Source organism: Notolepis coatsorum (assembly GCF_963971535.1).
Source record: "Notolepis coatsorum genome assembly, chromosome: 12".
NCBI classification, from domain to species: domain Eukaryota; kingdom Metazoa; phylum Chordata; class Actinopteri; order Aulopiformes; family Paralepididae; genus Notolepis; species Notolepis coatsorum.
Window position 1 is genome coordinate 126,764,148 of NC_140176.1, and position 121,896 is coordinate 126,886,043.

Below are 121,896 nucleotides of genomic sequence, written 5' to 3' on the forward strand. Positions count from 1 at the left end.
CTATACTACTACCTACTATGTACTATGCTACTATACCTATACTACTACCTACTATGTACTATTTATATACCACTACCTACTATTTATATACTACTACCTACTATGTACTATGCTACTATCTCTATACTACTACCTACTATGTACTATGCTACTATACCTATACTACTACCTACTATGTACTATGCTACTATTTATATACCACTACCTACTATGTACTATGCTACTATTTATATACCACTACCTACTATGTACTATGCTACTATTTATATACCACTATCTACTATGTACTATCTATACCACTACCTACTATGTGCTATGCTACTATCCCTATACCACTATCTACTATGTACTATGCTACTATACTTATACTATCTACTATGTACTATGCTACTATACCTATACTACTACCTACTATGTACTATACTAATATGTCTATACTACTATCTACTATGTTACTATGCCTATATTACTACCTACTATGTATTATGCTACTATACCTATATTACTACCTATTATATACTGTGATAATATGTATATACTATCTGCTATGTACTATGCTACTATGCCTATACTACTTATACTAATAATTCATTCACTAATAAAAAATCGCGATTTACCCGGTGGCTACAACAACACGCATGTAGTCACTGTGTGTTGTTGTAGTCACCGGGTAAATCGCAATTTTTTATTAGTTTGTCATGACAAACCAATTACATAATCCAACATATGTGTAAAGGCACAACATATTCCAGTTAACGGTATATTTTTTTAATGATTCGTTACGGCGCAATCAATACTTTCATGCGTTAGGGACCTCCATGTTTTGGGGGTATTCATCAGACAAATCGGATCCGGGATTCGGCTCCCATCAGTCAGGCAAGAACTGCAGGTTTTCAGCCTCTCTCCTCTCTCCTGGAGCTTAAGGGGGAGCTTAGTATTCCTGCCTCTGAGGAGCGTGTCGCGGCTCATGCGCGCGCTCGGCCAATCAGAGCAATTCGGAGCAACGCGGAAGCGCAAGTTGGTTGCCTAAAGTGTTCACGCGTTCAGGACCAGCCAAAACCAGACGTGGTCACTTGACCGAAACCGACACTCGTTGGTTGTTCGGCCTTGTAACCCGAGATTGGAAGCACGTAATAGGTTGAGTAGGGTGTCAATCGAACTGTGGCCATTTAAGCTTTCCAACGATGTGTAGGTCGATTGGCAAAAATACAGAGCTAGCAAAGTGCTGTGACGGTCGAGCGTGACGCCCATATACGGGCTGCCGAACGTTAACTTAAATAATAATGGAATTCTCAAACGCACGTACGAAAAAGTTAGAAAGAAATGTCTTCTTACCGTAACTCCACTTACAAAGCGGCAATTCTGGCATTCCTGAATGGGTTCTTATCTGAGATTCATTCTTAGCTAAGAACAGGATTTAAGAACGCAGGAAAGAAGTTGTAGATAGGCCAGAGTGCTGTGCACCCGTGTTCTTAATGTAAGAAATCATTGGTGATTGCATTCACATTGATTCTACAGACATTCTCGGATTTAAATAATAATAATGATAATAAATAAGATCATATTTGTATCATTAAGCATTTCGTTTTATATATTTATATATGTATGATTGTATGATGTATGATTCAACTAGGCATCATGATGTCCTAAAATAAATGAAAAAGCACTACACAAACACTGCAAATGGCAGTAAATAAATAAATAAACACTCAACTCAATCGCACGGATATAGCCATAGTGGAATAGAATGGACACATCTACATTCTGCTCTCAGCACATCCCATTCCTTTCATGTAGGCTATATTTGCCATTTTGTATTAATAATTCATATACCGCCTTGTTCTTTATTGTTGAACTTGCACGTGGACTTGAACATCAATCATGTAAATTTAACACACACAATAACAAAATAAAACCTAGTGGGACACTTCAAGCTACCGAGACATGTCCTGATGGAGCTGTGCAACACCCTGGAGCCAGCAGCACCGAGGAGCCGGACTCATCCCTGTTCCACCACACGTCAGGTACTGTCCACCCTGGAGCCAGCAGCACCGAGGAGCCGGACTCAAACCCTGTTCCACCACACGTCAGGTACTGTCCACCCTGGAGCCAGCAGCACAGAGGAGCCGGACTCAAACCCTGTTCCACCACACGTCAGGTACTGTCCACCCTGGAGCCAGCAGCACCGAGGAGCCGGACTCAAACCCTGTTCCACCACACGTCAGGTACTGTCCACCCTGGAGCCAGCAGCACCGAGGAGCCGGACTCAAACCCTGTTCCACCACACGTCAGGTACTGTCCACCCTGGAGCCAGCAGCACCGAGGAGCTGGACTCATCCCTGTTCCACCACACGTCAGGTACTGTCCACCCTGGAGCCAGCAGCACCGAGGAGCCGGACTCAAACCCTGTTCCACCACACGTCAGGTACTGTCCACCCTGGAGCCAGCAGCACCGAGGAGCCGGACTCAAACCCTGTTCCACCACACGTCAGGTACTGTCCACCCTGGAGCCAGCAGCACCGAGGAGCCGGACTCATCCCTGTTCCACCACACGTCAGGTACTGTCCACCCTGGAGCCAGCAGCACCGAGGAGCCGGACTCAAACCCTGTTCCACCACACGTCAGGTACTGTCCACCCTGGAGCCAGCAGCACCGAGGAGCCGGACTCAAACCCTGTTCCACCACACGTCAGGTACTGTCCACCCTGGAGCCAGCAGCACCGAGGAGCCGGACTCAAACCCTGTTCCACCACACGTCAGGTACTGTCCACCCTAGAGCCAGCAGCACCGAGGAGCCGGACTCAAACCCTGTTCCACCACACGTCAGGTACTGTCCACCCTGGAGCCAGCAGCACCGAGGAGCCGGACTCATCCCTGTTCCACCACACGTCAGGTACTGTCCACCCTGGAGCCAGCAGCACCGAGGAGCCGGACTCATCCCTGTTCCACCACACGTCAGGTACTGTCCACCTTGGGCTTTTTAGCCACTGGGTCATCCCAGAGGGAGCTAGGAGACAGGGAGACAGGAGACAGGGAGACAGGAGACATATCACAGCCATCCATCAGCCTCGGCCTCCAGCGAGTCGTGGATGGAATCATATAACTGGCCACACAATACAACCAATATTATATATATACTGAAAAACAACCCAATCCCAGTCAAGAGAGGATTCCATGCCATTGCTGCTCTGCCCAACACCATCGGCTCAACTGCACGCACGTGCGCATCAAGGCACCCTCCCCAGATGTGTTTCCATATCTCAACAGAAAGCAATACCACTCCACCAACATTCAAATCATCTGCGACGCCCAGAACCACCTGCTCAACGTGGTACCATGTCTGGGGGGCGTTTCACACCGTGGTGCAGCCCTCGCTCAGTCTGACCAGAATATGATCTCCCTCAGTACCGTCAGCAGCCCTCGCTCAGTCTGACCAGAATATGATCTCCCTCAGTACCGTGGTGCAGCCCTCGCTCAGTCTGACCAGAATATGATCTCCCTCAGTACCGTCAGCAGCCCTCGCTCAGTCTGACCAGAATATGATCTCCCTCAGTACCGTGGTGCAGCCCTCGCTCAGTCTGACCAGAATATGATCTCCCTCAGTACCGTCAGCAGCCCTCGCTCAGTCTGACCAGAATGTGATCTCCTTCAGTACCGTGGTGCAGCCCTCGCTCAGTCTGACCAGAATATGATCTCCCTCAGTACCGTGGTGCAGCCCTCGCTCAGTCTGACCAGAATATGATCTCCCTCAGTACCGTCAGCAGCCCTCGCTCAGTCTGACCAGAATATGATCTCCCTCAGTACCGTGGTGCAGCCCTCGCTCAGTCTGACCAGAATATGATCTCCCTCAGTACCGTGGTGCAGCCCTCGCTCAGTCTGACCAGAATATGATCTCCCTCAGTACCGTCAGCAGCCCTCGCTCAGTCTGACCAGAATGTGATCTCCTTCAGTACCGTGGTGCAGCCCTCGCTCAGTCTGACCAGAATATGATCTCCCTCAGTACCGTGGTGCAGCCCTCGCTCAGTCTGACCAGAATATGATCTCCCTCAGTACCGTCAGCAGCCCTCGCTCAGTCTGACCAGAATATGATCTCCCTCAGTACCGTGGTGCAGCCCTCGCTCAGTCTGACCAGAATATGATCTCCCTCAGTACCGTCAGCAGCCCTCGGTCAGTCTGACCAGAATATGATCTCCCTCAGTACCGTCAGCAGTTACAGACTAAAGGCCGGTCCGGCCTGTGAGGCGGTGGTCGCCTGAGGCTGCTGATATGCTCAGCGACTGTCTGGAGCTCACTGACAGGCAGGTAGTAGTATAGACGTACTGACTGGTCTGTTTTACTGAAGCATGTGATGATTTAGATGAATTTACTGACACAATAACCTCAATGGGGGTGTAAAGGTACACGTATCCGTACCGAACAAGTTTCAGTGTGTACCGTACCGTACCGAACGGCTGTGTAGTGTACCGAACGAATACACCGGTATGTTAACCACTAACGACCGCCCACCTGTTACGATTCAAGGTAGGAGTTGAGTCCAATAGTAGAAGGTAATAAAGAGACGGAGATGTGGTTGCTCTTCTCAAACATACGTTGGGTGGTGCAGCGGACATTGCGCTCGTCACCAACGCAAGAGACACCGGTATCGAATCCGGCTGTCAGCGTTGCCTCCGGCTTGGGCCGGCCGTCATACTGACTCAATTGGCAGAGTCGGCGGGAGGGGAGTCGATGGGTGGTAATCTGGTCGTTGGAAACAGCGACTCCTACAGGTCGGTCAGGGCGCCTGCACAGCAAAGACAGGAAATGGCGGGGGCAAGGTGAGCCTCCCACACGTTACACCTCGCCAATGAGAGTCCGCGCTGGCAGGTGAAAAGAAGTGACTGGCTGCCTGCACATGTATCGGAGGGGACATGTGATGGGCTTCTATCCTCCCTATGACCGGCCAGTGGGGGGCACATGTGAGCAACGATCAAGACAGGGGAGGGAGAATTGGCACGAGAGGAAATTGGGAAGGGAGAAAAATCACAGAAAAAGGAGGACAAAAAGTGGAAAAAAAAAGAAAGGAAAGAGAAACTAAATAACAGCAAAGACAAGAGGTCCCACTTCTTGTCCGAGGCCGACTGCTCGCAGTAGTTCTGTTGAAGATCCGACAACAGACAGAGAAACAAGGGATTACTATAAAGGCAAACTCCCAGCAAACCACACGCAGTAATTAGTGACAACAACCCACAGGTGACAGTCAATCAACGCTAACTACAGAGAACAAGGTGAAGTACTCCAGAATGGCAGTAGGGTTTCCACTCCTGGGAGTGGACAGAAACCCAGAACGTTACAGTACCTCCCCCCGACGAACGGCACCTGTTCACCTAGGGGCCTCGGGATGCAGCCGACGAAAATCGTCAATAAGGCTGTGATCTAAGATATCCCTTTGAGGCACCCAGGAACGCTCTTCTACCCCGTACCCCTCCCAATCTACCAAGAACTGAAACCCCCTACCCCTCCGCCTAAAACCCAGGATCCTCCACACTGTGTAGACAGTTTGACCGTCAAGGATGCGGGGCGGAGCAACCGCGGGAAGTGGTGGGGACAAGGGCTATGAGAGGAATGGCTTCAACAGGGACACGTGAAATGTCGGATGAACCCGCATGGAAGCTGGAAGCAGCAACCTGTAAGCCACAGGGTTCACCCGACGAACCACTTTAAAGGGTCCTATGAAACGAGGAGCCAGTTTCCTGGATTCCACCCGAAGAGGGAGATCACGGGTGGAAAGCCAAACCCACTGCCCAGGACGGAAAACCGAAGCCGGACGACGCTTGCGGTTAGCCTGCCACTGAGCCTCAACAGAGGCCTTCTGTAGCGCCGTCCAAACCCAGTTCCACGTCCCGCGACAGCGAGCCACGTGGGCCTGGGCCGACGGCACCTCAGCCTCCTGCTCCTGTTCGGGGAAAAGGGGAGGTTGAAAACCATACTGACACTGAAAGGGAGACATACCTGTAGAGGAGGAGAGGAGGGTATTATGCGCATACTCTGCCCACGCCAACACAACAGATCAGAGGAATACTACTTTAACACAACACATCAGATCAGAGGAATAATACTACAACATATCAGATCAGAGGAATAATACTGAAACACAACACATCAGATCAGAGGAATAATACTACAACAGAACAGAGGAATACTACTACAACACAACATATCAGATCAGAGGAATACTACTACATTCGGCATGATGGTGTAGTGTTTAACACTGTCGCCTCACAGCAAGAAGGTCCAGGGTTCGATTCCCACTTGGGGACCAGGTTTCCATGATGCCAGGTACCCAGGTGGGGTATCTCCAGGGCCTTTCTGTGTGGAGTTTGCATGTTCTCCCCGTGCTCGCAAGGGTCCCCCCCCTCTTTACGATGCCTGAAACGGCAAATATCGAGCGCCCAGAAATAAACTCAGCAACTGGCTGGCCCTCTTTATCAACAAGCCAAACAGCTAACATGGCTAATGTAGCTAATGCTAATGCAAATAGAGTGGAAAGGGACCCAGGCTTGGAACTGCGCCCTAAGAGAGGGAACCTCGCCCTGAGAGAGGGAGGTTTGAAACCTAGCCCTGAGAGAGGGAGGTTTGGAACCTAGCCCTGAGAGAGGGAGGTTTGGAACCTAGCCCTGAGAGAGGGAGGTTTGCCCTGAGAGAGGGAGGTTTGGAACCTAGCCCTGAGAGAGGGAGGTTTGCCCTGAGAGAGGGAGGTTTGCCCTGAGAGAGGGAGGTTTGGAACCTAGCCCTGAGAGAGGGAGGTTTGCCCTGAGAGAGGGAGGTTTGCCCTGAGAGAGGGAGGTTTGGAACCTAGCCCTGAGAGAGGGAGGTTTGGAACCTAGCCCTGAGAGAGGGAGGTTTGCCCTGAGAGAGGGAGGTTCGAAGGGTCAAAGTGACCTACCACTACTGCATGAACCAGGATTATCATCGGAGGACCTGACCCCCCGGCCATCAACCCCCCCGCCTCTCGGGAAGAACGAGGCGCCGTGGAAAAGTGGACAAGCCACCACAGCTACTGGCTAATGATAAAGACATTGAAGATAAAGACACCGAAGCTAATGAACAACAAGCTTACGGTAGGAAACACCCTGGCCCTGAGGAAAAGAACAGGCCACACACTGACAAACAGGAAAACATTGTACCAACAACACTGATAATAGGTGATTCTGCTGTAGGCTATATCAGCAAAAAGAGAAATACAAAGATATACTGCTACCCTGATGGAACTGTTTGTGAAATACCAAAGATTCTATCGGAAAACACAACAGCCAGGAAATTATGACATCTGCAAATGACATCTCAAATCGACAGTCTATAAATCTGAAATGTGATTTTAATGAATTGCTGGAATTGCTGGATTTCACAAACATTGAATCTCACATCAGTGGCCCCTTGCCAACAATCTCTAAATTGACTGAACGATTCAGCAGACTTCTCCAGGTAAACAAATGGCTCTCAACTGCTTGTGTGCTACACAATGTCAATTACATCGCAAACTTCGACATGTTCTGGAGACGTGAACAGTTGTTCCAAAGGAATGGATTTTCTCTGAACAGATATGGAGGAAAGACTTTCACTTCCCACATTTTCTACTCCATCGACAACGGCCTTGCAACAAGCTCTAAGACAGACAGTACAGTAACACAACCTAACTCTGATGACATCAAGACAGACAGTACAGTAACACAACCTAACTCTGATGACATCAAGACAGACAGTACAGTAACACAACCTAACTCTGATGACATCAAGACAGACAGTACAGTAACACAACCTAACTCTGATGACATCAAGACAGACAGTACAGTAACACAACCTAACTCTGACATCAAGACAGACAGTACAGTAACACAACCTAACTCTGATGACGTCAAGACAGACAGTACAGTAACACAACCTAACTCTGATGACATCAAGACAGACAGTACAGTAACACAACCTAACTCTGATGACGTCAAGACAGACAGTACAGTAACACAACCTAACTCTGATGACGTCAAGACAGACAGTACAGTAACACAACCTAACTCTGATGACATCAAGACAGACAGTACAGTAACACAACCTAACTCTGATGACGTCAAGACAGACAGTACAGTAACACAACCTAACTCTGATGACATCAAGACAGACAGTACAGTAACACAACCTAACTCTGATGATGTCAAGACAGACAGTACAGTAACACAACCTAACTCTGATGACATCAAGACAGACAGTACAGTAACACAACCTAACTCTGATGACGTCAAGACAGACAGTACAGTAACACAACCTAACTCTGATGACGTCAAGACAGACAGTACAGTAACACAACCTAACTCTGATGACATCAAGACAGACAGTACAGTAACACAACCTAACTCTGATGACATCAAGACAGACAGTACAGTAACACAACCTAACTCTGATGACGTCAAGACAGACAGTACAGTAACACAACCTAACTCTGATGACGTCAAGACAGACAGTACAGTAACACAACCTAACTCTGATGACATCAAGACAGACAGTACAGTAACACAACCTAACTCTGATGACATCAAGACAGACAGTACAGTAACACAACCTAACTCTGATGACATCAAGACAGACAGTACAGTAACACAACCTAACTCTGATGACGTCAAGACAGACAGTACAGTAACACAACCTAACTCTGATGACGTCAAGACAGACAGTACAGTAACACAACCTAACTCTGACATCAAGACAGACAGTACAGTAACACAACCTAACTCTGATGACGTCAAGACAGACAGTACAGTAACACAACCTAACTCTGATGACATCAAGACAGACAGTACAGTAACACAACCTAACTCTGATGACATCAAGACAGACAGTACAGTAACACAACCTAACTCTGATGACGTCAAGACAGACAGTACAGTAACACAACCTAACTCTGATGACGTCAAGACAGACAGTACAGTAACACAACCTAACTCTGATGACATCAAGACAGACAGTACAGTAACACAACCTAACTCTGATGACATCAAGACAGACAGTACAGTAACACAACCTAACTCTGACATCAAGACAGACAGTACAGTAACACAACCTAACTCTGATGACATCAAGACAGACAGTACAGTAACACAACCTAACTCTGATGACATCAAGACAGACAGTACAGTAACACAACCTAACTCTGACATCAAGACAGACAGTACAGTAACACAACCTAACTCTGATGACGTCAAGACAGACAGTACAGTAACACAACCTAACTCTGATGACGTCAAGACAGACAGTACAGTAACACAACCTAACTCTGATGACGTCAAGACAGACAGTACAGTAACACAACCTAACTCTGATGACATCAAGACAGACAGTACAGTAACACAACCTAACTCTGATGACGTCAAGACAGACAGTACAGTAACACAACCTAACTCTGATGACGTCAAGACAGACAGTACAGTAACACAACCTAACTCTGATGACATCAAGACAGACAGTACAGTAACACAACCTAACTCTGATGACATCAAGACAGACAGTACAGTAACACAACCTAACTCTGATGACATCAAGACAGACAGTACAGTAACACAACCTAACTCTGACATCAAGACAGACAGTACAGTAACACAACCTAACTCTGATGACGTCAAGACAGACAGTACAGTAACACAACCTAACTCTGATGACGTCAAGACAGACAGTACAGTAACACAACCTAACTCTGATGACATCAAGACAGACAGTACAGTAACACAACCTAACTCTGATGACATCAAGACAGACAGTACAGTAACACAACCTAACTCTGATGACGTCAAGACAGACAGTACAGTAACACAACCTAACTCTGATGACATCAAGACAGACAGTACAGTAACACAACCTAACTCTGATGACGTCAAGACAGACAGTACAGTAACACAACCTAACTCTGATGACATCAAGACAGACAGTACAGTAACACAACCTAACTCTGACATCAAGACAGACAGTACAGTAACACAACCTAACTCTGATGACATCAAGACAGACAGTACAGTAACACAACCTAACTCTGACATCAAGACAGACAGTACAGTAACACAACCTAACTCTGATGACGTCAAGACAGACAGTACAGTAACACAACCTAACTCTGATGACGTCAAGACAGACAGTACAGTAACACAACCTAACTCTGATGACATCAAGACAGACAGTACAGTAACACAACCTAACTCTGATGACGTCAAGACAGACAGTACAGTAACACAACCTAACTCTGATGACATCAAGACAGACAGTACAGTAACACAACCTAACTCTGATGACATCAAGACAGACAGTACAGTAACACAACCTAACTCTGATGACGTCAAGACAGACAGTACAGTAACACAACCTAACTCTGATGACATCAAGACAGACAGTACAGTAACACAACCTAACTCTGATGACATCAAGACAGACAGTACAGTAACACAACCTAACTCTGATGACGTCAAGACAGACAGTACAGTAACACAACCTAACTCTGATGACATCAAGACCATAGAATCGCTATCGGAGGACATACAGAGCGAGCTGATTGCTGAGGGGTCGGAACGACTGGATCGGATCGCAGAGGACATCCACAGGATTACAGCAGAACTAACAGCTCCCCCTGGAGGACATCCACAGGATTACAGCAGAACTAACAGCTCCCCCTGGAGGACATCCACAGGATTACAGCAGAACTAACAGCTCCCCCTGGAGGACATCCACAGGATTACAGCAGAACTAACAGCTCCCCCTGGAGGACATCCACAGGATTACAGCAAAACTAACAGCTCCCCCTGGAGGACATCCACAGGATTACAGCAGAACTAACAGCTCCCCCTGGAGGACATCCACAGGATTACAGCAGAACTAACAGCTCCCCCTGGAGGACATCCACAGGATTACAGCAGAACTAACAGCTCCCCCTGGAGGACATCCACAGGATTACAGCAGAACTAACAGCGCTCCCCCCCAGCTCCCCCCGTATCGACGTCAAGGCAGTATATCGGCGATCACCGTCGCCCCTCCCCCCCAGCCTTTCCCCCCGTGTCACTCTCCTCCTCCCCCCTCTCTCTTGATCGGGGGATCCCCTCCCATTCAACAACCCTAAAACGCAGGGCGCCCCTCCGCCCAAGCCCCCCCCATCTTTCCTCCCTTGTCACTCTCCCTCCTCACCCCCAGCGCATGCACACAGAACAGATTATTATTATGCAGAACAAATAGTAGGAAACATGTTTGTATAGCTAGGAAATTACTAGTTTTTTTTTTTTTTTTTTACTTTGACCAGTCAGCTGGTTCTTTTTAGCGTTTATCGCTTTTTCGTCGCATTCATACTTGGTCAAGTTCGACCGACAGAAGCAGGCTGAAAGGGTTCAGATGGGGGGAAAGACACTCTGGGAAAGGCACGGCTGCCGTCCGGGATTCGAACGCGCTCAGCCCCAGATCCGTGACGAGCACGGTTGTCCACGGCGCTGAAATAGCACTCGCGGTACGCGGTGAGCTACTGGAGCTCCCCTGGAAATTACTAGTTTTAGTTTAGTTTTTGTAAATATTGCCTTGAAATAGAGAAGCTGAAAAAGGTAGCAGGATGTAGCCTTCAATATATAAAGAAATTATATTGTCAACAAACAATGTTTTAAATGTAATAGTTACAATTTCTTTAATTGAATGAACTTAAACTAGAAAAGTAAATACAAACTAAATTAACAATGTAACTTAGTTTACAGAAGGACAGTTTCCTTCTGAAGCACAACTTAATGCCTCATCCTTGATCCTTCCAGTCGGGACCATTGTCACATAGTGAGAGGTTCCACAGCTCAAGCAAACCCCCACCGATTGGTACAGGCTTGTATTTTGGTTTGGCTCTTCTCGTTCTTTGTTATGCTATCGGTATCCTATTATTATGCAAAGTCTAGGTGATAGAGATAAGTGCCGGCCGCCGGGTACTTGGCGCACGGCGCGACGAGTCCAGTGACAATTGTGAATGCATTTTTGTGTGTGCGCGATTGCGCGTACTTCTGCTCAGCGAACTACTAGGACGGCGTGGTACCCCCACCCCCCGCACCACTGCATCCCTGCTCACCCCTGTACCAAACCCCCCTTCCCCCCTCTCTCCTCATCCCTGCTCCCCCCCCCCCACCCAGTCAGACAAAATATAAAAGGGGCAGGGCTTGCCGCTATTTTATCTACATCGTTTGTATGTAATGACATTGACATGTGTGAATTTACATCATTTGAATATCTTGCTATTGAGCTCAAAGCTGAACTGTCTTTGCTCATCATCACATTGTACTGGCCACCAAAATACTCATCAATATTTCTGCAGGAATTCTCAGAGCTAATCTCAGTCGGTATCATTAGATGTGAAAGATTCATGGAGCCTGGCCCCCCCCCCTACCTGACTGATCTCCTTCTTCCCTACCGCCCCACCGGTTCCCTCCGGTCCTCCTCCACTGCCTCCCTCACTGTCCCGACATCCAAGCTTAAAAACTTTGGAGATCGGGCCTTCTCTCGTACTGCACCCCGACTCTGGAACTCCCTCCCCCAGTCCATCAGAGACTCCCCTACACTCTCCACCTTCAAAGCTCGCCTCAAAACCCACCTGTTCTCCCTTGCCTTCAACCCCCCCCCCACCCGTAACCCCCCCCCCCCCCCCCCCCCCCCCTCCAACCTGATTGATGTCTGTCTCCAGTCTTTTTTGTGCTATCATGCTGTCTTCCCTGTTCCCCCCATGGTCTCATGTTCCTTTTGTTTTGTTTCTTTGTTGTTTCTTTGCTTTTGTTTCTTTGTTTGTACTCTTGCTCCCGACTATTGTCAGCGACTTCGGGTTATTGAGAAGCGCTATATAAATTAAATTAATTATTATTATTATTATTTTATCTGAATATTCATATAAATAAGAAGAACGACCCCAAGGCTATTGAGCTTACCAACCTACTGCCTACTGGACAGCTTTGAGCTAATACAACATGTAAATGAACCTACTCACCAACATGGTAACACCCTAGACTTAGTGATGACAACAACAATTTAACTCAATGGACGCCAGACCCGAATAAAGTCGGGTTAACTCGCCGACGCTTGAGCGCCGGTTTTCATTGTTATTTTTTTTTATTCGATATTTCCATTCATTATCCACCCAGGGAACCTGGTGTTATCATAGAGAATGAGTCTGAGATCGCAAAAGTCCAATACCGCCGCCTGGTAGGATGCAGCCGGTATTGCACATCCTTTGAAACTCTGTGTCTCTGGCTGTGCGTCAATTATATTGGTCTGGGCGGACTTTTCTATGTCAGGTAAGGGGAGCGGTTGTCCCGATCGGCTTGAGGAGCGTCAAATGCTCCAGATCGATGATGTATGGCGGATTATGTTGGCGACACGATCGACATCAATACTGGGACTCGCAGCGGCTGGGTGGCGTAGCGGAGATTGCGCTCGTCACCAATGCAAGAGACTCCGGTCTCGACTCCCAGAGTCAGCATTGCCTTGGGCCAGTCGTCATACTAACACAATTGGCAGAGGTAGCGGGTGGAAAGTCGATGGGTGGGGATTGGACGTTGTGGACAGCGACTCCTACAGGTCGGTTGGGTGACTCCTGTACAGCAGAGACAGGAAGTATCGGGGGCAGCGTGAGCCTCCCACACGTTACTCCTCGCCCCTGAGAGTCCGCGCTGTCTGGTGAAAAGATGAGACAGGCTGCCTCCTCGTGTACCGGAGGGGACATGTGATGCAAGGCTTCTATCCTCACTACAGCCGACCAGTGGGAGGCATAGTCTAGCAACGTTCAAGACAGGGGAGGGGTGAATTGGAGGGGAGAATTGGCAATACGAAATTGGGATGGGAGAAAAATAGAAAAATAAGGAGAAAAAGTGGATAAAAAAAAATAATACTGGGACTCGCGATCAGATAATTGGAATATAATTTTTCGGGCAGATCCTAGTCAAGGTAAGGGCTATATGATATAAATCTTGCGTTGATCAAAGCAGGCCTTCATTGTGATCCGAGCGTATGTGTGTAACGCTAGTCCATAACGTATTCCGTTGGTGACGATCAAAGAATAAAAAAACTACCCCCCCCCCCCACCCTTTCATGCATTCATGATGGAACATAATACCCATCATATACATTTGATTTTTTTATTCTAGCGTGTGTAGGTACGGAACGCAAATGCATTTAGTATAATACACGTTGGGGGCTATTACCAGCTTCCCATGAATTACCCTAAAACCATACTTATATTCACGGTATAAAACGGGAATGTATGGATGAATTCTTTTTTTCTTTTTCACATATTAACACTTTGATTACCGGCGATGCGGTGCGCCTTACCACCGTTGAATGCCAGCACCCACTTCAATGATAGCGTTGTGAACGCATAATCTCTGTCATAAATTATGACTATGTGTCTAATCTGCCCGTCGTTTGCAGTCAACATTGTCGAGACGGATTGTTTTTTAATCAGTTCATTTCCGTTTTATAGCATTTTGAAAAGCCCTTGTTTTTCAGGAAAATATAAAGATTCCGTGATAAACGGCATTTACTGGAATATTCTGGCATACACAAAAAACGTTGTTATTTTTTGGCCTATTTATGAATCGTTTTCAAATAAACGCTAGATTATCGATAGTATATGTGTATTTATGCACGCTAGAGAAGCAATCTGAAAAATATATTCTCTCATTTCCTGATCAGCGAGCACACACACACACATGGGGCACACGTTGATATATAGGTCAAAACAGATCCGATTACCCCAAGACTGGTAAAATAAATTGCTTAAATTGCGTTGGTGGCACTCAACTGGCGGCATGAACTAACGACAAAACGCATCCCTGGTACTCAAAGTGTTAAACGATAGATACTCAATGTCAAATGGGCAATAGTATTGTATCCATAGCTATAATATATAATATAGTTATAGCCCTGCAAACACCGCCACGTATTCCTATACTTTAGAACGCTGGCATTTTAACCAACACAGTACACAGCGCCCTCTAGCGCTGATTGAGTTAAAGGTCAAACAAATCTCCCCAAGGTTAAATAATAGCAGTGTTGGTCAGACAAAGAGAATCTGTAGAGCTGCTGAACGAAAATGGAGGAAAACCAAGCTCACAGTCCACTGTGATATATATAAGGAAGCCATGACGGCCTATAACAAAGAAATACGAGTGGCAAGAAAAGACTATTCTTCTAAGATTATCACAGAGAATGTTGGAAACTCTAGAATATTATTCTCAGCCATCGACCAGCTACTCAACACTGCCCCCACCCCTCCACAGTCCTCTGCATCAAAATGTGAAGAACTAGCATTATTCTTCAATAACAAAATAACTTCAATTAGAGCCAGCATTAGTCCTGATACAAACATGGACACCATCAGCAAACCCTGCGAAAAAGTAACCATAGGAAAATGTGCTTGCATTACATCAACTGAGCTTTACAAAACTGTCATGGAATGCCATTGTATACAAAGAGACAGTTTCTAAAAAGAGAGTATTATACATTTGAGGGGGAAGAAACTGTAGGGGGTTGGGTAGGTGGGGTGGGGTGGGGGGGGAAACTGTACATTGGAGGGGGTTGGGTTTGGACATTTACAGGGGCAAGTTTCGAATTGCATTGAAGGTGGGTAGTGATTCACATTCCTTTACAGCTTTGGGTAGGGCGTTTCACATTGATGTCGCATAATTGCAAAACGTCTTTAGTCCCTTGTTTGAGCCAAATCTGGGTTTAACATGATTTGTGGAGCTCCCTCTGGTGTTGTGGTCGTGGTATTCACTGACCTTTGGGAAGTATTTTGACATGTACATGGGTACCTTAGTGGTGTAGTGTATCTTGTAGACCAGGCCCATTGCAAGTTGCTGTACTCTGTCGTCTACTCTAAGCCATCCTAGGTTGTCAAAGTGGGCAGGGGTGAGGTGGGTTCTAGGAGTAAAGTCAAGCAGTAGTCTGACCAGTTTGTTTTGAGATGTTTGTAATTTTGTTTTTAGTGCCTTTGAGGTGCTTTGGTACCATGAGGTGCAAGCATAGTCGTAGTAACCTTGAATGAGTGCTCCTGCCAGAGTCTTCAGGGTATTCTTGTTTACCAGAGAGGAGATCCGGTACAAGAATCGAGTTCGTTGGTTGACTTTTTTATTACAGATCGGGCCAAATCTCCCCTTTCCAATGGCAGAGTTCAATCTGGATTTAGTATCACCAGGCGTGAACCGTGAATGAAATCTTTCCTTTTTTATAATGTAAATTTCTTCCATTTTTCATCAGATTGCAACGCCGTTCTTTGCTAGACGTTCACAGAAAGGTAGAGCAACTAACTGCATTCTGTTTTATGGCAATAACGTTCAGGTTTGTGGGAGATAATCCCAAAAAATAAGAAAAATAAAAAAGTAAATCCAGAAGTCAGATGATTGACAGGGGCTGGCGTGAGCTGGGTAGTGTAGTTTTTCGAGATTCGAAAGCCCATCGAAAGCCCTGGGTCTCTTCCTTCAAAAGACTACACTCACTTTTGGCTGCGCCACTTCCTCCCATCAACATGCGCCGGTTTCCGACTCAATGCCCTGAGATTTCTATAATCTTATATTTCACAAATAACAGTTCAAATGATTGGTAAACTAATGTAATGCTGAAAATATACACTTTGACTGCTGATTTGACAGGGTTAGGGTCTTTACTCTTGGCTACATTTGAAAAGAAAACGCAATGCAACATTAATTCATACATTCTGTAGAGATGGATTTATGGCGTGATGTCATTTGCGGTCCAGTACCGGACCACTCAGGCTTAAGAGGTTAACCCTGTGAGGCCCAAATAAAAAAGACATTAGCAACTTCAGAGGCCAGAGGGTGGGACATATAAACACATTTACTATCCAATAGCATTGTGAAGCTGAACAACAGGACCAATTGACTATGTACATGTGCTTAACACATTTAAAATAAACACTTTTCTTTTAAAATGGCTAAAAGTGATTTTGTAATTTTGCAACAGTGGGTCTTACAGGGTACTTTTAACCCTGTGAGGCCCAAATAAAAAAGTCATTAGCAACTTCAGAGGCCAGAGGGTGGAACCTATAAACACATGAAGGGTGCCGTGACTGAAAAAAAGGTTGAGAAATGCTGGTATGGTGTGGCTCTTTGTGGTACCAGTAATTTTTGTGGCTCTTACTGCTTGGCCACCCCCGACCTAGGCCGGAATCCACAGAGGCTTTGTGCGCTTTTTCCGAAGCAAAGCCGGCGCATCTCGCTCTCAAATTAACTAAATTAGGTTGCTCATGCGTAACATAGGCTTTGCGTCCGTGCAATTGGCGTATATTTAAATGAGGTAATATGGGCAGAACATCTCCCCTTTCTATGTAAATGAGCATCTAAACAGGTGATCATGGCAGCAGTAATTGTAGCAGACCGTGAAAGAATATAGAATATCTCGAACGACAATATCAAATCAAGATATTGAGCATCGCACTTATTTAAATATCGTTATATAACGTTGTGGGCTTTGGCGTAATGCTCGTATAAACATAATCTAATTTGAGCGACAAATATAAAGCCACATGCAGAGATATATCGCTATAGTGGCTGTATACAGCGCGCACCTGCACGTATTGGGACGGAGAAGAGTTACCGTTAGTTTGCGAGCCACTCACCTGCACGTTACGTATTGGAACGGAGAGAAAGATACCGTTAGTTGGGGAAGTGAATTACCAGGTAAAAACAGTATCGTAATATCGCCAAAGCCAGGAGAAGTGGAGTGACATACTCCAACACCGAAGACCAGCGTTTTGGACTATAGGAACCTGGTCCGTACGAGATCCAGCGACTACCCGACTGGTTGCATGTAAATTTGATTAGCTCCAGGATATTAATGTGACCACAGGATATTAATGTGATTATGTTACATGTGTGTTTCTATGTTACACATTAAATGTAATAATTCAACTTGGTACCCCTGTCCCCTCCAGTTAATAAGAGTGTCCGCCATTTTGTGTACATTTAATATTGGTTAATTATCGTTTAGTATTTGCCAAGCTCATTATTTAAATGCAGTCAGGGTTGTGTAGCCCCTTAGCTACAGTCTGTTATTTCTTCCCCTATAAGCGACCTTAGGTTTTATGAAAGGCGCTATATAAAACGAAGTTATTATTATTATTATTATTATCAAATTAATAATTAATTAATAATAAGTCCTCTCCTTCACTAGAATATAATCTAATTAGGAAATCAAATATAGGCCAGGGCTTTACAACTTAAAGGGGACATGTACTATAAATGTCATTTTTCAGTCTCTAGCATTGTATTATAGTAATAGGAGTTAGTATCAATGTGTTTTAGTGTCTAAATACCATATTGGCGGATTGCTCTGATTCAGCTCAGATAATTTCCTGCTCCAGTAAATTAGTCCATCCTGATTTGAAGGCCTGAGTCATGTCATTCAGGCTCTGGGTAGAAGACAGTGATGTGATTGGCTCTGTGGTTGTAGCTAATGCCCGCCCACAATCTACCTAGACTAGACAGCGAGTGGAAAACCACTTCCTCATACTGCGAGGCAGAGTGAAACCCGACACCTCTGCATACTCTGGAGGGAGAGAGAGAGAGAGAGATAGAGAGGGAGAGAGAGAGGGAGAGACAGAGAGAGGGAGACAGAGAGAGAGAGGGAGGGAGCACTTGGGGGGGGGGGGGGGACCTGCCGCGCCACACGGGAGAGGGGAGGAAGGGAGGCCCCCCCCCCCCCACAAGCTGCCGCAAGGAGAGAAAAAAACGAAAGGAAGAGACGGCCTATCTTTTTTCTCTCTCTCTCTCTCTCTCTCTCTCGCACCCCCCCCCTCTCTCTCTCTCTCGCTCTATCTCTCTCTGTCTACCAGTCGCAGACTGTGTGGACTGACTGTCACTCAAAGTGCTTATGGGCGGAGCCAGGCCATAACAGCCTGAAATCTTGAAGCTGAAAAATTATGGTTTTGAGTACTTGATTAGAAATATAAAACAATGCATTTTTTTTTTTTAAACTTACAGATGTCTTCAATAGACTAACAGGAATTGTGTAAAGTTGCCCAAATAGTGCTAGGAATAGCAGTACATGTCCCCTTTAATAAAGAGATTGAATACAATTAAATGAGATATAAACGGAATATAGCACAATATGATTATAATGGCCTATATCTGATTTCATAATTAGATTATAGTGAAGGAGAGGAGGTCTTATTAATTAATTATTAATACAATTTTAATTTAATAATAATAATAATAACTTCAGAATAATAATAATCATGACATTGCATTACTGCTGATCAGCACCTATATCAGAAATAAATGTTTACTGTATTGATCATCAACTCAGAACCAATCATTTGAAATGTCAGTGCTTAGCCTTATTTCTAAATCACGTGTTGCGAAGGCTATTGGCACTTGGCTTTATATTTCTCGAACAAGTTAGATACTGTTCATAACTCATAAGATCTATTTTCTTTAGTATTCCGTTCATTTTGTATTGTATTTCGTTTACTTCGTAATGCAAAAGAATAGAATCTTTTGTCATTGTTGGTCCAACGAAATTGAGTTTAGAGCATCACCACATACAAACATACTGAATATAGCATGTATAAATAATAACATAAATAATATAATATCAATGTCCCAAGTGCAATAGTGCTAGTGCAAATGAATAGTATGACAGTCCAGTTGAGTTAATGGATGGAGTGATTTCTTGATTTCTAATTTATTTTCTTTTTTTGGACAGCGCGCTAAACTTGACAGCGCGCTACATTTCAACACACACATTTCTGCCAAGAGCGCTGTCAGGGGGGCAGAGTGCGGACTGCTCACGAGCTACACATATTGGGCGTGTCTGCGCTGGTATCTCATCGAGCAATGTGATTTTGTGGATAGCTCGCAGCTGCAGAGCAGGCTCCGCGAATGCAATTTGCTTGGCGCAATCCATTCTCTGTGGATTCCGCCCCTAGTGTCATATAGTCCACCCTGAGATGTATTCAACCCTAATTCCACCTAGTGTCATATAGTCCACCCTGAGATGTATTCAACCCTAATTCGACCTAGTGTCATATAGTCCACCCTGAGATGTATTCAACCCTAATTCCACCTAGTGTCATAGTCCACCCTGAGATGTATTCAACCCTAATTCCACCTAGTGTCATAGTCCACCCTGAGATGTATTCAACCCTAATTCCACCTAGTGTCATAGTCCACCCTGAGATGTATTCAACCCTAATTCCACCTAGTGTCATAGTCCACCCTGAGATGTATTCAACCCTAATTCCACCTAGTGTCACATAGACCACCCTGAGATGTATTCAACCAATTCCACCTAGTGTCCTATTGAAGGTATTGGTATTAAATTAATTAATTTAATTTACATGAATTCCTCAGTCTGGAATCGGCCTTGCCTATAGTGGCAGGCCTTATAATGATCCATTGTTTAAAAGCGCCTCTTGAGTGAATCTTACCCAGTAAAGATATAATGAAGAACACCCTTATCCATTCTGATGAGGAGTGAAGGCCTTATTGTGCAGGCCTCATAGTGCCTTAAAGCAGTTTTGGATAAGTCTCATTCATTGGAAATCTGATGAGAAACACCTAATCTGTGATTATTGTAGTTGGGAGGGCAGAACATGTGCACTCCTATCACAGATATCTAATATCCGTACGGTATAATGCTGCATTGTTCCTCAAGGCATGAGAACATTCTTAAATGTATCTTCTCCAACCAGAACAGACGATCTCAGGGATATTTTCACTGGGTAAAATGTACGTAACAGACGCATGGCACATGACGAACCAGTGGCGGCCGGCCCATAGGGGGCGCTGGGGCACCGCCCCCCCTGGTGAAGAGAGCAGGAGAAGAAGAAAATGTTTTATTTTAGACCCCTAAAAATAAACTAAACATGTTTAAAATGAATAATATTTACTCATTTTAAGTATGTTTGTGTTTCAAATGCACAATAACGTTAATATATCAAATATAAATCATTGTTTTGTGATTCACATGACGTCACTATCTCTCCTGATATAGAGTACCTCTAAAGTACCTATAGCGATGCTGTCCTTGGATGCGATGAAAGCCTTTGATAGGTTGGAATGGTCTTATTTATGGGCAGTACTAGAAAAGATGGGGTTAGGAAACGGATTCATTGATATGATAAAAGTATTATACAAAGACCCATCGGCCATGAAATTACCTCCGAAATCTTTCCTGTATCGCGCTCCTCCAGACAGGGTTGCCCTCTTAGTCCCGGACTATTCGCTTTATCATTAGAGCCTTTAGCACAATATATAAGACAATCCCAATCCATAGAACCAATCGCAATTAAGGGCACACAACATCATATTAGTTTATATGCGGACGACGTAATATTGTTCATGCAAAACCCTACCACCTCAATGCCTCATCTTCTCAAGTTGATTGATGATTTTGGCAATCTATCGGGATTTAGGATAAATTGGCCAAAGTCGGCCTTCCTACCACTTAATGCCCCTGCAAAGAATATATTCCTTCCAGAAAGAATACCAATGGTAAAACACTTCAGATGTCTAGGAGTTGAAATATTCCCTACTATATGCCAAACGGTGAAGTACAATTACACAAAATTCCAAGATAAGATCAAATACGACTTTGACAGGTGGTCCAAACTTAAAAACTCAGTACAGGCCTGAGTATCAATAGTTAAGATGGATGTTTTACCCAGAATCAACTTCATTAGCTCAATGTTACCGTTACCCCTCCTGATGGTTACTGGAAAAAATTACATTCCACTGCATATAAATTTATTTGGAATAACAAACCTCCACGAATAAAAAGATCCACAGCACAGAAACAAAGCCGACGGAGGTTTAGCATTTCCAGACTTTTACCACTATTTTAAAGCATACTCTTTAAGACCACTGACAACCTGGTTTGACTCCCAAGCATCTGTATCCTGGAGAAACTTAGAAGAAAATATAGTAGCACCACATAGACTGCAGGACATAGTATACACCATATTATCAATTAAGCAATGCGAATTGAAATTTGGCCCTCTTATTACACATGTGATTCGGATATGGCGTGAAACACAGAAAAAATATTCTAACCAACATAAATAGCCATACTCCCCTATTCAATAACAATGCACTCCTTATTGGAAAACAACCTATCAGATACCCCAAATGGGAAAAGCAGGGCATACATACATTGGGAGATGTTTTCAACAAACTGGTTTTTTGTAGCTATCAAGATATACGTAACAAATTTAACCTCACCAGTTCCACATATTATTTCTACGCAGTTATTGGAATGTTTGAAGGCTCATGGAGTCCCATTAAAGATACCAATTGAGCACCACAGATATCACAAATTCTTCTATGAAAGAGAGACATCGAGAGGCTTTGTATCTGACCTTTATCATCACTTACTAACGTCTTCGTATGGAATCCTTCCCCTAAACTCAGTCTGGAGGAGGGATATACCAGACCTGGAAATACGTTTTGATTGGCAAGAAGCCTGGGCAAACGTTCAAATTGCGTCACGCAACCCGGATCATCAACAAATTAATCTTAATTATATTCATAGGACATACCCGACTCCTATAAGATTGAACAGAATGGGACTTAGACAAGATTCTCTATGTTCCTTATGTACAAATGGTGATGAGGGTACATTTATGCACATGTATTGGGATTGCCCACCTGTTAAGATATTCTGGGAAGAAGTGACCCTGCAATTATCAGAATTTGTATTTCTGAACATACCTGTACATCCCTCTGTATTGCTGTTGAATGATGTCTCTCAGTTTGCAGCCCCTATTCAGCTAAAGAGACTAGTTTTGTCTGGTCTTACGGCTGCTAAAAAGCTGATAGCATCACGATGGATTCAACCGGATAAAATGTGCCGGAAGGTATGGGTTCTTACCTATCTCGATGTGATTTATCTAGAGATATCTACAGCAAGAATTTTAGGTGTCAGTGAAACCAGCATTGCAATCTGGTTAGAAGTGGTGGAGAGAATAAAAGCTAGCATATGAATTGTAATTCCTGGTTAGAAGCGAATGAAAATGGATGGATTATCCAAGTGGGGGTCCTGGGGGGAAGAGCGAGCAAGAGCATATGTATGTATTGGATTGCAAGTATTAGGTATATATCCCGTAAACTACATTTATATTGATTCAAATGGAATGTATAGTTCTGTGATTTACGTTGGATATTTACTGTTAATGCTCGTGTGTCTAATTTTATGTTATGTTTAAAAAAATTATAAAAAAATAAAATATAAAAAAAAGGAGTACCTCTAAAGCTGGGCGCATAGACGTAGCGTGCACACTGTGCACGTTACTGTATCGTCGCAGCCAATGTAAATAGGTCAAGAAAATACATTTCACCTATCAGTGCGTTCAAATATGATGTAATCGGGGCACGTTTTTCTAGCGCTCGAAGCAAGCTCTGCGCCACTGTACTCCCCATGTCATCAGACAGAAAAGAATGCGAGGAGACAGTCAGTCCTATTTTATTTATTCAGTTTCGATTCAGTGCGTTAGCTTAGCTAGGCTCGTGGTTCGGTAATAAGATATAAGAAGTGTATTCTCAGGAGTTGGAGAGATCAGCACGAGATACTGTACATTACTGACACTGTTGGATTTGGATTTATATGGAGTCTGGACATACACTTTATCAAGCCCGGCTGGACCACAAAAGCTTCTCGAAGGGTTAACGCGACAGCTCGAGGCTCGTTCCAAACAACAAGTGAGTCTAACAATATGTACTGTTCTGTAGTTACTGAAACTGATTGAATATGGCAAGTCAAGATTCAAGAGGTTTATTTGTCACATACATGATACACAAGTGCAGTGAGGTCTGATATATGAGTGAGTGGCGCGATATATATCTCTCTCTCTCTCTTTCTTTCCATCTCTCTCTCTCTCTCATGCTCCCTCTCTCTCTCTCTCGCGCTCTCTCCCTCTCTCTCTCCCTGTCTATCTCGCTCTCTCTCTTTCTCTCTCTCTCTCTCTCTCTCTCTCTCTCTCTCACTGCCTCTCTCCCTCTCTCTCTCTCCCTCTCACACGCAGTACGCGTTGACTGGAATAAAAAAATTAAAGCTTTACAATTTACATACTGTAGCTGTCCCTTTGTTCATTAATGTTTAACCTGAATGTAGAACAACTCGCCAAGTGACCATTGAAAAAAGCATTTGACAAAAAAATCTAGGAAGGGGGGGGTTTTGCCCCCCTCCCCCTACCCCGTGCGCCCACCCAAAAGTGGATCGGACCGGCCGCCATTGTGACGAACGGTCACCACCTTGTGGGCGTGAACCACCATTACCTCACCACTTTATTGATCAATCATGAAGCAGTATGTATGTAAAGTAAAACTACTTTATGGCAGGAGTTTACAGGTATATGACCTGCTGTTTGTCACTGCTCCTCATCCATCTGCAGACATCCTGCGTGAGACCATCTTGCAGTGGAATCCTTTACTTGTGTGACTAAACCAAGAATAAACCATCCTGTTATATTCTGAAAGCTGACTGCATCCACAAGGGGTCGGCAACCTGCGGCTCTTTAGCCAATCAGCTGCGGCTCCCTGGCCAAAAAAAATAATTATGTAAACAATTTTTTTTATTTTATTTTTTTTCTTATTTTGGAGATCGCTGTCATACTGTGACACTGAAATGAAAAAATATTTCATCAACAAAGATATTTAGTCAACAAAAATATTAACTAAAATATACAGTACGTCACACCCCGCGCCTCTCCCTGCCGTCTGCAAGTGGCTAATAATTTTTTTTTATCCACTTTTTCTCCCATTTTCTATTTTTCTCCCATCCCAATTTCGTATCATCCAATTCAACCCTCCCCTGTCTCGAACACCGTTTCATGCCTCCCACAAGCCGGCTGCAATGTGGACTAAGTCATACATAGCACGAGTCCCCTCCGGTACTCGAGGTAACAGCAGTCGCATCTTTCCACCTGCGCGGCGCGATCTTTCAGCGTCAGGGGTCTGTGCTTTGGAGGGGCGCTGCCCCCATCGCTTCCTGATTCTACTGCGCAGGCGCACCAACCGACCTGTAGGAGTCGCTGTCCACAACGCCCGATCCCCACCCATCAGTTTCCCACCCCCTAATACTGCCAATGTGTATGAGTACGGACGACCAGTTAAACTGAAAGCAATGTGGAGCGCTGGGCTCGAACAGGCGAACCCAGCGTCTCCAGTATTCGTGGTGAGCGCCTTGCCCACTGCACCACGTAACAGCCCTGCAAGTGGCTAATCTTGAGTTTCCGACCCCCCAGTAAGCTAACCATGGATAAATCCAAAAAAAAGGAAAATCTGAGGGGCGGAGCTAGGCGATCATGGAGTAGACGTGTTTCACGTGAGCCCCCTTTTTACCGTGCGGAATATACGTTTCTCCCCATTAGTCTTTATTTTATTTTTATTTGTTTTTTGTCTGCTTGTTAAGTCGTCGAGTTTTAACTACTGTCGTCGACTTTTTTCGACTTTCTGCGATGTCGGTGGTGGAAACCAGATCCATGAGCGCTCCAGCCAGCAAACTGCCGCCGGGCCTGGCTGCGCCATCGCCCGGTATCGGTGAGATAAGCGAAGCTGTGCTCTCGGTCATGACCAAGCTCCATGCAGAATCTGAGACACGCTTCGCTGAAACACAAAGAAAAGTGCTGGCGGATTTTTGTGATAACCTTCATCGAGAGATATACATTTACATTTACATTTAGTCATTTAGCTGACGCTTTTATCCAAAGCGACTTACAAGTTCTGTACGACAAGCCATCAGGAAGAGCACAACTCTATCAGCTGAGTAACAATGTTCATCAAAGTGTTGAGTGCTACAGTGTAGGTTAGTTTATTAGGACAAGTGCATGACAGTATGGTTAGTTAGGGTTAGATTTTTTTTTGTTTTTTTTTTTTTTTTTAATTCAGATAATGGTTGAAGAAGTGAGTCTTTAGTCGACGGCGAAAGATTGGACGTGTTTCGGCTGTCCTAACTGGGGTGGGTAGTTCATTCCACCATTGTGGGGCAAGGACTGAGAATAGGCGACTTCTCTTTGATGACCCTCCCGGAGCTTGGATAGGAGTAGGTCTGAGGCGGCCAGAAGATGCAGAGCGTAGGGGTCTTGAGGGTGTGTAGTTAGAGACCATTGACCGGAGGTAGGCGGGAGCAGTTCCCTTTGCCGCACGGTATGCTAGGTCAAGGGCCTTGAAGCGGATTCGTGCAGCAATGGGGAGCCAGTGCAGGTCCCTAAGAAGTGGGGTGACATGGGCCGACTTCGGTAGGTTTGAGATCAGGCGGGCCGCTGCGTTCTGAATGAGTTGAAGAGGCTTAGTGGCAGTGGCCGGGAGGCCAGCGAGCAGTGCGTTGCAGTAGTCGAGGCGGGAGATGACTGTTGATTGGACGAGGAGTTGGGTGGCTTCTTTTGTCAGGAAGGGGCGTATCCTTCTGACGTTGCTCAGGAGGAATCGGCAGGTTCTGGTTGTCGCTGCGATGTGAGCAGAGAAGTTCAACTGGTCGTCGAGGACAACACCAAGGTTCTTGGCGGTCGGGGACGCGGTCACAGCTGCATTCTCGACTGTGATGGAAAGGTCGGTCAGGGGGGAGGATTTGGCCGGCAGGTGGAGCAATTCTGTTTTGCTTAGGTTCAGTTTGAGGTGGTTGGTCGTCATCCAGGCGGAGATGTCGGACAGACAGGCCGAGATCCGCTCAGAGACGTGGATATCTGAGGGAGGGAAGGAGAGGAAGAGTTGAGTATCGTCGGCATAACAGTGGTAGGAGAAGCCATGAGACGTGATAATGTTACCCAGTGATTTAGTGTAGAGGGAGAAGAGAAGGGGTCCTAAAACCGAGCCCTGGGGGACACCCGTCCGCAGGGGGCGGGTGGCCGACAGGGTCCCTCTCCATGACACTTGGTAGGAGCGGTCATTGAGGTATGATGACAACCATGTCAGCGCAGAGCCAGCCACTCCCATTCCTGCGAGGGCCGCGAGGAGGATCTGGTGGTTGACTGTGTCGAAGGCTGCAGATAGATCTAGGAGAATCAGGACAGAGGAGAGGCCTTTCGCTTTTGCTAAGTGAAGTGCCTCTGTGACCGCAATGAGGGCTGTCTCTGTGGAGTGACCAGTCCTGAAGCCTGACTGATTAGGGTCTAGGAGGTCATTCTGTAAGAGATAAGCAGTAAGTTGGTTGGATACAGCACGTTCAAGTGTTTTAGAAAGGAAGGAGAGAAGAGAGACAGGACGGTAGTTGCCTATGACGGTAGGGTTCAGGGATGGTTTTTTTATGAGGGGCGTGACTCTGGCTTGTTTTAGGGAGGTGGGGACCACCCCCGAGTTGAGTGAGGAGTTGATGGTTGCAGTTAGGAATGGGAGGATGTCTGGTGCTATGGACTGGAGGAGTGGGGAAGGTAGCCGGTCCAGCTGGCATGTAGTCGGACGGTTCGACGTTACCAGTGTCAGGGTCTCGGCTTCTGTAATGGGAGAGAAAGATGACAGAGTGAAGGATGAGGTTCTCGATTCAGCATTTGGAATGGGTGGGGGTTGGGAGAAGGAGCTGCGGATGTTCTCCACTTTTTCCTCAAAGAAGATCGCAAAGTCTTCGGCAGAGAAAGATGAGGGAGGGGGGGGGTGGGGGGGGGAGTGAGAAGGGAGGACATGGTAGCATGCAGTTTGCGAAGATTCTTGGCAGAGGCCTCGATCCTATGGTGAAAGAAAGAAGCTTTGGCATTAGTAATGGTTTTGGAGAATGTTAACAAGAGGTTGTGATATGTGTCGATGTCAGCAGTGAGGCGTGACTTTCTATACTTCCTATCCTTCCTATCCATATCAGAGGAAATAAGGTTGGCGGTCGTCCCGTTGGAAGACAAGATGGAGTCGCTGCACGTTATCTCCTCGGCTAATGCTAACGAACTAGCCACGCTAACGACGGAGGTCTCATTACAAGGCGAGAGGCTGGCGGGTCTGGAGACCTCCCTGCTGGCTAGGCAGGCTGAAGTTGCCAAACTACAGTCGGTAATTGTGGAAATACAGTCCCGGGAGAGACGCTACAACATCAGGATTGTTGGAGTACAGGAGGACAACGGGGGAGGCCGTCTCTCTGAGACCATGCCGGAATTGCTGCAAGAAATACTGGGGAATGATGTCCTCCCCACCCCTCCCGTATGCGAGTCGGCCTACAGAGCGGGCAGGACCACTCCTGGAGTGAACAAGGAGCCGAGGCCCATTATTGTCAAGCTGAACAGGCTTCAGCAGAGGGAACTCATCATGCGGTCGGCCCGTGCCAGAAGGGGTAATCTAAGGCTTGGCGTTCACAAAGTGGCCATTTTCGAAGATTTTACGCCGGAGGTTCAAGCACAGAGAGGCGAATACAAAGTGGTCTTGTCCAGGCTATGGAAACTAGGCCTGAGGCCCACGCTATTCGCTCCCGCGAAATTATCTGTGCTGGATAAGGACGATGGTCAGCGTTCATTTTGGTCGTTGGCTAAAGCGAAGGAATATCTCGAGGGGATACCCGAGACTGTAGCTTGATATCTATGTCGGGTGAGTGACTTGGTGATGTGGGCCTGAATACATTGATAGGGCCGACTATTCACAAATGCTTGCTGTCATGCCTAGACATGCTAACTGTCCACTGCCCATCCAACTAGCGGGGCTTCCCAATGACTTCTGTTACTTGCTAATGCTGTCCTCATGGTCGTACTTGTGTATCGCCTCTTTGAAAGCTAGCGAGCTAGCTGAACAATGTACATAACAGACTCTAACGTGCTATCCGGATTCATCACTAGCTTACGCGCTAGCCTCGGGCTAGCTAGTGGGCTGCGTCTATCGTCTGCGCCGAGACATTCGAGACCCGTTAATATTTACGTATTTTGGTTGTTGTTGCTGTTTAAGTGACATCGGTTCGCACAATTCAACAGTGATCGGGTCCTTAACTAACTTCTTGTATGCTTTTATTTTTATATCCAGGCTGTTTTGAGCTTTGGGCTCCGGTAGGAGAAGATCGGTTGAATATAGATATATATACAATATATGATAACAGGTTGTGTCAGGTATTGCTTATTACCATCCCCGGGTTAATGAAGGTGTTTAATTCTATTCTTACATAGGTTATGTCATTCCAGCCGTTGTGCCTGATCAGAGGGGCTGTTACAGGTGTGCACTTTGACCATAACCCCCTTTTTTCCCTTTCTTATTATTGTCGTTGTTTAAATGACATCTGTTTGCGCAATTTACCTGTGATCCGATCCTGCCTTAGACTATCTGCTGGTATGCTTTAATATAATTTTGTTTTGAATTTTCCTTTATCCATTTGTGCTATAACATTGCGACGTTCATGCGCAGACTCGGAAGTAGATGGTTGCAGGGTTGATGTTGAGTTATTATATAATAATGGCTATTTTTTCCATTATAGTTATCTCATGTTAGGGCCAAGGCTCACGGTGGTTTTCGACCGATATCTTTATTGAATTTAATTTTTATTATTATTTGTGTTTATTGGACTAGTGGAGGTTTAATCAGGGGTTTATCTAGAGGGGGGTCGGAGTGGAGAGCGTCTTATTGGATCCATGACTCCAGTGGGAAATGATAGGAAGATGACCATCCTTAGTGGATGGGGCATAGGGAGGGGATTGGAGAGTGGGTTTAGGAGGGTTTATAATAGGATGGGTGGGTTAGGGTTTAGAGTAGAAGGAGGGGGGGTTGTAACTGGGGTGGTATTTTTATGTGTTTTATGTACTGTTGTCTTATATGTGTGTAATTGTTCCTCCTCTGAACTCCTGGGATTGACCGTCTGGGCCCGCCTGGATCAGCGCCTCTGTACTCAGCCTGGCTGCACTGGTATGTTCTCTACGCATTTAGACAAACTCGACCATGGCTAAATTGAATATTTTAATTTGGAACGTGGGGGGTCTTAACACCCCACACAAGCGTGCCAGTGTCCTTTGGTTATTGAAGAGAAGAAATATTGACATTGCTCTCCTTAGTGAGACGCATTTATTGGTGGGTGATGTGTCAAGGCTAGCAAATCGACAATATCACGTTATCTCCTCATCCTCAGCCGATGATAAGACGAAAGGAGTCGTCATAGTTACAAGACGTAACCTTGATATCAAAGTCCTGGATGTGTGGTCGGACACGGAGGGAAGGATTACTATAGCAAAAGTTGAGTTCTCTCATAGGAAGATGGCAATAATAGCATTGTATGCCCCTAACACATTTGATTCAGCGTTCTATAATACAATCACGAAGAATATGTTGGAACTTACTGGAATACGCTCTCATTGTGGGTGGCGATTTTAATGCGTGCTGGGATGCGGAGATGGATAGGTCCGGGTCCTCTGAAACAAGCGACCAAAAACGGTCCTCTAAGGCCCTCAGGATGTGGGCCCAGGACGCGTGAATATTAAAGGCAGCCAACTTGTGTTCAGCTTTTCGTTCAGCGTTTCTCTGATTGGCCACACGGCCAATCAATCAATCCACTAGCACACGCCCTCGCGCAAAGAGAGACGCGGCAAAAGCGCTGGTCGAACCAGCGGTGTTCTGTTGTGTGACTGTACTCTACAGCGGTGTTCTGTTGTGTGACTGTACTAAACACTTCCACCACATGACCGACATTTGACATACAGTACACCTCCTATCTATGTTGGGATTATGTTTGGTCATGACAAAACAATAAAAATCGCTACTGTTAGTAATGCTGCCACCACCCACTTCAATGACAGAGCTCTCATATTTGCGAATGCATATCTTAAATTATGGCGATGTGTCTAATATGGCTGTCACGAAGTCATTGATAAGCGACAGCCATATTAGACACATAGCCATCATTTAAGATATAGTTTATACATTCGCAAAATATGAGAGCGCGCCGCTGTCATTGAAGGGCTTCCTACAACAGAGCACCGCCGCTGCTGCTGCTGAAGCTGGATCAAGCCGGCGGCGGTGCACGGACGCCGGGGAAAAACCACCGCGTCGCCCCGCTGGCGCTTCAGGCTCAGCAGCCTCCACGGGCGAAATAACATATAACGTTACAGTTCCACACTGATGTACAGTGAGTGTCTAATATGGCTGTCGCGAAGTCATGCCTCTCCCTCTGACAATATCATAATGATGTGTTTTCTATATTATATCCACAATCATTCATCTAAAAAATTGTATGGGCTTTGATTAAACATGTAACCTACACCTACTGTAACTTACTGTACCTCTGCTTCCTACAGCACAGCAGGTAATGGCGTTAATCAATGGAACGCGAAACATAATAACGTTACGCTTTCTAGTTCAGCGCATTTCATAACTGTGTGGGCTTTTATACACGAGTGAATCCGGTAGTCTATGATACACAGCGTGGATCGGCTTTCAGAGGGAGAGGCATGACTTCGCGACAGCCATATTAGACACTCACTGTACATCAGTGTGGAACTGTAACGTTATATGTTATTTCGCCCGTGGAGGCTGCTGAGCCTGAAGCGCCAGCGGGGCGACGCGGTGGTTTTTCCCCGGCGTCCGTGCACCGCCGCCGGCTTGATACAGCTTCAGCAGCAGCAGCGGCGGTGCTGTGTTGTAGGAAGCCCTTCAATGACAGCGGCGCGCTCTCATATTTTGCGAATGCATAAACTATATCTTTAATTATGGCTATGTGTCTAATATGGCTGTCGCTTATCAATGACTTCGTGACAGCCATATTAGACACATCGCCATAATTTAAGATATGCATTCGCAAATATGAGAGCTCTGTCATTGAAGTGGGTGGTGGCAGCATTACTAACAGTAGCGATTTTTATTGTTTTGTCATGACCAAACATAATCCCAACATAGATAGGAGGTGTACTGTATGTCCACTGCTACCGCAGCTGAACACAAGTTGGTTGGACTTGGAACAGCAGCCCAACGCGTACACAAGTTGGTTGCCGCGCTGCCGCTCGCTTGCTCCTTGGATTTCATTTGGGACGTGCGCTTGCCTGCGCGTGGGGGCGGGGCCAATCAGAGAAAAGCCGAACACAAGTTGGTTGCCTTTAATATTCACGCGCCCAGGACACTGGGCTCGCAGACCTATGGCGCTTATCCAATCCCACCCTCAAGGATTACTCTCACCTGTCTGCCAGACACAAAACCTTCTCTTGAATAGACTATGTGTTACAAAGGGTCAGATTAAACCGAATATATATATTTATTGCCTGAGATCCCATGTATAATATTTGTATATCGTTTGATATCCCCTGTATATTCTTTGTACATATATACGGAATATCCCTTTAACCTAGTAGTTACACAGCCCATAATATTTCGTTCTCCTATTGGAAGCGATCCCCCGGCGCCACTGCCTTACCCCCTAGAGCTGACTTCAAAGGTACCGACGAGATATGTCTGTACATGACCAGCTTCGGCCCATGAATACGGCTACCAAAATACGAATGGCACTATTTGTCCACGGTACATATAAATAGGGCGCAAGAAAAGTAGAACTTTCTCTTAGTCTCTTAGTCCCTTGTCCCGTTCAGTCTCGTTCAGTTCCAGTTATCCAAGCAACGTCTCACCCACTACGCAACGTGGGCAGAGCAGGGCTCGCATTGCCCCAAGATAGTCTTGTGTTATCCTAATACATTTGTTCAATGTATTGTTCGCTATTTATTAGTAAACCTTCATTACGAGTCAAAGACCACGTGAAGTGGGTAATTGTGCGTCTACATAGAGCACTTATAGCCGCGTGCAGATAGGATAGAGTAACGTCAAGTTCAACTGTGAACCACGGACCAACCGGAGGATTTACACCGGACCAGCAGCACCACGGAGGATTTACACCCCGCCAGCAGTGCCATTTTCCGGCAAGGATTATTATTCTTCATTCTTCACCAAGCTGCTGGAAGCAGAGAACCGTCTACACCCACGGCTGTGGGATCTACGTGCCCGTGGGGACATCACTCAAGCCCGTCTCTGTCGTACCAGAGGCACCACGGCTTTCACCTGCACGGCGCGCATCCTGGGACCAGGCTGCTTTTCCCCGCGGACTCAGGGAGTAATACACCGTCTCCAGGTGCTTTGCTGAAGCTCCGTGGACCATTGACATTCATAGAGCATTGCCCCCCTCTGCTGGCTTACAACCGGTAGTACCCCCTTTCCCAGAATATCCCTAGATCTAATTACTCAATATTCACTATTGATTTGCCTGCACATTCTATTTGCCTTATAAGCGCATTCAAAGTAATGTAATCTAATATTCCTTTATGTAATAAATATTGTAAAGGAGTATTTGTGTGGAAAACAGTGTTATTGTGGAAGTGTTCTAATCTAATATACTTGTGTACAGTATTGGCCAGTAGTACATAGACGGTAATAGTTTAATGATACTAGTACTTGATTAATACAGTCAGGGAATTGTACCCCTCAGTTACACTATGCATTCGCATCCCCTAATTTGTTTGATAGTTTCGACGTCTCATTGGTTCCCCTGGCTCTCTCGGACCACAAGGGGATTTTCCTTGTGGCAACCTTTGGCAGGCTCTCCACGAGAGCTCCCAGGTGGCGTTTTAACTCAACCTTATTAAAGAACGATGATTTCTGCTCTGAGTTCAGGAGTAAACTAGCTGAATTCTTGCAGATCAATGTTGGCACGGTCGATGACCCCAGGGTCCTATGGAACGCATTGAAAGGATTTATCAGGGGTCATGTCACACTTTTCGCCTCCAACTTACGTAAATCCCGGTCAAAAAAACTAGAAGGACTGGAAACATTATATGCGGATCTATACGCATCTTTGCAAACTAACTATAGTGAATGACTAAACACACAACGTAAGATAGTCAAGAAGGAAATAAACTCCATACTTAAACAACAGTCTGAGTTCTTGATACATAGGACAAGGCAAAATTACTACTTTCACGGCTCCAGGCCTAGCCATCTATTGGCAATGAAAATACGCTCTCGAATGATCATTTCTCGGATATCCCCTCGATCAAGACGCGACAGGGTACAATCACTACTGATTCGAAAAAGATCAACGACACTTTTAAAGAGTTTTACTCACAGTTATATAGCTCAGAGGTTAATCTTGACGACTCTAAATTTGAATCGTTCATTGGCGGGCTTGAGATACCCCACATTTCTGAGGAAGAGGCTAAGGAACTGGGGAAACCGATCACTCTTATGGAACTAAGGGAGACGATTGCTGAAATGCAGAGGGGTAAGGCACCAGGCTGGGATGGTATTCCACCCGAGGTGTATTTAGCTTTCTGGGACCAACTGGGCCCATTGATGCTCGATATGATCAATTACGCTATCGAACAAGGGGAGTTCTCAAGAGATGTCAACATGGCACTGATTTCTTTACTTCTCAAGAAGGACAAAGATCCCAATGATTGTGGTAGCTATAGGCCCTTGAGTCTTCTCTGGACCGATTTAAAAGTGTTTGCCAAGGTGCTGGCCCGCCGCATGCAGAGATTTATGACGGTATTGGTACACTGCGATCAAACTGGTTTTATCCCGGGGCGCCTGGCTGCAGATAATCTTAGGAGGCTGTTGCATGTAGTCGATAACAGTAAAGACAATACAGCTCCGTCCACTGTTCTGTCTTTGGATGCCATGAAGGCGTTTGACAGACTAGAATGGTCATACCTGTGGAAGGTACTTGAGGTCATGGGTCTTGGAAAGAATTTTATTCATATGATTAAAGTCCTGTATGCCTCGCCGTCGGCAATGATACTGACAGGCAAAAACTGTTCCACACTTTTCCCAGTCTCCAGATCTTCTAGACAGGGTTGTCCTCTGAGCCCAGGACTATTCGCTCTTTCCCTCGAACCATTGGCCCAATTTATTAGGCAATCGGAGGACATCGTCCCCATAATGATCAATAATACACCACACAAAATTGCTCTCTATGCGGATGACCTACTGATTTTTATGGATGACCCTTCCCGGTCGGCCACAAAATTATTGGGAATAATCTACGACTTTGGTAAATTGTCAGGCTTTAAGATTAACTGGAACATATCAGCCTGCCTACCTCTTAATGAGCTGGCCAAGGCGGTGCGACTACCAGCTGATATCCCCATAGTGGAACATTTTAAATACTTAGGTATAGAGATATTCCCCACGCTGAGTCAAACTACTAAGTACAACTTCACGGGTACTTATGATAAAATACGCCAGGATCTAGACAGATGGTCGTCCCTTCCTAACTCCTTACAAGCCCGAGCTTCCATAATCAAAATGAATGTTCTGCCTAGGATAAATTTTGTTAGCTCAATGCTCCCCCTGCCCCCTCCAATAGACCACTGGCACAAGGTACAATCGATGGTTTCTAAGTTCATCTGGAATAACAAACGCCCGAGAATCAAAAGAGCTACTACTCAACGTAGGAAACAAGATGGGGGCCTCGCAATCCCTGATTTTAAGCTTTATTTCTGGTCCTTCTCACTGAGACCTCTGATGTGATGGCTAGACCCTGTAGATGCTGTATCTTGGCGCTCCTTAGAAGCGGCGGCGGTCTCACCGCTAAGATTGCAGGATGTGGTGTACTCCACTGTCTCTATTTCGAAATGCCGGCTGAGGTATGGACCGATCATAACTCACGTGATCCAAACGTGGCGTAATGTACAGAGGTCGTGTGGGGTTAAATGCCCATGGCACCTGGACTCTCCAATTTTTAATAACCAGCAATTACTTGTTGGGCCCAAGCCAGTTAATATTCCTCAATGGCAGAGGAGGGGAGTTCATACTCTGGAGGATATTTATGATAAGAACGGCCTCCGTGCGTTTCAGGACTTAAGAGAATTTTATGATCTTCCCGGCGAGTCATTTTTTCTTTACCTTCAACTAAGGTCAGCGCTGAGGGCGCATGGCGTGCCGTGGGCTCAAGCTTTGCACCCACACCCCTTCCTCAGGCTCATAGTGGACAGGATGACCTCCAGAGGGTTTGTTGCAGACTTTTATACGCTCTTAATTCAATCCACGTATAAAAATGTATCATTGGATACAATCTGGCGTGTGGATATCCCGGAGTTGGACCCCGAGTTTGACTGGGATGATGTTTGGGCAAATGTGGCATTATCTTCCCGCAACCCCAATCACCAGCAAATTAATTTTAATTATATTCATAGGACCTATCTTACACCTAGGAAGCTATTTGCTATGGGACTGGTAACCGACTCTCGGTGCACTTTGTGCTCTCAAAGGGCCACTGGCACTTATATGCATATGTATTGGGATTGCCCACCAGTGGTCCGCTTCTGGAGGTCAATAGCGGACAAACTTTCTGATCTGTGTGGCTTAACTATCCCATTCACAGCTGTTACGCTACTCCTGAACGATATAACAACACTACCCGCGTCCGTACAACTGAAAAGGGTTGTCCTAGCGGGCGTCACAGCGGCGAAGAAGCTAATAGCAATGAGATGAAAGGAGCCGGAGAAGCTCACAGTGATTAACTGGTCCCTAACACTGTTGGATGTGATTTATCTTGAGATATCCACGGCGCGGGTGATTGGGGTAGGGCAGGCTGGGATTGACCTGTGGTTCGCAGCAGCTGAGAAGGTCAGGACCGTCGTGTGCGGCTGAGCGGGGTTGGGGTGCTTGTTCGGGGGAGTCCGGCGGTCTCATGGGAGGGGGAGGAGGAAATGTCTTGTCTGTCTTGTTTTTTGTTATGTCCTGAATTTGTTGTGTTGATGTTAAATTTTTATTTCTTTTTGCAAAATGGGTATATTCTGTTTGGTTTTACACAATATGTCTATCGGTGTGTTGTGTGTGTGTAGGGGCAGGTATATATAAGATTTTTTCTTCTTCCTGTTCCTTTCGGCCATGGTATTTTTGGTGAATTATATGAATATGTACTGTTGGACTGTGGTAATTCCATGTACGAATAAATAAATGATGAAATGATGAAATTTAACTGGGGATTTATTGGGGGGCAGCTATTTAGCTATTTCTTCACTGTTTGGTCATTTACTAGATAGCCCCCCTTGAAACCTTGACATTTTGAAATTTAAAATTTAAAAAGGTTGAACTCTATTTTCTTTTCTTTTTGTCTTTATAATTTATAAATTGTTATTCTGTATTATTATTGTTTTTGTTATTTTCCTGTGAAGTTCTGTGTATTGTGATTGTGGTTAATGTGTTGTCTTGTTTCATGTGATTAATAAAAAAAAAATTGATAAAAAAAAAAAAGGAAAATCTGAGGAAAATAGAGGGTTTAATTCAACGTGGACATATTCATTTGCTTTCACGACTAACAATGCAGGCTTACCTGTATGCCTGATATGTGGTGCGAAATGTTTTACTTTTTATTTTATAGATTTTCCACAAATAAGGGAAGGACTCTAATAGAGCTGCATAGTTCAAGGTTTTATTTCAAAGTAGGTCTACAGATGCCAGTGTTTTTTCTCCTTTTCTGTGTTTTATTTCAAAGTAGGTCTACACATGGTAGTCTTTTTTCAAAGTGGACTACTTTTTATTTGATAAATGTTCCACAAATAAGGGAAGGACTCAAATATACCTGAATAGTTCAGGGTTTTATTTCAAAGTCGGTCTACAGACACCAGTGTTTTGTCTCCTCTTCTGTGTTTTATTTAAAAATAGGTCTACACAGCCAGTATTTTTTCTCCTCTTCATAAGAGTTTGAGGTTTTCCTTTGTTATAACAGGTAAAAACAGCAATAAAAAGTCAAACATTTTCTTTTTGTTGCTTTATAATCCACATCACATCTTTTCACCTGCCAGCGCGGACTCTCATTGGCGAGGTGTAACGTGTGGGAGGCTCACACTACCCCCGCTATTTCCTGTCTCTGCTGTGCAGGCGTCCCCCAACCGACCTGTAGGAGTCGCTGATGGATTACCACCCATCGACTTCCACCCGCTAACTCTGCCAATTGAGTTAGTATGACGGCCGGCCCAAGCCGGAGGCAACGCCGACAGCCGGAGTTGAACCCGGTGTCTCTTGCGTTGGTGACGAGCGCAATGTCCGCTGCGCCACCCAGCCGCCCTATCTATGATGGTTTCTGATGTGAAACACTGGTTTTGGATCATGGTGGGAGGAGCTTCATGGTGGGAGGAGCTTCAGGAGCTTCATGGTGCCAACGCCCACTTCAATGAGCTCTCATTATTTACGAACGCATAAACTATATCTTAAATTATGGCTGTGTATAATATGGCCGTCGCTTATCAATGACTTGTTTGCAGTCAACATTGTCGAAACGGTTATATATATATATATATTTTAAATCGGTTAATTTCCGTTTTATACCATTTTGAAAAACTCTTTTTTTGAGTTTCAGGAAGATATAAAGATTATGTGATAATCGCCCTTTACTGGAATATACTGGAATACAGAAAAAACTGTCATTTTTCGGTCTATTTATGAATCGTTTTCAAATAAACGCTAGATTATCGATAGTATAATGTGTACTTATGCACACTATAGAAGCGGGCTGAAAAATCGATTATCCATTTCCTGATCAGCACACACACACACACGCACGCACATACACACATAGGGCCCACGTTGATATCTCTGTGAAAAAAGCTCTGATTATCTTAAGACTGGTAAAATAGATTCCTTACCTCAGATCAGATGTTCTCCAAAAAGATATTATTATTATATTATTATTCCAATTCCTGATCGCCATTCCAAATATCGATCGCGTTTATTGATCCAACGCTGGGTGGTCGAAACACCGATTCCACGCTGTTCTGATGGTCCACAATGAATCCGATCGGCTCGAGTTATATGCCTGAGAAGTAAAATGTGGAAGCAGGATTTTTGTTCCCCCATGCGTTTCATTCAATCCAATCCAAAGGGGTGCAGTACCACAGGGAGAGACGATAGGGGGCAGTATTTTCCCAATGGAGCTCAGAGAGAGTTTGCAGTGGTAACGTGAGGCTAGATTGATGAAATATGAATGGAAATCCCTAATAAAAAAAAACGATCTCTCGTCGTTGGCACTCAACGGTCGGCATGAACTAACGAGAAATCTCGTCGTTGGCACTCAAAGTGTTAATAAATAATGTACTCCCAAGAAACAAAATTCTGATTTCACGAGTTTTATTTATCAAGGACATTCGTGTGAACACAAACAAATGTACTTCTTGGACGGCAATTCATTTAGTGCATATTCAAAAAGGTAGGCTACTCCTACATTTGTCATTTCTAAAAAGTGTTCCGAGCTACATATTGCTAGGATTGGTGATGAAGTAACGGGGAGGAGGAGCTAGAGGAGAAGGAGCTAGAGGAGGAGCTAAAGGAGGAGGAGCTAGAGGACGGGTCCCTGAAGGAGGAGCTAGAGGAGGAGGAGCTAGAGGAGGAGGAGCTAGGAGGAGGAGCTAGAGGACTGATCACACCACGTCAACACACATGCTCTCTCTCCTCTCTCTTCACAACACGTCAACACACATGCTCTCTCTCTCCTCTCTCTCTTCACAACACGTCAACACACATGCTCTCTCTCTCCTCTCTCTTCACAACACGTCAACACACATGCTCTCTCTCTCCTCTCTCTTCACAACACGTCAACACACATGCTCTCTCTCTCTCCTCTCTCTCTTCACAACACGTCAACACACATGCTCTCTCTCTCTCCTCTCTCTCTTCACAACACGTCAACACACATGCTCTCTCTCTCTCCTCTCTCTCTTCACAACACGTCAACACACATGCTCTCTCTCCTCTCTCTTCACAACACGTCAACACACATGCTCTCTCTCTCCTCTCTCTCTTCACAACACGTCAACACACATGCTCTCTCTCCTCTCTCTTCACAACACGTCAACACACATGCTCTCTCTCCCCTCTCTCTTCACAACACGTCAACACACATGCTCTCTCTCTCCTCTCTCTCTTCACAACACGTCAACACACATGCTCTCTCTCTCCTCTCTCTCTTCACAACACGTCAACACACATGCTCTCTCTCTCTCCTCTCTCTCTTCACAACACGTCAACACACATGCTCTCTCTCTCCTCTCTCTCTTCACAACACGTCAACACACATGCTCTCTCCTCTCTCTCTTCACAACACGTCAACACACATGCTCTCTCTCTCCTCTCTCTTCACAACACGTCAACACACATGCTCTCTCTCTCCTCTCTCTTCACAACACGTCAACACACATGCTCTCTCTCTCCTCTCTCTCTTCACAACACGTCAACACACATGCTCTCTCTCCTCTCTCTCTTCACAACACGTCAACACACATGCTCTCTCTCTCCTCTCTCTCTTCACAACACGTCAACACACATGCTCTCTCTCTCCTCTCTCTCTTCACAACACGTCAACACACATGCTCTCTCTCTCTCCTCTCTCTTCACAACACGTCAACACACATGCTCTCTCTCTCCTCTCTCTCTTCACAACACGTCAACACACATGCTCTCTCTCTCCTCTCTCTCTTCACAACACGTCAACACACATGCTCTCTCTCTCTCCTCTCTCTTCACAACACGTCAACACACATGCTCTCTCTCTCTCCTCTCTCTTCACAACACGTCAACACACATGCTCTCTCTCTCCTCTCTCTTCACAACACGTCAACACACATGCTCTCTCTCTCTCCTCTCTCTCTTCACAACACGTCAACACACATGCTCTCTCTCTCCTCTCTCTCTTCACAACACGTCAACACACATGCTCTCTCTCTCTCCTCTCTCTTCACAACACGTCAACACACATGCTCTCTCTCTCCTCTCTCTTCACAACACGTCAACACACATGCTCTCTCTCTCCTCTCTCTCTTCACAACACGTCAACACACATGCTCTCTCTCTCTCCTCTCTCTCTTCACAACACGTCAACACACATGCTCTCTCTCCTCTCTCTCTTCACAACACATCAACACACATGCTCTCTCTCTCCTCTCTCTCTTCACAACACATCAACACACATGCTCTCTCCTCTTCCAACATGGTTGCTTGGGATAAGCAACGGGATCAGTGAGTGAATTCTAAAAGTGGCGTGAGCTGCATTCAAGTTAAAATCCCCCTCGACACAATGTCCACAATATTGCATACCATAAAAAAGTGAAATACCGGACAATAAATTAAGTTAATAAATTAATTACAAAATAAATCTCAAAACATACTGTATATTAGTAATAACAAGAACAGGAGCTGCTCAGCGCTCACATTTAGACACGTGAAACCAACTGTAACGGAAGGAAGGGTCATCCCGTCAGAAACCAAGGGAACTATAAAAGGAGGAAGGGTCATCACGTCAGAAACCAAGGGAACTATAAAAGGAGGAAGGGTCATCACGTCAGAAACCAAGGGAACTATAAAAGGAGGAAAGGTCAATGCGTCAGAAACCCAGGAAACTATCAAAGGAAAGGTCATCACGTGAGAATGTCAGACGTTGATGCCAGTTCTATTGAAGCATGTATTCAAATTCTTAATATAGCAGCTATCTGAGGAAATATACATCAACCAATATATCAAACGTTTGCTAGTAAAGAGTTCAACAAACTGCCTTTTATTCTGACATCTGAGGTAATAACTTGTTTAAATTAATAAATCAACTCTGTCGGGCTGAACTGAAAGTTTCCACACTTGTGCGTTCACCCGTTTCACAGTGACGAGATGACCCTTCCTTCCCCGAAGGAGATGAAGTTTCCTTGCCCGAAACCAACCGACACTCGCACCAAGTAAACTAGACGCGGCACCGGCCGCTTTAATCCAGTGTCAAGGTACCAACATTTAACTAGAAATACCCCCCTCTGCACACATCGCTCACATAAATGTATAATGTATCTCAGTCCAAATCATAAAGTAGGAAACCTGATGTGTGTTGTTTTCACAGATGGAAGTTTAGGGTCTGGTGTACCTGTGTTTAACCTGCGTACGAGGAGACGGGAGGCTGAGAGTTAGGGTCTGGTGTACCTGTGTTTAACCTGCGTACGAGGAGACAGGAGGCTGAGAGTTAGGGTCTGGTGTACCTGTGTTTAACCTGCGTACGAGGAGACAGGAGGCTGAGAGTTAGGGTCTGGTGTACCTGTGTTTAACCTGCGTACGAGGAGACAGGAGGCTGAGAGTTAGGGTCTGGTGTACCTGTGTTTAACCTGCGTACGAGGAGACAGGAGGCTGAGAGTTAGGGTCTGGTGTACCTGTGTTTAACCTGCGTACGAGGAGACAGGAGGCTGAGAGTTAGGGTCTGGTGTACCTGTGTTTAACCTGCGTACGAGGAGACAGGAGGCTGAGAGTTAGGGTCTGGTGTACCTGTGTTTAACCTGCGTACGAGGAGACAGGAGGCTGAGAGTTAGGGTCTGGTGTACCTGTGTTTAACCTGCGTACGAGGAGACAGGAGGCTGAGAGTTAGGGTCTGGTGTACCTGTGTTTAACCTGCGTACGAGGAGACGGGAGGCTGAGAGTTAGGGTCTGGTGTACCTGTGTTTAACCTGCGTACGAGGAGACGGGAGGCTGAGAGTTAGGGTCTGGTGTACCTGTGTTTAACCTGCGTACGAGGAGACGGGAGGCTGAGAGTTAGGGTCTGGTGTACCTGTGTTTAACCTGCGTACGAGGAGACGGGAGGCTGAGAGTTAGGGTCTGGTGTACCTGTGTTTAACCTGCGTACGAGGAGACAGGAGGCTGAGAGTTAGGGTCTGGTGTACCTGTGTTTAACCTGCGTACGAGGAGACAGGAGGCTGAGAGTTAGGGTCTGGTGTACCTGTGTTTAACCTGCGTACGAGGAGACAGGAGGCTGAGAGTTAGGGTCTGGTGTACCTGTGTTTAACCTGCGTACGAGGAGACAGGAGGCTGAGAGTTAGGGTCTGGTGTACCTGTGTTTAACCTGCGTACGAGGAGACGGGAGGCTGAGAGTTAGGGTCTGGTGTACCTGTGTTTAACCTGCGTACGAGGAGACGGGAGGCTGAGAGTTAGGGTCTGGTGTACCTGTGTTTAACCTGCGTACGAGGAGACAGGAGGCTGAGAGTTAGGGTCTGGTGTACCTGTGTTTAACCTGCGTACGAGGAGACAGGAGGCTGAGAGTTAGGGTCTGGTGTACCTGTGTTTAACCTGCGTACGAGGAGACAGGAGGCTGAGAGTTAGGGTCTGGTGTACCTGTGTTTAACCTGCGTACGAGGAGACAGGAGGCTGAGAGTTAGGGTCTGGTGTACCTGTGTTTAACCTGCGTACGAGGAGACGGGAGGCTGAGAGTTAGGGTCTGGTGTACCTGTGTTTAACCTGCGTACGAGGAGACAGGAGGCTGAGAGTTAGGGTCTGGTGTACCTGTGTTTAACCTGCGTACGAGGAGACGGGAGGCTGAGAGTTAGGGTCTGGTGTACCTGTGTTTAACCTGCGTACGAGGAGACAGGAGGCTGAGAGTTAGGGTCTGGTGTACCTGTGTTTAACCTGCGTACGAGGAGACAGGAGGCTGAGAGTTAGGGTCTGGTGTACCTGTGTTTAACCTGCGTACGAGGAGACGGGAGGCTGAGAGTTAGGGTCTGGTGTACCTGTGTTTAACCTGCGTACGAGGAGACAGGAGGCTGAGAGTTAGGGTCTGGTGTACCTGTGTTTAACCTGCGTACGAGGAGACGGGAGGCTGAGAGTTAGGGTCTGGTGTACCTGTGTTTAACCTGCGTACGAGGAGACGGGAGGCTGAGAGTTAGGGTCTGGTGTACCTGTGTTTAACCTGCGTACGAGGAGACGGGAGGCTGAGAGTTAGGGTCTGGTGTACCTGTGTTTAACCTGTGTACACCTGTTGTGAGCGACTGCGTTCACATACTTGCCTGCGTATTCTGCGTTGTACCTGGAGATTTGAAAGGTCTATCCACTAGGGGTCAGATCAGGGCCAAATTCTCCCTGGCCAACACAGAATTATATAGAAGAAGAATATCTTCCATGTGAACTATATCGACTATCTAGATTTTCAGCGTAAATATAAAACATGGCGACACTCAAGGAGGTTATGCTGAGATCACGGCAGAAGGTCTCAGACCTGTGGAGTTTGAGTCATTTACACACAGCCCCCCACTGGTGACGCGCGTCATTGCATCTTTTGGATGTGTAGTGTTCATTTCTGAGGATGCACAGAAAGTACAGGATACGCTGCTCCGCCCTCTCAAGTATTTAAAAGCAAGTATACCGAGACCCTTAAGGCCCTCCCATAGTCGAGCAGACTGTACACGGAGCAGACTCCGCGGAGGTCCGCGCGGACTCTTTGAGCCTTTGATCTCAGCGGACGTCCGCGCGTCAGAAAATAGGAGCTTCGCACTTTGCACTCTGCTGTGGGTCTGCTTTGACTCCCTTTGAGTCCGCGCGGACCTCCGCGGAGTTGCTCTGTGTACAGTCTGCTCGACTATGGGAGGGCCTTTAGAGAGGAGATGCAGAGGAAAAGTCCCATTGCACATTGTCCACACTAGACCCTAACTGTAGGCTTCTCTGGCAGGACAGACCCTGGGCAGGGCAGGAGATGAAGAGTGCAGCCGTTAGTCTTTTCAAAAGCACACGCCATGGAGACTTAAAAGAACACGCCAACGAGACTTAAAAGAACACGCCAACATTATACACAGTAAGACAGGATAAGATACCAATGCCCTCTCTGTGCGTTCAGTAGAAAGCTAGCACCTCTAAAACACCTCTCCCAGAGCTTTAAGCTAGGCTAGCTGGTTTGTATCTACTTCTATTAATCTTTACTAAGCTAGGCTAGCTGGTTTGTATCTGCTTCTATTAATCTATACTAAGCTAGGCTAGCTGGTTTGTATCTGCTTCTATTCATCTATACTAAGCTAGGCTAGCTGGTTTGTATCTGCTTCTATTAATCTATACTAAGCTAGGCTAGCTGGTTTGTATCTACTTCTATTAATCTATACTAAGCTAGGCTAGCTGGTTTGTATCTGCTTCTATTAATCTATACTAAGCTAGGCTAGCTGGTTTGTATCTGCTTCTATTCATCTATACTAAGCTAGGCTAGCTGGTTTGTATCTGCTTCTATTAATCTATACTAAGCTAGGCTAGCTGGTTTGTATCTGCTTCTATTAATCTATACTAAGCTAGGCTAGCTGGTTTGTATCTGCTTCTATTAATCTATACTAAGCTAGGCTAGCTGGTTTGTATCTGCTTCTATTAATCTATACTAAGCTAGGCTAGCTGGTTTGTATCTACTTCTATTAATCTATACTAAGCTAGGCTAGCTGGTTTGTATCTGCTTCTATTAATCTATACTAAGCTAGGCTAGCTGGTTTGTATCCGCTTCTATTAATCTATACTAAGCTAGGCTAGCTGGTTTGTATCCACTTCTATACTAAGCTAGGCTAGCTGGTTTGTATCTGCTTCTATACTAAGCTAGGCTAGCTGGTTTGTATCCACTTCTATACTAAGCTAGGCTAGCTGGTTTGTATCCACTTATATACTAAGCTAGGCTAGCTGGTTTGTATCCACTTCTATACTAAGCTAGGCTAGCTGGTTTGTATCCACTTCTATACTAAACTAGGCTAGCTGGTTTGTATCCACTTCTATACTAAGCTAGGCTAGCTGGTTTGTATCCGCTTCTATACTAAGCTAGGCTAGCTGGTTTGTATCCACTTCTATACTAAGCTAGGCTAGCTGGTTTGTATCCACTTCTATACTAAGCTAGGCTAGCTGGTTTGTATCCACTTCTATACTAAGCTAGGCTAGCTGGTTTGTATCCACTTCTATACTAAGCTAGGCTAGCTGGTTTGTATCTGCTTCTATTCATCTATAGCTAGGCTAGCTGGTTTGTATCCACTTCTATACTAAGCTAGGCTAGCTGGTTTGTATCCACTTCTATACTAAGCTAGGCTAGCTGGTTTGTATCCACTTCTATACTAAGCTAGGCTAGCTGGTTTGTATCTGCTTCTATTAATCTATACTAAGCTAGGCTAGCTGGGTTGTATCTGCTTCTATTAATCTATACTAAGCTAGGCTAGCTGGTTTGTATCTGCTTCTATTAATCTATACTAAGCTAGGCTAGCTGGGTTGTATCTGCTTCTATTAATCTATACTAAGCTAGGCTAGCTGGTTTGTATCCACTTCTATACTAAGCTAGGCTAGCTGGTTTGTATCCACTTCTATACTAAGCTAGGCTAGCTGGTTTGTATCCACTTCTATACTAAGCTAGGCTAGCTGGTTTGTATCCACTTCTATACTATGCTAGGCTAGCTGGTTTGTATCCACTTCTATACTAAGCTAGGCTAGCTGGTTTGTATCCACTTCTATACTAAGCTAGGCTAGCTGGTTTGTATCCACTTCTATACTATGCTAGGCTAGCTGGTTTGTATCCACTTCTATACTAAGCTAGGCTAGCTGGTTTGTATCCACTTCTATTCATCTATAGCTAGGCTAGCTGGTTTGTATCCACTTCTATACTAAACTAGGCTAGCTGGTTTGTATCTGCTTCTATTAATCTATACTAAGCTAGGCTAGCTGGTTTGTATCCACTTCTATACTAAGCTAGGCTAGCTGGTTTGTATCCACTTCTATACTAAGCTAGGCTAGCTGGTTTGTATCCACTTCTATACTAAGCTAGGCTAGCTGGTTTGTATCTGCTTCTATTCATCTATAGCTAGGCTAGCTGGTTTGTATCCACTTCTATTCATCTATACTAAGCTAGGCTAGCTGGTTTGTATCCACTTCTATTCATCTATAGCTAGGCTAGCTGGTTTGTATCTGCTTCTATTCATCTATAGCTAGGCTAGCTGGTTTGTATCTGCTTCTATTCATCTATAGCTAGGCTAGCTTGCAGCTGGATAGCTTTCTACTGAACAGAAGAAAACCAACTGAAGTCTCTTGATGGGCTCTTTGGAGGGATTTTAGAGAATCTTTTTAACTGTATTGCTGACAATGGGAATTGCAAGGTAAACACAAAGTAAAAGCGAGGGGTAAGCGTTTATGCCAACAGGCCGGCTGTAACGTGGTGCTTTCCTTCATAATGAAGGTCGTGTCAGTAACTGAGAGCGGAGGATCTTCTTCTTCTTTCCACCCGGCAGTTTGACACGTTCCTTTTTTCCTTCTTCTTTTCAAGAATTTAAATAAAAAATGTTGGACAGATTTGTAAACATCAGGGACAAACTTCTCGACACCTGGTCTCAGTCAGCGCTGCAGCCTTTAAGAGCGGATCTGGACCGTCCTGCCGCTCTGCTGCTCTTGGTTCCGTGCAGCCGGGTCTCCTCCGTCGGGCCCCCGGTCTCGTCCCTCCAGACGGCTAGTCCTTGTACACGGTCTGCTGGCCCCCGGCCTCGTCCCTCCAGACGGCTAGTCCTTGTACACGGTCTGCTGGCCCCCGGCCTCGTCCTTCCAGACGGCTAGTCCTTGTACACGGTCTGCTGGCCCCCGGTCTCGTCCCTCCAGACGGCTAGTCCTTGTACACGGTCTGCTGGCCCCCGGTCTCGTCCCTCCAGACGGCTAGTCCTTGTACACGGTCTGCTGGCCCCCGGCCTCGTCCTTCCAGACGGCTAGTCCTTGTACACGGTCTGCTGGCCCCCGGCCTCGTCCTTCCAGACGGCTAGTCCTTGTACACGGTCTGCTGGCCCCCGGCCTCGTCCCTCCAGACGGCTAGTCCTTGTACACGGTCTGCTGGCCCCCGGCCTCGTCCCTCCAGACGGCTAGTCCTTGTACACGGTCTGCTGGCCCCCGGTCTCGTCCCTCCAGACGGCTAGTCCTTGTACACGGTCTGCTGGCCCCCGGTCTCGTCCCTCCAGACGGCTAGTCCTTGTACACGGTCTGCTGGCCCCCGGTCTCGTCCCTCCAGACGGCTAGTCCTTGTACACGGTCTGCTGGCCCCCGGTCTCGTCATGCATGATGTGCCTCCGGACGTGGATCCGCCTCACGCGGTGCTCCCCCCCCGCGGCGCCTTCCTCCTCCGACTGGCCCGGCGACGAACCCGAGCCCTTAGAGTCCAACAGTGCCAGGCCTCCCGGACCGGATCCTCTTCCGTTTTCATAGATGAGGATGTTGAGGGTTTCCTCAAAGATGCGGGCCTCGGGAAACTCCACCTTTACGGCGGAAGAGGATGAAATAACAGATAGCTTCAAGAACACAGCGCAGTGAGGCACGAGGAAAACACCCTCGAAAGATTAGCAAATATCCCATTATGATCCAATCCTGGATATATATATATATACAGGTGCAGCTCAACACATTTGAATATTGTGGAAAAGTTCATTTATTTCAGTGATTAAATTCAAAAAGTGAAACTCATAGATTATAGAGGCAGGGCCGGAGAGCGCAAGCGAGAGAGAGAGAGCGAGAGAGAGAGCGAGAGGCGGGGCCGGCCGATAGATTGATGGGGGGGGGGCAGGGCCAGGGCCTCAGGCCCTGCCCCCCCCCATCAATCTATGGCCGGCCGGCCCCGCCTCTCGCTCTCTCTCTCCCTCGCGCGCACAGGGAGGGGCAGGGGGAGGAGGAAGGAGGGGGGAAGGACACATGGCACAGCAGGAGACAGGACATTTGACGAGAGGACAAGGGGGAGGGATTTGCAAGGTCAGGGACAGGATCGCTGCATGAGGCTAGTTAGGCTTCATTACTTGGATAAAATTGTGAAGTTGATTTGCGCCCTCTGACGTAGTCTCTCTCTCTCTCTCTCTCTCTCTCTCTCTCGTGCACAGGGAGGACAGTCAGACACTAGAGCTATAATACCTGACAGGTCAGACACTAGAGCTAGAGGACTGACAGGTCAGACACTAGAGCTAGAGGACTGACAGGTCAGACACTAGAGCTAGAGGACTGACAGGTCAGACACTAGAGCTAGAGGACTGACAGGTCAGACACTAGAGCTAGAGGACTGACAGGTCAGACACTAGAGCTAGAGGACTGACAGGTCAGACACTAGAGCTAGAGGACTGACAGGTCAGACACTAGAGCTAGAGGACTGACAGGTCAGACACTAGAGCTAGAGGACTGACAGGTCAGACACTAGAGCTAGAGGACTGACCGGTCAGACACTAGAGCTAGAGGACTGACAGGTCAGACACTAGAGCTAGAGGACTGACAGGTCAGACACTAGAGCTAGAGGACTGACAGGTCAGACACTAGAGCTAGAGGACTGACAGGTCAGACACTAGAGCTAGAGGACTGACAGGTCAGACACTAGAGCTAGAGGACTGACAGGTCAGACACTAGAGCTAGAATATCTGACAGGTCAGACACTAGAGCTAGAGGACTGACAGGTCAGACACTAGAGCTAGAGGACTGACAGGTCAGACACTAGAGCTAGAGGACTGACAGGTCAGACACTAGAGCTAGAGGACTGACAGGTCAGACACTAGAGCTAGAATATCTGACAGGTCAGACACTAGAGCTAGAGGACTGACAGGTCAGACACTAGATCTAGTCATTTAATAAGACCATGTCAGCATGTCAAAGAGGTCATATTAGAAGACATCTGCCATCTTCCATAAACTAACCATAGACTGTGTTCAGTAGTGGTGCAATGTACCCATCTGCCTGAGCCTTATATAGATGGAAGGCAGTGAGCCACAACCACTAATCACACACACACACACACGCAGAGAGAGAGACAGAGACAGAGATAGAGAGAGAGAGACAGAGAGAGAGAGAGAGAGAGAGAGAGAGAGAGAGAGAGAGAGAGAGAGAGAGGATCTACATCAGAGGGCGTACACACATAAATCAACTTCACAATTTTATCCAAGTAATGAAGCCTAACTAGCCTCATGCAGCGATCCTGTCCCTGACCTTGCAAATCCCTCCCCCTTGTCCTCTCGTCCAATGTCCTGTCTCCTGCTGTGCCACGTGTCCTTCCCCCCTCCTTCCTCCTCCCCCTGCCCCTCCCTGTGCGCGCAAGCGAGAGAGAGAGAGCGAGAGAGAGAGAGAGCGAGAGGCGGGGCCGGCCGGCCATAGATTGATGGGGGGGGTTGGGCCGATCGTCATACTAACTCGTTTGGCTGAGTTAGGGGGAGGGAAGCCGTGGGTGGGAAACTGGCGTTGTGGACAGTGACGCCTACAGGTCAGGTCTGGGCACCTGCTCAGCGGAGGCAGGACTTGAGGAAGGCAGCGTGACCTCCCACGCGTTACACTTCACCAATGAGAGTCCTCGCTGCCAGGTGAGAAGAGAGCCACTGGCTGTCTCTGCATGTGTCGGAGGAAGCATGTGGTGGACTTCAGGGTTCCCTTGTTCCGACCAGTAGGAGGAACATGCGCACAACAACCAGGTAGGGGAGGGGGGGAATTGGCATAACGACTAAATTGGGGGGAAAAGCATAGAAAATCAGGCGGAGAAAAAGAGGATACAAAAAAATATATATATATTTAATATAGAAATGTCAGCCTACTGAAAAGTATGTTCACTCAGTTCTTAGTTGGGGCTCCTTTTGCACAAATTACTGCATCAATGCAGTGAAATAAATGCACTTTTCCACGATATTCAAATTTATTGAGCTGCACCTGTATATATATATATGGGTTATACACACATTACAGATCTAAATATTAATACATTTTGGGAATTAACACTTTGACTGCCGGGAGCCGTCTTTAGACGTCTTTGCTGGCCATGCTAAAGTTGCCGGGGGACGCTGTACGTCGTCTTTATATCAATATTTCAAAAATCTGCGATCGGATTCATAATGTCCCTCCGCTGGCCTGAGATCCACCAGCAGGACCCACTGAGCTCTCTGGCGGTTCAGGAGCGCCATCTGGTGGCCAATCGGCGCAAGCGCTTAACAGGAAGCGCATTAGAGGTTTTGCTAGACGTCCGTATTGCTTCCGGCCACTCGGTACATGTCCCGTGACTCTAGCTCGTCACTCTACATAGCGATCGATTGCCAATAACTCGATAAACAACATGATTTGGACGTATATACCATTATACAAGCTGGAGATGGACCGGGTAATAATATATCCCATAATGATAAAATGTCTACTCGACGATGATCGCCCAACGGCGCGCGGAGACTGGGGTGAGTTTCAGCGTGTAACGTTACCGTCTTCGATAATAACTGATATTATCAACATTTGACCCACATTAGATGATTGGTATAACGCTGCCCACGGAATTATAAACGCCCCCTAGCCCATCCGGTCAACATCAGATGACGTGTAGTAACTTCTAGAAGTACGTCTAGTTGGAATTTTTTATATCGCGCTGATTGCCATCAAACTGTATTTCATCATCAATATAATGCATTTGGGGCTATATATCACGTTCTGGAGAAAGCTGCAGAAAGAGATGAAAACATACTTATACATTAGACCATACTTTACTATGAATATGTGAATGAAAAAGTTTAACGTTGCTACACAATGAACAATACATATAGGACTTTGAATGGGCCCTAATAATGGCAATGTAGCAATAGAATTTAAAAAGTTATAGCCCTGCAAAGAAGGGGACTTTCTCCATAGACAAATAGCGCTGGCAATCTATGGTATATCATTAATTTAACCTTAGGCAACCAAAGTGTTAAAGTAAAGATTTTGTTTCAATGCACACATTTCTACAATATAACAATAATAAATATTAATAACCATCTATATAGTACCGCAGTCCAGAGTGCCCCACATAAATTCGTATAAAATTAACATAGGCATAAAATCAGCACACAATTGACAGAATGAAAAACTGCATAAATTGCAGACATAAGAATAGGTATAACAGACAATAAGAGTAGTGCAATGTAAACGTGCAGACTTAAGAATAGGCATAAAATAAGTACAATGTTGCTCGAAGGCATGTGAACCCCCCAGAACAGTCAGTCCCCCAAACAGCCCACACATCAATCCCTGCCAGATCCCCATCCAAGACACACCCCCCCGGATAACGTGGCAACGGGAATGCCAGCCCTGCGGGCCGCCACATCCCCCCCCGGCGCCCCCACCACCACGAGGAAAACCAGTGAATCCCCCCCACCCCCAAACTCCAGAGGAATGACCGGCCCCAGGACCCGCAGCCAAGTGAGACACAACAGGACCGGGGCTAGGGATGGGAGGTGAGACACAACAGGACCGGGGCTAGGGATGGGAGGTGAGACACAACAGGACCGGGGCTAGGGATGGGAGGTGAGACACAACAGGACCGGGGCTAGGGATGGGAGGTGAGACACAACAGGACCGGGGCTAGGGATGGGAGGTGAGACACAACAGGACCGGGGCTAGGGATGGGAGGTGAGACACAACAGGACCGGGGCTAGGGATGGGAGGTGAGACACAACAGGACCGGGGCTAGGGATGGGAGGTGAGACACAACAGGACCGGGGCTAGGGATGGGAGGTGAGACACAACAGGACCGGGGCTAGGGATGGGAGGTGAGACACAACAGGACCGGGGCTAGGGATGGGAGGTGAGACACAACAGGACCGGGGCTAGGGATGGGAGGTGAGACACAACAGGACCGGGGCTAGGGATGGGAGGTGAGACACAACAGGACCGGGGCTAGGGATGGGAGGTGAGACACAACAGGACCGGGGCTAGGGATGGGAGGTGAGACACAACAGGACCGGGGCTAGGGATGGGAGGTGAGACACAACAGGACCGGGGCTAGGGATGGGAGGTGAGACACAACAGGACCGGGGCTAGGGATGGGAGGTGAGACACAACAGGACCGGGGCTAGGGATGGGAGGTGAGACACAACAGGACCGGGGCTAGGGATGGGAGGTGAGACACAACAGGACCGGGGCTAGGGATGGGAGGTGATAAGATAACATGGTGTGGTTAGATATAATATATTGGTGTATGTGTGGTGATAACAGGTATGGTTAGGGTTAGATATAATATATTGGTGTATGTGTGGTGATAACAGGTATGGTTATGGTTAGATATAATATGTATGGTGTATGTGTGGTGATAACAGGTATGGTTATGGTTAGATATAATATGTATGGTGTATGTGTGGTGATAACAGGTATGGTTAGGGTTAGATATAATATATTGGTGTATGTGTGGTGATAACAGGTATGGTTATGGTTAGATATAATATGTATGGTGTATGTGTGGTGATAACAGGTATGACTTACTTTCGTCTGCTTCTTCTCCGTAGCGTAGACGATGGAGGTGCAGCAGATCTCTGCGATCTTGCGTCCCTCGCCGTAGAAGGACCAGCAGCAGATCTCGTCTCCGAGCACGTCCTTCACAAACAGCACGCGGCCGTTGAAGCGCAACCCCAGCTTATCAAACAGCTCGATGTTCTTCAGCAGGTTGTCGTCCGAGTTACTGAGACAGAGAGGAGGGAGACAGAGAGAGAGACTCATCATCAACTGTAATCACTGAGTTACTGAGACAGAGAGGAGGGAGACAGAGAGAGAGACTCATCATCAACTGTAATCACTGAGTTACTGAGACAGAGAGGAGGGAGACAGAGAGAGAGACTCATCATCAACTGTAATCACTGAGTTACTGAGACAGAGAGGAGGGAGACAGAGAGAGAGACTCATCATCAACTGTAATCACTGAGTTACTGAGACAGAGAGGAGGGAGACAGAGAGAGAGACTCATCATCAACTGTAATCACTGAGTTACTGAGACAGAGAGGAGGGAGACAGAGAGAGAGACTCATCATCAACTGTAATCACTGAGTTACTGGGACAGAGAGGAGGGAGACAGAGAGAGAGACTCATCATCAACTGTAATCACTGAGTTACTGGGACAGAGAGGAGGGAGACAGAGAGAGAGACTCATCATCAACTGTAATCACTGAGTTACTGAGACAGAGAGGAGGGAGACAGAGAGAGAGACTCATCATCAACTGTAATCACTGAGTTACTGAGACAGAGAGGAGGGAGACAGAGAGAGAGACTCATCATCAACTGTAATCACTGAGTTACTGAGACAGAGAGGAGGGAGACAGAGAGAGAGACTCATCATCAACTGTAATCACTGAGTTACTGAGACAGAGAGGAGGGAGACAGAGAGAGAGACTCATCATCAACTGTAATCACTGAGTTACTGAGACAGAGAGGAGGGAGACAGAGAGAGAGACTCATCATCAACTGTAATCACTGAGTTACTGAGACAGAGAGGAGGGAGACAGAGAGAGAGACTCATCATCAACTGTAATCACTGAGTTACTGAGACAGAGAGGAGGGAGACAGAGAGAGAGACTCATCATCAACTGTAATCACTGAGTTACTGGGACAGAGAGGAGGGAGACAGAGAGAGAGACTCATCATCAACTGTAATCACTGAGTTACTGGGACAGAGAGGAGGGAGACAGAGAGAGAGACTCATCATCAACTGTAATCACTGAGTTACTGAGACAGAGAGGAGGGAGACAGAGAGAGAGACTCATCATCAACTGTAATCACTGAGTTACTGAGACAGAGAGGAGGGAGACAGAGAGAGAGACTCATCATCAACTGTAATCACTGAGTTACTGAGACAGAGAGGAGGGAGACAGAGAGAGAGACTCATCATCAACTGTAATCACTGAGTTACTGAGACAGAGAGGAGGGAGACAGAGAGAGAGACTCATCATCAACTGTAATCACTGAGTTACTGAGACAGAGAGGAGGGAGACAGAGAGAGAGACTCATCATCAACTGTAATCACTGAGTTACTGAGACAGAGAGGAGGGAGACAGAGAGAGAGACTCATCATCAACTGTAATCACTGAGTTACTGAGACAGAGAGGAGGGAGACAGAGAGAGAGACTCATCATCAACTGTAATCACTGAGTTACTGAGACAGAGAGGAGGGAGACAGAGAGAGAGACTCATCATCAACTGTAATCACTGAGTCACTGAGACAGAGAGGAGGGAGACAGAGAGAGAGACTCATCATCAACTGTAATCACTGAGTTACTGAGACAGAGAGGAGGGAGACAGAGAGAGAGACTCATCATCAACTGTAATCACTGAGTTACTGAGACAGAGAGGAGGGAGACAGAGAGAGAGACTCATCATCAACTGTAATCACTGAGTTACTGAGACAGAGAGGAGGGAGACAGAGAGAGAGACTCATCATCAACTGTAATCACTGAGTCACTGAGACAGAGAGGAGGGAGACAGAGAGAGAGACTCATCATCAACTGTAATCACTGAGTTACTGAGACAGAGAGGAGGGAGACAGAGAGAGAGACTCATCATCAACTGTAATCACTGAGTTACTGGGACAGAGAGGAGGGAGACAGAGAGAGAGACTCATCATCAACTGTAATCACTGAGTTACTGAGACAGAGAGGAGGGAGACAGAGAGAGAGACTCATCATCAACTGTAATCACTGAGTTACTGAGACAGAGAGGAGGGAGACAGAGAGAGAGACTCATCATCAACTGTAATCACTGAGTTACTGAGACAGAGAGGAGGGAGACAGAGAGAGAGACTCATCATCAACTGTAATCACTGAGTTACTGGGACAGAGAGGAGGGAGACAGAGAGAGAGACTCATCATCAACTGTAATCACTGAGTTACTGAGACAGAGAGGAGGGAGACAGAGAGAGAGACTCATCATCAACTGTAATCACTGAGTTACTGAGACAGAGAGGAGGGAGACAGAGAGAGAGACTCATCATCAACTGTAATCACTGAGTTACTGAGACAGAGAGGAGGGAGACAGAGAGAGAGACTCATCATCAACTGTAATCACTGAGTTACTGAGACAGAGAGGAGGGAGACAGAGAGAGAGACTCATCATCAACTGTAATCACTGAGTTACTGAGACAGAGAGGAGGGAGACAGAGAGAGAGACTCATCATCAACTGTAATCACTGAGTTACTGAGACAGAGAGGAGGGAGACAGAGAGAGAGACTCATCATCAACTGTAATCACTGAGTTACTGAGACAGAGAGGAGGGAGACAGAGAGAGAGACTCATCATCAACTGTAATCACTGAGACAGAGAGGAGGGAGACAGAGAGAGAGACTCATCATCAACTGTAATCACTGAGTTATTGAGACAGAGAGGAGGGAGACAGAGAGAGAGACTCATCATCAACTGTAATCACTGAGTTACTGAGACAGAGAGGAGGGAGACAGAGAGAGAGACTCATCATCAACTGTAAACACCAAACATTTCAACTGCTCGTTAGCACTTTTATTCCTCACGTTCACTCACACGTTCACAAACAGACGGAGGAGGCGACCATGCGAGGTGCCAACCTGCTCATCGGGAGCAGTTAGGGGTTAAGTGTCTCGCTCAAGGACACTTCGACACGCTGCCCGGGAGGAGCGGGAAACTCATTCTACATTAGAAGACTGGGTTAGGGTCACTCACAGGTCAGGGGTCAGGCCAGTAATCCAGTTTCAGTTACGATGTTGTTTTCCCACGATCATGGAAACATTATTATTGTGCCGTGTTGCCCTCATGTTGTCACGTGTTGTAGATGCAGAGCACGCTTCCGTCACAGCAAAATGAAATTAGAAAACATTAAGTGTGTGACATGGGTTCAGAGACCCTCTTTGAACCTCTTTCCTCCTTTACCCTTCGCCCTCTTGTGTTGCATTTGGTTCTTCCTCTGTGATGTCATTTTCGTTCCCCTTGTAATCCTCCCACTTACCCCATCTTTCTCCAAATTTCTCTTCCTGTAACCTCAGCATGTGTGTTATCCTCTCCATATCCTGTATCTCCTCCACTATTCCTACCCATTGTGCTATTGTCGGTGGGTCTTCCTTGTACCACAGTCTTGTTATTGCTTTTCTGGCCGCTATCAACATTATCTTTATTAAATATTTGTCCCCCCCTTGTATTCCCTCGTGTGTCAGGTCTCCTAAGTAAAGCACCAGTCCTGTTTGTGGTAACCCGTATCCTAATATTCTCATCATTGCCTCCCCTATCTCCTCCCAATACCCCTTCAGCTTCTGACATCCCCAGAATATGTGCGTGTGATTTGCCCCCTCCTTCCCACACATCCTCCAGCATGCTCTTTGTGTTGGTGCATATTTTCCCTTCAGCTCTGGGGTTATAAAGAATCTGATTATGTTTTTCCATCCAAACTCTTTCCATATCCTCGATCCTGTTGTTGAATGTTGCACCTCGCATATGTTCCCCCATTCCTTCCCTGTTATTCCTATCTCTAGTTCTCTCTCCCATTTCTCCCTTATGTAATCGGTCGTGTGTCCCTTGCTGGTCATTATAGCCCGGTATATTGCTGATATTACTCTTCCTTGCCCCCCTTCGTATGCCCATACTATCATCTTTATTATTCCATTCTGTTCTTCGTCTTTGGCCCCCCTTATTTCTTTGTTGTAGTAGTCTCTAACCTGTAGATATCTGAAGTGGTCCCTGTTTTCTAGTCCAAATTTCTCCTTTAATTTTTGTAGTGTCTGCATTTCCCCCTTCTCTATCATTTTGCATATCGCTGTTGCCCCCCCCCCCCCCCCCCCCCTCTCCCACCTTCTGAATCCATGGTCTAACCTCCCTGGTTTGAATCTCTTGTCATGTGCTACCCATCTCAGAACCCCTGACTGCTTCTCCAATTTGTGTGTTTTTACTACTCTGTTCCATATGGTCAAGGTGCATTTGGTGATTGGATCTAATAGTCCCTCTTTTTCTTTAAATAGTTCCCTATCTCCCACCAGAGCTTGTACCTTGTATCCCTCCCCTTCTTTTTCAATGTCTTTCCATCTTGCCTCATATCTGTCGTTACACCAGCACGTCACTGCTCTCAGTTGTGCTGCATAGTAATAATCTTGTAGGCTGGGTACTGCCATCCCTCCCTCTTCCTTTGGTAGTTGTAGTGTTTTATATCTGACCCGTGGTCTTCTCCCCGCCCATATGAACCTCGATATCAGTCTGTCCCACTCCCTGAATTGATTCTGTGGTATTTGTATCGGTAGTGACTGGAATAGGTACAGTAACCTTGATAGTATGTTCATTTTAATTACCTCTATTCTTGAATTGAAGTCCAAGGGCATTACTGTCCATCTCTCTAAGTCTCTCTTGATGTTCTGATTTATCTGTGTATAGTTCGCCTCAAACAGTTTCTCCACCCCTCTCGTGATGTTCACCCCTAAGTATTTAATCTTGTCCATGTCCCATCTTATCCCGTACTGTTCCCTAATTTCCGTCGTTGGGGTATAGTTCCATGCTAAGGTCTGTGTCTTTGTCACGTTTAGTTTGTATCCTGAGTAGTGGCCATATTCCTTCAGTAGATCCATCAGTGCCGGGAAGCTCTTGTCTGGTTGCCTCATGTATACTATCACGTCGTCTGCAAATAGGCCTAGTTTATATTCCGTTCCCTTTATCCTTACTCCCTTAATGTCCTCGGTCTGTCTGATCAGTTGTGCCAGAGGTTCTATGAAAACGGCGAAGAGCGTCGGTGAGAGACAACATCCCTGTCTGGTAGCCCTCTCTAATCTGATTCTATCCGTCAAGCTGCCATTCACCTTAACCCTCGCTGTCGGTTCTTGATATAGCGCCTTGATCATCTTCATCGCCCTCCCGTTCAGTCCGAACCTCATCAATGTTTTATATAAAAATGTCCAGCTCACACTGTCGAATGCTTTTTCTGCATCTAGGCTAATCAGTACCGCGCTACCACCTTGTTTTTGTATCTCCTCTACTATGTGTAATTAGAGCTGCCGCGGTATTGATGTTTTCCTTACCGCACAAATTTGCGAAATATTTCCTACCGCCGCGGTTATTACCGCACGCACAAAAAAAATAAAAATAAAAATAAAAGTTTGAATGCATTTTTTTTTAGTAGTCTACTCTTTATAGCATATAGCCTGCCTCTAGTCTAAATGTCTATCTTTAGAGGATGACTTTGCAGCATGAATATTGTTTGGGATTCGGCAAGCACGCATTCGTTATTGAAAGTGAAACACGGATTCGAAGTTTCCCCTCCGGTCGTGCGCCGTTCACTCGGTGTCGCGGGCAGGGGTGGTTACCCCCCCGACCCTTTCTTCTTATTATTATTATAAAGTTACTACTTTATAATAAAGGCATTCGTTTTGTGGCATTAACGTTATATAGTTACACGTTCAATAACATCAGCGTATTTACCGGACCATAGCAAGGCAAGCAATACTCAATTCATATCTCAGTTCCTTTCTTTGCTCAGAGCGTGCTGAGTTGTCCCATTCTGCGGTCTATTAATAAAGTTTTCAATCAGACAAGTGTATAGAATGAAGGGCTTTTATTATAACATTCGTTGCAGACAGTAAAATCATTATGTCTCGTTTAGTACTCCTGAGGAGCGATGGTAGTCCACTCCGGCGGGGAGCTAAAGCTAACGTTATTAGCCGTGTTGTGATGAGGTATGATCAATTGGTGACATTCAGGACGTAAAAAACTAATACGCGCTTGCCGATTGGTGGTAACACACTGCAGGACGCTCCAACGTGTGACGCGTCTCTCTTCTGACCAATCAGTGGTCTGCAATGTTTCACGTGACTTTTCTGGTACCCAATAGGGTCGCTTGGAACCTCGATAGAGGAGTAGGGTATATCTGCAGAGCCGCAAGCCCAACGAGAGGAGGGTACTTTATTATTATTATAAAAAAACAGCTGTGATGCGGTATTCAGCCTACTCTTGCGGTGGCCGTGATGTAACCGCGATACCGCGGTAATGCGGTAATCGCGGCAGCTCTATGTGTAATGTCTTTCTCACGTTGTCCTGTGTCTGTCTCCCTTTAATAAATCCAGTTTGATCTTCATCTATAATGTCTGGCATAAACGTCTCAAATCTCTTTGATATTATCAATGTATACATCTTGTAATCCACGTTGAGTATGGACACAGGTCTGAAACTACTACATAATTCCCTATCCTTCCCTTCCTTCGGTATCGTGGTGATTATGGCTTCCTTCCACGAGGGGGGGCATTTTTCCCTCTTCCATCGTGTGTCTGAACGCCGCCCCTAACATGGGTGCTAATTCAGTTCTAAATGTCTTGTAGAATTCCGATGGGAATCCGTCGCTCCCCGGAGACTTGTTGTTTTTAGCTCTACTAATTGCCTCTTCCAGTTCTCGTTCCGTAATTATTTTATTTAATTCTTCATTCTGTTCTTTCCCTATCGATGGTAACTCTAGCTTCTCCAGATATGCTTCTATTTCCTCTTGTCCCGCTGCTTTTGGCTGTGTGTACAGTTTCTCATAGTATTCTCTAAATGTCCTCTCTATTTCAGCTGGGTCTCTCAATATTTCATTAGTCTTTGTATCCCTTATTGTGTGTATCGTGTTCAACTTCTGTTGCGTCCTAATTCTCCTAGCCAACAGTCTGGTCGCTTTTGGTCCCCCTTCATAGTACGTTTGTTTCATGAACCTCGCTTTCTTTTCTATTTCCGTCAATAATTCCCTATTTATCCTGGCCTTTACTTCTTTGATTTCTCTGAGCGTTTCCTGTTCTTTTGATATCTGGTGTCTCCCCTCTAGCTTCTTCAGCTTCCCTATCAGATTGTGATATGTCTCCGTTCTGGCCTTCTTCAGCATTGCTGTCTTCTCCATCAATTTCCCCCTTATCACCACCTTCAGTGTGTCCCATAGAATGTTCGGGTCTACCGCCCCGTTGTCATTTTCTTCCTTATATCTGGCTATCTCCTCCTTGATCTGACTCACCACCCCCTTGTTATTTAATATTCCTACATTTAGTCTCCAGATCGTGTTCCTCCGTCTCCCTTCTAGATCTACTGTCAGATATATGGCACTGTGATCCGATATGTCCGCTACTCCTATTCTGCTCTCCCGTACCCTGTAACTGTCCCCCGTCGTCATCAAAAAGTAGTCTATTCTCGCATATGTCACGTGCGGGTGTGAGTAATGTGTGTATTCCCTGTCCATGGCGTGCATCCCCCTCCAAACATCTGTAATTCCCATTTCCGTCATCTGAATATTCATATATCTACTGATTGGTGCCCGTCCTTTTCTAGTACTCGTGGTGTCTAGGTCGTGATTCAGTACTATATTAAAATCTCCCGCGCATATCAATATCCCTTCTAGTTCCATCACTATCATATCAAAAATGGTCTCATATAAATCCCTCTCACTCTCTGGGGGTGCATAAACATTCACTAACGTAACCATTTGGCCCTCCATTTTCCCCTTCACCAGAACAAACCTTCCCTCCTTGTCTCTTACTTCCTTGATCAATTCAAATTTGACTGCGTTTTTGATTAACGTGATTACTCCTCTCCTCAGGTTCCGTTTAAAGGAACTATAGTATGCATTTTCATATCCAAATCTCTTCAGTTTCTCATGATCCTGTGCTACCAAATGTGTCTCCTGCAGAAAAATCACTTCCATCTCACTTTTTTTTTACACTTCAACATCACTTTGCCCCTCTTTATCGCATTATTCATTCCATTAACGTTTAACGACATCATTTTTATACCTTTAACCATTGTCATCTTTCTTCTTCTTTCGTCTGTCAGTCCCCCCCATGTCACATTCATTCCCCCCTCCGGTTGTAGCCTCCGCTCTCTTCACCGAATACATATAATGATTAACATAAATAAAAAATATAAACTTTACATAAAGTGCTCCCAAGGCATTCGGGGGGTCCCTGTGTCCCCCCCTGTCCCCTGCTGGTGGGTGAGGAGTAATTGCTCTCCTAGTGAGAGGCCTCCTCCTGACGGCTTGGGGGTTTGAAACCTTTGCCCCCAACCGCTCGTCATATTTGTCCAGCATTCTTACTGTTTTTACTGCTGTCGTGCTCCTGGTCAAAAGCGCTCTGTCCTTCATTCTGATCAAAGACCCCCATTTCCTAGGTCCCTCTCAATGCGGCTCATATGTTCCAATGTCCCTCTTTCCTCCCAAACCCGTGTGTGGTGTCTTCTGTGTACCCCTTTTTATTTTATTTTCCTCCTCTCTATTTTCTATGTGATGTCCATTTATCCCCTTAATCCCTTCCAACTGTGTTACTCTCAGCGTGTGTCTATGTACTTGTTTCAATATGTTCTGTGTTCCGTCTATCATACCTAATTATATTTCCATTTATTTCCTCCGTCGGCCTGTGTATTATGTGTCCATGTATACGTTATGTTCGTTCCTATATCCTGCCTCTACCTGGGAATGTGTGTTTATATATATGTTATTTCAGTTTCTATATTTTGTCTCTATTTGGATAGTTTTTCAATCTCTTGTGCGTGTACTCATCCGTTCGTCTCCTCCCGCCTCCTCTCCCCTCCTTCTCCGTCTCTGGCCTCCTCGTCCGTCTCCGCCTTCGGTCTGTCACGTCTCACCTCGGCCTTCTCCTCTCTCCTCCCTCCTCTCCCGGGCCTCGATCTCCCACTCTGGTCCATCTGCGTGCCCCCTCCAATCTCTGCTGCAGGCTCAGCGTCTGGCCCTCCTGTCTCCTTCCCTCTCCGTCCTCCACCATCTGCATCCCCCGTCGCCTCATCTCCTCCGCCGCCTTCCGCGCTGTTGCGTATGTCACCGTCCCTTCCTTCCAGTGAATGAGTCATGGGTGACTGGAATTTCATTCCGTTTTCTTTCAGAATTCTCTTCAGTCCCGCGTAGGACCTGCATGTTATTGCCACCGCTGTCGAGTAATCTTGATCAAACGACAGTCTTTTCACCTCGATTTCTATCTTCTTGGTCCACGCGGTTCTGAGTATCAATTCCTTAATCTCAAATCTCAGAAAGTTAATAATCACCGCCCTCGGAGGTCTGTCCGGTTTCGGTCTCGGAGCCAACGCCCTGTGGGCCCTCTGTATCTCCATTTTTTCCAGTCCCGTCTCCTTCAGTTGTTCCTTGATAAGCTCTTCCACATATTGGATCACCGATTCCCCTTCGACTCCTTCTTTCAATCCCCATATTCTGATGTTATTTCTCCGTGACCTACCCTTCATGTCCGATATCTTTGTCTCCATCTGTTATTGCTTTTGAATCGCACACGTTAACACCTCGTGTATCTCTGTGCTCCATTCCTCCATCTGCGCCGTTCTAGTCTGTACCTCTGTTACGTTTCTGTCCTGTTCCGCCATCTTCTCATCCACCGTTTTGATTTCTGTATTCATTTCACCTCTGAAGTCCTCCTGTTCCTTCCTCAATTCCTCCCGTAACTTCCCAATATCATTTCTTATCGTGTCCGAGTTCAGTTTCATGTTCGCCTGCATCGTGTCCGAGTTCAATTTTATGGTCGCCAACATCCCGGCCTGCATGAGCACGGCCCATCCTGGCATTTCCTTGTCTGTCTCAGCCGAAACTCCCCCTTCCTCCGCCTGCTCCTTCTCGGTCTCGCCTCGGGGGTTCTGCTCCATCGAACTCTCCTCTTCCTGTGAGTTCTCCATTTCTCTTTCCTTCATATTTGTTTTCTCCTCCTTCCTTCTCGTTTGCATCTTCATTTTTAATCACTTTTCGGGTCCTTATTTCCCCGTTTTTCGCTCTTTTGACCAGGAGCCTCACCGCATGCGTGCTACTCTTCCGCTCTCATACCGGAAGCCTCCCCCCCCCCCACAGTTATTTTTAAACGTCTTTCAACCTTTGGTCGAGAAGAAAGCTAATTCAGCCGTCGTCATATGATGTTCTCAAATTAATGAGTAATGGCATCACATAATAATCGTGATTTCAACATCAATCAAAGTCATATGATTTTTGGTTAAATTAAGCAGCCCCACGGACACGCACACACACTTTAAATATTACCTGGTGTAAGAGTATTTGTTGTTCCCTCTGTTGTTCTGCAGCTTGACTACAGGCTGTAGGGAGAGAGAGAGAGAGAGAGAGAGAGAGAGAGAGAGAGAGAGAGAGAGAGAGAGAGAGAGAGAGAGAGAGAGAGAGAGAGAGAGAGAGAGAGAGACAGAGACAGAGACAGAGACAGAGACAGAGAGAGAGAGACCGGAATGAAGGAATTGTCTATTGTTGTGTCTGTAATAGTACACGTTGTGTCTGTAATAGTACACGTTGTGGTGTCTGTAATAGTACAAGGTGTGGTGTCTGTAATAGTACACGTTGTGTCTGTAATAGTACACGGTGTGGTGTCTGTAATAGTACACGTTGTGGTGTCTATAATAGTACACGTTGTGGTGTCTGTAATAGTACACGTTGTGGTGTCTGTAATAGTACACGTTGTGGTGTCTGTAATAGTACACGTTGTGGTGTCTGTAATAGTACACGTTGTGGTGTCTGTAATAGTACACGTTGTGGTGTCTGTAATAGTACACGTTGTGGTGTCTGTAATAGTACACGTTGTGGTGTCTGTAATAGTACACGTTGTGGTGTCTGTAATAGTACACGTTGTGGTGTCTGTAATAGTACACGTTGTGGTGTCTGTAATAGTACACGTTGTGGTGTCTGTAATAGTACACGTTGTGGTGTCTGTAATAGTACACGTTGTGGTGTCTGTAATAGTACACGTTGTGGTGTCTGTAATAGTACACGTTGTGGTGTCTGTAATAGTACACGTTGTGGTGTCTGTAATAGTACACGTTGTGGTGTCTGTAATAGTACATGTTGTGGTGTCTGTAATAGTACACGTTGTGGTGTCTGTAATAGTACACGTTGTGGTGTCTGTAATAGTACACGTTGTGGTGTCTGTAATAGTACAAGGTGTGGTGTCTGTAATAGTACACGTTGTGTCTGTAATAGTACACATTGTGGTGTCTGTAATAGTACACGTTGTGTCTGTAATAGTACACGTTGTGGTGTCTGTAATAGTACAAGGTGTGGTGTCTGTAATAGTACACGTTGTGGTGTCTGTAATAGTACACGTTGTGGTGTCTGTAATAGTACACGTTGTGGTGTCTGTAATAGTACACGTTGTGTCTGTAATAGTACAAGTTGTGGTGTCTGTAATAGTACACATTGTGGTGTCTGTAATAGTACACGTTGTGTCTGTAATAGTACACGTTGTGGTGTCTGTAATAGTACACGTTGTGGTGTCTGTAATAGTACACGTTGTGGTGTCTGTAATAGTACACGTTGTGGTGTCTGTAATAGTACACGTTGTGTCTGTAATAGTACACGTTGTGGTGTCTGTAATAGTACACGTTGTGTCTGTAATAGTACACGTTGTGGTGTCTGTAATAGTACACGTTGTGGTGTCTGTAATAGTACACGTTGTGGTGTCTGTAATAGTACACGTTGTGGTGTCTGTAATAGTACACGTTGTGGTGTCTGTAATAGTACACGTTGTGTCTGTAATAGTACACGTTGTGGTGTCTGTAATAGTACACGTTGTGGTGTCTGTAATAGTACACGTTGTGGTGTCTGTAATAGTACACGTTGTGTCTGTAATAGTACACGTTGTGGTGTCTGTAATAGTACAAGGTGTGGTGTCTGTAATAGTACACGTTGTGGTGTCTGTAATAGTACACGTTGTGGTGTCTGTAATAGTACACGTTGTGGTGTCTGTAATAGTACACGTTGTGGTGTCTGTAATAGTACACGTTGTGGTGTCTGTAATAGTACACGTTGTGTCTGTAATAGTACACGTTGTGTCTGTAATAGTACACGTTGTGGTGTCTGTAATAGTACAAGTTGTGGTGTCTGTAATAGTACACGTTGTGGTGTCTGTAATAGTACAAGTTGTGGTGTCTGTAATAGTACACGTTGTGGTGTCTGTAATAGTACACGTTGTGGTGTCTGTAATAGTACACGTTGTGGTGTCTGTAATAGTACACGTTGTGTCTGTAATAGTACACGTTGTGGTGTCTGTAATAGTACACGTTGTGGTGTCTGTAATAGTACACGTTGTGGTGTCTGTAATAGTACACGTTGTGGTGTCTGTAATAGTACAAGTTGTGGTGTCTGTAATAGTACACGTTGTGGTGTCTGTAATAGTACACGTTGTGGTGTCTGTAATAGTACAAGGTGTGGTGTCTGTAATAGTACACGTTGTGGTGTCTGTAATAGTACACGTTGTGGTGTCTGTAATAGTACACGTTGTGGTGTCTGTAATAGTACACGTTGTGGTGTCTGTAATAGTACAAGGTGTGGTGTCTGTAATAGTACACGTTGTGGTGTCTGTAATAGTACACGTTGTGGTGTCTGTAATAGTACACGTTGTGGTGTCTGTAATAGTACACGTTGTGGTGTCTGTAATAGTACACGTTGTGGTGTCTGTAATAGTACACGTTGTGGTGTCTGTAATAGTACACGTTGTGTCTGTAATAGTACACGTTGTGGTGTCTGTAATAGTACACGTTGTGTCTGTAATAGTACACGTTGTGTCTGTAATAGTACACGTTGTGGTGTCTGTAATAGTACATGTTGTGGTGTCTGTAATAGTACACGTTGTGGTGTCTGTAATAGTACACGTTGTGGTGTCTGTAATAGTACACGTTGTGGTGTCTGTAATAGTACACGTTGTGGTGTCTGTAATAGTACAAGTTGTGGTGTCTGTAATAGTACACGTTGTGGTGTCTGTAATAGTACACGTTGTGGTGTCTGTAATAGTACACGTTGTGGTGTCTGTAATAGTACACGTTGTGGTGTCTGTAATAGTACACGTTGTGTCTGTAATAGTACACGTTGTGGTGTCTGTAATAGTACACGTTGTGGTGTCTGTAATAGTACACGTTGTGGTGTCTGTAATAGTACACGTTGTGGTGTCTGTAATAGTACACGTTGTGGTGTCTGTAATAGTACACGTTGTGGTGTCTGTAATAGTACACGTTGTGGTGTCTGTAATAGTACAAGGTGTGGTGTCTGTAATAGTACAAGGTGTGGTGTCTGTAATAGTACACGTTGTGGTGTCTGTAATAGTACACGTTGTGGTGTCTGTAATAGTACACGTTGTGGTGTCTGTAATAGTACACGTTGTGTCTGTAATAGTACACGTTGTGGTGTCTGTAATAGTACAAGTTGTGGTGTCTGTAATAGTACAAGTTGTGGTGTCTGTAATAGTACAAGTTGTGGTGTCTGTAATAGTACACGTTGTGGTGTCTGTAATAGTACACGTTGTGGTGTCTGTAATAGTACACGTTGTGGTGTCTGTAATAGTACACGTTGTGGTGTCTGTAATAGTACACGTTGTGTCTGTAATAGTACACGTTGTGGTGTCTGTAATAGTACAAGGTGTGGTGTCTGTAATAGTACACGTTGTGTCTGTAATAGTACACGTTGTGGTGTCTGTAATAGTACACGTTGTGGTGTCTGTAATAGTACACGTTGTGGTGTCTGTAATAGTACACGTTGTGGTGTCTGTAATAGTACACGTTGTGGTGTCTGTAATAGTACACGTTGTGGTGTCTGTAATAGTACACGTTGTGGTGTCTGTAATAGTACACGTTGTGGTGTCTGTAATAGTACACGTTGTGGTGTCTGTAATAGTACACGTTGTGGTGTCTGTAATAGTACAAGTTGTGGTGTCTGTAATAGTACATGTTGTGGTGTCTGTAATAGTACACGTTGTGGTGTCTGTAATAGTACACGTTGTGTCTGTAATAGTACACGTTGTGGTGTCTGTAATAGTACACGTTGTGTCTGTAATAGTACACGTTGTGTCTGTAATAGTACACGTTGTGGTGTCTGTAATAGTACACGTTGTGGTGTCTGTAATAGTACATGTTGTGGTGTCTGTAATAGTACACGTTGTGGTGTCTGTAATAGTACACGTTGTGGTGTCTGTAATAGTACACGTTGTGTCTGTAATAGTACATGTTGTGGTGTCTGTAATAGTACACGTTGTGTCTGTAATAGTACAAGGTGTGGTGTCTGTAATAGTACATGTTGTGGTGTCTGTAATAGTACACGTTGTGGTGTCTGTAATAGTACACGTTGTGGTGTCTGTAATAGTACACGTTGTGGTGTCTGTAATAGTACACGTTGTGGTGTCTGTAATAGTACACGTTGTGGTGTCTGTAATAGTACACGTTGTGGTGTCTGTAATAGTACAAGTTGTGGTGTCTGTAATAGTACACGTTGTGGTGTCTGTAATAGTACATGTTGTGGTGTCTGTAATAGTACAAGGTGTGGTGTCTGTAATAGTACACGTTGTGGTGTCTGTAATAGTACATGTTGTGGTGTCTGTAATAGTACACGTTGTGGTGTCTGTAATAGTACACGTTGTGTCTGTAATAGTACACGTTGTGGTGTCTGTAATAGTACACGTTGTGGTGTCTGTAATAGTACACGTTGTGGTGTCTGTAATAGTACACGTTGTGTCTGTAATAGTACACGTTGTGGTGTCTGTAATAGTACATGTTGTGGTGTCTGTAATAGTACACGTTGTGGTGTCTGTAATAGTACACGTTGTGGTGTCTGTAATAGTACACGTTGTGGTGTCTGTAATAGTACACGTTGTGGTGTCTGTAATAGTACATGTTGTGGTGTCTGTAATAGTACACGTTGTGTCTGTAATAGTACACGTTGTGGTGTCTGTAATAGTACACGTTGTGGTGTCTGTAATAGTACACGTTGTGGTGTCTGTAATAGTACACGTTGTGGTGTCTGTAATAGTACACGTTGTGGTGTCTGTAATAGTACACGTTGTGTCTGTAATAGTACACGTTGTGTCTGTAATAGTACACGTTGTGGTGTCTGTAATAGTACACGTTGTGGTGTCTGTAATAGTACAAGGTGTGGTGTCTGTAATAGTACACGTTGTGGTGTCTGTAATAGTACACGTTGTGGTGTCTGTAATAGTACACGTTGTGGTGTCTGTAATAGTACACGTTGTGTCTGTAATAGTACATGTTGTGGTGTCTGTAATAGTACACGTTGTGGTGTCTGTAATAGTACACGTTGTGTCTGTAATAGTACAAGTTGTGGTGTCTGTAATAGTACACATTGTGGTGTCTGTAATAGTACATGTTGTGTCTGTAATAGTACACGTTGTGGTGTCTGTAATAGTACACGTTGTGGTGTCTGTAATAGTACACGTTGTGGTGTCTGTAATAGTACACGTTGTGGTGTCTGTAATAGTACACGTTGTGTCTGTAATAGTACACGTTGTGGTGTCTGTAATAGTACACGTTGTGTCTGTAATAGTACACGTTGTGGTGTCTGTAATAGTACACGTTGTGGTGTCTGTAATAGTACACGTTGTGGTGTCTGTAATAGTACACGTTGTGGTGTCTGTAATAGTACACGTTGTGGTGTCTGTAATAGTACACGTTGTGGTGTCTGTAATAGTACATGTTGTGGTGTCTGTAATAGTACATGTTGTGGTGTCTGTAATAGTACACGTTGTGTCTGTAATAGTACACGTTGTGGTGTCTGTAATAGTACACGTTGTGTCTGTAATAGTACACGTTGTTGTGTCTGTAATAGTACACGTTGTGGTGTCTGTAATAGTACACGTTGTGGTGTCTGTAATAGTACACGTTGTGGTGTCTGTAATAGTACACGTTGTGGTGTCTGTAATAGTACACGTTGTGGTGTCTGTAATAGTACACGTTGTGGTGTCTGTAATAGTACAAGTTGTGTCTGTAATAGTACATGTTGTGTCTGTAATAGTACACGTTGTGGTGTCTGTAATAGTACACGTTGTGGTGTCTGTAATAGTACACGTTGTGGTGTCTGTAATAGTACACGTTGTGGTGTCTGTAATAGTACACGTTGTGTCTGTAATAGTACACGTTGTGGTGTCTGTAATAGTACACGTTGTGGTGTCTGTAATAGTACACGTTGTGTCTGTAATAGTACACGTTGTGGTGTCTGTAATAGTACATGTTGTGGTGTCTGTAATAGTACACGTTGTGGTGTCTGTAATAGTACACGTTGTGGTGTCTGTAATAGTACACGTTGTGGTGTCTGTAATAGTACACGTTGTGGTGTCTGTAATAGTACATGTTGTGGTGTCTGTAATAGTACAAGTTGTGTCTGTAATAGTACACGTTGTGGTGTCTGTAATAGTACACGTTGTGGTGTCTGTAATAGTACACGTTGTGGTGTCTGTAATAGTACACGTTGTGGTGTCTGTAATAGTACACGTTGTGGTGTCTGTAATAGTACACGTTGTGGTGTCTGTAATAGTACACGTTGTGGTGTCTGTAATAGTACACGTTGTGTCTGTAATAGTACACGTTGTGGTGTCTGTAATAGTACACGTTGTGGTGTCTGTAATAGTACACGTTGTGGTGTCTGTAATAGTACACGTTGTGGTGTCTGTAATAGTACACGTTGTGGTGTCTGTAATAGTACACGTTGTGGTGTCTGTAATAGTACACGTTGTGTCTGTAATAGTACACGTTGTGTCTGTAATAGTACACGTTGTGGTGTCTGTAATAGTACACGTTGTGGTGTCTGTAATAGTACAAGGTGTGGTGTCTGTAATAGTACACGTTGTGGTGTCTGTAATAGTACACGTTGTGGTGTCTGTAATAGTACACGTTGTGTCTGTAATAGTACATGTTGTGGTGTCTGTAATAGTACACGTTGTGGTGTCTGTAATAGTACACGTTGTGGTGTCTGTAATAGTACACGTTGTGTCTGTAATAGTACACGTTGTGGTGTCTGTAATAGTACACGTTGTGGTGTCTGTAATAGTACACATTGTGGTGTCTGTAATAGTACATGTTGTGTCTGTAATAGTACACGTTGTGGTGTCTGTAATAGTACACGTTGTGGTGTCTGTAATAGTACACGTTGTGGTGTCTGTAATAGTACACGTTGTGGTGTCTGTAATAGTACACGTTGTGTCTGTAATAGTACACGTTGTGGTGTCTGTAATAGTACACGTTGTGTCTGTAATAGTACACGTTGTGGTGTCTGTAATAGTACACGTTGTGGTGTCTGTAATAGTACACGTTGTGGTGTCTGTAATAGTACACGTTGTGGTGTCTGTAATAGTACACGTTGTGGTGTCTGTAATAGTACACGTTGTGGTGTCTGTAATAGTACACGTTGTGGTGTCTGTAATAGTACATGTTGTGGTGTCTGTAATAGTACATGTTGTGGTGTCTGTAATAGTACACGTTGTGTCTGTAATAGTACACGTTGTGGTGTCTGTAATAGTACACGTTGTGTCTGTAATAGTACACGTTGTGGTGTCTGTAATAGTACACGTTGTGGTGTCTGTAATAGTACAAGGTGTGGTGTCTGTAATAGTACACGTTGTGGTGTCTGTAATAGTACACGTTGTGGTGTCTGTAATAGTACACGTTGTGTCTGTAATAGTACACGTTGTGGTGTCTGTAATAGTACACGTTGTGGTGTCTGTAATAGTACACGTTGTGGTGTCTGTAATAGTACACGTTGTGGTGTCTGTAATAGTACATGTTGTGGTGTCTGTAATAGTACATGTTGTGGTGTCTGTAATAGTACACGTTGTGTCTGTAATAGTACACGTTGTGTCTGTAATAGTACACGTTGTGGTGTCTGTAATAGTACACGTTGTGGTGTCTGTAATAGTACACGTTGTGGTGTCTGTAATAGTACACGTTGTGGTGTCTGTAATAGTACACGTTGTGGTGTCTGTAATAGTACACGTTGTGGTGTCTGTAATAGTACAAGTTGTGGTGTCTGTAATAGTACACGTTGTGGTGTCTGTAATAGTACACGTTGTGGTGTCTGTAATAGTACACGTTGTGGTGTCTGTAATAGTACACGTTGTGGTGTCTGTAATAGTACACGTTGTGGTGTCTGTAATAGTACATGTTGTGGTGTCTGTAATAGTACACGTTGTGTCTGTAATAGTACACGTTGTGGTGTCTGTAATAGTACACGTTGTGGTGTCTGTAATAGTACACGTTGTGGTGTCTGTAATAGTACAAGGTGTGGTGTCTGTAATAGTACACGTTGTGGTGTCTGTAATAGTACACGTTGTGGTGTCTGTAATAGTACACGTTGTGGTGTCTGTAATAGTACACGTTGTGGTGTCTGTAATAGTACAAGTTGTGGTGTCTGTAATAGTACACGTTGTGGTGTCTGTAATAGTACACGTTGTGGTGTCTGTAATAGTACACGTTGTGGTGTCTGTAATAGTACACGTTGTGGTGTCTGTAATAGTACACGTTGTGGTGTCTGTAATAGTACACGTTGTGGTGTCTGTAATAGTACACGTTGTGGTGTCTGTAATAGTACAAGGTGTGGTGTCTGTAATAGTACAAGGTGTGGTGTCTGTAATAGTACACGTTGTGGTGTCTGTAATAGTACACGTTGTGGTGTCTGTAATAGTACACGTTGTGGTGTCTGTAATAGTACACGTTGTGGTGTCTGTAATAGTACACGTTGTGGTGTCTGTAATAGTACACGTTGTGGTGTCTGTAATAGTACACGTTGTGGTGTCTGTAATAGTACACGTTGTGGTGTCTGTAATAGTACACGTTGTGTCTGTAATAGTACACGTTGTGGTGTCTGTAATAGTACATGTTGTGTCTGTAATAGTACACGTTGTGGTGTCTGTAATAGTACAAGTTGTGGTGTCTGTAATAGTACACGTTGTGGTGTCTGTAATAGTACACGTTGTGGTGTCTGTAATAGTACACGTTGTGGTGTCTGTAATAGTACACGTTGTGGTGTCTGTAATAGTACACGTTGTGTCTGTAATAGTACACGTTGTGTCTGTAATAGTACACGTTGTGTCTGTAATAGTACACGTTGTGGTGTCTGTAATAGTACACGTTGTGTCTGTAATAGTACACGTTGTGGTGTCTGTAATAGTACACGTTGTGGTGTCTGTAATAGTACACGTTGTGGTGTCTGTAATAGTACACGTTGTGGTGTCTGTAATAGTACACGTTGTGTCTGTAATAGTACACGTTGTGGTGTCTGTAATAGTACACGTTGTGTCTGTAATAGTACACGTTGTGGTGTCTGTAATAGTACACGTTGTGGTGTCTGTAATAGTACACGTTGTGGTGTCTGTAATAGTACACGTTGTGTCTGTAATAGTACACGTTGTGGTGTCTGTAATAGTACACGTTGTGGTGTCTGTAATAGTACACGTTGTGTCTGTAATAGTACACGTTGTGGTGTCTGTAATAGTACACGTTGTGGTGTCTGTAATAGTACACGTTGTGGTGTCTGTAATAGTACACGTTGTGGTGTCTGTAATAGTACACGTTGATTTTTTATGTTATGTTCTGTGTTTATTATTTGTGTTATTGCTAATGTCATTGTTATTATTATTGTGGTATTGGGAGGTCTTGTTATTGTTACTCATCAATCTTTATTTATTCTCAAATACAATTGAGGTCACCCTCATTTTCAATGTCGTCGAGATTTTAGACATTTCAATACAAACATTTCTACAATATAACAATAATAAATATGAATAACTATCTATATAGTACTCTTCACACATGGACCACAGTCCAGAGTGCACCACAGCAATTAGTATAAAATGAACCTAAAATCAGCACACAAATTGACTAAATAAAAAAAACAATGCATACATTTCAGACATAAGAATAGGTATAGAAGACAATAAAAGCAGTGCAATGTAAATGTATTACTGTATTGTGTTTGTCTTGTTTTGTGTATAAAAAGAAATTAAAATATTTGATAAAAAAACAGAAAATTTGTCGTTTTACTGCAGATGTTGACCTGGTTTTCTGTTGGGGACATAATCTGCAGTTGAGATCTTTTAAAAAATAAATCATAAATAGTTTTTCGGTGAAGTTCCCCTTTAAGAAAATTACAAGAACCCCTTTCATAAATCTCCATTCTAATACAGGAACCCCTTTCATAAATCTCCATTCTAATACAATACCTTTCATAAATCTCCATTCTAATACAATACCTTTCATCTCCATTCTAATACAATACCTTTCATAAATCTCCATTCTAATACAATACCTTTCATAAATCTCCATTCTAATACAATACCTTTCATAAATCTCCATTCTAATACAATAGCAAAAACATAGATATTTTGGAGTGGTAATGAACTGTATTTCAATCATGCAACCGTCACATAAATTGGAACTACCTCAGTTCCTAAAGGGGACAGATTAGCAAGGTTCTACTGGTGGAAACAGAGCTTCATTTACAGAAATCATCCCTAGTGTCGAGTCATACTGCTTACCTTCCTGTAGGTGGCGATCATCCTCTGCTCTTCTTTGGCCGAGGTGATCATGGGGATGCGGCAAACTCTGTCATAGACCTCCCTCTGTTTCTGTTTCTGTAGAGAACACTGTATTAACCACACTGTTATAGACCTCCCTCTGTTTCTGTAGAGAACACTGTATTAACCACACTGTTATAGACCTCTCTCTGTTTCTGTAGAGAACACTGTATTAACCACACTGTTATAGACCTCTCTCTGTTTCTGTAGAGAACACTGTATTAACCACACTGTTATAGACCTCCCTCTGTTTCTGTAGAGAACACTGTATTAACCACACTGTTATAGACCTCTCTCTGTTTCTGTAGAGAACACTGTATTAACCACACTGTTATAGACCTCTCTCTGTTTCTGTAGAGAACACTGTATTAACCACACTGTTATAGACCTCTCTCTGTTTCTGTAGAGAACACTGTATTAACCACACTGTTATAGACCTCTCTCTGTTTCTGTAGAGAACACTGTATTAACCACACTGTTATAGACCTCTCTCTGTTTCTGTAGAGAACACTGTATTAACCACACTGTTATAGACCTCTCTCTGTTTCTGTAGAGAACACTGTATTAACCACACTGTTATAGACCTCTCTCTGTTTCTGTAGAGAACACTGTATTAACCACACTGTTATAGACCTCTCTCTGTTTCTGTAGAGAACACTGTATTAACCACACTGTTATAGACCTCTCTCTGTTTCTGTAGAGAACACTGTATTAACCACACTGTTATAGACCTCTCTCTGTTTCTGTAGAGAACACTGTATTAACCACACTGTTATAGACCTCTCTCTGTTTCTGTAGAGAACACTGTATTAACCACACTGTTATAGACCTCTCTCTGTTTCTGTAGAGAACACTGTATTAACCACACAGTTATAGACCTCTCTCTGTTTCTGTAGAGAACACTGTATTAACCACACTGTTATAGACCTCCCTCTGTTTCTGTAGAGAACACTGTATTAACCACACTGTTATAGACCTCTCTCTGTTTCTGTAGAGAACACTGTATTAACCACACTGTTATAGACCTCTCTCTGTTTCTGTAGAGAACACTGTATTAACCACACTGTTATAGACCTCTCTCTGTTTCTGTAGAGAACACTGTATTAACCACACTGTTATAGACCTCTCTCTGTTTCTGTAGAGAACACTGTATTAACCACACTGTTATAGACCTCTCTGTTTCTGTAGAGAACACTGTATTAACCACACTGTTATAGACCTCTCTCTGTTTCTGTAGAGAACACTGTATTAACCACACTGTTATAGACCTCCCTCTGTTTCTGTAGAGAACACTGTATTAACCACACTGTTATAGACCTCTCTCTGTTTCTGTAGAGAACACTGTATTAACCACACTGTTATAGACCTCTCTCTGTTTCTGTAGAGAACACTGTATTAACCACACTGTTATAGACCTCTCTCTGTTTCTGTAGAGAACACTGTATTAACCACACTGTTATAGACCTCTCTGTTTCTGTAGAGAACACTGTATTAACCACACTGTTATAGACCTCTCTCTGTTTCTGTAGAGAACACTGTATTAACCACACTGTTATAGACCTCTCTCTGTTTCTGTAGAGAACACTGTATTAACCACACTGTTATAGACCTCTCTCTGTTTCTGTAGAGAACACTGTATTAACCACACTGTTATAGACCTCCCTCTGTTTCTGTAGAGAACACTGTATTAACCACACTGTTATAGACCTCTCTCTGTTTCTGTAGAGAACACTGTATTAACCACACTGTTATAGACCTCTCTCTGTTTCTGTAGAGAACACTGTATTAACCACACTGTTATAGACCTCTCTCTGTTTCTGTAGAGAACACTGTATTAACCACACTGTTATAGACCTCTCTCTGTTTCTGTAGAGAACACTGTATTAACCACACTGTTATAGACCTCTCTCTGTTTCTGTAGAGAACACTGTATTAACCACACTGTTATAGACCTCTCTCTGTTTCTGTAGAGAACACTGTATTAACCACACTGTTATAGACCTCTCTCTGTTTCTGTAGAGAACACTGTATTAACCACACTGTTATAGACCTCCTCTGTTTCTGTAGAGAACACTGTATTAACCACACTGTTATAGACCTCTCTCTGTTTCTGTAGAGAACACTGTATTAACCACACTGTTATAGACCTCTCTCTGTTTCTGTAGAGAACACTGTATTAACCACACTGTTATAGACCTCTCTGTTTCTGTAGAGAACACTGTATTAACCACACTGTTATAGACCTCTCTCTGTTTCTGTAGAGAACACTGTATTAACCACACTGTTATAGACCTCTCTCTGTTTCTGTAGAGAACACTGTATTAACCACACTGTTATAGACCTCTCTCTGTTTCTGTAGAGAACACTGTATTAACCACACTGTTATAGACCTCTCTCTGTTTCTGTAGAGAACACTGTATTAACCACACTGTTATAGACCTCTCTCTGTTTCTGTAGAGAACACTGTATTAACCACACTGTTATAGACCTCTCTCTGTTTCTGTAGAGAACACTGTATTAACCACACTGTTATAGACCTCTCTCTGTTTCTGTAGAGAACACTGTATTAACCACACTGTTATAGACCTCTCTCTGTTTCTGTAGAGAACACTGTATTAACCACACTGTTATAGACCTCTCTCTGTTTCTGTAGAGAACACTGTATTAACCACACTGTTATAGACCTCTCTCTGTTTCTGTAGAGAACACTGTATTAACCACACTGTTATAGACCTCTCTGTTTCTGTAGAGAACACTGTATTAACCACACTGTTATAGACCTCTCTCTGTTTCTGTAGAGAACACTGTATTAACCACACTGTTATAGACCTCTCTCTGTTTCTGTAGAGAACACTGTATTAACCACACTGTTATAGACCTCTCTCTGTTTCTGTAGAGAACACTGTATTAACCACACTGTTATAGACCTCTCTCTGTTTCTGTAGAGAACACTGTATTAACCACACTGTTATAGACCTCTCTCTGTTTCTGTAGAGAACACTGTATTAACCACACTGTTATAGACCTCTCTCTGTTTCTGTAGAGAACACTGTATTAACCACACTGTTATAGACCTCTCTCTGTTTCTGTAGAGAACACTGTATTAACCACACTGTTATAGACCTCTCTCTGTTTCTGTAGAGAACACTGTATTAACCACACTGTTATAGACCTCTCTCTGTTTCTGTAGAGAACACTGTATTAACCACACTGTTATAGACCTCTCTCTGTTTCTGTAGAGAACACTGTATTAACCACACTGTTATAGACCTCTCTCTGTTTCTGTAGAGAACACTGTATTAACCACACTGTTATAGACCTCTCTCTGTTTCTGTAGAGAACACTGTATTAACCACACTGTTGTAGACCTCTCTCTGTTTCTGTAGAGAACACTGTATTAACCACACTGTTATAGACCTCTCTCTGTTTCTGTAGAGAACACTGTATTAACCACACTGTTATAGACCTCTCTTGTTTCTGTAGAGAACACTGTATTAACCACACTGTTATAGACCTCTCTCTGTTTCTGTAGAGAACACTGTATTAACCACACTGTTATAGACCTCTCTCTGTTTCTGTAGAGAACACTGTATTAACCACACTGTTATAGACCTCTCTCTGTTTCTGTAGAGAACACTGTATTAACCACACTGTTATAGACCTCTCTCTGTTTCTGTAGAGAACACTGTATTAACCACACTGTTATAGACCTCTCTCTGTTTCTGTAGAGAACACTGTATTAACCACACTGTTATAGACCTCTCTCTGTTTCTGTAGAGAACACTGTATTAACCACACTGTTATAGACCTCTCTGTTTCTGTAGAGAACACTGTATTAACCACACTGTTATAGACCTCTCTCTGTTTCTGTAGAGAACACTGTATTAACCACACTGTTATAGACCTCTCTCTGTTTCTGTAGAGAACACTGTATTAACCACACTGTTATAGACCTCTCTCTGTTTCTGTAGAGAACACTGTATTAACCACACTGTTATAGACCTCTCTCTGTTTCTGTAGAGAACACTGTATTAACCACACTGTTATAGACCTCTCTCTGTTTCTGTAGAGAACACTGTATTAACCACACTGTTATAGACCTCTCTCTGTTTCTGTAGAGAACACTGTATTAACCACACTGTTATAGACCTCCTCTGTTTCTGTAGAGAACACTGTATTAACCACACTGTTATAGACCTCTCTCTGTTTCTGTAGAGAACACTGTATTAACCACACTGTTATAACCTCTCTCTGTTTCTGTAGAGAACACTGTATTAACCACACTGTTATAGACCTCTCTCTGTTTCTGTAGAGAACACTGTATTAACCACACTGTTGTAGACCTCTCTCTGTTTCTGTAGAGAACACTGTATTAACCACACTGTTATAGACCTCTCTCTGTTTCTGTAGAGAACACTGTATTAACCACACTGTTATAGACCTCTCTCTGTTTCTGTAGAGAACACTGTATTAACCACACTGTTATAGACCTCTCTCTGTTTCTGTAGAGAACACTGTATTAACCACACTGTTATAGACCTCTCTCTGTTTCTGTAGAGAACACTGTATTAACCACACTGTTATAGACCTCTCTCTGTTTCTGTAGAGAACACTGTATTAACCACACTGTTATAGACCTCTCTCTGTTTCTGTAGAGAACACTGTATTAACCACACTGTTATAGACCTCTCTCTGTTTCTGTAGAGAACACTGTATTAACCACACTGTTATAGACCTCTCTCTGTTTCTGTAGAGAACACTGTATTAACCACACTGTTATAGACCTCTCTCTGTTTCTGTAGAGAACACTGTATTAACCACACTGTTATAGACCTCCCTCTGTTTCTGTAGAGAACACTGTATTAACCACACTGTTATAGACCTCTCTCTGTTTCTGTAGAGAACACTGTATTAACCACACTGTTATAGACCTCTCTCTGTTTCTGTAGAGAACACTGTATTAACCACACTGTTATAGACCTCTCTCTGTTTCTGTAGAGAACACTGTATTAACCACACTGTTATAGACCTCTCTCTGTTTCTGTAGAGAACACTGTATTAACCACACTGTTATAGACCTCTCTCTGTTTCTGTAGAGAACACTGTATTAACCACACTGTTATAGACCTCTCTCTGTTTCTGTAGAGAACACTGTATTAACCACACTGTTATAGACCTCTCTCTGTTTCTGTAGAGAACACTGTATTAACCACACTGTTATAGACCTCTCTCTGTTTCTGTAGAGAACACTGTATTAACCACACTGTTATAGACCTCTCTCTGTTTCTGTAGAGAACACTGTATTAACCACACTGTTATAGACCTCTCTCTGTTTCTGTAGAGAACACTGTATTAACCACACTGTTATAGACCTCTCTCTGTTTCTGTAGAGAACACTGTATTAACCACACTGTTATAGACCTCTCTCTGTTTCTGTAGAGAACACTGTATTAACCACACTGTTATAGACCTCTCTCTGTTTCTGTAGAGAACACTGTATTAACCACACTGTTATAGACCTCTCTCTGTTTCTGTAGAGAACACTGTATTAACCACACTGTTATAGACCTCTCTCTGTTTCTGTAGAGAACACTGTATTAACCACACTGTTATAGACCTCTCTCTGTTTCTGTAGAGAACACTGTATTAACCACACTGTTATAGACCTCTCTCTGTTTCTGTAGAGAACACTGTATTAACCACACTGTTATAGACCTCTCTCTGTTTCTGTAGAGAACACTGTATTAACCACACTGTTATAGACCTCTCTCTGTTTCTGTAGAGAACACTGTATTAACCACACTGTTATAGACCTCTCTCTGTTTCTGTAGAGAACACTGTATTAACCACACTGTTATAGACCTCTCTCTGTTTCTGTAGAGAACACTGTATTAACCACACTGTTATAGACCTCTCTCTGTTTCTGTAGAGAACACTGTATTAACCACACTGTTATAGACCTCTCTCTGTTTCTGTAGAGAACACTGTATTAACCACACTGTTATAGACCTCTCTCTGTTTCTGTAGAGAACACTGTATTAACCACACTGTTATAGACCTCTCTCTGTTTCTGTAGAGAACACTGTATTAACCACACTGTTATAGACCTCTCTCTGTTTCTGTAGAGAACACTGTATTAACCACACTGTTATAGACCTCTCTCTGTTTCTGTAGAGAACACTGTATTAACCACACTGTTATAGACCTCTCTCTGTTTCTGTAGAGAACACTGTATTAACCACACTGTTATAGACCTCTCTCTGTTTCTGTAGAGAACACTGTATTAACCACACTGTTATAGACCTCTCTCTGTTTCTGTAGAGAACACTGTATTAACCACACTGTTATAGACCTCTCTCTGTTTCTGTAGAGAACACTGTATTAACCACACTGTTATAGACCTCTCTCTGTTTCTGTAGAGAACACTGTATTAACCACACTGTTATAGACCTCTCTCTGTTTCTGTAGAGAACACTGTATTAACCACACTGTTATAGACCTCTCTCTGTTTCTGTAGAGAACACTGTATTAACCACACTGTTATAGACCTCTCTCTGTTTCTGTAGAGAACACTGTATTAACCACACTGTTATAGACCTCTCTCTGTTTCTGTAGAGAACACTGTATTAACCACACTGTTATAGACCTCTCTCTGTTTCTGTAGAGAACACTGTATTAACCACACTGTTATAGACCTCTCTCTGTTTCTGTAGAGAACACTGTATTAACCACACTGTTATAGACCTCTCTCTGTTTCTGTAGAGAACACTGTATTAACCACACTGTTATAGACCTCTCTCTGTTTCTGTAGAGAACACTGTATTAACCACACTGTTATAGACCTCTCTCTGTTTCTGTAGAGAACACTGTATTAACCACACTGTTATAGACCTCTCTCTGTTTCTGTAGAGAACACTGTATTAACCACACTGTTATAGACCTCTCTCTGTTTCTGTAGAGAACACTGTATTAACCACACTGTTATAGACCTCTCTCTGTTTCTGTAGAGAACACTGTATTAACCACACTGTTATAGACCTCTCTCTGTTTCTGTAGAGAACACTGTATTAACCACACTGTTATAGACCTCTCTCTGTTTCTGTAGAGAACACTGTATTAACCACACTGTTATAGACCTCTCTCTGTTTCTGTAGAGAACACTGTATTAACCACACTGTTATAGACCTCTCTCTGTTTCTGTAGAGAACACTGTATTAACCACACTGTTATAGACCTCTCTCTGTTTCTGTAGAGAACACTGTATTAACCACACTGTTATAGACCTCTCTCTGTTTCTGTAGAGAACACTGTATTAACCACACTGTTATAGACCTCTCTCTGTTTCTGTAGAGAACACTGTATTAACCACACTGTTATAGACCTCTCTCTGTTTCTGTAGAGAACACTGTATTAACCACACTGTTATAGACCTCTCTCTGTTTCTGTAGAGAACACTGTATTAACCACACTGTTATAGACCTCTCTCTGTTTCTGTAGAGAACACTGTATTAACCACACTGTTATAGACCTCTCTCTGTTTCTGTAGAGAACACTGTATTAACCACACTGTTATAGACCTCTCTCTGTTTCTGTAGAGAACACTGTATTAACCACACTGTTATAGACCTCTCTCTGTTTCTGTAGAGAACACTGTATTAACCACACTGTTATAGACCTCTCTCTGTTTCTGTAGAGAACACTGTATTAACCACACTGTTATAGACCTCTCTCTGTTTCTGTAGAGAACACTGTATTAACCACACTGTTATAGACCTCTCTCTGTTTCTGTAGAGAACACTGTATTAACCACACTGTTATAGACCTCTCTCTGTTTCTGTAGAGAACACTGTATTAACCACACTGTTATAGACCTCTCTCTGTTTCTGTAGAGAACACTGTATTAACCACACTGTTATAGACCTCTCTCTGTTTCTGTAGAGAACACTGTATTAACCACACTGTTATAGACCTCTCTCTGTTTCTGTAGAGAACACTGTATTAACCACACTGTTATAGACCTCTCTCTGTTTCTGTAGAGAACACTGTATTAACCACACTGTTATAGACCTCTCTCTGTTTCTGTAGAGAACACTGTATTAACCACACTGTTATAGACCTCTCTCTGTTTCTGTAGAGAACACTGTATTAACCACACTGTTATAGACCTCTCTCTGTTTCTGTAGAGAACACTGTATTAACCACACTGTTATAGACCTCTCTCTGTTTCTGTAGAGAACACTGTATTAACCACACTGTTATAGACCTCTCTCTGTTTCTGTAGAGAACACTGTATTAACCACACTGTTATAGACCTCTCTCTGTTTCTGTAGAGAACACTGTATTAACCACACTGTTATAGACCTCTCTCTGTTTCTGTAGAGAACACTGTATTAACCACACTGTTATAGACCTCTCTCTGTTTCTGTAGAGAACACTGTATTAACCACACTGTTATAGACCTCTCTCTGTTTCTGTAGAGAACACTGTATTAACCACACTGTTATAGACCTCTCTCTGTTTCTGTAGAGAACACTGTATTAACCACACTGTTATAGACCTCTCTCTGTTTCTGTAGAGAACACTGTATTAACCACACTGTTATAGACCTCTCTCTGTTTCTGTAGAGAACACTGTATTAACCACACTGTTATAGACCTCTCTCTGTTTCTGTAGAGAACACTGTATTAACCACACTGTTATAGACCTCTCTCTGTTTCTGTAGAGAACACTGTATTAACCACACTGTTATAGACCTCTCTCTGTTTCTGTAGAGAACACTGTATTAACCACACTGTTATAGACCTCTCTCTGTTTCTGTAGAGAACACTGTATTAACCACACTGTTATAGACCTCTCTGTTTCTGTAGAGAACACTGTATTAACCACACTGTTATAGACCTCTCTCTGTTTCTGTAGAGAACACTGTATTAACCACACTGTTATAGACCTCTCTCTGTTTCTGTAGAGAACACTGTATTAACCACACTGTTATAGACCTCTCTCTGTTTCTGTAGAGAACACTGTATTAACCACACTGTTATAGACCTCTCTCTGTTTCTGTAGAGAACACTGTATTAACCACACTGTTATAGACCTCTCTCTGTTTCTGTAGAGAACACTGTATTAACCACACTGTTATAGACCTCTCTCTGTTTCTGTAGAGAACACTGTATTAACCACACTGTTATAGACCTCTCTCTGTTTCTGTAGAGAACACTGTATTAACCACACTGTTATAGACCTCTCTCTGTTTCTGTAGAGAACACTGTATTAACCACACTGTTATAGACCTCTCTCTGTTTCTGTAGAGAACACTGTATTAACCACACTGTTATAGACCTCTCTCTGTTTCTGTAGAGAACACTGTATTAACCACACTGTTATAGACCTCTCTCTGTTTCTGTAGAGAACACTGTATTAACCACACTGTTATAGACCTCTCTCTGTTTCTGTAGAGAACACTGTATTAACCACACTGTTATAGACCTCTCTCTGTTTCTGTAGAGAACACTGTATTAACCACACTGTTATAGACCTCTCTCTGTTTCTGTAGAGAACACTGTATTAACCACACTGTTATAGACCTCTCTCTGTTTCTGTAGAGAACACTGTATTAACCACACTGTTATAGACCTCTCTCTGTTTCTGTAGAGAACACTGTATTAACCACACTGTTATAGACCTCTCTCTGTTTCTGTAGAGAACACTGTATTAACCACACTGTTATAGACCTCTCTCTGTTTCTGTAGAGAACACTGTATTAACCACACTGTTATAGACCTCTCTCTGTTTCTGTAGAGAACACTGTATTAACCACACTGTTATAGACCTCTCTCTGTTTCTGTAGAGAACACTGTATTAACCACACTGTTATAGACCTCTCTCTGTTTCTGTAGAGAACACTGTATTAACCACACTGTTATAGACCTCTCTCTGTTTCTGTAGAGAACACTGTATTAACCACACTGTTATAGACCTCTCTCTGTTTCTGTAGAGAACACTGTATTAACCACACTGTTATAGACCTCTCTCTGTTTCTGTAGAGAACACTGTATTAACCACACTGTTATAGACCTCTCTCTGTTTCTGTAGAGAACACTGTATTAACCACACTGTTATAGACCTCTCTCTGTTTCTGTAGAGAACACTGTATTAACCACACTGTTATAGACCTCTCTCTGTTTCTGTAGAGAACACTGTATTAACCACACTGTTATAGACCTCTCTCTGTTTCTGTAGAGAACACTGTATTAACCACACTGTTATAGACCTCTCTCTGTTTCTGTAGAGAACACTGTATTAACCACACTGTTATAGACCTCTCTCTGTTTCTGTAGAGAACACTGTATTAACCACACTGTTATAGACCTCTCTCTGTTTCTGTAGAGAACACTGTATTAACCACACTGTTATAGACCTCTCTCTGTTTCTGTAGAGAACACTGTATTAACCACACTGTTATAGACCTCTCTCTGTTTCTGTAGAGAACACTGTATTAACCACACTGTTATAGACCTCTCTCTGTTTCTGTAGAGAACACTGTATTAACCACACTGTTATAGACCTCTCTCTGTTTCTGTAGAGAACACTGTATTAACCACACTGTTATAGACCTCTCTCTGTTTCTGTAGAGAACACTGTATTAACCACACTGTTATAGACCTCTCTCTGTTTCTGTAGAGAACACTGTATTAACCACACTGTTATAGACCTCTCTCTGTTTCTGTAGAGAACACTGTATTAACCACACTGTTATAGACCTCTCTCTGTTTCTGTAGAGAACACTGTATTAACCACACTGTTATAGACCTCTCTCTGTTTCTGTAGAGAACACTGTATTAACCACACTGTTATAGACCTCTCTCTGTTTCTGTAGAGAACACTGTATTAACCACACTGTTATAGACCTCTCTCTGTTTCTGTAGAGAACACTGTATTAACCACACTGTTATAGACCTCTCTCTGTTTCTGTAGAGAACACTGTATTAACCACACTGTTATAGACCTCTCTCTGTTTCTGTAGAGAACACTGTATTAACCACACTGTTATAGACCTCTCTCTGTTTCTGTAGAGAACACTGTATTAACCACACTGTTATAGACCTCTCTCTGTTTCTGTAGAGAACACTGTATTAACCACACTGTTATAGACCTCTCTCTGTTTCTGTAGAGAACACTGTATTAACCACACTGTTATAGACCTCTCTCTGTTTCTGTAGAGAACACTGTATTAACCACACTGTTATAGACCTCTCTCTGTTTCTGTAGAGAACACTGTATTAACCACACTGTTATAGACCTCTCTCTGTTTCTGTAGAGAACACTGTATTAACCACACTGTTATAGACCTCTCTCTGTTTCTGTAGAGAACACTGTATTAACCACACTGTTATAGACCTCTCTCTGTTTCTGTAGAGAACACTGTATTAACCACACTGTTATAGACCTCTCTCTGTTTCTGTAGAGAACACTGTATTAACCACACTGTTATAGACCTCTCTCTGTTTCTGTAGAGAACACTGTATTAACCACACTGTTATAGACCTCTCTCTGTTTCTGTAGAGAACACTGTATTAACCACACTGTTATAGACCTCTCTCTGTTTCTGTAGAGAACACTGTATTAACCACACTGTTATAGACCTCTCTCTGTTTCTGTAGAGAACACTGTATTAACCACACTGTTATAGACCTCTCTCTGTTTCTGTAGAGAACACTGTATTAACCACACTGTTATAGACCTCTCTCTGTTTCTGTAGAGAACACTGTATTAACCACACTGTTATAGACCTCTCTCTGTTTCTGTAGAGAACACTGTATTAACCACACTGTTATAGACCTCTCTCTGTTTCTGTAGAGAACACTGTATTAACCACACTGTTATAGACCTCTCTCTGTTTCTGTAGAGAACACTGTATTAACCACACTGTTATAGACCTCTCTCTGTTTCTGTAGAGAACACTGTATTAACCACACTGTTATAGACCTCTCTCTGTTTCTGTAGAGAACACTGTATTAACCACACTGTTATAGACCTCTCTCTGTTTCTGTAGAGAACACTGTATTAACCACACTGTTATAGACCTCTCTCTGTTTCTGTAGAGAACACTGTATTAACCACACTGTTATAGACCTCTCTCTGTTTCTGTAGAGAACACTGTATTAACCACACTGTTATAGACCTCTCTCTGTTTCTGTAGAGAACACTGTATTAACCACACTGTTATAGACCTCTCTCTGTTTCTGTAGAGAACACTGTATTAACCACACTGTTATAGACCTCTCTCTGTTTCTGTAGAGAACACTGTATTAACCACACTGTTATAGACCTCTCTCTGTTTCTGTAGAGAACACTGTATTAACCACACTGTTATAGACCTCTCTCTGTTTCTGTAGAGAACACTGTATTAACCACACTGTTATAGACCTCTCTCTGTTTCTGTAGAGAACACTGTATTAACCACACTGTTATAGACCTCTCTCTGTTTCTGTAGAGAACACTGTATTAACCACACTGTTATAGACCTCTCTCTGTTTCTGTAGAGAACACTGTATTAACCACACTGTTATAGACCTCTCTCTGTTTCTGTAGAGAACACTGTATTAACCACACTGTTATAGACCTCTCTCTGTTTCTGTAGAGAACACTGTATTAACCACACTGTTATAGACCTCTCTCTGTTTCTGTAGAGAACACTGTATTAACCACACTGTTATAGACCTCTCTCTGTTTCTGTAGAGAACACTGTATTAACCACACTGTTATAGACCTCTCTCTGTTTCTGTAGAGAACACTGTATTAACCACACTGTTATAGACCTCTCTCTGTTTCTGTAGAGAACACTGTATTAACCACACTGTTATAGACCTCTCTCTGTTTCTGTAGAGAACACTGTATTAACCACACTGTTATAGACCTCTCTCTGTTTCTGTAGAGAACACTGTATTAACCACACTGTTATAGACCTCTCTCTGTTTCTGTAGAGAACACTGTATTAACCACACTGTTATAGACCTCTCTCTGTTTCTGTAGAGAACACTGTATTAACCACACTGTTATAGACCTCTCTCTGTTTCTGTAGAGAACACTGTATTAACCACACTGTTATAGACCTCTCTCTGTTTCTGTAGAGAACACTGTATTAACCACACTGTTATAGACCTCTCTCTGTTTCTGTAGAGAACACTGTATTAACCACACTGTTATAGACCTCTCTCTGTTTCTGTAGAGAACACTGTATTAACCACACTGTTATAGACCTCTCTCTGTTTCTGTAGAGAACACTGTATTAACCACACTGTTATAGACCTCTCTCTGTTTCTGTAGAGAACACTGTATTAACCACACTGTTATAGACCTCTCTCTGTTTCTGTAGAGAACACTGTATTAACCACACTGTTATAGACCTCTCTCTGTTTCTGTAGAGAACACTGTATTAACCACACTGTTATAGACCTCTCTCTGTTTCTGTAGAGAACACTGTATTAACCACACTGTTATAGACCTCTCTCTGTTTCTGTAGAGAACACTGTATTAACCACACTGTTATAGACCTCTCTCTGTTTCTGTAGAGAACACTGTATTAACCACACTGTTATAGACCTCTCTCTGTTTCTGTAGAGAACACTGTATTAACCACACTGTTATAGACCTCTCTCTGTTTCTGTAGAGAACACTGTATTAACCACACTGTTATAGACCTCTCTCTGTTTCTGTAGAGAACACTGTATTAACCACACTGTTATAGACCTCTCTCTGTTTCTGTAGAGAACACTGTATTAACCACACTGTTATAGACCTCTCTCTGTTTCTGTAGAGAACACTGTATTAACCACACTGTTATAGACCTCTCTCTGTTTCTGTAGAGAACACTGTATTAACCACACTGTTATAGACCTCTCTCTGTTTCTGTAGAGAACACTGTATTAACCACACTGTTATAGACCTCTCTCTGTTTCTGTAGAGAACACTGTATTAACCACACTGTTATAGACCTCTCTCTGTTTCTGTAGAGAACACTGTATTAACCACACTGTTATAGACCTCTCTCTGTTTCTGTAGAGAACACTGTATTAACCACACTGTTATAGACCTCTCTCTGTTTCTGTAGAGAACACTGTATTAACCACACTGTTATAGACCTCTCTCTGTTTCTGTAGAGAACACTGTATTAACCACACTGTTATAGACCTCTCTCTGTTTCTGTAGAGAACACTGTATTAACCACACTGTTATAGACCTCTCTCTGTTTCTGTAGAGAACACTGTATTAACCACACTGTTATAGACCTCTCTCTGTTTCTGTAGAGAACACTGTATTAACCACACTGTTATAGACCTCTCTCTGTTTCTGTAGAGAACACTGTATTAACCACACTGTTATAGACCTCTCTCTGTTTCTGTAGAGAACACTGTATTAACCACACTGTTATAGACCTCTCTCTGTTTCTGTAGAGAACACTGTATTAACCACACTGTTATAGACCTCTCTCTGTTTCTGTAGAGAACACTGTATTAACCACACTGTTATAGACCTCTCTCTGTTTCTGTAGAGAACACTGTATTAACCACACTGTTATAGACCTCTCTCTGTTTCTGTAGAGAACACTGTATTAACCACACTGTTATAGACCTCTCTCTGTTTCTGTAGAGAACACTGTATTAACCACACTGTTATAGACCTCTCTCTGTTTCTGTAGAGAACACTGTATTAACCACACTGTTATAGACCTCTCTCTGTTTCTGTAGAGAACACTGTATTAACCACACTGTTATAGACCTCTCTCTGTTTCTGTAGAGAACACTGTATTAACCACACTGTTATAGACCTCTCTCTGTTTCTGTAGAGAACACTGTATTAACCACACTGTTATAGACCTCTCTCTGTTTCTGTAGAGAACACTGTATTAACCACACTGTTATAGACCTCTCTCTGTTTCTGTAGAGAACACTGTATTAACCACACTGTTATAGACCTCTCTCTGTTTCTGTAGAGAACACTGTATTAACCACACTGTTATAGACCTCTCTCTGTTTCTGTAGAGAACACTGTATTAACCACACTGTTATAGACCTCTCTCTGTTTCTGTAGAGAACACTGTATTAACCACACTGTTATAGACCTCTCTCTGTTTCTGTAGAGAACACTGTATTAACCACACTGTTATAGACCTCTCTCTGTTTCTGTAGAGAACACTGTATTAACCACACTGTTATAGACCTCTCTCTGTTTCTGTAGAGAACACTGTATTAACCACACTGTTATAGACCTCTCTCTGTTTCTGTAGAGAACACTGTATTAACCACACTGTTATAGACCTCTCTCTGTTTCTGTAGAGAACACTGTATTAACCACACTGTTATAGACCTCTCTCTGTTTCTGTAGAGAACACTGTATTAACCACACTGTTATAGACCTCTCTCTGTTTCTGTAGAGAACACTGTATTAACCACACTGTTATAGACCTCTCTCTGTTTCTGTAGAGAACACTGTATTAACCACACTGTTATAGACCTCTCTCTGTTTCTGTAGAGAACACTGTATTAACCACACTGTTATAGACCTCTCTCTGTTTCTGTAGAGAACACTGTATTAACCACACTGTTATAGACCTCTCTCTGTTTCTGTAGAGAACACTGTATTAACCACACTGTTATAGACCTCTCTCTGTTTCTGTAGAGAACACTGTATTAACCACACTGTTATAGACCTCTCTCTGTTTCTGTAGAGAACACTGTATTAACCACACTGTTATAGACCTCTCTCTGTTTCTGTAGAGAACACTGTATTAACCACACTGTTATAGACCTCTCTCTGTTTCTGTAGAGAACACTGTATTAACCACACTGTTATAGACCTCTCTCTGTTTCTGTAGAGAACACTGTATTAACCACACTGTTATAGACCTCTCTCTGTTTCTGTAGAGAACACTGTATTAACCACACTGTTATAGACCTCTCTCTGTTTCTGTAGAGAACACTGTATTAACCACACTGTTATAGACCTCTCTCTGTTTCTGTAGAGAACACTGTATTAACCACACTGTTATAGACCTCTCTCTGTTTCTGTAGAGAACACTGTATTAACCACACTGTTATAGACCTCTCTCTGTTTCTGTAGAGAACACTGTATTAACCACACTGTTATAGACCTCTCTGTTTCTGTAGAGAACACTGTATTAACCACACTGTTATAGACCTCTCTGTTTCTGTAGAGAACACTGTATTAACCACACTGTTATAGACCTCTCTGTTTCTGTAGAGAACACTGTATTAACCACACTGTTATAGACCTCTCTGTTTCTGTAGAGAACACTGTATTAACCACACTGTTATAGACCTCTCTCTGTTTCTGTAGAGAACACTGTATTAACCACACTGTTATAGACCTCTCTCTGTTTCTGTAGAGAACACTGTATTAACCACACTGTTATAGACCTCTCTCTGTTTCTGTAGAGAACACTGTATTAACCACACTGTTATAGACCTCTCTCTGTTTCTGTAGAGAACACTGTATTAACCACACTGTTATAGACCTCTCTGTTTCTGTAGAGAACACTGTATTAACCACACTGTTATAGACCTCTCTCTGTTTCTGTAGAGAACACTGTATTAACCACACTGTTATAGACCTCTCTCTGTTTCTGTAGAGAACACTGTATTAACCACACTGTTATAGACCTCTCTCTGTTTCTGTAGAGAACACTGTATTAACCACACTGTTATAGACCTCTCTCTGTTTCTGTAGAGAACACTGTATTAACCACACTGTTATAGACCTCTCTCTGTTTCTGTAGAGAACACTGTATTAACCACACTGTTATAGACCTCTCTCTGTTTCTGTAGAGAACACTGTATTAACCACACTGTTATAGACCTCTCTCTGTTTCTGTAGAGAACACTGTATTAACCACACTGTTATAGACCTCTCTCTGTTTCTGTAGAGAACACTGTATTAACCACACTGTTATAGACCTCTCTCTGTTTCTGTAGAGAACACTGTATTAACCACACTGTTATAGACCTCTCTCTGTTTCTGTAGAGAACACTGTATTAACCACACTGTTATAGACCTCTCTCTGTTTCTGTAGAGAACACTGTATTAACCACACTGTTATAGACCTCTCTGTTTCTGTAGAGAACACTGTATTAACCACACTGTTATAGACCTCTCTGTTTCTGTAGAGAACACTGTATTAACCACACTGTTATAGACCTCTCTCTGTTTCTGTAGAGAACACTGTATTAACCACACTGTTATAGACCTCTCTCTGTTTCTGTAGAGAACACTGTATTAACCACACTGTTATAGACCTCTCTCTGTTTCTGTAGAGAACACTGTATTAACCACACTGTTATAGACCTCTCTCTGTTTCTGTAGAGAACACTGTATTAACCACACTGTTATAGACCTCTCTCTGTTTCTGTAGAGAACACTGTATTAACCACACTGTTATAGACCTCTCTCTGTTTCTGTAGAGAACACTGTATTAACCACACTGTTATAGACCTCTCTCTGTTTCTGTAGAGAACACTGTATTAACCACACTGTTATAGACCTCTCTCTGTTTCTGTAGAGAACACTGTATTAACCACACTGTTATAGACCTCTCTCTGTTTCTGTAGAGAACACTGTATTAACCACACTGTTATAGACCTCTCTCTGTTTCTGTAGAGAACACTGTATTAACCACACTGTTATAGACCTCTCTCTGTTTCTGTAGAGAACACTGTATTAACCACACTGTTATAGACCTCTCTCTGTTTCTGTAGAGAACACTGTATTAACCACACTGTTATAGACCTCTCTCTGTTTCTGTAGAGAACACTGTATTAACCACACTGTTATAGACCTCTCTCTGTTTCTGTAGAGAACACTGTATTAACCACACTGTTATAGACCTCTCTGTTTCTGTAGAGAACACTGTATTAACCACACTGTTATAGACCTCTCTCTGTTTCTGTAGAGAACACTGTATTAACCACACTGTTATAGACCTCTCTCTGTTTCTGTAGAGAACACTGTATTAACCACACTGTTATAGACCTCTCTCTGTTTCTGTAGAGAACACTGTATTAACCACACTGTTATAGACCTCTCTCTGTTTCTGTAGAGAACACTGTATTAACCACACTGTTATAGACCTCTCTCTGTTTCTGTAGAGAACACTGTATTAACCACACTGTTATAGACCTCTCTCTGTTTCTGTAGAGAACACTGTATTAACCACACTGTTATAGACCTCTCTCTGTTTCTGTAGAGAACACTGTATTAACCACACTGTTATAGACCTCTCTCTGTTTCTGTAGAGAACACTGTATTAACCACACTGTTATAGACCTCTCTCTGTTTCTGTAGAGAACACTGTATTAACCACACTGTTATAGACCTCTCTCTGTTTCTGTAGAGAACACTGTATTAACCACACTGTTATAGACCTCTCTCTGTTTCTGTAGAGAACACTGTATTAACCACACTGTTATAGACCTCTCTCTGTTTCTGTAGAGAACACTGTATTAACCACACTGTTATAGACCTCTCTCTGTTTCTGTAGAGAACACTGTATTAACCACACTGTTATAGACCTCTCTCTGTTTCTGTAGAGAACACTGTATTAACCACACTGTTATAGACCTCTCTCTGTTTCTGTAGAGAACACTGTATTAACCACACTGTTATAGACCTCTCTCTGTTTCTGTAGAGAACACTGTATTAACCACACTGTTATAGACCTCCCTCTGTTTCTGTAGAGAACACTGTATTAACCACACTGTTATAGACCTCTCTCTGTTTCTGTAGAGAACACTGTATTAACCACACTGTTATAGACCTCTCTCTGTTTCTGTAGAGAACACTGTATTAACCACACTGTTATAGACCTCTCTCTGTTTCTGTAGAGAACACTGTATTAACCACACTGTTATAGACCTCTCTCTGTTTCTGTAGAGAACACTGTATTAACCACACTGTTATAGACCTCTCTCTGTTTCTGTAGAGAACACTGTATTAACCACACTGTTATAGACCTCTCTCTGTTTCTGTAGAGAACACTGTATTAACCACACTGTTATAGACCTCTCTCTGTTTCTGTAGAGAACACTGTATTAACCACACTGTTATAGACCTCTCTCTGTTTCTGTAGAGAACACTGTATTAACCACACTGTTATAGACCTCTCTCTGTTTCTGTAGAGAACACTGTATTAACCACACTGTTATAGACCTCTCTCTGTTTCTGTAGAGAACACTGTATTAACCACACTGTTATAGACCTCTCTCTGTTTCTGTAGAGAACACTGTATTAACCACACTGTTATAGACCTCCCTCTGTTTCTGTTAGTTAGTTACCTGTATGTCTGACAGGCAGCAGTTAGTTACCTGTATGTCTGACAGCAGTTAGTTACCTGTATATCTGACAGCAGTTAGTTACCTGTATGTCTGACAGACAGCAGTGAGTTACCTGTATGTCTGACAGCAGTGAGTTACCTGTATGTCTGACAGCAGTTAGTTACCTGTATGTCTGACAGCAGTTAGTTACCTGTATGTCTGACAGCAGTTAGTTACCTGTATGTCTGACAGCAGTTAGTTACCTGTATGTCTGACAGGCAGCAGTTAGTTACCTGTATGTCTGACAGCAGTTAGTTACCTGTATGTCTGACAGCAGTGAGTTACCTGTATGTCTGACAGACAGCAGTTAGTTACCTGTATGTCTGACAGCAGTTAGTTACCTGTATGTCTGACAGCAGTGAGTTACCTGTATGTCTGACAGCAGTTAGTTACCTGTATGTCTGACAGCAGTTAGTTACCTGTATGTCTGACAGCAGTTAGTTACCTGTATGTCTGACAGCAGTGAGTTACCTGTATGTCTGACAGCAGTTAGTTACCTGTATGTCTGACAGCAGTGAGTTACCTGTATGTCTGACAGCAGTGAGTTACCTGTATGTCTGACAGCAGTTAGTTACCTGTATGTCTGACAGCAGTTAGTTACCTGTATGTCTGACAGCAGTTAGTTACCTGTATGTCTGACAGACAGCAGTTAGTTACCTGTATGTCTGACAGCAGTGAGTTACCTGTATGTCTGACAGCAGTTAGTTACCTGTATGTCTGACAGACAGCAGTTAGTTACCTGTATGTCTGACAGCAGTTAGTTACCTGTATGTCTGACAGCAGTTAGTTACCTGTATGTCTGACAGACAGCAGTTAGTTACCTGTATGTCTGACAGCAGTTAGTTACCTGTATGTCTGACAGCAGTTAGTTACCTGTATGTCTGACAGCAGTTAGTTACCTGTATGTCTGACAGGCAGCAGTGAGTTACCTGTATGTCTGACAGACAGCAGTTAGTTACCTGTATGTCTGACAGCAGTTAGTTACCTGTATGTCTGACAGACAGCAGTGAGTTACCTGTATGTCTGACAGCAGTTAGTTACCTGTATGTCTGACAGCAGTTAGTTACCTGTATGTCTGACAGCAGTTAGTTACCTGTATGTCTGACAGCAGTGAGTTACCTGTATGTCTGACAGACAGCAGTTAGTTACCTGTATGTCTGACAGCAGTTAGTTACCTGTATGTCTGACAGACAGCAGTTAGTTACCTGTATGTCTGACAGCAGTTAGTTACCTGTATGTCTGACAGCAGTTAGTTACCTGTATGTCTGACAGCAGTTAGTTACCTGTATGTCTGACAGCAGTTAGTTACCTGTATGTCTGACAGCAGTTAGTTACCTGTATGTCTGACAGCAGTTAGTTACCTGTATGTCTGACAGCAGTTAGTTACCTGTATGTCTGACAGGCAGCAGTTAGTTACCTGTATGTCTGACAGGCAGCAGTTAGTTACCTGTATGTCTGACAGCAGTTAGTTACCTGTATGTCTGACAGCAGTTAGTTACCTGTATGTCTGACAGCAGTTAGTTACCTGTATGTCTGACAGACAGCAGTTAGTTACCTGTATGTCTGACAGACAGCAGTGAGTTACCTGTATGTCTGACAGCAGTGAGTTACCTGTATGTCTGACAGCAGTGAGTTACCTGTATGTCTGACAGCAGTTAGTTACCTGTATGTCTGACAGCAGTTAGTTACCTGTATGTCTGACAGCAGTTAGTTACCTGTATGTCTGACAGCAGTTAGTTACCTGTATGTCTGACAGCAGTTAGTTACCTGTATGTCTGACAGCAGTGAGTTACCTGTATGTCTGACAGACAGCAGTTAGTTACCTGTATGTCTGACAGCAGTGAGTTACCTGTATGTCTGACAGCAGTGAGTTACCTGTATGTCTGACAGCAGTTAGTTACCTGTATGTCTGACAGCAGTTAGTTACCTGTATGTCTGACAGCAGTTAGTTACCTGTATGTCTGACAGACAGCAGTTAGTTACCTGTATGTCTGACAGACAGCAGTGAGTTACCTGTATGTCTGACAGCAGTTAGTTACCTGTATGTCTGACAGCAGTTAGTTACCTGTATGTCTGACAGCAGTTAGTTACCTGTATGTCTGACAGGCAGCAGTGAGTTACCTGTATGTCTGACAGCAGTTAGTTACCTGTATGTCTGACAGCAGTTAGTTACCTGTATGTCTGACAGACAGCAGTTAGTTACCTGTATGTCTGACAGGCAGCAGTTAGTTACCTGTATGTCTGACAGCAGTTAGTTACCTGTATGTCTGACAGGCAGCAGTGAGTTACCTGTATGTCTGACAGCAGTTAGTTACCTGTATGTCTGACAGCAGTTAGTTACCTGTATGTCTGACAGGCAGCAGTGAGTTACCTGTATGTCTGACAGCAGTTAGTTACCTGTATGTCTGACAGCAGTTAGTTACCTGTATGTCTGACAGACAGCAGTTAGTTACCTGTATGTCTGACAGGCAGCAGTTAGTTACCTGTATGTCTGACAGCAGTTAGTTACCTGTATGTCTGACAGGCAGCAGTGAGTTACCTGTATGTCTGACAGCAGTTAGTTACCTGTATGTCTGACAGCAGTTAGTTACCTGTATGTCTGACAGGCAGCAGTTAGTTACCTGTATGTCTGACAGGCAGCAGTTAGTTACCTGTATGTCTGACAGGCAGTTAGTTACCTGTATGTCTGACAGCAGTTAGTTACCTGTCTGACAGACAGCAGTGAGTTACCTGTATGTCTGACAGGCAGCAGTTAGTTACCTGTATGTCTGACAGCAGTTAGTTACCTGTATGTCTGACAGCAGTTAGTTACCTGTATGTCTGACAGCAGTGAGTTACCTGTATGTCTGACAGACAGCAGTGAGTTACCTGTATGTCTGACAGCAGTGAGTTACCTGTATGTCTGACAGACAGCAGTGAGTTACCTGTATGTCTGACAGGCAGCAGTTAGTTACCTGTATGTCTGACAGCAGTTAGTTACCTGTATGTCTGACAGACAGCAGTTAGTTACCTGTATGTCTGACAGCAGTGAGTTACCTGTATGTCTGACAGACAGCAGTGAGTTACCTGTATGTCTGACAGACAGCAGTGAGTTACCTGTATGTCTGACAGCAGTGAGTTACCTGTATGTCTGACAGACAGCAGTTAGTTACCTGTATGTCTGACAGACAGCAGTGAGTTACCTGTATGTCTGACAGACAGCAGTGAGTTACCTGTATGTCTGACAGACAGCAGTTAGTTACCTGTATGTCTGACAGCAGTTAGTTACCTGTATGTCTGACAGACAGCAGTTAGTTACCTGTATATCTGACAGCAGTTAGTTACCTGTATGTCTGACAGCAGTGAGTTACCTGTATGTCTGACAGCAGTTAGTTACCTGTATGTCTGACAGCAGTTAGTTACCTGTATGTCTGACAGCAGTTAGTTACCTGTATGTCTGACAGCAGTTAGTTACCTGTATGTCTGACAGACAGCAGTTAGTTACCTGTATGTCTGACAGCAGTTAGTTACCTGTATGTCTGACAGCAGTTAGTTACCTGTATGTCTGACAGCAGTTAGTTACCTGTATGTCTGACAGCAGTTAGTTACCTGTATGTCTGACAGACAGCAGTTAGTTACCTGTATGTCTGACAGCAGTTAGTTACCTGTATGTCTGACAGCAGTTAGTTACCTGTATGTCTGACAGCAGTTAGTTACCTGTATGTCTGACAGCAGTGAGTTACCTGTATGTCTGACAGACAGCAGTTAGTTACCTGTATGTCTGACAGACAGCAGTTAGTTACCTGTATGTCTGACAGCAGTGAGTTACCTGTATGTCTGACAGACAGCAGTTAGTTACCTGTATGTCTGACAGCAGTTAGTTACCTGTATGTCTGACAGCAGTTAGTTACCTGTATGTCTGACAGCAGTTAGTTACCTGTATGTCTGACAGCAGTGAGTTACCTGTATGTCTGACAGCAGTTAGTTACCTGTATGTCTGACAGCAGTTAGTTACCTGTATGTCTGACAGCAGTTAGTTACCTGTATGTCTGACAGACAGCAGTTAGTTACCTGTATGTCTGACAGCAGTGAGTTACCTGTATGTCTGACAGCAGTGAGTTACCTGTATGTCTGACAGCAGTTAGTTACCTGTATGTCTGACAGCAGTTAGTTACCTGTATGTCTGACAGCAGTTAGTTACCTGTATGTCTGACAGGCAGCAGTGAGTTACATGTATGTCTGACAGCAGTTAGTTACCTGTATGTCTGACAGACAGCAGTGAGTTACCTGTATGTCTGACAGCAGTGAGTTACCTGTATGTCTGACAGCAGTGAGTTACCTGTATGTCTGACAGACAGCAGTGAGTTACCTGTATGTCTGACAGCAGTGAGTTACCTGTATGTCTGACAGGCAGCAGTTAGTTACCTGTATGTCTGACAGCAGTTAGTTACCTGTATGTCTGACAGACAGCAGTTAGTTACCTGTATGTCTGACAGACAGCAGTTAGTTACCTGTATGTCTGACAGCAGTGAGTTACCTGTATGTCTGACAGCAGTTAGTTACCTGTATGTCTGACAGCAGTGAGTTACCTGTATGTCTGACAGCAGTGAGTTACCTGTATGTCTGACAGCAGTGAGTTACCTGTATGTCTGACAGACAGCAGTGAGTTACCTGTATGTCTGACAGCAGTTAGTTACCTGTATGTCTGACAGCAGTTAGTTACCTGTATGTCTGACAGCAGTTAGTTACCTGTATGTCTGACAGCAGTTAGTTACCTGTATGTCTGACAGCAGTTAGTTACCTGTATGTCTGACAGACAGCAGTTAGTTACCTGTATGTCTGACAGACAGCAGTTAGTTACCTGTATGTCTGACAGACAGCAGTTAGTTACCTGTATGTCTGACAGCAGTTAGTTACCTGTATGTCTGACAGCAGTTAGTTACCTGTATGTCTGACAGCAGTTAGTTACCTGTATGTCTGACAGCAGTTAGTTACCTGTATGTCTGACAGACAGCAGTTAGTTACCTGTATGTCTGACAGCAGTTAGTTACCTGTATGTCTGACAGCAGTTAGTTACCTGTATGTCTGACAGACAGCAGTTAGTTACCTGTATGTCTGACAGGCAGCAGTTAGTTACCTGTATGTCTGACAGCAGTTAGTTACCTGTATGTCTGACAGCAGTTAGTTACCTGTATGTCTGACAGCAGTTAGTTACCTGTATGTCTGACAGCAGTTAGTTACCTGTATGTCTGACAGCAGTTAGTTACCTGTATGTCTGACAGACAGCAGTGAGTTACCTGTATGTCTGACAGCAGTTAGTTACCTGTATGTCTGACAGCAGTTAGTTACCTGTATGTCTGACAGCAGTTAGTTACCTGTATGTCTGACAGCAGTTAGTTACCTGTATGTCTGACAGACAGCAGTTAGTTACCTGTATGTCTGACAGGCAGCAGTTAGTTACCTGTATGTCTGACAGCAGTTAGTTACCTGTATGTCTGACAGACAGCAGTGAGTTACCTGTATGTCTGACAGCAGTGAGTTACCTGTATGTCTGACAGGCAGCAGTTAGTTACCTGTATGTCTGACAGGCAGCAGTTAGTTACCTGTATGTCTGACAGGCAGCAGTTAGTTACCTGTATGTCTGACAGGCAGCAGTTAGTTACCTGTATGTCTGACAGCAGTTAGTTACCTGTATGTCTGACAGCAGTTAGTTACCTGTATGTCTGACAGCAGTTAGTTACCTGTATGTCTGACAGCAGTTAGTTACCTGTATGTCTGACAGCAGTTAGTTACCTGTATGTCTGACAGACAGCAGTTAGTTACCTGTATGTCTGACAGACAGCAGTTAGTTACCTGTATGTCTGACAGACAGCAGTTAGTTACCTGTATGTCTGACAGCAGTGAGTTACCTGTATGTCTGACAGCAGTTAGTTACCTGTATGTCTGACAGCAGTGAGTTACCTGTATGTCTGACAGCAGTGAGTTACCTGTATGTCTGACAGCAGTGAGTTACCTGTATGTCTGACAGACAGCAGTGAGTTACCTGTATGTCTGACAGCAGTTAGTTACCTGTATGTCTGACAGCAGTTAGTTACCTGTATGTCTGACAGCAGTTAGTTACCTGTATGTCTGACAGCAGTTAGTTACCTGTATGTCTGACAGCAGTTAGTTACCTGTATGTCTGACAGCAGTTAGTTACCTGTATGTCTGACAGGCAGCAGTTAGTTACCTGTATGTCTGACAGACAGCAGTTAGTTACCTGTATGTCTGACAGCAGTTAGTTACCTGTATGTCTGACAGCAGTTAGTTACCTGTATGTCTGACAGCAGTTAGTTACCTGTATGTCTGACAGACAGCAGTTAGTTACCTGTATGTCTGACAGACAGCAGTTAGTTACCTGTATGTCTGACAGACAGCAGTTAGTTACCTGTATGTCTGACAGCAGTTAGTTACCTGTATGTCTGACAGCAGTTAGTTACCTGTATGTCTGACAGGCAGCAGTTAGTTACCTGTATGTCTGACAGACAGCAGTTAGTTACCTGTATGTCTGACAGACAGCAGTGAGTTACCTGTATGTCTGACAGCAGTTAGTTACCTGTATGTCTGACAGCAGTTAGTTACCTGTATGTCTGACAGACAGCAGTGAGTTACCTGTATGTCTGACAGGCAGCAGTTAGTTACCTGTATGTCTGACAGGCAGCAGTTAGTTACCTGTATGTCTGACAGCAGTTAGTTACCTGTATGTCTGACAGCAGTTAGTTACCTGTATGTCTGACAGACAGCAGTTAGTTACCTGTATGTCTGACAGGCAGCAGTTAGTTACCTGTATGTCTGACAGCAGTGAGTTACCTGTATGTCTGACAGGCAGCAGTGAGTTACCTGTATGTCTGACAGGCAGCAGTTAGTTACCTGTATGTCTGACAGCAGTGAGTTACCTGTATATCTGACAGCAGTTAGTTACCTGTATGTCTGACAGCAGTTAGTTACCTGTATGTCTGACAGCAGTTAGTTACCTGTATGTCTGACAGCAGTTAGTTACCTGTATGTCTGACAGACAGCAGTTAGTTACCTGTATGTCTGACAGCAGTTAGTTACCTGTATGTCTGACAGCAGTTAGTTACCTGTATGTCTGACAGCAGTTAGTTACCTGTATGTCTGACAGACAGCAGTTAGTTACCTGTATGTCTGACAGACAGCAGTTAGTTACCTGTATGTCTGACAGACAGCAGTGAGTTACCTGTATGTCTGACAGACAGCAGTTAGTTACCTGTATGTCTGACAGCAGTTAGTTACCTGTATGTCTGACAGCAGTTAGTTACCTGTATGTCTGACAGGCAGCAGTTAGTTACCTGTATGTCTGACAGCAGTTAGTTACCTGTATGTCTGACAGCAGTTAGTTACCTGTATGTCTGACAGCAGTTAGTTACCTGTATGTCTGACAGGCAGCAGTTAGTTACCTGTATGTCTGACAGCAGTTAGTTACCTGTATGTCTGACAGCAGTGAGTTACCTGTATGTCTGACAGCAGTTAGTTACCTGTATGTCTGACAGCAGTTAGTTACCTGTATGTCTGACAGCAGTTAGTTACCTGTATGTCTGACAGACAGCAGTGAGTTACCTGTATGTCTGACAGCAGTGAGTTACCTGTATGTCTGACAGCAGTTAGTTACCTGTATGTCTGACAGCAGTTAGTTACCTGTATGTCTGACAGCAGTTAGTTACCTGTATGTCTGACAGCAGTTAGTTACCTGTATGTCTGACAGGCAGCAGTTAGTTACCTGTATGTCTGACAGCAGTTAGTTACCTGTATGTCTGACAGCAGTTAGTTACCTGTATGTCTGACAGGCAGTGCTGCACCAGGCCCTGGACCCCGTAGTACTGAGCCTCCTTCAGGACCTCCTCCAGCTCCTTGGGGGCCTCAGGAAGTGGTACTGATCCGTCTCGCAGGAAGTTTAAAACCAGTCCAAAATGGTGGCCACACCTATCCAACACCACCCAGCCTATGAAAGAGAGAATAATCTTTAAGGAAATCCGCATGCCGCGATACCTTACTTTGCCACAGGTGGGAGCCAACCACCTCCTAGATTGTGCCATTAATCAGATGACAATTTCACAAACAAAGATCCAATGTGCCCGATGGGTTTTTAGATGCGTGAGAGAACATGTGACCTTCATTAAAAGATGGAGAGAACAGAGCTCTGACCTTCATTAAAAGATGGAGAGAACAGCGCTCTGACCTTCATTAAAAGATGGAGAGAACAGAGCTCTGACCCTCATTAAAAGATGGAGAGAACAGCGCTCTGACCTTCATTAAAAGATGGAGAGAACAGAGCTCTGACCTTCATTAAAAGATGGAGAGAACAGAGCTCTGACCTTCATTAAAAGATGGAGAGAACAGAGCTCTGACCTTCATTAAAAGATGGAGAGAACAGAGCTCTGACCTTCATTAAAAGATGGAGAGAACAGCGCTCTGACCTTCATTAAAAGATGGAGAGAACAGCGCTCTGACCTTCATTAAAAGATGGAGAGAACAGAGCTCTGACCTTCATTAAAAGATGGAGAGAACAGCGCTCTGACCTTCATTAAAAGATGGAGAGAACAGAGCTCTGACCTTCATTAAAAGATGGAGAGAACAGAGCTCTGACCCTCATTAAAAGATGGAGAGAACAGAGCTCTGACCTTCATTAAAAGATGGAGAGAACAGAGCTCTGACCTTCATTAAAAGATGGAGAGAACAGAGCTCTGACCCTCATTAAAAGATGGAGAGAACAGAGCTCTGACCTTCATTAAAAGATGGAGAGAACAGAGCTCTGACCCTCATTAAAAGATGGAGAGAACAGCGCTCTGACCTTCATTAAAAGATGGAGAGAACAGAGCTCTGACCTTCATTAAAAGATGGAGAGAACAGAGCTCTGACCTTCATTAAAAGATGGAGAGAACAGCGCTCTGACCTTCATTAAAAGATGGAGAGAACAGAGCTCTGACCCTCATTAAAAGATGGAGAGAACAGAGCTCTGACCTTCATTAAAAGATGGAGAGAACAGCGCTCTGACCTTCATTAAAAGATGGAGAGAACAGAGCTCTGACCTTCATTAAAAGATGGAGAGAACAGAGCTCTGACCTTCATTAAAAGATGGAGAACAGAGCTCTGACCTTCATTAAAAGATGGAGAGAACAGAGCTCTGACCTTCATTAAAAGATGGAGAACAGAGCTCTGACCTTCATTAAAAGATGGAGAGAACAGAGCTCTGACCTTCATTAAAAGATGGAGAGAACAGCGCTCTGACCTTCATTAAAAGATGGAGAGAACAGAGCTCTGACCTTCATTAAAAGATGGAGAGAACAGAGCTCTGACCTTCATTAAAAGATGGAGAGAACAGAGCTCTGACCTTCATTAAAAGATGGAGAGAACAGAGCTCTGACCTTCATTAAAAGATGGAGAGAACAGAGCTCTGACCTTCATTAAAAGATGGAGAGAACAGAGCTCTGACCTTCATTAAAAGATGGAGAGAACAGAGCTCTGACCCTCATTAAAAGATGGAGAGAACAGAGCTCTGACCTTCATTAAAAGATGGAGAGAACAGCGCTCTGACCTTCATTAAAAGATGGAGAGAACAGAGCTCTGACCTTCATTAAAAGATGGAGAGAACAGAGCTCTGACCTTCATTAAAAGATGGAGAGAACAGCGCTCTGACCTTCATTAAAAGATGGAGAGAACAGCGCTCTGACCTTCATTAAAAGATGGAGAGAACAGCGCTCTGACCTTCATTAAAAGATGGAGAGAACAGAGCTCTGACCTTCATTAAAAGATGGAGAGAACAGAGCTCTGACCTTCATTAAAAGATGGAGAGAACAGCGCTCTGACCCTCATTAAAAGATGGAGAGAACAGAGCTCTGACCTTCATTAAAAGATGGAGAGAACAGAGCTCTGACCTTCATTAAAAGATGGAGAGAACAGAGCTCTGACCTTCATTAAAAGATGGAGAGAACAGCGCTCTGACCTTCATTAAAAGATGGAGAGAACAGAGCTCTGACCTTCATTAAAAGATGGAGAGAACAGCGCTCTGACCTTCATTAAAAGATGGAGAGAACAGAGCTCTGACCTTCATTAAAAGATGGAGAGAACAGAGCTCTGACCTTCATTAAAAGATGGAGAGAACAGAGCTCTGACCTTCATTAAAAGATGGAGAGAACAGAGCTCTGACCTTCATTAAAAGATGGAGAGAACAGAGCTCTGACCCTCATTAAAAGATGGAGAGAACAGCGCTCTGACCTTCATTAAAAGATGGAGAGAACAGAGCTCTGACCTTCATTAAAAGATGGAGAGAACAGAGCTCTGACCCTCATTAAAAGATGGAGAGAACAGAGCTCTGACCTTCATTAAAAGATGGAGAGAACAGAGCTCTGACCTTCATTAAAAGATGGAGAGAACAGAGCTCTGACCTTCATTAAAAGATGGAGAGAACAGCGCTCTGACCCTCATTAAAAGATGGAGAGAACAGAGCTCTGACCTTCATTAAAAGATGGAGAGAACAGAGCTCTGACCTTCATTAAAAGATGGAGAGAACAGAGCTCTGACCTTCATTAAAAGATGGAGAGAACAGCGCTCTGACCTTCATTAAAGATGGAGAGAACAGAGCTCTGACCTTCATTAAAAGATGGAGAGAACAGAGCTCTGACCTTCATTAAAAGATGGAGAGAACAGCGCTCTGACCTTCATTAAAAGATGGAGAGAACAGAGCTCTGACCTTCATTAAAAGATGGAGAGAACAGCGCTCTGACCCTCATTAAAAGATGGAGAGAACAGAGCTCTGACCCTCATTAAAAGATGGAGAGAACAGCGCTCTGACCCTCATTAAAAGATGGAGAGAACAGAGCTCTGACCTTCATTAAAAGATGGAGAGAACATGTGACCTTCATTAAAAGATGGAGAGAACAGCGCTCTGACCTTCATTAAAAGATGGAGAGAACAGAGCTCTGACCTTCATTAAAAGATGGAGAGAACAGAGCTCTGACCTTCATTAAAAGATGGAGAGAACAGAGCTCTGACCTTCATTAAGATGGAGAGAACAGAGCTCTGACCTTCATTAAAAGATGGAGAGAACAGAGCTCTGACCTTCATTAAAAGATGGAGAGAACAGAGCTCTGACCTTCATTAAAAGATGGAGAGAACAGAGCTCTGACCTTCATTAAAAGATGGAGAGAACAGAGCTCTGACCCTCATTAAAAGATGGAGAGAACAGCGCTCTGACCCTCATTAAAAGATGGAGAGAACAGCGCTCTGACCCTCATTAAAAGATGGAGAGAACAGAGCTCTGACCTTCATTAAAAGATGGAGAGAACAGCGCTCTGACCTTCATTAAAAGATGGAGAGAACAGAGCTCTGACCTTCATTAAAAGATGGAGAGAACATGTGACCTTCATTAAAAGATGGAGAGAACAGCGCTCTGACCTTCATTAAAAGATGGAGAGAACAGAGCTCTGACCTTCATTAAAAGATGGAGAGAACAGAGCTCTGACCTTCATTAAAAGATGGAGAGAACAGAGCTCTGACCCTCATTAAAAGATGGAGAGAACAGAGCTCTGACCTTCATTAAAAGATGGAGAGAACAGAGCTCTGACCTTCATTAAAAGATGGAGAGAACAGAGCTCTGACCTTCATTAAAAGATGGAGAGAACAGAGCTCTGACCTTCATTAAAAGATGGAGAGAACAGAGCTCTGACCCTCATTAAAAGATGGAGAGAACAGAGCTCTGACCTTCATTAAAAGATGGAGAGAACATGTGACCTTCATTAAAAGATGGAGAGAACAGCGCTCTGACCTTCATTAAAAGATGGAGAGAACAGAGCTCTGACCTTCATTAAAAGATGGAGAGAACAGAGCTCTGACCTTCATTAAAAGATGGAGAGAACAGAGCTCTGACCTTCATTAAAAGATGGAGAGAACAGAGCTCTGACCTTCATTAAAAGATGGAGAGAACAGCGCTCTGACCTCATTAAAAGATGGAGAGAACAGAGCTCTGACCTTCATTAAAAGATGGAGAGAACAGCGCTCTGACCTTCATTAAAAGATGGAGAGAACAGAGCTCTGACCTTCATTAAAAGATGGAGAGAACAGAGCTCTGACCTTCATTAAAAGATGGAGAGAACAGAGCTCTGACCTTCATTAAAAGATGGAGAGAACATGTGACCTTCATTAAAAGATGGAGAGAACAGCGCTCTGACCTTCATTAAAAGATGGAGAGAACAGAGCTCTGACCTTCATTAAAGATGGAGAGAACAGAGCTCTGACCTTCATTAAAAGATGGAGAGAACAGAGCTCTGACCTTCATTAAAAGATGGAGAGAACAGAGCTCTGACCTTCATTAAAAGATGGAGAGAACAGCGCTCTGACCTTCATTAAAAGATGGAGAGAACAGCGCTCTGACCTTCATTAAAAGATGGAGAGAACAGAGCTCTGACCTTCATTAAAAGATGGAGAGAACAGCGCTCTGACCTTCATTAAAAGATGGAGAGAACAGAGCTCTGACCTTCATTAAAAGATGGAGAGAACAGAGCTCTGACCTTCATTAAAAGATGGAGAGAACAGAGCTCTGACCTTCATTAAAAGATGGAGAGAACAGCGCTCTGACCTTCATTAAAAGATGAGGAGAACAGAGCTCTGACCTTCATTAAAAGATGGAGAGAACAGCGCTCTGACCTTCATTAAAAGATGGAGAGAACAGAGCTCTGACCTTCATTAAAGATGGAGAGAACAGAGCTCTGACCTTCATTAAAAGATGGAGAGAACAGAGCTCTGACCTTCATTAAAAGATGGAGAGAACAGCGCTCTGACCCTCATTAAAAGATGGAGAGAACAGCGCTCTGACCTTCATTAAAAGATGGAGAGAACAGAGCTCTGACCTTCATTAAAAGATGGAGAGAACAGAGCTCTGACCTTCATTAAAAGATGGAGAGAACAGCGTTCTGACCTTCATTAAAAGATGGAGAGAACAGAGCTCTGACCTTCATTAAAAGATGGAGAGAACAGCGCTCTGACCTTCATTAAAAGATGGAGAGAACAGAGCTCTGACCTTCATTAAAAGATGGAGAGAACAGAGCTCTGACCTTCATTAAAAGATGGAGAGAACAGCGCTCTGACCTTCATTAAAAGATGGAGAGAACAGAGCTCTGACCTTCATTAAAAGATGGAGAGAACAGAGCTCTGACCTTCATTAAAAGATGGAGAGAACAGAGCTCTGACCTTCATTAAAAGATGGAGAGAACAGAGCTCTGACCTTCATTAAAAGATGGAGAGAACAGAGCTCTGACCTTCATTAAAAGATGGAGAGAACAGAGCTCTGACCTTCATTAAAAGATGGAGAGAACAGCGCTCTGACCTTCATTAAAAGATGGAGAGAACAGCGCTCTGACCTTCATTAAAAGATGGAGAGAACAGAGCTCTGACCCTCATTAAAAGATGGAGAGAACAGAGCTCTGACCTTCATTAAAAGATGGAGAGAACAGCGCTCTGACCTTCATTAAAAGATGGAGAGAACAGAGCTCTGACCTCATTAAAAGATGGAGAGAACAGAGCTCTGACCTTCATTAAAAGATGGAGAGAACAGAGCTCTGACCTTCATTAAAAGATGGAGAGAACAGAGCTCTGACCTTCATTAAAAGATGGAGAGAACAGAGCTCTGACCTTCATTAAAAGATGGAGAGAACAGAGCTCTGACCCTCATTAAAAGATGGAGAGAACAGCGCTCTGACCTTCATTAAAAGATGGAGAGAACAGCGCTCTGACCTTCATTAAAAGATGGAGAGAACAGCGCTCTGACCTTCATTAAAAGATGGAGAGAACAGAGCTCTGACCTTCATTAAAAGATGGAGAGAACAGAGCTCTGACCTTCATTAAAAGATGGAGAGAACAGAGCTCTGACCTTCATTAAAAGATGGAGAGAACAGAGCTCTGACCTTCATTAAAAGATGGAGAGAACAGAGCTCTGACCTTCATTAAAAGATGGAGAGAACAGAGCTCTGACCTTCATTAAAAGATGGAGAGAACAGCGCTCTGACCTTCATTAAAAGATGGAGAGAACAGCGCTCTGACCCTCATTAAAAGATGGAGAGAACAGAGCTCTGACCCTCATTAAAAGATGGAGAGAACAGCGCTCTGACCTTCATTAAAAGATGGAGAGAACAGAGCTCTGACCCTCATTAAAAGATGGAGAGAACAGAGCTCTGACCTTCATTAAAAGATGGAGAGAACAGAGCTCTGACCTTCATTAAAAGATGGAGAGAACAGAGCTCTGACCTTCATTAAAAGATGGAGAGAACAGCGCTCTGACCTTCATTAAAAGATGGAGAGAACAGAGCTCTGACCTTCATTAAAAGATGGAGAGAACAGAGCTCTGACCTTCATTAAAAGATGGAGAGAACAGAGCTCTGACCTTCATTAAAAGATGGAGAGAACAGAGCTCTGACCTTCATTAAAAGATGGAGAGAACAGAGCTCTGACCTTCATTAAAAGATGGAGAGAACAGAGCTCTGACCTTCATTAAAAGATGGAGAGAACAGCGCTCTGACCTTCATTAAAAGATGGAGAGAACAGAGCTCTGACCTTCATTAAAAGATGGAGAGAACAGCGCTCTGACCCTCATTAAAAGATGGAGAGAACAGCGCTCTGACCTTCATTAAAAGATGGAGAGAACAGAGCTCTGACCCTCATTAAAAGATGGAGAGAACAGAGCTCTGACCTTCATTAAAAGATGGAGAGAACAGAGCTCTGACCTTCATTAAAAGATGGAGAGAACAGAGCTCTGACCCTCATTAAAAGATGGAGAGAACAGAGCTCTGACCTTCATTAAAAGATGGAGAGAACAGAGCTCTGACCTTCATTAAAAGATGGAGAGAACAGAGCTCTGACCTTCATTAAAAGATGGAGAGAACAGAGCTCTGACCTTCATTAAAAGATGGAGAGAACAGCGCTCTGACCTTCATTAAAAGATGGAGAGAACAGAGCTCTGACCTTCATTAAAAGATGGAGAGAACAGAGCTCTGACCTTCATTAAAAGATGGAGAGAACAGAGCTCTGACCTTCATTAAAAGATGGAGAGAACAGAGCTCTGACCTTCATTAAAAGATGGAGAGAACAGAGCTCTGACCTTCATTAAAAGATGGAGAGAACAGAGCTCTGACCTTCATTAAAAGATGGAGAGAACAGCGCTCTGACCCTCATTAAAAGATGGAGAGAACAGAGCTCTGACCCTCATTAAAAGATGGAGAGAACAGAGCTCTGACCTTCATTAAAAGATGGAGAGAACAGAGCTCTGACCTTCATTAAAAGATGGAGAGAACAGAGCTCTGACCTTCATTAAAAGATGGAGAGAACAGCGCTCTGACCTTCATTAAAAGATGGAGAGAACAGAGCCCTGACCTTCATTAAAAGATGGAGAGAACAGAGCTCTGACCTTCATTAAAAGATGGAGAGAACAGAGCTCTGACCTTCATTAAAAGATGGAGAGAACAGAGCTCTGACCTTCATTAAAAGATGGAGAGAACAGAGCTCTGACCTTCATTAAAAGATGGAGAGAACAGAGCTCTGACCTTCATTAAAAGATGGAGAGAACAGCGCTCTGACCCTCATTAAAAGATGGAGAGAACAGAGCTCTGACCTTCATTAAAAGATGGAGAGAACAGAGCTCTGACCTTCATTAAAAGATGGAGAGAACAGCGCTCTGACCTTCATTAAAAGATGGAGAGAACAGAGCTCTGACCTTCATTAAAAGATGGAGAGAACATGTGACCTTCATTAAAAGATGGAGAGAACAGAGCTCTGACCTTCATTAAAAGATGGAGAGAACAGCGCTCTGACCTTCATTAAAAGATGGAGAGAACAGAGCTCTGACCTTCATTAAAAGATGGAGAGAACAGAGCTCTGACCTTCATTAAAAGATGGAGAGAACAGAGCTCTGACCTTCATTAAAAGATGGAGAGAACAGAGCTCTGACCTTCATTAAAAGATGGAGAGAACAGAGCTCTGACCTTCATTAAAAGATGGAGAGAACAGAGCTCTGACCTTCATTAAAAGATGGAGAGAACAGAGCTCTGACCTTCATTAAAAGATGGAGAGAACAGAGCTCTGACCTTCATTAAAAGATGGAGAGAACAGAGCTCTGACCTTCATTAAAAGATGGAGAGAACAGAGCTCTGACCTTCATTAAAAGATGGAGAGAACAGCGCTCTGACCTTCATTAAAAGATGGAGAGAACAGAGCTCTGACCTTCATTAAAAGATGGAGAGAACAGCGCTCTGACCTTCATTAAAAGATGGAGAGAACAGAGCTCTGACCTTCATTAAAAAATGGAGAGAACAGAGCTCTGACCTTCATTAAAAGATGGAGAGAACAGCGCTCTGACCTTCATTAAAAGATGGAGAGAACAGAGCTCTGACCTTCATTAAAAGATGGAGAGAACAGAGCTCTGACCTTCATTAAAAGATGGAGAGAACAGCGCTCTGACCTTCATTAAAAGATGGAGAGAACAGCGCTCTGACCTTCATTAAAAGATGGAGAGAACAGAGCTCTGACCTTCATTAAAAGATGGAGAGAACAGAGCTCTGACCCTCATTAAAAGATGGAGAGAACAGCGCTCTGACCCTCATTAAAAGATGGAGAGAACAGCGCTCTGACCTTCATTAAAAGATGGAGAGAACAGAGCTCTGACCCTCATTAAAAGATGGAGAGAACAGAGCTCTGACCTTCATTAAAAGATGGAGAGAACAGAGCTCTGACCTTCATTAAAAGATGGAGAGAACAGAGCTCTGACCCTCATTAAAAGATGGAGAGAACAGAGCTCTGACCTTCATTAAAAGATGGAGAGAACAGCGCTCTGACCTTCATTAAAAGATGGAGAGAACAGCGCTCTGACCCTCATTAAAAGATGGAGAGAACAGCGCTCTGACCTTCATTAAAAGATGGAGAGAACAGCGCTCTGACCTTCATTAAAAGATGGAGAGAACAGAGCTCTGACCTTCATTAAAAGATGGAGAGAACAGAGCTCTGACCTTCATTAAAAGATGGAGAGAACAGAGCTCTGACCTTCATTAAAAGATGGAGAGAACAGAGCTCTGACCTTCATTAAAAGATGGAGAGAACAGCGCTCTGACCTTCATTAAAAGATGGAGAGAACAGAGCTCTGACCTTCATTAAAAGATGGAGAGAACAGAGCTCTGACCTTCATTAAAAGATGGAGAGAACAGAGCTCTGACCTTCATTAAAAGATGGAGAGAACAGCGCTCTGACCTTCATTAAAAGATGGAGAGAACAGAGCTCTGACCTTCATTAAAAGATGGAGAGAACAGCGCTCTGACCCTCATTAAAAGATGGAGAGAACAGAGCTCTGACCCTCATTAAAAGATGGAGAGAACAGCGCTCTGACCTTCATTAAAAGATGGAGAGAACAGCGCTCTTACCCTCAGAGTCCATGGTGACCTCTGCTCCTCCGGTGCACATGTTCCTCAGCAGGCTGGCCTCCTTGCTCAGCGTCTGCACGGTGGTGTAATGCAGCGAGCCCCCGACGTTCAGCTTCACGTATCTGCTCCCAAACAGAACGCTGCGCTCCGGCTCCTGGCTGGCGGGCTGCGGGGCCGAGGAGGCGGGGGCCGGGGCGGGGGCCGAGGAGGCGGGGGCCGGGGCGGGGGCCGAGGAGGGGGCCGAGGAGGCGGGGGCCGGGGCGGGGGCCGAGGAGGGGGGGGCCGGGGCGGCGGTCATACTGCCGGCTGAAGCCTCAGCAGACATGCGGCTGGAGAGGAGCGTCCTGCCTGAAACACAAAACAAACAGATGAGTCTATAGATTTTTTTAGATATTTTTTTTTTAATTATGTTTTTGGTAGGTATTTTATTGGTTTTTGCTACTGGGCAAAGTCCGGTAGAGAGAGAGAGAGAGAGAGAGAGAGAGAGAGAGAGAGAGAGAGAGGAAGTATGGGAGATAGAAGGGGAAGACAGTTGGCAGCGCTCGCCGGGTCCGGGAGTCGAACCCGGGACGGCCGCGTTGCACCGCAGCGCTGTACGTGGCGCCCCACCCTGGCGCCCTATAGATGCGTATATTAACTATTTCACTGCCACACGACAAAGGGTTAACAAATACTACACAACCACACTACAGAAGGTTAACCGTTTCACCACCACACACTACAGACGGTTAACTGTCTAATGTGGTAGTGAAAGGTTAACCTTCTGTAGAGTGGTAGTGAAAGGGTTAAAGGAATATCTCATCTTAATCATTATGGAAAGAGGATGACTCTAAGTACAGGTTACACGAGGCAAGTGAAATGTCTTTCTGCATACCTGCAACCTTCTTACGGTCTTCTACCATCATGCACTCTTCCTACTACACTAAATTAACGTTAAATTAAATTAAATTAAATGGCTAAATTAATATTCTTTAGTAGTGGTTTAATCTAAACAATCTAAATACAGTCAGGGTTGTGTAGCCCCTTAGCTACAATTGGTCCTTCGAGCCGGATGGTATCAGTAATAATAATATTAGTGATAATATGGCCAGCGGTGGACACTCTCCAATCTGCTCTCCCCCATTAGAGCGCCCTAGGCGCCAGCGTCAGCCCCCTCCCCACTTGGAGAGCTACGCTGTAGAGTTACCCCCTAGCTTATCTACGAGGACGTTAAGCAAAGATAACATTAGTAGCTCAAGTATGCCCAACCTTATCGACCTGTCAACCCCAGAAGTAGAGACCCAAGCTAGTTTAAGTGAAACTGACTTAGCTTACGGGGGGGGGACAAGCGGGGCATGACTTGACTATACCCATAGAACGCCGCGCCCCCGAGATGGACCTCGGAGCGCACGAAAGTAAAGAACGCCGCGCCCCCGAGATGGACCTCGGAGCGCAAGAAGGTAAAAAATGCGCCCCCGAGATGGACATCGGAGCGCACCAGAGTAAAGAGCACCGCGCCCCCGAGATGGACCTCGGGAGATGACAAAGTACAGCGCCTCCGAGATGGACCTCGGAGCGCGTGAGGAGACCAGGTCACCGCCAAGCCCTGCCAACTCCAAATCACCATCATCAGCGTCATCCCCAAGCGAGGCCGACCAGAGGCTAGCGCAAGTCCTGATCGCCACGATAACCGCTTCAGCGGAAAGAGATTGCCTCCAGGCGCAACGAGAAAGTGAGCGTGAACATTCCAGAGTGGAAGAGAGACTCCAGGCGCAACGAGAGAGCGAAAGCGAACACCTCAGAGTGGAAGAGAGACGCCTCCAGGCGCAACGAGAGAGCGAAAGCGAACATCTCAGACTGGAAGAGAGGCGCCTCCAGGCTGACGCCACGGCGCAACGAGAGAGTGAGCGCGAACATATCAGACTGGAAGAGAGACGCCTCCAGGCTGACGCCACGGCGCAACGAGAGAGTGAGCGCGAACATCTCAGACTGGAAGAGAGACGCCTCCAGGCTAAAGAAACCATGGAGCGAGACCGCGCCAATGCGCAGCGCGAGGTGGAGCGAGACCGTCTACAAGCACAAATGATGACGCAAGCGCTCCAGAATGGGACTCCCCACTCCTCCACCCGGAGCCCTCGGAGATCATCACGACAAGGGTCGAGGGCACCCTCCCCTCCCCGACAAAGCTACCCGGGACCCCGCCTACGGGAAGAACCTGCTTACGTCGCAGAGCAGCTAGCCGAGCGACTACAAAGCCTGACGGAGGACGAGGGAGGACAGAAAGCCCACCCACACTACCCCATCTCAGACCAGGAGGCTCAGCGCAGCCCCGGTCTCAGTCCCGACACACTGCGTTATGAACCCCCAACACGCCCCAGTGGGGAGTTCGAGCACCAGACGGCACCAAGGAATAGTGCCTGGGAACCCAGCCCCTGGTTCCCGCCCAGCACGAACCAACGACCCAACGTCCAGGGACTCGCCACGGATGCCTCTCCCCCCACGTGCGTCAGTGTCACAGCCATCCATGGCACCCTACATTGGGACACCCACATTCCCAGACTTCACAAGAGAAGACCGAGCGCAGTACACAGAGCTGCGTATGTGCCTAGAGATAATCATGTGAGGAGTACAAGACGAGTCGTACAAGTACGCCATTCTCCTTAAGCATCTCAAGGTAACTAGAGCTCACAACATTGCGCTGGCATACTCCAATTCACGGACTCCCTACTCTGACGCCCTGGCGGCCCTCGACGCACGTTATGGACGCACATGGGACTATGTCATTCAGGAGATACGTGAGATCGAACGTCTTCCCCCGGCTAGAGACAACCGAGCCCTGGACGACCTATCCGTCAAGGTACAGTCCCTAGTAGGGATGCTCGGGTCCCAACGAGAGCGGGGGATGTACGAGTTGTACGCCAACTCCAACGTGGAGCGCATATTGGAGAAGCTCCCCCCATCCCGCCAAGAACGCTTTCGGCGGCAACGAAACTACCGTGACCCGAATGGCCCAGAACAGTCACTGCTGGATCTTGCTGACTTCCTAGCCAGGGAGGTTAGCAGCCTAAGAATTGACACCTTCGCATGGGGTGGCTCGAACATTAAAGAGGGACCTAGGAGGTCTAAAGACCACCAAAGCAGGCCCATCACAGTGATGCACCAGGCTGAGTCGGTGTCACGGCAGAAGAGTCACAACCCCCCCGCGACAACGAACACTGGCTGTCACAGTGCGACGCATTCAAGAAACTGACCACCGTCGAAGTAAGTCAGTGGATTAAAGCTAACCGCCGCTGCTTCCGCTGCGCGCGCGGCCACATGGCAGCAGAATGCCGCCTTAAGAAGAAGTGTGGCAAGTGTGACGGCGCTCACCTCGAAGCACTGCACGAGAGCAACAAGCGAAACCCAGCTCCACAAAGCAACTCGAGAGCAGAAGTACTCTACATCGACCCCGCGAAGAGTGGGAGCTCCAGGGTGGTACGAGTACTCCTCAGTCACGGGGACAATGTACTCGACACCTACGCCGTCCTCGACGACGGGTCGGAGAAGACACTCCTCCTCGCCTCCGCCGCGACCCAGTTGGACCTGCGGGGTCCAGAGGAGACCATGACCCTCCGTACCATTCGTCAAGACTTAAAGACAATCAAAGGTGAAAACGTCTTGTTCACCATTGCAGCGATCGACCAGCCTGAGAAGCGGTACAGCATCAGCAAGGCGTTCACGAGCTACGACATAGGTTTGTCACGCTACGATTACCCCATCCCACAGTTGAGGGAAAAGTACGACCACCTACGCCAACTGCCCATACCGCTCATCAGCGGCGCTACACCGACCCTACTCATTGGCTCCGACCACGCGGACCTTATTGTCCCAACTGATGCGGTCCACATCGGACCCCGAGGATGCCCAGCCGCGGTTAAGACCCGACTGGGATGGATGCTCCAGGGCCCCCTCTCCGGGCCTTCCAGCCGACCAACGTCCACGCGCTGCCTTTACACCAAGGTGAGCGACACAGACAACACCCTCCTACAGCACGTTGAGAGGCTATGGACACTAGACTCGCTGCCATTCAAGAACGAACGCAAGATGGTTCGATCCAAAGAGGACAAGTATGCCATCGCTCTACTCGAGCAGAAGACTACGAGGGTCGAGGTCGACGGAGTGCTAAGATACGCAACCCCACTCTTGAGGCGGGAAGGGATGCCCACTCTGCATGTGCCTAAGGGAGCGACGCACCACTACCTACAGAGCACTGAGCGGCGCCTCGCCAAGGATCCCCCCCAAGCAACGATCTATCGCACCGAGATCGAGAAGCTGGTAACGGCCGGCCACATAAAGAAAATCGATGACCACGAGGCAGAAGGGACGACAGAGTCATGGTACGTGCCCCACCACAAGGTCACCCACAACGGAAAGAACCGCATCGTGTTCAATTGCAGTTATCAGATTGGACAGCAGAATCTGAATAACCTACTCCTGCCCGGCCCGACACTCGGACCCTCCCTCCTCGGCGTCCTGATACGCTTTCGTCAGGACAAAGTGGCCATCAGCGGCGACATCAAGGGGATGTTCCTACAAGTTCGACTGATGGAGGAAGACAAGCCTCTACTGAGGTTTCTGTGGAGGGAGAGGCTCGACGACGAACAACCCTCGATATACCAATGGGAGGTACTCCCCTTCGGCACCACCTGCAGCCCGTGCTGCGCCACATTCGCGTTACAGAAGCACGTGGCCGAAGACCCCGGAGCCGACGATGATGTCCGACACAGCGTTGAACGAAGTTTCTACGTGGACAACTGTCTACAGAGCGTATCCACGCCAGAAGAAGCAGAGAGCATCCTACTGAAGCTATGGGCTTCATTAGCCAAAGGTGGATTCGACCTCCGACAGTGGGCCAGTAGCGACCCTCAAGTTCTCCGGCACCTCCCTCCAGAAACCAAGGCCGCGAGCAGCGAGACCTGGATGGCGCACACCCCAGGCGAAGCGCAAGAGATGACCCTGGGCCTCGTCTGGCGCTTCAAGACGGACTCGCTTCACTACCGACACACACCTCTGAGGACGGATCAGGAGACGTCCACGACTAGACTGACCACTCGGCGGAGTGCGTACCGAACACTCGCCAGCCAGTACGACCCAATGGGGTGTATCCTCCCCTACACCACCCGGGCTAAGATGCTGGTGAGAGAACTGTGGGCCAAGGAGCAGGGCTGGGACGACCCCATACCCGAGCACCTAGCTACCACATGGAGAGAGTGGGAAGATGAACTTGTCTTACGCCGCGAGGTGGCCATCCCGCGGAGCTACTTCCCCCCTAAAATGCGGCTGGAGACGTGTCAGATAGACCTGCACGTCTTCAGCGATGCCTCTGAAGTGGCGTACGGATCAGTGGCCTACCTGAGAGCTCGAGAAGAAGGAGGAGAAGTCCACGTGGCCTTCGTCCTGGCCCGCTCGAGGATAGCTCCTCGCAAGCAGCAGTCGATCCCGCGACTAGAGCTCTGCGCAGCTCTGGTAGGTGCGCAACTCGCAAAAATGGTGCAAAGTGAACTCACCATACCGGTGCGTGAGATCATCCTATGGTCAGACTCCATGACCGTGCTCACCTGGATCCAGTCCGCCTCCTGTCGGTACAAAGTTTTCATCGGAGTCCGAGTAACCGAAATCCAAGACCTGGTAGGAGCGGCATGTTGGAGATATGTTGACACCAAGCAGAACCCGGCGGATGTCATCACACGGGGGATGTCCCTAGCCGAGATCACCCGTCCTAACCCATACAGTGATGGCCCAGAGTTCCTCAAGCTCCCGGAGGAGAAGTGGCCTACCTCCACACCGCGGGAGGCGAACCAAGACGAGTCAGAAATAAAGAAGGCTATGTTCTGCGGGCTGAGTCAAGCCCCGGCTCCAACGGGCCCGGACCTAGACGACTGTCAAACTCTGGAGAGTGCCCAGAAAAGGACATTCCTATGGCACCACTTGGAGTTCCCCCCCACCACAGACCTCGATGCACCTGCATACAAGGAAGCGGAACTTCTTCTGCTGCAGAGAGCGCAGAGAGACTCTTTCCCAGAGGAAATAGAGTGTCTGATAAGGACAAAGCCAGTCCCCTCAGACAGTCGACTCCTCACCTTAGCCCCAGAGATCGCCGCCCAGGGCCTCATCAGGGTGGGTGGTCGGTTGAGACGGGCCCCGGACTTGGCCGAGGATGTTAAGCATCCCATCGTCCTAAGCAGCCGACACAGGATAACAGATCTGATCATTCAGAAGTACGACAAGGTGGTGTGCCACGCGGGGGCCGAGCGAGTCTTTGCGGAGATCCAACGGCGCTTCTGGATACTCCAAGGGAGAGAAGCTGTACGCCGATTCCAACGAACTTGCCCGACCTGTCGGAAGTGGAGGGCACAGCCTATTATCCCGAAGATGGCAGACCTGCCTCCCTGCCGCCTCCGACTCGGCGAGCGGGCCTTCCATTCCACGGGCGTGGACTGCTTCGGCCCATTCAACGTCAAGAAAGGAAGAGGAACAGAGAAGAGGTGGGGCATCGTGTACAAGTGCATGACCACCCGAGCTGTTCACATTGAGCTCCTCCAGTCGATGAGTACAGACTCGTTCCTCATGTCATTCCGGAGGTTCCAAGCGAGGAGAGGGACCCCGTCAGTGCTATTGTCAGACCAAGGGACAAATTTCCGAGGAGGAGACACGGAACTGAGAGCGAGCTTCCGGAACATGGGTGAAGAACTCAAGAACCGCCTCGCTCCTGCTCAGGTCACCTTCCAGTTCAACCCTCCGAATGCCCCCCATTTCGGGGGAATGTGGGAGAGAGAGGTCCGATCAATAAAGACTAGGGATGCACCGAAATTTCGGCCACCGAAAGTTTTCGGCCGAAAATGGCCTTTCGGCTTTTGGCTGAAAGAGTTTTTTCACCGAAAATATATCACCGAAACAGAAACCACCAGCTGTAACCTAACGTGTGTTGTTGTGATGATGTCATCAAAACGCGGATTCAGTCATTACATGCGCAAACGTGAGCTCTTCAGTCCTGCGTTCTGCAGCCTGTGTGATAACTCCTCTTGGGACTCGGGAGGCGCGCTGTAAACTCTGCGCGCAACGAGTCCAATAAATGCGTCTTTAACATGCTTTATAGTTTATATCCTTATTTACTATGCCCGTCGCGGTTAATCACCAAGTGATCTAATATGCATATTATTCAGAGCGAGAGGGATTGTGTTTCTCACATTGTGCCAAAGTCAAGAGAGCGCATTCATCTGGTGACTAGAAAGGTGCGCTCAGTAGAGCACAGATATCTCTCTCTCTCTCTCTCTCTCTCTCTCTCTCTCTGATTGATTGAAAACTTTATTAACAGATTGCAGAATGGGTACAATACAGTACAGCTCAATACACACAATTGTTAAGGGAATGCAGACCAGAGAAAGACTTTTGTCTTGTTTACATCAGGGTCCCCCATTTTCAATTCATCAGGACATAATGACATACAGATAGACAGTACTGCTACATCTATACATTTATGACATACCAGATTTGCAAATACAGTACTGTTTGTGATACAAAAAGACCCATAATAGTGATTTTTTAAGTTAAGTTTTGCCATAATCATATATTTTTCCATAATCAGGTAGCTGAACAACATTGGTAAAAAAAATTCTATTCTATGAATCATTTTCGGCCTTTCGGCATTTGGTTTTCGGCCAACTGTTTCCTATTTTCGGTATCGGTTTCGGCCAAGAATTTCCCATTCAGTGCATCCCTAATAAAGACTGCTATGTACACCGTACTTGGAGCCCAGACCGTGGGCGATGAAGTCCTGGCTACGGTCCTCACAGAGATTGAGGGAGTTCTGAACTCCAAGCCCCTCGGCTACGTTTCAAGCGACGTAGCTGACATCGACCCCATCACCCCAAACTACCTCTTGATGGGGCGGCTGGACCCTGCCCTTCCTCAGACGGTGTACAGACAGGACGAGATGAACGGACGGAGGATGTGGAGACACAGCCAAGTACTGGCCGACTAGTTTTGGGCCCGCTTCCTCCTACACTACTTACCCTCCCTTCAAGCCCGTCAGAAATGGGTGAAAGACAGGGACAACCTGACCGTGGGGACTGTCGTGATGATCATAGACCAGTCACTACCCCAAGCTACGTGGCCAGCCGGCCGTGTGAGCAGAGTGATCAATGGTTCGGATGGGAAGGTCAGAGCGGCAGAGGTCATCGTGCAAGGGCGGACTTATACCAGACCAGTAGCTAAGTTGATAGAGCTTCCTGCGTTCCCTGACCCCCCTGACGACGACGATAACCCACTGACCTTATAGATTATTTCCAACTCCCCATAGCACATTATGGAGAAATTGACTTGACCCTTAATCTTAATCTGTGCCCCACATTTTATTTGCTAATTAGGTTCGGACTAATTAGGGGGCGGCTGTTCTGAAGGTCCAGATTAACACTGAAAGTCTGCGTTTATTATTTTGTATAACTTATATATTGTTTATATATATAAGATATATATCTTTACGTCATCTGTTTACCTACCAGTATTCATCATTCGCTTATTGTATGTCCCATTCTTAACGCCGTAGGCGCCAGGGCGTGCGCCCCCCTAGACATGTTTTCAGAACATGTTCAGGCATGCCCGTTCAAGGGAGCGAGCGCATTGATCTGTACAGGTGAACAGGCTGAGTCCAACAGGAAACTAAGATAGAGTGTGTTGGGTAGAAGACGTGCAGCAGCAGCATTAACAGGAAAACTAACAGAGCGAGAGAGAAGACGTCTGGTGCAGTTGTACACAGACCGAGAGCAGTGTATCGTTATAGAGAGCCGTACGGCTAATTAGATACAACTATAATATTGTCAAGCCATTATTGGCACAGTATAGTGACTTGTGTAAGCGAAGTAACGTGGAGAGACTTATAGTTGAACTCAGCGACGTTCTGGATATAACTATTCATCAAAGACTTCATGCGGGTTAGCCTAGCACCAAGGGCTAACTAGCTATCAACCATGCCAACGGGCGTTTGGACTAATAGCTATTAATCCTGTCATCGGGCGCTAGGAATACAAGGACCGGTCCGTACGAGACCCTCTTTCCCAGCGACGACAGGATTATCCCAACAGTCTACAGTTTCTCTGGAGCCGGAGCTCTAGAGAGAACCACCGTTCTTGCTTTCCCTGTTCTGCGTGCTTCGTCTCAATCCACTCCATTCAGAGCTCCACCGGTTCGGGTACCCGTAGCATAGGAACTATCGTTACCGCGGACATTGTGACACTGATATTAAAGTATTAAAGGAGAGCGGTGTTACATAATATGTATGTTTACTATTAACATTAAACTGATGCTTGTTCAACTTGTATCCCTGTCCCCGCGCAGTTAATGGAGTGTCCGCCATTTTGAGTAACTGTACTGTCTGGCTAAATTAATATTCTTTAGTAGTGGTTTAATCTAAACAATCTAAATACAGTCAGGGTTGTGTAGCCCCTTAGCTACAACTAGCTTTGCAGGAATGATCCCAGATAATTCCCATATAACGCTCATATTCATTACGCTATAAAACGGGAACGTATTGATGAAAAAATTATTTCTTTATGGCATATTAAAGGGACGGCTTATACTGTCAATTGACAATGACAATGGATACATAGCTATAATATAAAATATAGATTTAGCTCTACAAACAACGTGACGCACAGTGAAAAGTTATAATGAAAAGCTGGCGTCCTAGAGTGGGGCCCGTCTAATCTAATGGCAGAGAATTTGTTAAGTGCATTTTTTTAAACAGGGGTTAGAGGTCGCCCACAGTGCAGCGCCCCTGGACGCGTCTATGCCTTCTACAACGCTGTTCGGTTTCCGGGTTCCTCTGATTGGCCGCTGACCTATGCGATTACACGCCCCTTTACACTCTCGCGCTGTGAAGCGCCAGCGGGCGATGGGGTGGTTTCTCCCCGGCTTCCGTGCGGGCTTGACTCGGTCCAGCTCCAGCAGCAGCGGCCGTCTTCCGCCGCCTGCGGTATCCTCCCTCCGAGGCGGCTCGTTCTTATTATTATCCCCCATTGTTCAGGTCGACATGGTCGCACAAACACCCGTTGGAGGAGTAGTGGGGGAGAAGAAGAGGAATATTTTTAAATAGCAAGAATTATCGACTGGCAACTCTGTGCTTGTGAATGAATGCTCTACCTTTGAGTGACACCTTCTCTGCTCTCCCCACAGAGATGGCAACCTCCACCCTCCTCTCAGCCCTTGCAACCTCCTTCGACAAGCTCTGTCCCCTCGTTGAGAAACCTGCCCGCCGTTCCCCACCCAGTCCATGGCTGACGGATGCAGTGAGAGAACAAAGACAGGTCCTGAGAGCGGCTGAGAGGAAGTATAGAAAGTCACGCCTCACTGCTGACATCGACACATATCACAACCTCTTGTTAACATTCTCCAAAACCATTACTAATGCCAAAGCTTCTTTCTTTCACCATAGGATCGAGGCCTCTGCCAAGAATCTTCGCAAACTGCATGCTACCATGTCCTCCCTCCTCACTCCCCCCCCACCTCCTCCTCCCTCATCTTTTTCTGCCGAAGACTTTGCGATCTTCTTTGAGGAAAAAGTGGAGAACATTCGCAGCTCCTTCTCCCAACCCCCACCCATTCCAAACGCTGAATCGAGAACCTCACCCTTCACTCTGTCATCTTTCTCTCCCATTACAGAAGCCGAGACCCTGACACTGGTAACGTCGAACCGTCCGACTACATGCCAGCTGGACCAGCTACCCTCCCCACTCCTCCAGACCATAGCACCGGACATCCTCCCATTCCTAACTGCAACCATCAACTCCTCACTCAACTCGGGGGTGGTCCCCACCTCCCTAAAACAAGCCAGAGTCACGCCCCTCATAAAAAAACCAACCCTGAACCCCACCGTCATAGCCAACTATCGCCCTGTCTCTCTTCTCTCCTTCCTTTCTAAAACACTTGAACGTGCTGTATCCAACCAACTTACTGCTTATCTCTTACAGAATGACCTCCTAGACCCCAATCAGTCTGGCTTCCGGACTGGCCACTCCACAGAAACGGCCCTCATTGCGGTCACAGAGGCACTTCACTTAGCAAAAGCGAAAGGCCTCTCCTCTGTCCTGATTCTCCTAGATCTATCTGCAGCCTTCGACACAGTCAACCATCAGATCCTCCTCGCGGCCCTCGCAGGAATGGGAGTGGCTGGATCTGCGCTGACATGGCTGACATCATACCTCAATGACCGCTCCTACCAAGTGTCATGGAGAGGGACTCTGTCGGCCACCCGCCCCCTCCGGACGGGTGTCCCCCAGGGCTCGGTCCTAGGACCCCTTCTCTTCTCCCTCTACACTAAATCACTGGGTAACATTATCACATCTCATGGCTTCTCATATCATTGTTATGCCGAT

General features: G+C 44.7%; 1 protein-coding gene across 1 annotated transcript; it reads right to left on the reverse strand.

Moving 5' to 3' along the window:
* Positions 1-47,667: 47,667 nt before the first annotated feature.
* Positions 47,668-111,411, reverse strand: kctd13 (potassium channel tetramerization domain containing 13; the record flags this gene model as incomplete). The annotated part of the gene is made up of 7 exons (XM_084326010.1): positions 47,668-47,907; positions 52,883-53,078; positions 63,387-63,439; positions 73,654-73,743; positions 100,886-101,055; positions 110,510-110,857; positions 111,384-111,411. The coding sequence occupies 7 exons, from the start codon at positions 111,409-111,411 to the stop codon at positions 47,668-47,670; spliced, it is 1,125 nt and encodes a 374-aa protein (XP_084182136.1).
* Positions 111,412-121,896: the final 10,485 nt, after the last annotated feature.